Source organism: Pipra filicauda, unplaced genomic scaffold (genome assembly GCF_003945595.2).
Source record: "Pipra filicauda isolate LSUMZ 115617 unplaced genomic scaffold, ASM394559v2 scaffold5_size6683894_pilon, whole genome shotgun sequence".
NCBI classification, from domain to species: domain Eukaryota; kingdom Metazoa; phylum Chordata; class Aves; order Passeriformes; family Pipridae; genus Pipra; species Pipra filicauda.
Window position 1 is genome coordinate 4,003,849 of NW_024104754.1, and position 123,681 is coordinate 4,127,529.

At 38.4% G+C, this 123,681-nt stretch overlaps 2 protein-coding genes across 12 annotated transcripts; one reads left to right on the forward strand and one right to left on the reverse strand.

Moving 5' to 3' along the window:
- Positions 1–54,879: 54,879 nt before the first annotated feature.
- Positions 54,880–71,878, forward strand: HNRNPA3 (heterogeneous nuclear ribonucleoprotein A3). Of its 10 annotated transcripts, none has more exons than XR_005566005.1 (14): positions 55,517–56,469; positions 58,675–58,786; positions 59,265–59,288; positions 62,686–62,808; positions 62,898–63,044; positions 63,127–63,337; positions 63,579–63,668; positions 63,729–63,836; positions 63,969–64,049; positions 64,749–64,895; positions 65,684–65,809; positions 65,896–65,967; positions 69,022–69,096; positions 71,230–71,878. XR_005566005.1 is itself a non-coding variant. In XM_027733713.2 (13 exons), exons 2-12 carry the CDS (start codon positions 58,721–58,723, stop codon positions 65,946–65,948), a joined length of 1,176 nt encoding a protein of 391 aa, XP_027589514.1. In that variant the 5' UTR covers positions 54,909–55,007; positions 58,675–58,720; the 3' UTR covers positions 65,949–65,967; positions 66,054–68,469. The 10 variants fall into 10 exon arrangements, 8 of the variants coding, with proteins under 8 accessions (XP_027589520.1, XP_027589514.1, XP_027589517.1 ...); XR_005566006.1 differs by having other exon boundaries at positions 71,619–71,878; XM_027733713.2 differs by lacking the exons at positions 55,517–56,469; positions 69,022–69,096; positions 71,230–71,878 and adding exons at positions 54,909–55,007; positions 66,054–68,469.
- A 2,455-nt stretch (positions 71,879–74,333) lies between these two features.
- NFE2L2 (nuclear factor, erythroid 2 like 2) lies at positions 74,334–98,841 on the reverse strand. Of its 2 annotated transcripts, none has more exons than XM_027733705.2 (5): positions 98,743–98,841; positions 79,729–79,998; positions 79,469–79,564; positions 78,608–78,787; positions 74,334–76,584 (listed from the first exon to the last, which is right to left on the reverse strand). In XM_027733705.2, the coding sequence occupies exons 1-5, from the start codon at positions 98,770–98,772 to the stop codon at positions 75,376–75,378; spliced, it is 1,785 nt and encodes a 594-aa protein (XP_027589506.1). In that variant the 5' UTR covers positions 98,773–98,841; the 3' UTR covers positions 74,334–75,375. The 2 variants fall into 2 exon arrangements, with proteins under 2 accessions (XP_027589506.1, XP_027589507.1); XM_027733706.2 differs by lacking the exon at positions 98,743–98,841 and adding an exon at positions 98,383–98,545.
- Positions 98,842–123,681: the final 24,840 nt, after the last annotated feature.

Here is a 123,681-nt window from a genome sequence, read left to right on the forward strand (position 1 = left end):
TGACTCTACTTCCTTTGCCCCTTGTCTTGAAATGCAATGTTTTTCTTGGCATAGGAAAGGTGTTGTTCATACTTCATTTTAATTTTGCCTGTTAAGTGACTGAACATAGGAGTAAGTTCTGGCAATGGAAGAAATTATTTTCTTAATTTTTAATGCTAATGAACATACAGTCATATCATATATTCATGATGCCTTGCACTTAGCACTTACAACTCCTTAAGATTCAAAACCACTTCGCAAACAAGCATAAAAATGATATGTAAAGGTTACTCACATAATTTTCCTTGCAATATCTGCTTCCAATGTCACACCACAGAAGATGTTTTGAATAAGTCAAAAATAATATGAGTGAAGTATTATTGTTTGAACTGACTTTGGACATAAGACACCTAGATGAATGCATCTTTCCTTACAGGAAGTGTTATAGGTGGTCAAAGCCCTGAGTTAAATATTCCCTAGAATAACAGCTCATACAGAGTCAGAGCATCTCAATACAGACTTGTTCCTGAGCACCACAGTTCAGTATTTGGAAATAGTACCAATGACTGACAACTTGCTTCATCCATTTCCTTCAGTATTGTCCCATTTTCCTGCTTTTACAATATTTTTACCATGACAGACTTAATTAATGCACAAGAGCACAAGACATCTTTTCGTAATTTTGAACTGAATTGGATATAGGTAAATGGAATTCAAGGCATTGCATGAACAAGCAACATCTCTCTGCCAGCTTTGGACTATATTCCAGTTGAAGTTTAAAGTACTTCTTTTCTTGTTAAGGCAAAAAAATCTAGCTTAAATAGAATCACAGAAGGGTTTGGGTTGGAAGGGACCTTAAAGACCACCTAGTTGCAAAAACCTGGCCATGGGTAGGGACACCTTCCGTTACACCAGGTTGCTCAGGGCACCATCCAGCCTGGCAGTGAACACTTCCAGGGATGGGGCATCCACAGCTTCTCTGGGCAACCTATTGCAGTGTCTCACTACCCTCACAGTAAAGAATTTCTTCCTAATATTTAATTTAAAACTACACTCTTGCAGTTTACAGCTATTACCCCTTGTCCTGTCCCTCCATGCCCTTGTGAAAATTCCCTCTCCAGCTTTATTGTAGGCCCCATTTAGGTACTGGAAGGCGCTCTAAGGTCTCTCTGGAGTCACCTCTTCTCCAGGCTGCACCACCCCAGCTCTCTCAGCCTGTTGTCATAGGAGAGGTGCTCCGGCCCTCAGATCATCTTCATGGCCCTCCTCTGTATTTGCTCCAACAGGTCGCAGTTGGAATTGTTTTCTTTTCCTACTACTGTGTTCCATGCAGTTTGGAAGCATCTATTGCATCACTTTCTCTGGGAAGCTATCAAGTTTCATCTGCAGTTTCTGTAATAAAGTTACATATAAAGAAGTTTGATTTGAGCATGCTGCATGAAGAACTCCAGCCTGTCCAATTACTTGTTCTCACTAACATGCAAAAGAAACCATATTTGGTAAATTCAGTCTCTTTCTCTTGTTTCACTGTTTAAACTTTATAATTGTCAGGAACAGCTGTGCATGTTGCCAGTCACCTTCCTAAGAACTAACAAGCCTCCAACAGACAAAACTTCTATTCTCCTGCTAAATTTGTTTTTAATTATATTGGAAGTAAGGAAAAAAAATACCCCAGCTGTTAACACTGACTCAGAAAGGCCGAAAGGAGATGTAGAGTAGACATTAGGAAAAGCTTTAAAAAATTCTGGCTTTAGTAACAGATATTTCTGGCTTTGAATAAAATCTGAAATATTCTGAGATGAAACATTAAACAATAGACTCTGACTACTATTTTCAGATTTTAATGCCTTGAATTCTGCTTCAAAAACACAATGTATTAACTTTATATTTGCAGGTAAATACTAAGTTATTATGACAAATAAAGTTGTGTTTTGTCTTGCCTTGATTGCTGAAGGTAATAGGGTCTGCTTTATTATGCCCATAAATTGAGTCAATTGACTTATCCTTATATCCTGTTTCCTGAACTTAATGAGAGATTCTGCATCATTAGGAAAACACATCATCCTACAACAGGATCAAAAGCAAAGGAAGACTGATAATAATTCATTTGGATTTCAGAGAATGCTCACAGGACAAAATTTCAGTGTTTTGACCTGAGTTAGGACAAACAACTGGCTTTGTAAATAAATTTGCTGATTACTGTGCTTAGTTTGCAAATGGCCCAGAAAACACAAACAAAACTGATTTCTGAATGTAAGTAACATTCAGATGAGTATAAACTCCCTCTGCTTTGTATAAAAAGATAAAAAAGTTCAGAAGTTCAAAATATCAAAAGAAGCATGTATCAAAGCAACATATTAAAGGAGCTGTTCCCAATAAAATAATAGAAATTTTTTCAACTTTAGTGCATTTTTATTTACATAAAATATCTATTATATGTTACATCACCATCATGATATTTGAATGTAAATGGTGCCATCTCATAATCTAAATAGGACAACAAATCTCTTAAATCCCAGCAGATTGAGTTTATTTGGTATCTGGGCACACAAATAGAGCACCAGTACCAGACCTGGCTAAAAGGATTCACTGTCACAGAGCCGGTCACAGGAGAATTCAGTCCCCCTGCCTGACCCTTCACTGCTGTGCAACATGCCCTGTACCACTGTTTGGCCCAGGACAGTACCCACAGCACATGCTTCATTCCTAGCACTGGGACAGGTTTTCTGTGGTTTAAATACAAAACAATACCATCCTTATCATCTTGCCTCTGCTCAGGAAATATAAGAAAATAAAAACTGAGCAACAATCTTGCAACAGATGCTCAGATATTCTCAATGAATAGGAGTGCATAGAAAGTTGCTCTAAATAACTTTCAGTTGTTGATTTTCCACCTATTGCCACAAAGGTGTGTTTATTCACCCACAGACAAAGTCAAAACTTTAAATGAGAGTAAGACCTAGAAAGAGAGAAGAATGTTGCATAGAAAATGTTTTCATCAAAACTGAAAGCAAACTGTGGAAGTATTAAAAATAAAGGTGTGTTCAGGCCTTTTTTCAGCTCACTTCTGGGATTTTTTCTGAATAGGAAATTTATGAAATTTCTAGTGCAGATATGAAACTAAACCAAACTACAGTTTTGTTTCTTAAATATGATTCGAATATGCACCTGCAGTCCCCTGAATTCCTGCCCTTGGGAGTTCACACATTGCTAACAAGTATTTTTCATTTACTATTATCTTTAAAGGATAAGGAGTAATTTCCAGATAAAACCATATACAATTTACATAAAAGCTTAATTAAAAAGATAAATTAACTACAAACTTAAGGTCTGGCAAACCTACTGAACTAGACAGCTTGAAGTTAATACTAAAAGCCATTTTTTCCAAATAGTATGGAGTGACTGCAACATACTGTATGGTAAACCATACCTGACAATCCAGTAATACTCACTCCTGCTAATGGTAAATTTTCAACCTCAACTCTGCCTTTGAGGTTGTGGATATATAGTAATGCATTATTATAACCTATCTTTTCTAGATATGCAAATATTTCTTCTGGAAAATATTATTTCTATTTTGATTCAATTTAGTTATGAAATAAGCAATCCCACGGTGGAATAATATTAAGAATGCTATGTATGTTATCTTGAATTAATCTAAAATCATGAGTAGGAAGGTTTTCCTGCAGTATGGAGTTTTATTGTTAAAAGGAAGTTCCAACTGAATACTTTTGAGCCTCGGTGGATCCATAATACTTTTCCACTGCAAAGCACGTACAAAAGAACATTATATGCATGTTATCAATATATGGTTGCAATAGAGAATGTAGAGTTGGATGTGTCAGGGAATGCTGCAAAAGGCTCCAATCAATGACTTCTCTTTAGTATGTATATTACTGACAGAGTAGACCACAACGGTCAATGACAGGGTCTACTTACTCCCTGTTTAGGGCACAGATTCTCTAAACAAAAGCTCATAAAAGCTCCTCAGATTTGTTATAGTCTCTCAATAAAGACCTTGTTTAAGATAAGCCACTGTCTTGCAAAGTTACCACGTTCCAGCGGTTCGCACATATTTAGCATCTATTTAGGTGTTCTCAACACTTCTCCACTGTGACTATCCCTGTTTTCTAATAACTACTCAGTATAAATAGGCACCCTGCAAGTATATTTCTATTGTTGTTCTTTTAGGCACTACATAAGAGAGACAGAAGTTACAAGATGGTGTAAGTGCTCCCTTGGCCACAAATATCTTCAGTAAAAGAAGCTGAGAGAGAGAGGTTGTTCCTAACTAACTAAAGATTAGTAAATATTAATTGCATACCCAAGTTCTGCATAGTCTTGTTTTTGGACTGGTTTAATGGTGGTTAAAGTTGATGACAATTTTACAACACGCAGCACATCCGTCACACAAACAGCTTCATTTCAACATATAGTTTTATAATAGCAAAGAATATGTTCCCTTTCAGGAACTGCCTCAGATCTTGAGTGAATCCATGTAGATAATTTAGGTAAAAAAGATGAACTTTCTTTTTTTTTTTTAAGTCTTTAGTCTAAATTGAAATAAATACAAATGCCAACAAGAAGGTAAGAATTAATCTTTCTTTGGAGAGGCTAAAAGCTTCCTATGTATTGGCTGCATCAATTATACATTGAAATGAATACTGAGAAAAATAGCTCTAAAATGCCAATGCATTAATTTACACATTACAAAATCTCCAAGTTAGGCTCAGAAATTTACTCACGGCACTTACAATATAATTGTGCAGAAGTACTCTGCTGAACTGCAGGATCAAACTTTTACTTAGAACTCCAAAGACCTTTCTGGGATGTCACCCAAGCCTCACTGCTCTTTTGATTAATTCCACTAACTGCAGGATGTGGGAATCTCAGTTCCAGCCTCTTACTACTTCCAGGAACCAGTAAGAACACACAAACCCTGTCTCCTCTGGAAAAATGGAGAGTATTGGCTGTCTGTAGAGGTGGTTAGTGTATCTCCTCAGGGCTTAGGTATTTGGGTGTGGATTGAACAAAAGCCAGTTATTTCTGCAATCATCATACCAGGAACTTTCAAGGAAAATAAATGTGCTCCCTGTTTGTCATGATAGAACAGCATTTAAGTCGTGTAAGCCAATTCCACCTGCCTTCATGAACCCCTCTGTTTATGAGGGAGAAAGAAATTGAATGCACAAGGAAAAAAGGGGTTTAAGACTATGGATTGTGAATGTAAGTGGTGTGCAGAAGCTACATAAATCAGGCCTTTCTTTATCAGAAATGCCAAACATATTGTATTATCTTCACACTCATTTCTTTTCTCGGAACTACTTTACGGATGTTTAAAGGGTGTGGAAAGGAAGAAACACTTATGTGAAAACACTAACATTGGCAGGCATTCAAATTGCTATGCAAACCCACTGCAACCAATTCTAAAAGTCTCTTAGCTAATATTATATAGTATTTTATATAATACCTCCCAAAGGGTTCAGAGGAGAAATTTTGAAGTAAAAGAACTAAATGACAAGTTTGATTTTTGTACTGAACTCTGAAATAATAAAGTCTGGGATAATTCCTTCTCAAATAGATCTGTGTTATCAAATCGATAACCAGGTTTTTTTTAGATTCTTTTTCATGCTTTAATGTATTTCTAAGTCCTCCCACATTGCCTGACACTTTCTTTGGCTTTATAAATGATCATGGACAAGGTTGTGCTGGTGAAGATGTTAACTTTTTCAGAGTGCTATGGTCAGGCCTAGAGACAGCTTGAATATTGGAACTGAGCACCAATCTGTAGGGAGCGAAAACACAGAAGAACTGGGTAAAGCATTGATAATATTACTAGCCAGATCAAGTGTTATAGTTTCACTAGATAAAGCTTTTTTTCAGGGTTTGTCACTCTGCTGCTAGGTATAGTACGTAAAAATACTTACCTTATGTCATAAAAATCTGACAATTTATTAATAAATAAAACACTTTGTGAACAGTGTATATTTGCATAATGATAAATACTACTAGCAAAATTAGCAGGGACTACTAGGCCAAGGAGAACTTCCATTTCTGTTTGATAAATGCATAAGATTCCTTCTTTTTCTAGAAGCAGGAACCATTTCCCCTCTTACTATTTGCAAATAACATCCTCTTCTCTGTTCCTGTATTGTATTTATAAAAGCATATAACTTTCGACAGTTTCCTAGAAAATAAAGCTTGCTATAAGTGTCACAGTTCACAGAGATACTCTGAAAAACTACTACCTCTAGTACTCCTTTCAGAAAAACTAGTCTTTATTCTCAGTCAGACAAAGAACTTTTAACCAAGCCAATCTAATTGTTTTGGTTTTATAAATTACTTCTAGCCACTTGCACAGCTTTGTTTTTACCTTTTTCCAACCTAAATGGTGTCAAAGAACAGGTTGAGAGTTTCCGCTGACACAGTACAAAGCTTTCACATTAATTACAAGCTACACAAATGTTGCTTTGGCTTGACTTAGGGTTTTTTCTTAGCCAAAGAGACATATTTAAATCTCTCAATATCCTCTGGATATCTTCCTTTGGCCTGACTGCCTACAGGAAATAGCTTTTAAATACCAAGAGTGTGCAATACTTGTCCAAGCTTCAAACACAGTTATGAGATTTGTAACAGCTTTTATCATCTTCTAACATATGCCAAAGTGGAACACATTGAATAGCTCGAAGCATTGAAAAAGGAGAGAGAATGTGAACAGGTCCTGAAGTTATGGGTGATTACTGACTTAGAAGAGCGATCACTTTCTGAAGATACATATCTTGTTTAAACAAACACTCAAAACAACTGTGCAAAGGACTTCTCTCTCATCACCTTGAACTGCATCCTCTTAGCTACACAGAAATGTGTCTTTCGGTGTGAATTTCCTCTGCTGCAATCAGTATTCCTTGTTTTGGAAAGACCATGTATCTATAGCAGCAGTGTGAACAAAACAGCTTTCCACTCAGTGAGAAACAGGCAGAAAGGGAGCTGGCTCAGGAGATCTATTCCTGATGCTCTCTTACTATTCCACCTCTCACTAGAGGAGGGGGCTAATGCTCTGAAACACTGAAGTATTGACAGAAGATTGGTTGCAGGCATTTTATTACTTCAGTGGATAAACTCTCACCATCATAATTATCATGAACACTGCAGTACTATTAAGTATCACTTACATACCTTTTATCTCTGCTAACCGTCATTACAAAAGAATATTACCTTGTTTTTCCAGCTGCTGAGAGCATTTGAGAAAAGTGAATTACCTGCTCTTCAAGATCTTTACCAATCATGTTATGTTACCTTTTTTCATGCAATTTTTCATGTGTTTCCAATTTAATTGGTTTACTGAAACTTCAGATTGTGAAAAGAATGAAGTACAGTTTGGCAGCAGCAGAGGTTGTTGGAATACCCAGCTATGGCCAAAGCAAAGTACCACCTACTACTCCATGAAGCAAGGATGGGGTAGCTGTTATGAGGTTATCAGTGGTATTAATTTCAGAGAGTAGGATGTTTAAACCAAGTAACTGGAAAAGAATTGTAAGGTTTTGGAGTTGTTTTTGTTTGTTTGTTTGTTTTTAAAGAAAACCTACCCTTTTAAATTATCTTATCAGAAACTTTATTGCAGTCTTGAATTTGGTGGCTGACTTGTGCAAAGGATGTTCAAGTTTGCCATACTTGACAAGTGGCGTAAGAAAAGTAAAAGCAAGCAAAATATACAGAAAAGAGAGGAATAGAGTAAAAAGTAGCACTCATACCAGAAAGGAGTTCAAGGAATAGAAAACAGGGAAATTAAAAACCAACACTTTCTAGTGATGTCCTAAGTCAGCTTTATGATGTTCCTAATTCATAATTTTGCACCTTCCTCCACAGGCCAGACATAGTGAGGTAACTGTTATACTGTTGCCAGATGACAATTTTAGTTGTAAGATATTTTAAGTGAAAATCCATTATCTGAAATATCATTTTGCAGTATTTCACATTGCATTTACTTTTAGCACATGTATTGATAAAACTTACAAATGACAGAAGGGTATTTTTTTGAGGTAAATATTTGTTTAACTGGTATATAGTGCGTTATCCCTGAAAACTTAGTCACCTTCCCTGATTCGTGTGAGTCTTTCTAGGAACCTATAGGAGAAAGACATTTTAATAAGAGCACAGATTATGCCAGCAAATTCTTTTCCATTTTTTAAATTTAAAACATTCCTTAAAAAAATTCCTGCTCACTGAAGAACACCGGCACCCAAAGTCCTAGGATTTTTTTCTGTGAAAACTGTGCAAGTAATTATTTAAAGAATTATCATATTTAATAGTCATATAAAATCTAAAAAAAACCCAAACAAAAAAACCTGCCAAAAAACCCGCCAACAAACCCTAAACAAAAAACAACTGAAAACAACAACCCACATGGTTTTGTGGTAGGAAAATTAAAAAACAAAGCCCAACGAACATTACTGAGCTCACCAAAAGCCAAGGAGATGAGGAATGAGGTAGTCTGTGGAAATGGCATTTGAGGAGCTAAATAGAAGAAGGGAAGAAATCCAGTTAGCAAGACACTTGGAAGTTTAGGTGAGCCAGAGGCAAGGCATTCTGTGATCCATACAAGCAGTCAGAGAAAGAGCTGGCTGCCCATCAAGTGATGAACTGAGATACTGAGCAGCTTGAGAGCTTGCCAGGTCAAGAGCCTAGAGAACTTAGAAAAGAGGTCACACAGCTGTTGACAAGCTGGTTGATTGGTACAAAACCTGGCAAGAAAATAAAAGCTCACCTCCCTGCTGATTTTCTGTTGATAGCTATGACAGAATGAACATTCCTATGGAACACTTTTGTTCCATCAACAGGCATATTTCTATTGGAAAAAAATCTGCAAGCTTTATTGAAGGAACATTCTGTCTTACTTCTAAAAATACCTACTGGTCATAAAAGATGTTACCCTCCTGGAGACAAAACCAGTCTCTAGGACTACTTCAACTGCTTTCTTCCCAATAATGGAAGAAATGCCTTGGCCAAATTCGAGGCATTAACATGAAAGACAAAGTTCTGGATTTCAGTTCTATTGATCCTAAAAACGGAGGGACTTTTGAGTAACAGATGTATGAGAGCAGATAACAAAATAATGCATTGCTACTAGAAAAATAGCCAAGGAAAAATGGGAAAAAGCCAAGATATAGGACTTCACTGCAAAGACATAAGTCTCTACTATTTTCTCATTTCTAGAATATTATTTGTAAAGAGGCCTAGATTTCATTTTCTTGCAGATCAGTGAAGATTGAGTTAAAATAAAAACCCTGTTCTCTGCCAACTCTTCACTTCAGAAAAAAACAATAGGAATATTTTCTGGCCAAGGTCCAGGGTTTTCATGCTTTTCTGAACCAAACAAGTGTACAATATTAGCAAGGGTAAGAAAACTATTATTATTTTGCTAGAAACAGCTTTTTAAGTTGCACAGAGTAGCTCAGTTAGGCAGTAATATTTCTCATACCATATAGGTTTCATTGAACTCAGCATAAAAACATGTGATAGGGGAAAAAGGAATCTAGTGAATAAAGACAGCATTATTAAAGATAGCTGAGCAGATCAACTGTCACAAAGACACTCCTGTATTCTTAAGGTAGATATATTTTCCATGCCCTTAGCCAAAAAAAACAGTGGCATTGGGGAGGTGAAAGAAAGAAGTATGCTTTCCCTTACCTTGGCAAGAGACGGTGAGTTGTGTTCCAAGCTCGTAATTTTTATTCTCATTCTGACAATCACAAACACTTACTTAAGCTGAAATATTGGACCATGGTGCAGATTTTCAAATATGGTTTTTGAAACTTGAACATGAGAATTATGACATTCTATCCCTTAGTGTTAATACATGTCCATTTCACTTATCCTATACTTTTGTTTTTCAGCTAACCAATCCCAACACAGAAAATCCCACCACACAACGTAAAATGAGTGATTACTTATCTCTCAACAACATTATAAGCCATAACAACAAATAACAAGTGGATATCAAGCTATCCACTTTCTTACTTTCATGAAGCTATATCAACCTTGCATTCTCCATATAAATTTACTTTACAGTTCATCAATTTAATTCATGTTTTGTCCATCAGCCACTGAACCCAAATTACCCAAATTCTCTTCTTTTTCCTCTTTCTTTTTTCCTCAGCTTCTTGCAGCCTTGAGCCAAAATTTTTCAACTTTCTATCCACAGCAACCATTGTAGCCTGGACTACATCCAGCCTTTTACTAACATCTGTCAAGTCCATATTTGTGGTTGCAATGAAGTGGAATAGAAAATAAAGATGGATGGCAGTGGATTAACCCAAACACTTCTTTATTACACTGTAGCTATTTTATATGTCTCTCCTGCACTGAGTCTTACTCACGTTTCCATAAAAATATCCTCTCCTATGTTATCACCTAGTAACAGAAGAAAAAAATAATTCTTTTCATTTAATGAGGCAAGTGTTAGACCGACATTATCAGTGACACAACTAAGATTCGTAAGTATGAAATGCAAACTTTTGTCTATTGCACATAATTGTTCATGCTCTGTTTCATACATACTGAAGCTCATAAAAGTACCTAGGAGGAAAATATTTTTGTCTGCAAAGATTAAGAATAAAATCTATAGAAAAGGATTTTATTTTCAAGATTCCAAAATGTAGTATTGATAACTTTCAGTTGTTCTATGAATTCCACCCAAAAATCTCACTTCTTTTTATAAAAATTAATTAACCCCCGTGAGGAAATCCTTATAGACAGGAAGATGATACTAAACCACCCACATAAGCCAAGCAGAAGGCAGATCTCCTGGCATTGTGCTTGTTTGTCAAACTCAAAGCAGGGAAAGGAGAGTGTAGTTCTTTGATGTGCTAATGAAAACTATTTATTGCAACAGCCTGTTTTTTATTATTATTTTAATGTCTATGTCTGTAGAGTTCCAAGCACAACTTTTCTTCAGGGGAATTCAGTGGTCATTGAATTCAGTGGGTGTATGTTTGCAGCCCTTTTACTTAATAAGAAAGAAATCCATCTTTGAGTGTGAGGTATAAATAACTGGGGGGTTTACCTGAAGGAATCATAAATGTAGAATATTTGAAAACTCAAACATTCATTAGCTCCTATTAATTTTCAGTAGAGTCTTTAAGCTTTAATTTTCAAAAAAGCTTTCTAAGAGGAGAGCATTTGCTAAACTTGTGCAGGTATAGCATGTAAGATGGATATGACAATGAATTACAGCTGAGCTGTCTACTGACACTGGAAAGAAATGAGCTTGGAATTCAGTTTTTTTATTGATTAGATTCCATTTTGAGCATAAAGGTAGGAATAAAGATAACAACCCAGATAACAGAGTATAACACATGATAAAAAGTCCCAAGAAGACTATTAAAATGTACTTTGGTATTTAGAATTGTTGGATTTCTTCCAAGCTTGATAAGACACTCTGCCTATTACTTTCATGAAACAGTTACAGAAATTCAGCTTGGCCTAATGTTCTAAATCAATACATGGGAAAGATTGAAATTTTACAAATGCTCAAAGTTTTTGTCTTATAAAAGTGCCCAAGGGACATGAAGAACTTGAGCAATCAATAACTATGCTAGATTTTCAACTAGAACCAGGTGATAGGAAGGCAAATTCCTCCTTGAGTTTGTTCTTATTCTGTGATTATTGTGTTTGAAATGAGCTAAAATGGTGTCTGAAATCTGCCAACAGTGCCAAATGAAGACACTAAAGATTTGTAATTATCATCTGAAAAAATAGGATAGTAACCAAACACTATTAAGTCAAAAAAGACAAAAAGAAAAAAAACACAATTGTTTTAATTAATTCTGATAGAAAGATAAAGCAGTCCTACATCTCTAGGTTAAAAGCCACTGAAGTAGCTAGTAAAGTCTGTTCTGATTTGGGCCACGTGCTACTTACCTCATTTCTTGCCAGGAAGTAAATGTCATGGATTTAAAAAGAATGTAAATGAAATGTAGATGCTAATGTTGTCATTGAGTAATTTTTTAAGCATTTGTCTCTATGATAAATACATCAAATGGAGAGGGCTTTTTTCCTGGTAAGGGTCAAACTGACACTGCTGATGTATTTTTAAAGTACCAAATAGACAGGCATATCAGTAGAATTTGCAAGATTAGTAGGAAGCTATAAGTAGGACTCTCCAAGTAAAACAAGAGATCTGAAGCACAGGCACTATGGAAAGGCTGGGCCACATGAACTTTTCTTATGCTTGTTGACAGTCTGTCTTCACAGGAAACAAAGTAGAATGCTCCCCCCAACCCAGGACATTTTGAACACATAAAAGCAGTTTGTGGTCTCTCAGCTTACCCCCAATGCTGAAGCCTCCCCTTCCAGGCTTCTTGCAGGAGCAAAAAGTGAAAAATCTCAGTCACAGCTATGCCAGCTAAAAACCATTGCCTGCATCACTCCTACTGCCGTCACTATCTACTGAAACTGTTCTTTGACTGAATTTTAGGAACAACAAACATGACAGAGCAAAGTTCCTGAAGAAAACAGTATCCCAGAATGGTTGCTGTTGGTAGTGACCTCTGGGGATCACCTGATCCAACTCCCCTGCTAAAGCACGTTCATCTAGAGCAGGTTGCAGAGGATCGTGTCCAGGTGGGTTTTGAGTATCTCCAGAGAAGGAGACTCCTCAGCCTCCCTGGATAGCCTAATCCAGTTCCCCATCACCCTCAAAGTAGAGAAGGTTTTCCTCATATTTAGATGGAACTTCCCATGTTAGTTTGTGCCTGTTGCCCCTTGCCCTGTCGCTGGGCACCACCGAAAAGAGCCTGGCCCCATCTTCTGGACACTTGCCCTTGAGATATTTGTATGCATTTGTAAGATCCCTTCTCTTCTCCAGCTGTCTCATCCTGTCCTCATAAGAGAGATGCAAAACAATGAAGAAGAAATGACAATATATTTAGAAAAAGTACGAATGATTGCTTATTAAGCAGATGAGATGGAAGCATTCTTCCCCTATTGCCATGTGAATACACAGTGTATGCACACATACACTTGGTGGGACAATATCACAGCTCCCAAATCTGTACCTTCTGACAAATTAAAAGATTATATTTTAAGCTGCAGGAATCAAAGCTCTTCAGACATCTGTTCTACCTAAGCTTTTCTCAGTTCTGTGTGAGGCTAAGTTGAGGAAGGGAGAAAGGAAAATAGTGATTGCTAATGTAACAGCAGTGAGATTTGGAGAAACTCAGGTTGTGGGTCACAAAGAAACCTGTATAACCTCTGCATTTCTCAGAAACATTACTAGATCAATTTTATCACATATAATAAGTGATCTATCTTTTAAAATTATTTCAGAGCAGAACCGATAGTTGTGTCTTACACCAGCTACATAAAGACCTGTGTTATAACACTAAGTAGCTTTTTTGGGTCTTGGATTAAAGGAAGTAAGTTCAAAGTTCTGACATGGGGCTAAAAAAATAAAACAACTTTTTCTTGCATTGGTTTTGTCATTTGTTTTGACACCTTTTGTTCTGATGTGAAGGTTAACAGATTCAGTCATACCTATAGAAGAGTTCAGTTTAATTATTGAAGTGTTCCTTATGTATGGTTGTTTGCCTATTATTATTTTAATAACATCCATTAAACTGTGTTAAACTATATTTTTCTTACAAATTTTCATCACGAACCCTATATGTGAAGGAAAATTTATCTGAGAAGGACTTGCCATAGTTGTAAAATCATGAATTTGTCCTGGAAAATACCTCAAAGTAATGAAACAGTTCTGTATATTTTGGGGTTGTATAAATTGATGCTTTCTACATTTTATTTTAATTTAAAAGGACTTCAGATTACTTCATGTGCCACAGCTGAACTGGCTTTTTTTCCTGAAAAAAACCCTCACACAAACAAAGATATTTTATACCATCTCAGCTGGTATATTTCTGCCTCTACCACCTCTCAACACTGTGGCAAGTGACTAGTCCTCAGAAGGATGGCTCACTCTAATGAAATTATAGATCTTCATAACTGTAAAGCAAGATAAGTTATTAAAGTGGACCTATTACTCGCCTTCATATCAATGAGTCAGCTAATATCTAGCAGCATCTAGTTTCCTACATGTTCCTCCTCTAAACTGCAGACTTTTTATTCTTCTAGTTATTAGCAGTTTGGAATAAGAATATTTAAGCTGACTACTATTATCTGTTTCATTTGCTGTAATAGAAGTACATGGTAACCATCACTGGTCATGCTTTGGTTGTAAATTGATGAAATTATTCTAAACTTTGGAAAGCCAGCTTTTCATTCTCTGCAGAGCATTTTCCTTTTTTATAAAGTTGGGTTGTTGCCAGGAAGTCTATCCTCCTTGCAGCATCTGGCCTCCAGGTTCTCTAAACTGAGAACCAGCCAGGAAGAATTAAAATAAGGTTGATTTTTATGAAGTTCTCTGCATGTAAGTGTAACATCTATTCCAGCTTCCAAATAGGACAGAAAAGAGTACATAGAAAAGTTGGAAATATTTTTCTTCACTGTATTTTCTTAACCAGAATGGGTGTGGTTGGCTGTCTTCAAGCAGTTCAAACAGCAGCAGATAGAAGTTTAACCATAGTCATGAGCCAGGCCAAAGGTGCATGTGGTTTTTGGCTGGCATTGTTCATCGTTTGCAGTACTGGAGATTGCTTTGTAAATATTTATCTTGCTAAAAATGCTTCCTGATGCTGAGCATTAAATCCTTGACCGAGGGAGACTGCTATCACAGTGATGAAAGTCTAACAACTGAGGTGCAATTTCTACTCTGTTGTCTGTAATTCCTCTGCTGACTTTCCTATTACTATGAGGCAGTGTCATGCCACTAAAAAAAAAAAAAAAAGCAGTCACAAAATGAGAAATTAAAGCCAAGGAATATCAGAACACATCATATTCCATGCACATTATTCTGCCAGAGCACTTGGTAAAGCAACATAATAGTGATTCATCAAAGTTACCCTCATTTTTGGCAGCGAGGGCTTTTATTTTATTTAGTTATTTTTGAGTAATTTTAACTTTCAGAGGTTAACTTCTCACACAGAATGACTGAAGTTGGAAGGGATGTCTGGAGATCATCTTGTCCAACCACCCTGTTCAAGCATAATCACCTAGAGCAGGTTGCCCAGAACAGAGTCCAGACAGCTTTTGAGTATCTCTAAGGAGGGAAACTCCACAACCTCCCAAGGCAACCTATGCCAACACACCGTCACTCACACATTCAAACAAAACCTCCTGTCTCCTTGGCTCTTGTTGTGCACATTGTTTCTTGTCCTGGCACTGAACACCACCAAAATAAGCCTGGCTCCATCTCTACATCTTCCCTTCAAATATTTATACATGCTGCTGAAATCCCCCCAAGCCATCTTTTCTCTAGGCTAAACATCCCCTGTTCTCTCAACCTTCTCTTCAGTTCCACAATCATCTCAGTGGCTCTTTTCTAGACTCTCTCCAGTATGTCCATGTCTCTCCTCTACTGGGGAGCCCAGAACTAGACAAAGCATTCCAGGTGTGGCCTCACCAGTGCTGAGTAGAAGAAAAGGAACACTTCCCTGATAGGTTGGTGATGCACCTTCTAATGCCCAAGATACCACTGGCCATCATTGCTGCAAGGGCACATGGCTGCTCATGCTCAACTTGGTGTCCATGAGGATCCCCTGGTTTTCTACAAAGCTGTTTTCCAGCTGGTCAGTCCTCAGCATGTGCTGGTGGGATTATTCCCACCAGGTGCAGGACCTTAGATTTCCTTGTCTTGAACCTCATGACGTTCCTGGCCTAATTTCTCTGGCCTGTTGAGGTCCCTCTGAATGGCAGCACAACACTCCTCCCAGTTTGGTTTCATCAGCAAACTTGCCGAGGGTAACTCTGCTTCGCAATCCAAACCATTAATAAGGCCATTCAATAGTATTGGGTCACTATTGACCCCTGGGATACACTGTTAGTTACTGCCCCCAGCTACATCTGGTAGTGCTGATCAGCACTCTCTGAGATCAGCCTTAAGGTTCTATTTACATATGAACTAGTTCCTGGTACTGAAGACATGATCTAAATTATATTGGAGGTTTTTTCCTTCTGCAGAATCATGCAAAAAAGAGCAACAGTCATAAATCACTGAAAAATAAAGTTTACTAAACCCTCTGAGTAGTGCACAAATTTGTGTATGTATGAGATACAATGACGAAGGTATAAAAGACAATGATACATCACCAGTGATGTATTTTTAGTCTGAGAAAGTGATTTGTCTTTCTTGCACAAATTTTTAAATTTGCTACAGATCATATAATTAAAATGAAAATAGCACTTTAAAAATAAAGTTAATGGGTACATTTTTAAAATCATAAATAATGGTTAAAATCTATTTTCAGTTACACACAGGTAACAAGAGGGGCTTTTGAACTTCAAACTAACACTTAAAAAGTATGTTATTAGAAGTCACAAATTCTTGAAGTGTCTTCTTAAAATTAACTTATTATTACTATTAAAATGTTAATAATATTAAAATGTAAAATATATATTAAAATGATAATTATCTCAATTTAGTTGCTTAAATACTTTGCCCAAAATGCTATTTCTATCATGTCAATAGAACAGGACTTTCATATTTGTTGAGATTCTACCTCTACAAATTACATCTGGTAATCAGTTCTTCAGTACTGAAAGAATGAGTTAGCATGCAGTGGTAATGAAACATGTAAACTACTTCATTCTGCAGCATAACTGAACTCAAGTTGACCCAGGGGTGCTGAAATGAAAATTTACAGCTTCCAATCGGTGTGGGATTAGCACACACTGTGTGCTAATCTCTGTTGCTCAGTTTACATTTAAGACCCGAAGCATTCACAGTTTTAAAAATTACCTTTGGATTGAGTTGAATTTCACATATAACTCACATGCCAAAAGATATTTATAGAAAGTTTAGTTAATTAGCTGCCCAGCCAAAAGAAAGCAAATGACAACCAGTATGAGCAGTCAAAACAGCAGAAAGCAATTTGGTAATAAACAATTAAACCATGCATTTCCTTCCCTTTCATACCAGTGGAAAATGTACCAGGATCTCTGTGTTCACTAAGTCACTTAAAATTACTTCGGAAGAAAATGCAATTTGCAATAGGCTTTGCTTCAAGCAATAAATACACATTTCACAGCTTAGTGTACATCCACAGCACTGAGATCATAAGGCTTTACAAAAAGCATTACTTAGTGAAATTTCTCTTTTCACCACTTATGGTGGAGGGGAAAGGACTTACTTCTGTTGCATCACAACACATAATGATTTCTTAGTGAAGCAGAAATGGTAAACTCATCTTTGAAGATGCAAGTAACATTCTTCCTCCTCACTCTTTGAGGATTACTGTCCAATGAGTAGTGGTCATTTTGTATATGGCTTTCCCTACTAAATTAATGTAACTATTTTTTGCAGTTGCATTTTCCGTGAATCTTTTACACACAAACGCATGGACACACACCTGAAGAAGATTTGAGACTGCAACCATTGTCTTTGAGGTCAAGAAATACAGGCCTGAGCTTACAAAAGAAGATTTTTACTGCTTCCTGTAGATTCAGGTTCCTTATCTTTAAGACAGACATAGGAGGACAAAATGGCTCCAACATACATGCTAATACTCTCTTCCTGTCTTGAACAGAATTTATCCTTAACCTCTGACCTTCCTAAGAGTCCAAAGCAATGTCAAAACCAAAATTGTTTGTCACCACTATTGCTTTCAAGAATGTCCACACTACTGGGGACATCATTCATAAAACAAGCACATTCTTTCATGTTCCATATAAATAGTTACATATGAAACTGATGGCATTATATATTACTAGTAATAGTAATAAGTTTTTTGGGGGGTGATACATATACAAATAAAAAACCCCCAACAATTAGCAGTGACTCAAGAGGCTAATATTAAATTTACACTTAATGGGGTACTGTCAATTATTAGTTTTATGTCACGTGAAATTTTATTTCTTCTCAGTTACATAGAGAGCAATAACACGTTTTCATGACTGTGATTCTTTCTTAAAACTCCATCCTGAAAGAGAATACCGCTTTCCACAATTGTCATATTATCTCTTCACTCTAAATAGTATTCCCTTAATTTGAACAGTATAATTTTAATGAAAAGCTTTCCCACCAAAATCTTGACAATTGGAATTCCATTTTCCCCATTTCCTGTATCTTTGAGGAAGTCAACTGTACTCATTTCTAAGGCTTCCTATTTGATATCCTCAGTACAAAATTAATGGAAGTATGAGTTTCAGACATGGCTGGATAAATGGCTGCTACACAATTTTCACATAAGTAAATTCAGCTTATGTTTGGCTGTTACATTAATTGCTTTCCTTGAGCACTTATAAAAGTCCATGGGTTTCTATACCACATACTTTTTAATATGAGGAAGGTATGTTTATGTTTTTGTATTATGCTATTTTAAGAGAGATTTCCTTTCAGGCAGTTTGCCCATTCAAATCTCCTAAAAAGTCTCAGAAAACATGCCACTCATTTAAAAACTGTAATGGAGGTAGTATTTTGAGGAAAGTGAGTGGGTGGGACCAGAGTCAACATACGCAAAGGATTTTGTTATCACTTTTGTCCTAGATTTATTTCTGTTTGGACAAGTCATTTACTAGTGTGTACTAGGAACCGCAATATCTGTAAATGAATAAAACAACAAGTTATGAAGTAAGCCTTGAACTCTTATGTGTATTTAAATATCCAACAGTAGACAATGGAAATATTCAGGCATGCAAAAACAATACAAGGTGTTTAGAGATTATAATATGAAATATAAAATGTGATCATTATTCATATTCTGTTACTACTATCTTTCTATAAAATTTACTGTAGTTCAGCCACAGGTCATCAGAATCAATGAGGAATCACCAGGGGAAATGGTCTATGGTCAAACTACATAATCATAACCATTTCTTTTAGCCTTAAAACTCTATTAATCCATTTAAAAGCTGTTATAAATCTAGAGGGCTACATTAAAATCTCATGACTAATAAACACAAATACATCGGCTTAATTCTCTTTTAATATATTGTAAGTTGTTATGTACTAAAGAAACTCAAACTGAAAACTGAAATAAACAGAGCTACAAATATAAAATTGAGATATTCTATCATATTTTCAAAGCAATTTCTTCCCATATGAAATGTATTCCACCTAGCAAAACTCAACACTCTTAAACTGTATGTGCATTTTCTTCTGTTCTCAAAGCCTTTTGCTTTACTTCTAAGTTGTGACCATTTTATAGAGTGGAATGAACAGAGTTCAATTACTGGTTCCTATGGGAAGTGGCTTCTATTCAGCTGTGAACAACTAATAACTGGTGAGCCTGATTTCTGGTGAGTCTCTTGGCCTTTTCTTTTTCAACCTGTTATTTATGCACAGCATTTTTTTAGTGGGACCTTTTCAGGCCTGTATAAATAATTTAACATGGGTACCTTGAATTCTTGCTGTTGCAAGTTTAATCAACACCTTGTCATGTGGAATCAAACTAATTTTAAAAGGCTTTAAATAAACATCGCCATTTAATTGTTCATATTATCAGGCAAGAAATTCTGCTCATCTAATAAGGGGTGTATAGCTGTGTTCCTACCCTCTTCATTGGGTTAATGGTGATTCAATATATTTAGAGCTGCAAGCTACTTCTCTAGGCTTGAACATTTGAATGAAAAATGGGCAATTCAGCTACATCTCCCTTGGCAAAACAATCCATTTAATCAGTGTTATAGTTTGTATCTAAACAGTAGGTTTTAATCGGAGTATCCATCTACTAACTCTAAATAGGAGGAAGTAGCAGGAGTAGAAAAGGGAGTGAGAATCATTGTATCATTGCTGAGTCAGTTTGTTTCTTGTAACTATCCATCATAGCAGGAGAAGCAGCAGGCAGATGCACACTTACTTCAGAGGAGATTACTTTTTTCCTTGGGGATTCCAGTGTTGGATCCAGACAACATCTGCTCCAGCACTCCAAAAAAGGTTTAGTATCTTCCTTTGTTCCTTTCTGTAGAAATGTGCAACTATTTTGTGCAACTGTGTGGCTGTATCTTCCAAAATATATTATGGGCTTGACACTGAAAATACGAGTTTCAGTGACAAGTGGAATAAAAGTGGCATGGCATACACAGGCAGTTTAGTTAAATGAATATGATGGTATCTCCTTGTCTTGCACAAATACAGACTAGGCTTGTGAATAAGGACTTTCAGTACTGGTGTTCTCTTTTGAAAGTCTTTGCAGCAGGACCAGGGTATGCTGTGCAGTGACACAGTTATCAGCAAACATAGAGCTGCACACACACCCACTCATGCATCACATTATTATCTGATTCTCTGATATTGTAACAAACTATGTAAAAAACCTAAAAGCAACAATCTTAAACTGACTTGCTCCACTCAGGTAACTAGACCTAAAGCTTGGTTTCATTCAGCAATCAACCCATGGAAGTGCTTGTCTATTCCCATTATGTCTGAAGAAATAGTCAAGTCACCATGCTTTTACAAAAGTTCCCAAAGTGAATCCTGGTCAAACAGAACAAAAAGGCAAAGATTTGGCCTTCTGGCCATTAACTAAAGAAATGCAAATCTATTACTTAATAAAACATTTCTAGGACTGCTGGTAAGTGGAAGAATTCAGCTGAATTTAATAGAAGATGCTTCCTAAAGTTATTAAAAAATGCTTGAAAAATTTCAACTGAAAATTTATTTGATATTTTCATTTCTAAGAAATAGAATTTAGTAAGAAGATACAGAAATGATGATTAGCAGTTGGTCACTTTACCTTTAGTAATAACAATACTCAATGTATATATTCATACTCCAGCAAAATATGAAAGCTTGTTTGAAAGTACTTGGTGGATCACACTGAGAACTATGATGTCTCTGTGGATGAAGTGTTATTCCCATTGTGAATATGTTGATTTTGGACCTTCATTTTTAGTACCATGAATAGCAAACTTTTAATCATACATAACACAACAGATAGGTAAGCAGGGGCAAAACATGAAGAATTGCCATGCTGTTAGAGAGATCAGGCATATGAAAATGAATATTCAAGACTAAATTAGATACAGGTATCAATATTTGAGTATGCCAATTCTGTAATGTCAGATTATTCTTCTTAAGACCAAATCCTTGTTTATTGATTTTTGACAGCCAAGGACGCTGCTTGGGCCAGTTTCTGCTTTAGGTAATCAGCATAATGTAACATAAGCCTTTGTAAAACCTGATTTTTATTTCTATTTCTATTTCTATTTCTATTTCTATTTCTATTTCTATTTATATTTATATTTATATTTATATTTATATTTAAATTAGCAGAAACAGATCCTAATACAGTCAGGGTTCCCAAATTCTGTTTTGCACAAAACATAGTATTCATTAACACATAGTATTCAGTATTAAAACCATTCACAAATTTAAATACTTGTAGCAAACTTCTAAGTTAGCAGAACGTTGAAATAGTCTCTGTTACATCGTCCACATCTCTCTGAGATCAGACAAATATCTTTTAATAAATGGATTTGGATACAATATCTTTCTGGGCTTTTTTCCTCAGATTTTATTTAAACTTTTCTAGAGAATATAACACCAAATGGAATAAAGAAAATCTTAATACTAACTTGTTTCCAGCTGTTGGCTTGTTTTCTGGTTTGGGGTTTTCTGGTTTGGGGTTGGATTTTTTCCCCAGGAAAAAAAAAATCAATATTTAAGGCAAAATACAAGAAAAGCATATTTCAGACTCACAGTTATATATCTGATGCAAAAACTCACATCATAAATCTGACCTTGTAAACCTAAAACGAAAAACATCAGATGAAACTTCAGTAGCATTTTCCTTGTTTTCTTAAATTTCCTAAAGAAAGATAAATTACTTTTGCATAACAGTATTTAAATCAAAGCCCGTTATTGTCAGACTTCCCTCAGCAAAAAGCTGCGGCACCTATTGTTTTCAATATCCTATGGCTATTTTCTTTTTCTCGTAAAATTAAAATGTTCAGGAAGCGGTCTCACGGATTCAGTAAGTGGTTTCTTTCTCCTGCAAATTGGTCTTGAAACAATGTTTCAGCAATGTTAGGAAAACATTTGGCTCATGCTACCATGATTTGAATGATACTTAAAACTGAAGTTGCTGCTGATTTGAAGCACTTCAAAATCAAACGATTGATTTCAAAGGCTTTTTATCAGGTTCCAAAATAACTCCCACTTTCATATGACTTTAGTGCCCATTCTGCAACACAACTAACTTATTGTTCTCTATGTTCCTGGTACATCTGCTCAAAAATGCATCCCTAGGCATTTACTGTTGGCTTTTGCTGGTCATTAGGTGTACCTATGGACTGCTCTACATTACTCTGTCGACCTAAAGACTTCAGAGGTAAATACAAGTGTAAGCTGTTTCCTGCTTAGGTTCTTTATATATTGTCCAGTACTATTTAAACAGGTATAAAACCAAAATGAGAATCTGTCCTACTGTTTTGGTGCTCAAAGGTGCTCCATTTTTCTCAGGCACATGTTCTTGACAGTCCAAGAACAGTTAATTAGGGGTTCTGATTCTCTGTTTTTATTTTTTTTTTTCAGAAAAGCAACAAAAAATGAAAATAAATATTACCTCACATGTAACACCAAATTTTTTATTTGTGTTACAGACAAGAAGGAGTCATTTATTTTTTAGTAAATATTGTACTGTAACCATTAAAAAAATAATTGGGGGAAGAGGAAAACTATTAGAGCACTGGAGTTAGAAACATACCATGAACTAATGAATGCATTTTGCAACTATACAGTATTGGCTTTCCCTTTAAAAAAAAAAAAAAAAAAAAGAGAGAGAGAGTATCAATACAGCAATCCAGGTGAATATTTTCTAACATAACTACCTTTTGACTTTGTATTTTTCATTTTATAAAGGTTAAGTCAGAATGTAAAAAGCCAATTTAATAACATGAAGAGTTTATTTTTTTCCTTTGCTTCCAGAAAGAAATAAATGTGTACAGCATTTATAGCAATGGTACCATTTGCCTCACAATATAAAAGGACTTTTACTGTACTGTGACAATAGCTCTAAAAGTAAACAGAAGAAAAAAGTGAACCTTGCCACTTGATGACGTCAAATGTCCAATAATTGTATGTTTAGTCACTTGGGTTTGCTTTGATATCACCAGAATCAGATGATATGGTCAAAGGGGAAATAATTAGCATCTTAACTGATAAGGGCACAATGCTAGGACAGTAGAAAGCTATGAAATTGGATTGCATTCAAGCTGAGAATTGTTTTACTGTGGAAATGTAGTGATCTCTCGGGACTACTCTTCAATTGAAAATGATTTTCCTGTTTATAAATATACATCACTTGAGGCTGGGTTGTTGGGGCTTTTCTTTTTGTTCAAGTTATTATCTTTTGAAAATTATCTTGGCTCCCAGGAGTTATTGAAATTATTTAAGATGACAGCTTTCTCTTAAAATTGAAATCCAAACCCATTTGCAGTTATGTAGTTTTATTCCCTTTCTGACTTCAACAATTAAAAATGGAAACAGGCATTTCATTGAGATGATTTAGAATTTTAATCCTACAGTACCAAGGCATCAGTTTGTTAGGAAAACAAATCTTATTATGCGAAACTTGAGTGTTAACTGCCAGGAAATAACCAATTTTACATCACAGCTGTGGAAAATTTGCTTTAAAAATACAGGAAAAACCTCTCCATTATTACTTATCTGTAAAGATGTTCTATGTCCTTATATTAAAAACAGCGCAGTAATTGTAAAAAAAAAATTCTTTTATACTATTGGACATATTCTGAGCCTAGTTACAGAATGCTGACTGTATAGATATACAATTAAATATAACATAATAGTCATATCCTTCTATTCTTGCTCAAATAAAAGCAAGAATAAAAGTTTTCCAGTCATTTTCTCTCAACATTTCTACTGTTTCTCAAAGAAAAAAAATCCCTCTTAGCCAATTATTAATCCAATTAACTACAGGTCCATTAGCTTGTAGATGGAATAAATTGCTGTTCTGCAGTTTAGATAGAATAAAGAAATAGGGTTTCAGATCATAAAAAAAACATAAATGCATTTGCTGCACATATAGCCTGTGCCTGACAAAAATGTTCTGTTATATATTACAATAAGGTGTTGATGTACTAGAGTCTGGATCCACAATGTGTAGCAGAGACAGAGTTGGTCCAAGTCATCTGTATATTCAGCAAACTTAGAAGTCTCCTCTCATTCAGACTCCCAGGAGGAGAACACAAGTCTTAAAAGCAGACAGACCTTTCAGTGTCTTGTAAAGAGCTGAAAGGATTGTGTTTTCACAAACATTCAAAACCTTGATAAAAAACAGTGCACGTGCTGCATTCAGAGAATTAATTGCATATTATTAACACTTCATAGAACACCTACTGGAGAAATGCCCAATGGAAATATTGCTTTTGATTTTTAGCTTTTAATATTTTTTCCACAAGACTCCACTTTTTTCATATTCACACACCTAATAACCACAGTGAATCAAATTCAACATCCTGCACTAATCTACTGGATTGAATGGCCCAGTTCCAGACCTGCTATAACTGAATATGGCCAGCAGTGTTCCACACATTTCCATTTGTTGTATTCAGGACTGGATACAACCATTAGTCTATAAACAGTTCCTCCAAGACACATTCATATGACATTAAGTCATTATAATTAGCCAGATAAAAATAACTGTTTGACCCAAACGTCCGTTGTGGATTAAGTTTTGGATAGAAACATTTCCTCCCATTCTGTTTGTGATTGCTTGAAATAAATACATTTTTTATAGGTTGTGTATGCATGCAGAAAACCAATTTAACAAAAGCCAAATAAAAATAAAATCTACAGGCTGTTCCAAACCACCAACGTTGATTTCATCAGCAACAAACAGTTGTCCTGAGAGTCTTCAGGTAGCAGTCAAGTTGATAAAAACTGGTACACAAGGCACAGATCCAGCTGTTATTCAGTGAAAAGTGTCATCCCTCAATGGCCAAACAAGACTTTGAACTTTCAAGCTCTCCATAAACCTAATTAAAGCAAAAGTCACTGTAATACCTAGAAACATCCTGATAAAAGAGAATGAAAATTTCAAGGGGCAACAGGAGAGGATGATGGGGACTGAAAGAAGAGAGCTTCAGATAAATTTTTCCGCACTATCCCTGTCTGGCTGCACAGATTGGAGCCATACTGTGGTTGAATTTTTATAGAAGACTTTTTAGACTTTCATTTGCTGCAGAAAGGTGCAGGTGTATTCTTAATGGGAAGTTACAGTGAAAATTCATGTGCAGTGCAACTCCAGCACTTTGGAGTCCAGCCACTGTGATTGTCACTATCTTTCATTTTAGTGAGCCAGATCGAATGTGACAGAATTCAGCCTGATATTTCCAGAAATACCTTCAGGACCTCACAAGTCACCTCAAATCAGGTTTTCTGCTTAATATGATTGAAGTCAGCCATGAAACAAATAACCACTTTAATGATGCCTGGGTTGTTGTTTCATAAAGCTTTCCTATAATATTTGACATCTCTTACTTCACATCTTTTTATCTTCCTTGCCACATCCAGAAATATTTGTTATATTATGTGGGCTAAACTATATAATTAAAAGAATTAAAAGATAGTAGAAACAGAAGAGAGAATTTCCTAAATAAGACAGTTGAAACACATCCTAAAGAATTAGAAGCTATCATTGACTTACACAGTCCTTATATATTAGGCAAGTAACTCAAAGCAATTTTATTTAAGTGATCACCAAATATGTGTTCTTCATGCATGATAGGAATAATTGGAATCAATGGGGATGGTGCTTTTAATGTGCTACTGTATTACCAGTGCTATTATATAATACAGTGCTGTTATACCAGCTACTGAGAAAAAACAAGCCAGTACTGTCAAGCCATGCTCCTAGAATTAGTAGATTCTTTTGATTCTTGTTTCTGTCTGTCTCAGTTTTGCATTTGTAAAATTGACATAATGGCACCTTTTCTCCCAAAAGTTTTGTTAAAACAAATTATTATGAACACCACTGTGATAGCAAAGAGCCCAGTGTAAAGCTCAAGAGGGAGTCGATGTTTATATAAAAAGTTCTAATAATGTGCTGCAAATGAGTGTGCCTATTGAACAAGAAGAAATTAAAAGTTGTTATTATCTGAGTGTAAATTATCTAATTTAGAGTCAGCTGTTAAAAGGACAAAGTCACAGGACCTGGATGATGGTGCAAAACCACCTCGTGAGGATAAAAGGACACACCTTTGGAACACCTATGGATCACAGATTGCAGGTTTTGTGCTTTTCCTTTCAAAGGCAGCCATTTAAAAATCAAGTGAAAACTGAAAACCATATACATATACAAAGTTTTCTATTTCCTGAAAAGAAAATACCACACACAAGACCACTTTTTAGAGATGGAACTTCCAGCTGCAACTTTTTCAAGCTAGTTTCTTTTCCCTGTTTTCTACATGTGTATTTCTATAAAATATTGGCTACTGACCAAATCTGACACTTGGATAAAATTTCTACTTATTCTTGAAAACTTGCCAGAAAAACTGAAGCCAGGGAAAATTTACTTCAAAACTGAATATGGCCTATACAATTTTGTGTTAGGCAACTGAAGATTTTCTCGTACATTACTTCAATAGCTTTAAGTACCTCTTGCATCAACTTGCTAAAAAAAATAACTAACTCCTACACAACCTCTTACATGACAATGAAGTCAAGATGGGAAAATCTAGAATCCCATACTATTGTCTCCCCTCTCTCCCACAGACCTAGCACATTTTCCTTCTTCCTTCCCTCAGCTTTTGCATCTGGCTCCTCCTTCCTATCAGTTCTGGCATTTACCCACTTGATGCCTCTGCAAGGCCATCCAGCTCACTATCAGCAACACACAATTCCTCCCAAAAAACTATCCTTAGTTACAAAGAGACATGGAGTAAGCATTTCAACTGATACAAAGTGAGCAGTAGAAAAGCACCCTGAAGCAGGGAGAGAAGAAGCTGCCATGGGGCACAGAAGGAGAACACCTCTCTTTTGAGTGGTCAACTGGTATGTCAAGTCCTGCTCCTGATATTACTTCTGTTCCTACTGGTATTAACAGCAGGGCAGCCTGATAATATCAGGATCCTCTGCTGTTAGTCATGTGGTCAACCCTTACCCTTTTGTCTGCACAGGTGAAATTTAATAATATGTGTATGCAAATTTAATCATTTTATTATTGAATGTATTAATAATTCAGATAAAAAGAAAGGAATCTTAAAACTAAGCTCCAAGAGAAAGGAGACATTATGAGCAGAGTCTGGCTTCTGTTTCTGTGAGGTTTTTTCCATGAGAGTTCATGACAAAACTCCTGTTTCTTGGAAAGGATTATGGCTTTGTTTATACGAGCACCTGTGTTACAGTCTTTACTAATAAGCAGATAAAAGTCCTCCCACAACTCTAGGACAATCCATTTCCAGCTCACCTGCAGCAGAGGACCCAGCAGGAAGACAGAGGGGGTAGAAAGTGTTTTAAAATCTGTATTAACCCTGATGCTCATCTCATTCAAAAGTGTTCCCTCTAAGACGTCACAGCAATGGGTATTGTGATCTTTTTTTAAAATCTGAATTTCTAGAAGTCATTCTCTTTTGTATTAAGATTGCATCCAACTTCCATTAGCCTACACATCTTCCAGAAAGTATTATAAGACTTTATGTTTGTATATGTATATTTATATATAAAAAGTCAATTATATTTTATACATATACTTTAATTATTATATGCGTATATACACAAACCAAATTCAACACATACTTAAGACTATTTCTAAAATGTAGACACCCATTTAGGACAAGAAATAATGAGCTGCATTTCTTACAAAGGCTCCTACGATACAAGAGTTTCATTAAATCTTGCCTCCAGTGACTAAACAATCTGCAGACAAGTCTAGTCATTTCATAGCTCTTGATTTTGGAGCTATGAGCAGAGCTTCCCAGTCATGCAGAGCCAGATGGGGTTTTTAACCAAATGCAGTGTGAAAATGGATGTTGCAAACATTACTGAATGAATCAGCAAATTCTTGTACTCCAGTAGCAGAGACAGAACAGTAAAATAGGCAGCATAAATCAAAAAATGTGTTGCTGTTTACATGATCAGTGGGAGAAAGAACAGAAAAATAATTTAGCTTAATATAACTCTTATGAAAGCCATGGCAAATTGCACATTGCAATTATTACTGGTCTTAAATTCTCAGGGTTTTCTCCTCATTGCTAATAAAAACTGCTGACATTATTTTAGTGGGGGTTGTTTGGCATAAGGTAGGTAAAGTGCTTCCATTTCTTTTTTAAAATCAAGAAAACTAGGTACAGACAGGAAAAAAATTCTAACTTTGCTTAATTTACCTGGTGCTTTCTTTGCCTCATATATCTCAGGGTTTTCACACTTTTTCTCAGCAGCAGATATGAGACAAAACATGTATGATGCTCGATCACCAAAAGAGATATGTTTCAGTCACTGAAGTTCCTGAATGAATGAGTCAACACCCGGGATGGAAAACAAATGCCAAATGGCATTAAAAAGCATATAAGGAAAACGCATCTGCACTTGAAGCAGCCGGTGCAGTCACCACACTACATCACCCAAATACTGCTGGAAAAAAGCCACTAGAAATGACCCTGTCATAAAGAGACGTGAGCACAAGGGACTGAATGGAGCTGGATCATCATCGTATCAAGGGGACTTCTGAATATTCTTAGGTTATCTTTATCTTTTCCTGGTTATTCAATGTGATATATCATAAAGCCATAGGATATGATGGGTACAACAGCAACTAGTAATTTTGAAAATCTATTCACAAATTCTTTAAGTGGAAGGTCTCTGTGTCAGTGTTAGTGTTTGCATGTAGCATTAAGAATGCAGCATGGAACCCTGACTCCAATTAAGCAAAATACCCAATCAAAAAATAATTGGCATCTTTTAACCTGGTTAAAAATGTAAGAAATATTTTCTTTTAAAATGTACTCTTCACCTCCAGGTCCAGATTCTAAACTACAGGAATGTGAGGGAAAAAAACTGCCTTAGAAAGCTGTCTGTGATAAACTGGAGAACATGGACACTGGACTAAATGCACAGTAGAGCAAAGATGAAAGGAATTATGAACAACAAATATTTATGATTAGATGAGAGCCACGTCATTAAGCTTGCTAGTTTCTGAACCACACAATAAGATTTTTTTTCAGAATTGTAAATTCTGTGTAATTAAAGATTCAGATAATTTAAATAATCTTGAACACCACCATTGCTGATTTGTTATTGCATTGTTTTTGAAAATCATTTAAATTAAATTCTCTTTGTATAACAACACTAGGAGGGAGTAGATTAGGTGCTCTTCATTGTAAAGCTTTTTATTTTCTGCTTGGCAGCTTTTAACCAACAGTGGTTCATTTTTAGCACTTATTGCATATATGATTGGGGGTTTTTTTCAGCTTTTTATTGTTTTATGAACTATTCCTCCACCACAAAAAAATTTAGGGCTACTGCTACTAAAATTATTAATTTCTCTAGAAGAAAAGTCTTTTTTTCAAACATCTTTTGTTGGAAATAAAACTACATGATCTTTTATGAGGAATAAAACAAGATTAAAAAGGTATATCCTCAAAATATGAGGAGGCAAAACACTAAAAGAAGACATAAAATTTTTATTCTGTCTTGACAATAGTATATATTGAAATGGTAGTCACTAAGAGTTGACAATGATAACTTACTGGATCAACTCTGCTAAATATTGTTAACTTCTCTTACCTGGAAATCTATTTCATTAAAACTGCTGTATTTCTTGAAACCTGTAACTATTATTTACTAAACCATTATAGATTCCAGAAATATCTCACTTTAATTACATATAAACAAATGTATTTCTAAAATAAAAAGTTGGGGTTTTCTTCGCAAGTCCGAGTCACATTATATTTTCATACCTAAAAAAAAGGCTATTTACAGAAAATAGGATATACTGAAGACATGTTGATTCCACATTGATCTTTGACATTTTTTTAAACACCACAACTCTAATAAATCAGCAAAATATTATTTTGCATGTTTGATATTCGAGTATAAACTCAGAACTCTTATGGTTGATAAACATTTCTCACAACTATTTGCATCTTCCAGATTAAGAACTCACAGTACTTTAATTAAATTTCACCAGAGCCCTTCAAGGCTTCAATACTTTTCAAGTATTATTACTTCAGCCTTCACTGATGACATGGAAAATATGTACAGATCAATGGGGCACCTAAAATAATTCATACCTACAAACTCTTCCAGTTGGGGTCTCTTTGCTGGACCACAGTTGATTCAACTAGATGAAGGCCCATTCACTCCAAAAGAAGGGCAGTGATTAAGTCTACCAAAGTGTTGGCCATCTTATTCTACAACAATGACATTGATACATTCATTAAAATATGTGAGCAGGATGAATCTCCCCTTTAAGCATCAAATTTGGCCGGCTATTCTCTGGGACATCCAACTTATTCATGCTTGTGATTTTATTAACAACTTGTTTAGAAGTGAATGTAAGCTGACACATCCAATTTGAACACAGATAAAAGCTGAGCTGGATACAGATCTACTGCAAAAGTACTGCAGAATATAGTATCTCATTTGTTTTGAGCTAGTTTTCTGATTCTATTTTTACTCACCATGATTTACCACCGGTATCCTCTGGGTGATAGTTAAGGAAACAGATGCTGGGAATCTCTGTCCCTTCAGTTCCTGAGAGGACAGGTCTGACTCACACTGGTGCCTAGTCTCTCCTTTGTACTCACACATGCAAAGGGTGGTTGTGTGAAACTTAAATTACTGCTTGATTTCCAGTTTCTCATTGCCAGTTTCCTCAAAGTTTCCACTTACGTAATTTACAGCTTCACCAGTTTCATTTGAGAAGCATTTTATTACACATTTCCCCTTCCAAAATCTAAACTGCATGTTCCCAGGATAAAGTTAAATTCTTTTATTTTGAAGTGTTCTATTTATTTGGGATTTTCCAGTGAAACTGGATAGAAAAAAAAAGGTACAAATCTGGGACAAAGTTGAAATTAATTTTTAACAGATGTTTTAGTCTGAAGTTTTCCTCTACCACTTTGAACAAATGCATTATAGAACATATATAGAACTATTGAGCAGAAACAAATACAGTTTGTGAGGCAATTGTGGAACTTTCCACTGTCTGCATGCAGGTAAGAAAAGGCTTGCTGACTTTCACTGATAGACTGTGGTGCTTAGCACAGTGCAGGAAGAACGACACTGAAGATATGGTCAAGACAGCAGAGTATTCCTCCCTGGGTGAGAAAAGGCACATATCATGACTTAAAAGGCAATCATTACTATTTTGAGAATGTTGCTCAAAACACAATCTTATAGTAATGAAGGAGTTAAATGACACACTTGATTTCATTCATAGAAGATTTTTATTTGACTAGAATTAAAATCATAGTACAGTTCAGAGAAGAGGTCCAGTGTCATTTAGCGATGAGTTGCCCTGGCTGAGCTTCTAGGAGAAATAGTCACAATATAATTAATCTGGTGGAACAGCTGGATACACAGACTGCAATTAATTTTGTTCTGAACAGTAACAGTTCCACAGCAGAAAGAAATTATATTGGTCAATAGATTTTTGAATTATGTAGGTTGAGGGCAATAAAGAAAATTATTGTTGATATTGTAGAACTTGTTTAAATCAACTGAATGATTACAGTAAATCTCCATACTTATTTAATCTGTACTAGTATTCATTTATATGAAAAAAAAGCAGATTCACATTTCAACTTCTAACTAAAGAGGCAAGAAAAGTTTTAAATAAACCATCAGCCTACTCGCACGAAACAGAACAAATGTGGACTGTTTACTGTTCCCTTGTTCAGTATGTTAAAAGCATGTCAGAACAGTGCATAACTAATATCCATATAATAGAAACTTGCTTCTTGATTATTCAGAGATATAGGCAGTATGTCTTTAAGTTTCTTTCAGGGAATATTTCTGCAATAAGAGCTGGACTTTTAAGCAGATGGTCACCGCACAAGAAACAGTTGAACAGTGGCACCCAGAGGTGAAAAGTGTACTGCTTGTGAAGAGATTCCATTTGTTGTAACCTGTTTCTCATCTTTTCCTTCTGTCATTCCCATCTTTCCTTTTCCAAGTAATAAATGCCGACAGAAAAATGATGCAATTTGGAAGAACATCCTCTAGAGTTTAAAAAAGAAAGCTACTTCTCTGTAACAACTATTATAGTTGGGAACACATTTTAGAAACACATTTTCCTACATATTTTCTCTAACAAAGAATAGGATTAAAATAACTATGGAAAAAAAGGGTATTTTCAGATGCATCTCCTTAGATGGAATTCTGAAGCCACAAAGTCTTGCATTCTCCCTAAATTCACTAGTTGAAATTGTTGTGCAGGATTATAACAGGAACTTGAAGATCCAAGCATAAAAATTGGTGGCTTTCAGGAAAAGGTCTTGGGATCATAGTACAAATAGAATTACAGCTGACACAAACTGTCCAAACTATCTCAGATGATTTGACTTCAAATCTTCCAAATAGAAACCTACTGTAGCATTTTCATAAAAGCACTGGACTGAGAGCACCACCCCTCTGTGAAAACCTCCCCATGCTCCTTGGCCAATATCTATTTTTATATATGCATAAATACATATATGCACTATACACACGCCAGTTATTTATTTCACAAAAACTTTAATTAAATGCAAAGAAATGGTGTGTCTACCCAGCCAGTCTCAGTAAGGCCCAATAAAATGAGGCCCATTGGTTTTTAATTAAAAAGGCCATACTTTTGCAATTTGCAATGAGTGCCTGCATTTTTCAGCTAGAGCAGGACTCTGTACCTGGGCTGAGCTGCAGCAAACTGTATCCACACTCTCTAAGGATCCTCGAAACAACCTTCCACTTAACGGTCCATAATAGGCAAGCATCTGCTCAAAAGAGAAGGGGAATTTTAAAATTTATTTCTGTGGGTTTAATGGATTAGGTGAGATGCCCCTAGTTTCTGACGATTTTCCCTGCTCTGCTCTTTATGCTGGTTGTTAATAGCATTGTTATTGTTATCACCATTATTATAACTATCATTATTAATTATCATATAAGCAGCAGTGGTAACGTGGCAGGGAAAATTTGAAGTTCACCTTTCTATATCTGCATTTCCAGCCCATACATAAGGAGGGAGTTTCCATAAATTGCAGACAGACACAATTCCTAAAATTATCTACATATCCACTGTGTTCAGGATTGCATTTAGACTGCAACCCATACAAAACCCATCAACTGAAGTCAGCTTGCAGCAGTTTATAGGGTAGGACATTTCTCCACATCTGCCTTTCAAGTAGGATTTTAAACAAGTATGTGAGGGCAAATAAGGATAGGAATTGTGACTTTATGCAAGTTCATATCCTTCCCCTCCCCATCACACCTTTATTTTCCTATCTCTCTATTAAGATCGCGGCTATTTGCAGAAAATGGTAGTTGCAGCAAGGCAGTGACTCACTGCACGGATCTGCCATGAGCTGCGAGCGGAATTGAACAGGCCGCAGCGCCGTTCTCAGCACGGTGATCCCGTAATGACCGCCAGCAAACGATCGTGTTACAGGAACTGCACGGGGTGCCGCTGGGTTTATGGCACGTTTTATCCCGGCCGATCGCGGCGCATCAATCCCGGTGCATCAATCCCGGCGGCGCGCCAGCCGCTCCCGCGGGACCGCACGCGTGGCGCGAGCGGCGGCGCCCCCTGGCGGCAGCGCCGCGCACATCCACAGCACGTCATTCCCAAAGGCACATCCACGCACGTCATTCCCAAAGGCACATCCACAGCACGTCATTCCCAAAGCACTGCACATCCACAGCACGTCATCCCAAAGCACGCACATCCAGCACGGCACTGCACATCCACAGCACGTCATTCCCAAAGCACTGCACATCCACAGCACGTCATTCCCAAAGCACTGCACATCCACAGCACGCACACTGCACATCCACAGCACGTCATTCCCAAAGCACCGCACATCCACAGCACGTCATTCCCAAAGCACTGCACATCCACAGCACGTCATTCCCAAAGCACTGCACATCCACAGCACGTCATTCCCAAAGCACTGCACATCCACAGCACGTCATTCCCAAAGCACTGCACATCCACAGCACGTCATTCCCAAAGCACTGCACATCCACAGCACGTCATTCCCAGGGCACTGCACATCCACAGCACATCATAGCCAAAGCATATCATAGCCAAAGCAGATATCACCCGGTAGTTCGGTGTCTGCGCAAAACCTGCTGTGAGAAGGCCTAAACAAAGGCACCGTTCAAATTCCTCACGAGCATCAGCAGCAGAAGTGCTCGACGCTCTCTAACACTCCATACAGAATGTATTGTACTTATTATTATGTGTTACTACACTCATATTTGCCTTGGATGTCCAGAAAATATTTTAATGATCCTAATTAAGATTGTGTTTTGGCTGTTTCTTGTGATCACTTTATGTTCTTCTCATAGATACAGGCAGGGATTTGGCTACATTGGTTTTGGATTTTTTGTTCTAGTTCCCAGAAAATGTCATCTGAAAAGTGATCTATTCCTTCTGAAACAAAAGTCCCTTAAATGCGTGGCTGGAAATGTAAAACTTAACAACAATGTTTAGAGCACAGTTTCTCTTCGAAGATTGTGCTGTAAAGAAGGTGTAAAAATAAATAATATTTATCACCAGCCAATAAATAAGGGCAACACCTTTTAATTCCATAAAAATACATTGAAAGAGAAGAAACATTTAGTGGAGGGGTAGAATAGAAAATCAGTATGTATTTCCTTCTACAAAAGTACAGAATTTTCTGTGCTCTGTAAAAGCACAGGTGTTCTATATGGGTAGGGGGAAAAAACGCAACACACGACAAAATAAAACAGAGAGCAAAAGAAATAAAAATATCAGTTTATCCTTACTGATGATAGACACTTGGAGATAAGTTGAAACAGAAGTGAATACTCTTGTTTCAACACATGGAGGCATGTATGGTGCAAGAGATGGGGAGAAGGATTCACCCTTCCTCCATTTAATCTTCTAATTTATAGACATCCCTTTAAAATTGACTGATTTTTTTTAAAATCTCTCAAATGAAAAGACACTGCCTTAACCCTTCCCACCTTAGCTGCAGCACCCAGGCTGACATTCTCACTCAGCCCACCCCCCAGACCCCACAATGGTAACGCTAAAGAGATCTGCTCATATTTAATTGCACGTGTTATGCCACACAGCCCAAACACAATTTTCTGTCTTGCAAGCACTGCAGCTTATTGTACTTGGTTGTGGTGATACAAGAAGAAAACTACTCTAGAGTTTTGCATCAAGGGTTTAACCATGAATAATTACTCTTACGAATTTTCCTTTATAATCTTTGCTGCTTACGTGTGCAGCCAGAAAGAAAATGTTCTCAGTATCTTTTACATACAACCCCAAAGGCCATACCCAGAGAGTTAATGAGTAGTCCAAACTTCTGTTCTTGTCAATGAAAGACAGAAAGCATTCAGTGGATGCATAGATCCCCAGTATTAATACATGGTACAGATTTTCATAATTTCTGGCAAACTAAACTGCCAAACAACCTAATCAATGGTCTATTTATCTAACCTAATTTTCCACTGCTCCAGGGGCATATAGAGGAGCTTTCCATGAAGTACAATTCTAGACTAAGCTGTCCAGCTTAACACAGCAGTTGGCAATTTTCCCCCAAAGTGTTACAGTTTGTATCCCCACTTAAAAAAATTAATCCAACAGGACTGTGAATGTTGTTACGCCTATTGTTGGCTAATATCTTGTTTAAAAGTTTGATACAGGAAGACATTTAGTTTTCCATTAGAAACTAAATACTCTTCTGATAAAACAGTTGATAAAATGGAACTCTGCAAGAGGAATAGCCCAGACAAAATATCATACATTGCCTATGCAGGGCATGGAACCAGGCTGGCTGTGCCCTGCACATGCGAGGACAGCATTGCCATTTCTAACTTCAGTGACTCTATGATTATAAGGTTACAGAACACTTAAAGTTGTTTGACATAGTTAAACTATAGCAGCACCATACAAGCTAATTAAATGGTATGTCTGGACACATATGAGTTTTATAGTAAGTAAGGCAATTTTACAAGGTATGTTACTATTTAGAAAGACATATTAAGCAAAGATCCTTCTATTAAGCCTAAAATTTGAATCTACATTGGTAGATCCTTAGGCTATGCATTATGTAAATGCATATAAGTGCATTTATTTATATATATAAATATATATATATATATTTATATATATAAAATCCAACAATAGTGGCCTGTCTGCTGCCCATCTGATTTTAACTAACCAATACACTAATCAAAATGACAGTATTATTTTCATAGCTGCCTGAATGTAAAAATAAGTTCTATTTGATATATAATGTTTACATTAATCCTTTTAAACATTTGCTGCCTTTCACCCCGTAGGTGATCTCTACAAAATATGTTGAGTGATTTATTAAGGTCTGACCCAGCAAAGCGCAGAGAAGTCTCACATCCCACTGACTTGAGGAACAACTAAGGTCTTCTCCATGAACCTTCCAGGAATAAGCTCTGAGGATTTGGCAATCTTTTGGGGCTATGGTTTTGTTCAGATTTTTCTGTGCTAACTTACTTTATCATGCTTTCATTTTGTACTGAGGCCAAATAACAAATATATCCAAAACCCTCTTTCTGAGCAAAATTTTCAGTTAAGTCAATATGAGTTTGAGTGAGAAAGGAATTCAGACATGAGTAAAAAGTTTGTCACAGCTAGATGTTACATGGCAAAGCTTACTTCAGAATTTTATACTACACAGATTTCACAATCTAGACCTGAAAAAATAGTTAATTAATAATATATAGCAAAAATATTTCTACTATAACGAGTAGTTTGTGCATCTAAAACTAACATTCACCAATCCTATCTACATTTCTTTCTCGTGAATTTTCCTCTACTACAAAGCAACATGTAAATCAATGGAAAAATACTGGAAAACTCAAATCAATAGGAGTCATTTTACTACTAAAAAGAAAATCCATTGTTCTAATTTTTCTTTTTTGCTGTTTGCCCTTATACTCCAGAATTTTCTCTTTTTCACTTGATATTTTGAAACCTGGGTTTAAGGCAGTCTGTTAAGTAACAGTGGCCATGAAAATCCACAAGGCATTTGAAAGGATCCAGAGGATTTATTTGCATCTGATTGAACTAAGTGACTAAGCAAAATAATAAATCTTTTGGAAAAACATATACCTCTTTTTAGGACACAATGTAAGAGCACTCAGTATTATAACAGGTAGCCTAATTTGAACACTAGTAAAAAGACAGCACAACATTCTTAAATTCTGGAAAAAAATGTGTTGTTCTTTCAGTTGTGTCTTTGCTAACAATTTGGAAGCATCCATTGTACTACTACTGCAGTGTTATTGAGCTAGTTTTATTAAGGCAAATTTATAGCAATGTTAGAAATTAATACCACTCTTATTTCCTCCAGTGCCTGGCTTTATTGAATGCCATGGGGCATATTAATCAGTAAAGCCAAGTAGTGCATGAAATAAAAGTATAAATTAACCTGTAACATGAATGTAAAAGGAAGCTTAATAAAATAGAAATAAATAACACTTAATGATAATCAACCCCGCCTGGCTTAACCAAGCATATAGTGCAATAATGCTATCAGAAAAAAAAAGTATTTAAACAAAGTTTAAATCATGATGCAAACAACATCATTTACAAAGTAATACTTACTTCACCATGTTGTTTAAACACACATAAGATTGTATAAAACACCCTAAAAGGAAGCTTAATAAAATAGAAATAAATAACACTTAATGATAATCAACCCCGCCTGGCTTAACCAAGCATATAGTGCAATAATGCTATCAGAAAAAAAAAGTATTTAAACAAAGTTTAAATCATGATGCAAACAACATCATTTACAAAGTAATACTTACTTCACCATGTTGTTTAAACACACATAAGATTGTATAAAACACCCTCACCTTTCTACCCTGTTACTTCTTCATGTAAAATTCCTGTCCAATTTGAAAGTAGGCCCAAGGCACAAGGACTATGATTGTGAAAATTATTTGAGAGCAATCTTTGCATTTAGGTATAACTGCAAAAGAAATCTTTGTATAACATATTTTGCATATACCAAAAATGTATCTCCAAATATCAGCTCAGAGCAGAACAGTCTCTTCAAGCCTATTTCACACAGGTGAACTGCACACAATGTGTGTAGTGATTTATTAAGGTCTTGACCTTGCAAGTGGGTGAAGTCATCTTAACCTGTCCTTAAATTTATGTTGAGGTTTTTCTAAAGGCAGTGTACTCTGCAGTATAACAGAAGGGGTTTTTTGGAGGGAAAGTCTCTTCTCTGTAGGGTACAAAAAAACTGAGTCCAAATAATTACTCCCGGTACACAAACCAATATCTGCAAATCTTTGCAAAATCAAAGATAATTTTGTAATTATAAAAAAAACAACAGCTTTGCTTTTCTCCACAGTTACTGAACTTTCAAAGCACAAATATTTGGCCATGTTTTCATATATAATGACCATGTATATGAAAATATCTTTCCAAAAATAGGGGGGGAAAAACGGCAAAAATCTGTCAGTACCATAAAACACCAATGTGTCTGCTCCCTCTGCTGGCTCTGCTGCAAAGTTAACCATGGAACACACCTGCTGTGATAGCTCTGCTACTAAAAACACTAACACAAATATGGAACCACTTCGCTAGAAACACCAAGCAACAAGACAGGCAAGCTGAAAAATTCTGCATGAGTGACTGCACACATCACAATACAGACATGATACTAAAGGAAAGGTTTTGCAAATACAAATGTAGACCATATTGCAGATCATTGCATCACAGTTGGGGTATCATTGTGGAGATGTACTAATATCAGATATAGCCAAACCTTAAAAGATATGGTGAGCTATGCTGAAGACAGTGTTTGGATAGACCTGTAATGCTGGAACCAGTACTAATTTTTTATTCTTTTTTAACATTTGCAAACTGTACAAAGGACTTGCAGACTGGTTACATCCAGGGGTGTCCAGGCTCCAATAGAAATAGTTAAGGATCTTATTTTGCAGAAAAATGCAATGACACTGAACAGGAGGCAAGCTTAACATTTAGTCCAAGTGAGGTCCCCATACTCTTGGATGATGTTTGCTCTGAGTTCTGGCAGCGAATGAGTTGAACCATCTGTAGCAGTTTCCTGACAGATGTGGCCAACTCCCATACCGGGCCACTCCATCTTCTGACACAGAGCTTGGTGGAGGGCTCCAGTAACAGCATTCCAAGGGAAAGGCAGAAAACGGCACCCTCAGGTATTCAAATGTGGGAGCTCCTTGTCAATAATAAAGCAGCTGGTTGTTGGTTGATTTTGTTGGGGGTTTTGTTTGTTAGATTGGGGTTTGTGAGGTTTCATTTGTTTGTAGGTTTTATTGCCAAAGGGCTTTCCAAACACATTCCTTTTGATTTCAAAACTATCGTGAAGCTTTTTTCCCCCTTTGTCAGCCATGGTATCACATATAACTCCACCAACTCCAACACAACATCAGTAGATGTAAAGGAATTACATGACAGCTCAATTTAGGCAGGTTTTTTTTTTAAATCAAGCTTTATGCTTAAGATCTGGATTTTTCTAAGTCAACTGAGCTTAATGTATTACACAGATTTTAAAATAAATTTCAGAGAGTTCTGTGAGACGCACAAGGGTATCCGGTTTAGAATACACATAGTGTGTATTATTTCAGTACTATATTAACAAGACATGTTCTATAATAGTAAAGAAAGCAAACTGCTAAATCTATATCTTAGTCAGTAAACATGTAAAAAATAAACTTAAAAATACTTTTAAAATGTTTTTTTAAAGAACATTTTTGCATAATATCTGCTTTCTGCATAAATTACTCATTTGGGACAAGAAATACATTTGGAGTCTAACACCATGATAGCTAGAGGACTGCCAATACAAATGTATGTATCAACATAATAAATATTGGTCCCTGTGTTTATGTCACTGAACTCCATGTTATTTTGTTTGAAAGTCAAATGCCTTGGCAATTTAATCTCAGTGCTGACAACATTATAGCCATTAGTCCGAATAAGTAACTTTTTTGCTTAAATGACAGTGGAATTCCAATAAAATAAAATTAAATAAATAAAATAAAATGGTGGTTTAGTTACGCACTGATACTATGTTTACGGACATTTATTTAATTTAAAGCACAAAAAGAGAAAAATGAAGCTGGAGACTGCCATTTGTTGACCTCACATTCAAAGTGTGTACCTAATTTTCTATGACTGTTGCAACTGGACAACATATGATATGTTCTTTGAAAAATTAAAACATTATTTATTTAATTCAAAGTTATGCAAATGTTAGGAGACTACCAATTTGCAGAATAAACCAAATAATTCGAGTAATAAATTAGGAAACAGCATTAAAGACATATTATAAACCCCCCAGTTAAGAAATCAGTTAAAATTCATACTTGCACTTCAATATTTTAAGAGATATAGGGGTTTTTAATTGAAATATTCCCTGTAGTATTAAATTAAATCAATTGTGTTGTAACAGCATATGAGAAAAACCAGAAAGTGCACATCTGTCACAAATACACTGGTAAGGAAAGCGGACCAGAAGGAAGTGTATGATGAAACTATGATGGAATATTTCAAGTAGTTATGTGGAAAGAAACACACATGCACCATGGGCCCCTGACATTTTTTCACACCTATTAGAATACAATTTATTTTCATAACAGAAAACTATTTCTTGCATAGGTTAATATTTTAAGTGTCTCTTAAATAAATTGCCTGTGTATCTGTATGAGTTTATTCAACCTCATAAAAAAAAAATCACTCAATTTTCTTCATTCCCTTGGATTAGCAGCTATATTTTTGCACCAGTGTAATCACACACATTTGACTGGAAGTAAGACTGTGGCAGCTCTGCTTGCTGCCTGCAGCTGTCACTAACACTAGATCTATCTTCACAAATATTATTACAAGTGTGTTCATCTGAGATGTCCTTATTCACAATAGCTGACCTTCATGGCTATGTCTGACATTTAAAAAGAAAAGTTCTGCTTTACAACCTTCAGTGTGCCTTCAGTTATAAATTACTCGTAGAGTATTAGTAATAATAATTGATTTTAGCAGTAAGTAATAGAGTTATAAGCAGCTTCTACTATTTAATGAAAGAAATGCTTCATCTTCTAGTTTTATTTATTAGTATTCAAGAGCCTTCCACAACCTCATTGAGATAGGTTATTGTTTAATTAAACTAGAAAAGATGGCCTGTCAATGACTCCTTGTTCAAAATAAAAATAAAATAAAATAAAAAATTAAAACCCCAAACATTAAAAATATTATTTTTTGCATTTCTTTACAAATGTTCTTAAAGGTTCCTTATTTTTCTTTTCTGTTGTGAACTTATATGAATACAGACAGTGCATGTGAATAATGAATTGTTTGAATTTTCCCACATGTTAATAAAATTCAAGATTTTCATCTTAGTGGAGTGCATCAGCTAAGTAAATAGAATAGAATCAATTAAGAGTTTTACCCTGTACTGGCCACACTAAAGTTCTCAATTTTCACAAATTAATCAATTGCAGAAACCCTCTAAGCATCTTTCTGCTGCTCACAACTAAACTCCACTGCATTTTTAAAGAAATTCAGTTTCTAGAAAAGTAAAAGAGCACCTACAGCTTCATATTGCATAAGAACTGATGTTCACACATGAAAAACTAAGAACTAAAAGGCTTCACTGGCAAATGGTCTGATGAATGATATAATTACTCCATCAATAATGGCAGAAAGGTTTCAAATAAACAATACCAAATTAAAATCCAAGTGGAAAATTATAGCAGCGGATCATTTTATTTTGCATTGTTTTGTCACAAGGTACTGATAACTGACAAATAAAACTTAATGTCACCCTATCATGATGCAAATAAAAATATACTGTACACTTACATAAATGTCACGCTTGAGACACTGTCTATCATCTCTCACCACTAGCTGGCACCATAGCTTTAAAAATGTAGTGAAGTATCTGGTTTATATCTTACTAATTAACAAGCCAGCTACCTAATTTTTAACAGAAAACAATTACTCAAAGCAAACAAGAAATATTTCGGGCTATAAACTAAAATGAGTCTGAAAGCAATATTCTCAATGATGACTGGTATGATACATCCTGCAAAGGGAAATGGATAATAGTTAACAGACTCAGGGGGTGTTTTTATTACATGAAAATAAATGGCACTGTGCACAAATGGGAGAGTCTGATATTTTTGCTGCTGGCTGGGAGACCGTAGGGGTCAATATCTTGGGTTATGAAGAGGATGAACCCCAATAAACTGCCTCCCTTACTGGGCTTTTCATCCCAAATTAACTCAGAGGCCACTTCAGGTTCATTCCCAAAGAAGCAGCTTTATTGCACCAGCTAATAAATTTCACAGAGTCTGTCTCCTTCACTGGCTTCCCTTTTCTCATTAGAGCCTGCTGCTTTCATTGTCTGCTGGCTGGATACAGATGCCCTGAGAGGCAGGGCCCTGGTTTCCATTCTCTGACTGCAGTGGCTCTGACATTGCAATCGACTTCACTGCCATGTTCTGCTCCAATTCTTTCAGACCAGCCGCTATGGGCTGACCCGACACAGGCACTGCCACGCGCACTCACACATCCAGGCCCACACAAAGGTCAAAGCAGCAGTTACAAGCCAGCCATCTACTGCTGAGCCTCAGAAAAAAATTCAGAAAACTGTTCCAAACTGTCTATGAAATTTTATATTTATTTACAGATTGGGCAAAGAAAATTATATTGTTCACCCAATACCAACAACAGAGCACTGGTAATTTATAAATACATCACGTTTGAGGCAAATCTCTCAGCTGTGATCTGAATAAAAGAAAAATTTCCGTAGAGTAAGAAAATCTTCCCTAAAAAGAAAATAAAGCTTTCTCCTACTCTGGGACAGATTCTGTGCAACTGTTAATCAAGTCAAAAGTCACTATGACAGAGAGGACGTACTGACAAGATTTTGGTATCAGTAATGGCAGTCACCTCAAGAGAACCCTGCTATTCTGACCTTGGCACCATTAAACAGCATAGCTCATAAAGTTACACGTATTCTTTTTCACGATCTTCCATAGGACCAGAGAGAAGAGAAGGTACACTTTGAAGAATAGTGCTATACATGTTACGAATTCTGTAGTTGGTTCACTACATAGCTAGCTGATGGCTCTTTTTTCCTGACCAAAAAAAAAAAAAGTTTCACAGAATAACTTATACTGTTAGCTACATAGGGAAAAAAAGTGTTCTAATTCTTCCTGACATTTCTGTCCTACCTAACAGGGAAATGGAGAACCTGGCCTACACCTTCACTGTTATCTACACTGGACAGATTCTGCCATTTGCATACTACAGCAGCACTGCCAGGCCACTCTCCAGCCTGCTTTAAGCACTGCACTTCCACCCAGGTGAACTGCAGGCAGAAGGCAGCTCTCACCACCAGCACAGAGGTGAGTATGCACACAGACTGCACTTGTGTTTCCAGGGCGATCACTGATGTCATGGAAGTGCTGTTGTCTGAAATGACGAAATCAGTCCTAACTAATAGATCGATTTGGAAGACTGTGCATGGATGGATTTGGGTTAATAAACACTATAGCATATGTTCAAGCTGATACGGTGCAAATACTTACCTTGCAAAAGAAAAAAACTCAATCAAACAAAAGACTGGAAAGCAATGGAAGGAACCCACCTAAAACAAAATCTTTTGGTGTTTAAATCTCTTCAATATCTTCATATTTGCTAGTGAATTTCATTCTTTGCTGATACAGATATTTTGTGTTTTGTAAAGCATTATTTCAAAATTAATGTTATCTTGGAAGAGAAAAGAACAATTAAGAAAGCATACTTGTTTCTCTCCTACCTCAAAAAATACTGTCTAAGGAACACAGATTTGGATCATAGTTGTTCTTTCATAAGAGGAAACTTTACAAGGTAACATTTCTTCATTGTATCTGGACTTCTCAGACTCCTGTCTTTTGAATGTAGCACTTCCAAAGTTCCCTCTGTAGCCAAAGGTTTTGAGTCTTTGTTTTGTGTAACAAAAACTGTCAATAAACAACAAATTAGTTGCCCCTATTTTTTTACAAAGCCATTGAAGTTGACACCTTTTCACCATATATACTCCACAGGATAAACACTGCCAACATCAACTAATCATAATGTTAAGAATGTGGTAGGTTTGCCTGGTTCCAAAGTTATTTTGAGGTCATTTTGGTAGTCCTGCAAATAGTCAGTGGGGCAGCCCTTTGTAACTGAGTCAATTCCACAGAATTCAGGACAGGCAGCAATGGGGGACGAAGGATCATAAATTGGAGAAAACCCACTAGTTTTAGTGAATGCAGCAGAGAAGCTTCTAACAGCTGCAGTATAATAAAGAAGTGTTAGAGTTAATCCACTGCTATCTGTCTTTATTTTGCTAACCCAGTCGAGTGGACACCACAGCATTGAGACTACATTAATCAAAATTTGGAATGACCTGCTTTTCATTGCAAACTGCAGTTATCTTTCTTTACTGATTGGCCTTGACCTGTCAGCTGCATTTGGTACTGCTGACCCTGGGGGTTCTCTCCAAGAGCCTGGAGTACTACGAAAGGTTGTCCGACTGTTCTTGCCTGGTTTAATTCATATTCTACTCAACATGCCCATTTTATTTCCAGTAGAAATTGTTCATTTAATTGCATTGTAAGTTTTATGGGGTATGCCCCAGGCTGCATTCTTTATGCCAAGCTTCTCACTATTTATCTGGGGGATGGGGGTGTGACTCACTAACCAAGCTAAACCAGGCTTCATAATGCCAGTAATTTTCACTGTTTTAAATCGCATACAAAGCCATTTTGGGAATAACACAAAATGTATATGTCATTACCTGAGGTTGATCTGACAAACGCATTGTTTTTAAGTGAATACTTTCAAGTCAGGTTCATCCTCTTTCTAGGAATTTAGCAATCCTGTCTTCACTGTTAGTATATGCTATTCTAATAAGAGCCCCTAAGTACAGCTTTGTATCTAAGGACCCCAAAGTTGGTTGGATGACAGCCTTAGCACTAAAAACCCAAAGAGTTCATAGTCAAGAATTCACTATTTTTTCAGATAATACTACTGTAGTGATGTCAAAAGTGTGCAATAGAACTGATATATTACATCAGTATCATGGTCATTATGAAACTGAAAAATTTAGATCCATCATGCAGGAATAATCTGGATCCCAGTCATCCAACCAGTTTTGTAAAGAATGACTCCTTCTTTACCAAGGGCCAACTGTAGGGGTATGCCATGCAATTATAATAACTATTTATTAACATTTCATTAAATTTATTTTGTGTTATATTAGCCATCTTATTTTAAAATAAAAGGAGAGATTGAAGAAAAAATACAAATTATAATTATAAATATAAAAATAAAATTATCATTAACTTAAATTTTTTTACAATCTATTTTTTAAAGCAGATGATAGTAATAAAAATGAAAGATACAATCAAAAATTGTAAAAAAAAGGGGAGGTACATAAAGAGCAAGGCAGTTCACTCATGAGTAAAAGCAAAGTAAAAGACAATGTCTGTTGAGAGATCGGAAAGCAAACCTGGAAACAAAACACATCCAGATTGTGAAAAAATGCGTCCTGGAATCCAAATTTGGTGAGCCTGGACATATCAGTAGAATAATAAATGTAACCTTTGGTGGAAATCTTTTAGCCTACTACATAAATATATTTAAGTAGACTCCAGATGGACTCTGGTATTTATTCTGTTGTTCCTTGTTCTAACTTTATACTAATTTTAGCTGAATTAGCACCAATTACCTCATCTGTAAGTACAATCACCAACCATTTATACAGAAAGAAAACAAGCAGTTTGTTTCCATAACCTGTCCCCACGAAGTTCCTCAAGCCCCTTCTTTTTGATATCACTTTCCTCTGCTATACATTATATTTAGGAACAAGAGAAAAATAAAGAAAAAAAAATAAGGTATTCCTTTTGATTAGCTAGGAGCCAATGACTTTTTTCCTTGTCATGCCTCACCTTGACTTTTTTTCCCCACAACACAGTCTGCCTGTTGAGCAGTAATTGCTGGGGGAGTATTGCCAAAGTAATAAAAAATCTGCATTAATACTGTAACATTCAGCTTAACTACAATTGTAGCACATAGATTACAAAAGACGAAAAGCATACACACTTTCCACTTTTGATGAATGCCACAAATTACTCATAACAACATGTGGCACCAGAACAGAAATGAGCCAACAGCTGCAGAGATTTAAGTCATTTGTACACTGCCTGTTGTCTGGTACCTCCCCTGCTGGAAGTTACCATCTTCAGAAAACAGTAAGGAGAGGGGAATGTGGGCCTACATTTCAGATGCTGCAATTCACAATCCAGCATTTTAAAACATAGCCAATCTGACTGTAGTAAAAAACCAAAAACAAACAAGCAAATGAAAACAAAACAAAAAACCAAAACAAAAAAAACCCTGAAACCAAACCAAACCCCCCCCAAAACAACAAAAAATCAAACCAAACCAAACAAACAAAGAAAACAAAACAAAAAAACCCCGAAAATTATTTGAATTCAGCATTATGAAAATAGCATTTTGCTTGATTTTATTAGAAACACAGAGATTCCTGTGCCCCCCCCCCCCCGAAGTAACAATGACCAGTTATATATTAGTTGAACTTTTCAAAATACTCATCATTTTTTGTGTATTCTGTGTGTATTTATAACCCAGTTCCTCACAGAACGGTTAAAGCGCAGCTGACTGTCACAACAAAGATGGTTTACTTCTCTTCCCAAATCATCCTACCTAGACTGTGAACTCACAAGGTTGCAGTCCTACAATATTATGTAGCAAATTTCCTATGCAGTTCTCAGTGGAAACAGGGACACTCACAGAGCTGCAGGAAGAACAGCAGTGACCAGGAGACTCTCAGGAAGGTCTGAGACAGTTTTGGAAAGGTCTGGGGAGACCTTCTGCACCGGTTGGTTTCATACAGTAGTAATTAATATGGGTTCTAGCACACTAAAACCATTTATGTAAGGCAGACAAAAAAGCAACATGGCCCCTGCTACGAGGAACCAAAGGTTTGTGGGACAGTTATCAAGCTGAGATAATACCTAGCAGCAAACTGTAGGGACAAGCACGTTTCAAAAGAAACTATTTTATATCAGAATATTCTCTTCTCCTTGTTATCCTTCACAGAGAAGTAATTCAGCAACATCTGTTTCGGTCCAGTAATCAGCTTTCATTAGAGTAAAGAAGCTCGCTATTGCATGTATGTACAGGAGTCTTTCTAAAACAGGTTAAAGTTTAGGTATTATTTTTACTGGAATACCACTAAAGTAAAACTAATAATGGGATGAAAGTTGCACGGACGTTTTTCAGCTTATATACCGCCACTTCCTTCTGCATCCTAAGGCTAAAATGCACGTAAAAAAATTGGTTGGGATCTCAGATACTGATTCCACAGGAAAAAAAGAAAAGAACTTGGGTTCAAAAAATGGACTGTAGGCAGATCTTAAAATCAATATTGACAGATTTAATCCAAAGGTCAAACCAGGAAAATCTGCCTCTTGTTATTGAAGTGAACAAAACCAAAAAAGGAAGAGCTTTAGGCTGGTAGCTAATATTTCACCAGTGCTGCAGTCCATGTATAATTTAATACTCCATGACTAGCTAATAATACTCTTCTTTGTGTTCCTTTCACAAGTTTTGCAATAATGGTCAAGATTTGTAGTTTCCAGCAGTCAGTTTGGAATATTGCCTTGCTGCTCCAGGTCCGATACAGTAGTCCTAATTTTCCACTGGGATGTGCTACATAATTGCATCAGTGTGCTTTCTGAAACTCTTGCAAGGTTGTTAATCTGAAAAACTACACGAGACAGAGGCTTTGTTTGGGCACTGGACTACAGAACAGAAGGAAAAATAACTAATTAATTTAATCCCATAGCTAACTTCACAAGTTGGAGGTAAAAGCAACAGGTGTACTGGAGGGTTAGCACACGCCTATATGAAAGGATAAAGAAGCAGCTACTTCTTGCTTAGATAAAATGGCAATTTTAACTGACAGAAAGAGCAAGCTGCATGTTTTCTATATTTATATGTTATAAGCACCTTTATTTTTAAATATAATCTTGTGTACTGATACACTTGAAAATTGAACAAATTCAATTTTCACTACAGCAAGTGTCTGTTGACCAAACTTAAAGAGAAACTCTGAAGTCACCGACTCCCAGGTGATACTTCTTTGAGGTGGCCCCACTGCAGTGAGGCAAACAGACCCATTTATCTGCATGTTTTTACTAACAAGCCTCAGAAATGGCACCCAGAAAGAGTATGAGAATGGACGATATCTGCAAATTACTTGTGTCTCCTTAGACTGCAGGCCTCATCCTCAGCCAACATAAAGAACAAGCAAGAATCAGACATCAGAAAAGAATCTGATTTCACAATTCTAGAGCCTTTATTTTCTTTACACATTGGGCACATTGCTAGACAGTTTATTAAATCCCTTAAAAGTCAAACTATGTTTTAAGTATATTTGGCACAAGATCTTGTAACCAAGTCCTCTGACATCTGGATAATGTAGATTGATGAAATACATGTTAAATGCAGATGAAACAACTCCAATGTTATGGTTGCAAACATTACATTTCACCAAGTGACAAGTTTCAGGGGAAACTGCACAAAAAATACTTTTTTGTCATTTTTCCAAAAGCAAATTAGCAGCATTGAAAAATCTGAATTGTTCCCATTTATACAAAGTGACTTGTTTGAAAGTTAAATATTCATACATTTTTTTAAATTGGATCATTGACCTTATGTGAGATTTCTCTTGCATAATCTATTTGCCTATATTACCATCTTCTTATTAACACAAAGAAGACAATTAATAATATGTCCAATGAATTCAAACCATGTCTGTCCTGAAGGCAGAAATGGAATCGGATTATATATTGCCATAAATATTTCCACTACTCAGCATTTTTAAACTGTGTTTATTGTACATGACCTACAATATTTGGCGAACAACCATGTGCAGCCATTTCCCTGGCAAATACTCTAGCATTACAGGGCATTTTTTTAAACTAATAACACAGTTTTCCATGGAATACATCAGCTTGTACACTTGAGGCCTCTGAATGTACAAATGACTAACTACCAGCTGCAGTTTCCTCACCTTTGGCTATATTCTCTCTGCAGTTTCAATATATTTCTCTTAATTAAGTGATTTAATCAGTCACAATGAGTAGATTGGTTCTTGACATTTTCTGCAGTTTCACTCTACTTGCCCAGCATCTCCACTGAACTCCTGGTATTGGTCAGTACAACCATTTTAAAAGGAGGGAGAAAAAACTATAAGATACTTGGCAGAAACTAATATAATCCTTATGATATGGATTTAAACTACAACCTCTCATATTTTAGGGCTTAATATTTTATGTTTAGCAATATCTGTTTCTAACTAAATACAAAATCTCTATGTTGGGAAAAAAACCACAAACTTGTATGGAACGTATTATGAAGACTCAATTTTTTTAAAATAGATACACCCTAATTCCAAATTCCTAATACCTGTTCCAAATGCAATCATTAGCATATGTGGCATTACCCTCTTGAATTTTAAATTTATTTTGGCAGCTTTTGAAAGTCATAGTCTTATTCACATATTTCATGCCATATATAAAGACATGTACATATGTCCTTATGTGACAGCAATCTAAAAATCTCAAATACACGTTATAAAAAGAATAAACTGTTTCTCACCAGTAACAGACCAGAAAATAATCATGTAAAAAATCAACTCAATGCATTTTGAAATATCTGACTTGCGAGGGGGTGTAATACTAAAAAGTGGAGTACAATTTACAAAGAGACTAAAACACAGCATGCCACCAAATAGCATGATCCTAGCAGCTTAGAGCATAGCACGGAGAGCAAGTCAGGAAAAGGATCATCTATGTAGCTGTGTTTTCAAAAAATCCTGTCTGTGACAGGTGTTGGCAAAGTAATTGTTAGGGTAGCTGCAGTGTATACCAGATAAACAGTTAAAACTATGTTTGATATAAATTACAGTCTGAAGACTGTGTGTAAATTCAATTTAGGGGTGAAAAAAAAGCGAGAGGTTTTCTTGTTTAGCAGTCGGAGAGCCATTCTGAGCCACACAAATCCAGTGCCAGATGTGAAGCGAACGATTGGCTGGGCACAGACCATGTGTTCGAGCCGTGCGGGTACGAAAACCCCTCCCAGAGCCAGATCTGCATTGCAGTCAAGGGAAGAACAAGATTTATTTCCTCTGCTCTACTCTCTTGCACAGATACGTACGCAAGCAGGAAATCCACCTCCTCGCCTTCGCAAAATGTATCAAATAATTCTTACCGTTTAGTTAGTTGTACAATTACCTCTAATTAGTGTTTTGCAAATCTTAGTAACAAAGAATGAACACCACGATCAAGCATAATTACATATTATTTTTTACAATTTTGATTTCAAGAACAGGAGATATTACCTGCTACATCCTCCATTTTTCTTCTTTCTTCTACATTTCATATTATGCAAATTTCAGAACAGCTGACTCCTCATGCACTGGCATCTCAAACGTAACGTATTAAACTTCATTTTACCTGGAGTTTTCAACTGTAAATCACGTTCTTTTTTCTCCCAGCAATACATAAACTCCTTTCTGTTTGATCTATTTAAAGAAGATGTGTTTGCTAACAAAAAAATTTCTAGCATAAACAAAGAATTTTGCTTTTAAGAAAAAATTTACCCAAATTTACCGTAGATCCTTTTCTAAATCACACAGCATAGAATGTTAGGCATAGGATTCTTTGTCTGAAGTAAGCTCCTTAAATATGACTGTTGACACTTAAACATGGCACCTTTACACTTTGTCTAGGGCATAATTCTGCTAGTAACAGAATTCCCCCATCCTAAGACAGTAAATGTGAAAATCTTGGGCCCAAAGTTACAGAGCCAGCTGCGTTATAATGGTATCTCAGCAAGCTATTTTTCCTTCACTGCTAGTGGCTTTATTGTTTGGTTCATCCTAGTATCGTTGCTAATGCACACTTCTTCCTTTCATTTTTGTCAGAAGGGTTCAAGAAAATAAAATTTTTAAAAAAAATTCAGATACAACATAGACAAAGCAGATTATGGAATAAAATACAGTCTAATAGGTTCAGATTTAATTAGCATACAAAGAAGAGCAGAACAAAAGGGAAAAAGGAGTGTGTAGGAAGCTATTCATATTTATAGCAATTCAAAATGCAGGATTATTTTCCGTATTATGTGTCTGATAAAAATGTAAAATATTGTAAAAAATAAACATTTTATATAGAGATTAATTCTTTGTAGAAAGAATTAATCCTGTGACCCTGAATGAAACTGAAATATACAAAGGAAAAGCATTTTAAAAGTATTTTTAATTGAGATGCTCAAAATTGTTTGATCCCTTTCATTTTCTGGATCACAGCTCTCAGATATAGCTCTTAAAGAACAGAAGTCATGCAAATTGATCTAAGGTCTCTGACAGATGGAGTCAAGAGTTTGGTGCTATTTCCAAAATATTTGCTGGAGATTACTAAACCTGTACTAGGCTGGTAGATAAGTATGCGTGTTTTCTGTTCAAACTTGCTCATAGACTGACATATTACTTCAAACACCCCTTATCAATTATTAAAATTAAAATAGGAGAGTTCACATTGAAGCAGCTGACGTGTCTGCATGCATTGAATAACTTCCACAGGAAAAAAAACCAGACAGAAAGCCTTCTCAAATCACAGCCACTAAGACCTGCAGAGACTACCAGAGTTCTGGGGCACGAGACATTTGATTGGCACAATCTGTAGTGGAAAAGGCCTTTAGGATTTGTTGTTTCTGGAGTGTGTGTGTACACAAATATATGTATGTATACATATGTGTCTGTATATATGTAGACATATATTTCTGTACATATATATAAAGAGTATTATTAACAATTATTGAAATAGAGTAAATATTGTAGCATAATTGTACTAAAAATAATTAGTTTATTAACTCTACGTATTTTTTAATTAATGAAGTAAAAGGTTTCCATGCACCATACACTGCATACAAGAATTGCATAAATATTACAAGACTTTACACTAATTTATTATCCTGTCTTTCTTTCAGCAAAGCTCAGCAATTTAAATCAAATTCAGAGACGAGAACAATTCTTTCCAAATGAAGAAGATAGCAGAAGCTGCAGTCTCGTTGTCTTATTGTGCAAGGAAGCTTGCACAATAGTCAAGTGTCTGCAGTAACACTTGTCTATGTTTAAATATACTGTATTTCTATAACCCAGAAAAAAGAACGGAATGTCAAACAAACGTTTGTCCTGAAGCTCATGCAAATGCTTTGCTTTATAGCACTCAGGCCTTCTTATCAAAATTGTAGTCTGCATCCTTCTTAAAGTATGAAACTTAAATATATACAAATCAACTACATTTGCAAAACTATCATGACAATACTAACATTTAATTAATAATGAGTCCATTTGTTTCTGTAATCCCAGAGGTTTATAGAAAATACATTTATTTCAGTGAATTGGCTCCATTAGCATCACTACTCTAGAGACTAGAGTTCAAGAGCAATTTCATATTCACATCTTAAACTCTGTGTAACACTAGAAAACATTTTAGCCAATTTCACTAACAATATTTACCTATGCAAGGATTCACTTCACAAACAAATGCTGTATAAGAATCAAGCAATAAAAACCTCCAACAAACCCACGACAAAAAAGGACAATGAAGAGAAACTGACATTTCAGCCACCGAAATATATAAAAGCAAAAAGCCTTTCTCGCTGTTTGTTTTTTTTTGGTTTTTTTTTTTTTTTTTTTAACTACTGCTTCCTTGGCTTACAAAGAGGAGACTACATGTTTGCAAACACTGCTAGTAAAAAGAAAAGCATGTCATCCACATGCATAGATGACCATCTGTTAGATAATGTGAAACTTCATCTGACTATGAAACTACATCAGCCAGAATAGATACAGGTGTTTTAAATGCTACATTTTCACTTATGGAAATGGGTGACCCAAAATGGTAAGCAATATTCTACTAGATAACCTGATAACCTGAAAACACTTTACTAGCAGAAAATTGTTTGTTTGAAATCAAAATTATTTTTTTTTTATCTAAGCCCTCAAGCTTGTGGATACTTTTCATTTGCCACTGTGAATCTTTGTAAAATGTGCATCTCCTTCATTTACTGGTTTGTCTTTTATGTCAGCGCAGTAAGCACAGTATTATAAAATTATTACATTCTCTACAGTTGATTACACACAGGGGAGGGCGATCATGAACTGAAACTGTAGCATTCAAATGTGATCTGCCTATGGCTGTGCAACTAAATGAAACTCAAAGACAATCAGCCTTCATAAGTAACAGTTAAATGCAAAATTAATGACAAACAAACTAATAAAGGCATGGAATTCTTCAAAATCAGGAAGGCAGCTCCCATGTAAACTACAGGAACCTTTGAAACTAAGAGACGTATTTAGCCAGTACCATTGTCTGTCTCTTGATAGTCTCACCCTGTGGGTAGTGGGCAAGAGAATAAACAACATATATGAAGCATTTTATTTTAAATAAAAAATGAAATTGGGTGGTTTACTTGATTGAGAGAAGGAAGACGAGAAATTGTTGGATTTGGCCTCAGTGCAAAGAATATCTGGAGACTGCTGAGATTTTCAATAAACTTTCTGTAAAGGCATCTACCTTCTCACAGAGAAGCAGGAACGATCTAAAAACTTGTTTCAACTTCTGCACACAATAGCAGTGAGAACATTTCTAGAACTATTGGGAATTTCTCTACGTATTAGGAAAATTCTCTTTAGTTAACCAAACAGGTTTTTAAACCTTTGCATAAATAAAAGATGCCAGTCTGAAACTCAGGTTTTTTGGGGTTTGGGTTTTGTCTTTTTTTTTTTTTTTTTTTCAGAAACTGTAGGGTAAAATAAAGAAATTAAATTAGCAGCTAACACTAAACTTCCAGCGATTTAGTAAAACCACATAAACTAGTTTACTCCTTTACACAGCATAATAAAGATATTTTTAAAGTGGCTAAGTGCCAACTCCTGCTTAGGTTAGGTCATCATACTAAAATAGTTACTGATACTGTGAGAGGATAGAGATAACCAAGACTAAAGAAACGTTGGCTTTAATGGTAGGTTTTTATAATGCTGCTTCTCCTGACATAATTTTTCAGATAAGGAAAAATTTTTAATGTATGTGCTTAACTGTGCTTTATTCTACTCAAAATTCTTGCAGAATACCCTCTTTTGAACTCTCCATGCTACTTTATGATGGAAAACGCCATTAAAAAGTATAGGCAATGTGTCTGACTGGGGAAAGTTCGTGAAACTTATTGCTTGGATTTGTTTTGCTATTCATCCGGAATACCAGTTCAAAGGGTGAGCGCCAAACAGGCTCTGGAGAGCCAATCTTTAGCTGCGTCCTTGCAGCATTTCCAGAATAAAAACGATACGTGGGGAAGAACAACTTCTCCTGGAAGGTCCTGGGCGCCTCAGGCACATTCTGATACTCCTGAGGAAGTCCCCCGTAAACACCGCATCTCCTCCTTCCTTCTCTTCCGCACAAAGCACGGCCTCCCTCCTCGCCGAGCCCTCAGACGCGCGGACACCGCCCTGCAGGGGCCGCACCGCCCGCAGGGCGGGGCCACGTCCGGGGGGCGGGGCCGCCCCGCGCGCCAGTCGCGGCTGCGCCGGCGCCGCCACTCCCACAGCGGGCGGGCGGAGGTTCGTGCGCGGGGCCAGCGGCCGGCGTGGGACCGACGGGGGCGAGAAGGCGCTTTCGCTGAACGCTCGGCACGGTGATATCTTATCTTTTCTCGCTTCTCGACCCCTCTGCCCATCTTTCCTCTCCTCACCTTCCCTCGCTCCCAGCCTTTTCTGCCCCCCCGGCGGGGCGCGCGGGCGGGGGAGAGGGGCGGCGGGCCCTGAGGAGAAAAACGTTAATGGCCGGAGCGCGCGGGTGCGCGCGGCCCGAGCCCGCCTTCCCGCCACGTGACACCCCCCCACGCCCTCCTCCCTTTCCCGCTCGGCTCCATATTGGCGCTGCGCGAGGCAAGTCCGGGCACAAAATGGAGGTAACGGGGAGTGGGCCTCGCCGGGCTCGGCCAAGGCGGGGGTCGAAGGAGAGGCCAGGCCAGGCCAGGCGGCTCGTCGCGCGGAGCCGGAGCAGCTCGATCTCTACCCGAGCTCTCAGGCGCAGGCGGGCGGGAGGGCGCGGAGCGAGGGTGGGGGGCACCTCACGGAGCCCTTCGCGGTTCCCGTGGCCGCCGCCTCCTTGTAGCGTTCCTGGCGCGCTCCAGATCCGCTTTCCCCGGCGACGCGGCGCTTTATTCCGCAATGGCGCGGGCAGGAAAAGGGAGGGAGCGGGAGAGCGGCGCTTCCGCCGCGCGGCCCCGCGAGCTGCGGCCGCCATTTTGCAGCGCTCTGGCGTGTGGGCGAGAGCGGCCCGGCCCTCGGCCTGGGGCAGGGCTGTGGGTAGCAGAGTCCTCCGCAGCAGTCCTGGGCACACCGAAACACCTGGGCGCGGATTCAGGCGGGAGTAGGGAGAGGCGAGCCCCACACGTGCCTGTGTCATTGTTCTGCCCTCCCTGTGTTCTCCCCTCCCCCCACGTAAGTTACCCGAGTAGTGCGCCAGGGACATTTTTTCCACACTCGCTTTCCTCAGAACAGACTTTTAAAGCGTTAAGATCATTAGGTGCAGTACGCTGCTTCTCGTAGAGGAATGCTGATACACGTTGCGACACCTCCCTAATATCTCTCACCCCTTTCTAGGGGGAGTTAACACGTGTAGCGAGCCTCTGCTCTCTTCCCTTTCTTCACTACCCCAACCACACATGCACAAAAGTCACGACATTTGGTGGCATCCAGCCATGATCTTGGTGTGGTTGCACGAAGAGGCAGCCCTGTACAAACCTTGGTTCAGATATCCTGAACTTTATTGAAGTCGAGATCAAATGCAGACTGAAGTAATCATCCCTGCCCTACCTGGAGGGAAATGGTCATTATCTTCCCCCTTTGCTTTTCTTTCCTCGAAACCTTTTCTCAAAGGCTTTTTTCTCAAGTATTTCAGAGTGTGGTGAGAAGAATAGTGCAGATTCTTTTGTGTGCTGTTTATTCCCTTCATTGCAAGATGAAACCCTATAAAATTAAGATCAGAAAACAAGAGATCACACTAGTGATCTACATCAACTACTGTTCCTGCATTAAAAGCGGAGAAGAAACTGGATCCCTTAGCAAAACAGCTAAAAATAACTTTTCCATGTAAGCAATTGTTTTAGCAGCTTCAGGGTTTAAGTGGAGGGGTTGATGTAGTCAAAGCATTTGAACATGCTTCTGTAAAGCTTGAAAATCCATCACATAAGATACTAAGCTTTTATCTTGGCAATTTTTTTCCCAGGCAGACATTCCTGTTGGCATTGGGAATAAACTACCAACACACCTAAAGCTGAAAATAATTTTTTCCCCACTTTAACTTTTAGGTTTACTACAGTACACTAAGTGTGTGCACTTTAGGTCTAACTTTAGCTATTTACAGAAAAGACTGATATATCTCCATAGTATTCTCTGATTGGACAGGAAAACCTCCATCTTGGGAATGTCTGTTTTGCCTCTGTTAGCTCCTTGTCTCCTGTAAGAGATACAGCAGCACTGTAAGTTCCTTTGAGTAGTGAGACGTCTCCTAATGACTTTTTCTCATTATAAGCTAAGAGATTTGCTCTGAGACTACTTTCATTTCTGTAGTGAAGTTGCAGTATGTAAGTGTTCAATGCTAGTTTAACTAGCATTTAGTGATAGCTGTGTTCCAACTGAGCTGGTGGTGTGGCATTAGCAAGGAGACAATACTGTTCTGACCGTCATGGCCTGCAGAGACCATGCCCGGGAGCTTAATGTTGGCCAGCACTGAGCCTCACCGGGGGAAGCAGCAGGTGACAAAGTTAGAGAGGGATTGCATACTTTCCATTACTTACAAAAGTATTTAAATAAGTTTGTCCCTTTCCTCCTAACAATTCCTGAAGTTGTATTTTGCCATACAGCCAGTTTATAAAAAGCCTTTGAACTGTTAATGGTCTGTTCCATACCTGGCATGTATGACTTCAAGAACTGAACAGCTCAGTTGAAGCACTTAATATCCTAATACCTCCTAAGTCAAACTGTTGTTTGATTTAATGGATTTCAAGAGGAGGTTTAATATTGTGTAGAGAGGAATTAAAGATAATACAAACACTTCGATGTTACTTAATAAAACCTTTAAAATTGTTAATGCGTTAAATCATTATACTCAAGATTTCACAGTTGAGTTTAATTTAAAGCTGTATTTTAACATGGAATTCTATTAGACAATAATTTCCACTATGAATAACAGCACATATTGGTCATTAGTAGAGACCTGTCTGCCTTTCCGTATGCAGTATTTGCATGAAGAAAACTTTTAAAAAAAAACCCAACCCAAACAAACAACCCCCACAGAAACACACCTAATCTTGTAGATATCTGTGATTTTAATACACCACAAGAGTAGTTTTACTGAAGTATGTTATAAAATATACAGTATTGCATTTTAGTGACTGTAATAAAGCTTCAGTAAACATCCAAAGTAGTGATGAATTGTGGTCAGATACCAATGCGCTAATACTAAGGCAAGTAACTTGAAAATCTCAAAAAATTTTAAAGAATAAAGGCTGTAGGGAACATTTTTTTGTTTAAATGTATAGGTATGGGTTCATCCACTGAGGTTATCTTGTAGAAGATGTAATTTTTGTAATGATACATACATAACTTTATATAATACAGTAATCAAATAGATAATTTGGAAGCAAAAGTAATGTAAATGTCTAGTGTTACATATTGCTGAGGATCAGATGTTAAAATTCCTGATGTTGCAAGAGACAGTCAGTAAATTCCACTGCTGATAGTGGTAAATGGTTTTCAGTACAGAAAACATTGTAAGACATCCTTTAGTGTTCCAGGATGCTGGATTGCTGATTACAATAGGTTACCATCAGATAGTTCTTACTAGCACTATTTGCAAAATGTTAAGTGTTTTGGGGTTTAAAACCCAGAGATTTTAGATTTATATATATTTATATATATATATTTATATATATATTTAGAATTTATATAGTGGTTTTGGGTATCAGAGGTGGCATTTGCTTGCCCTGTATCAGTTGTATCCGTGATAGTTATGTAAGACAGTAACAGATACAGGTTTTCTGCAGATTTTAGCATTGTACCTAGGTATTCCAACAGTTGTAAAATGAGCTTTACTAGGATAGCAGATGTTCCTTCTGCAGCTCTTCATAATCATCAGCAAATAGGCTGAGGATTTTTACCCTTTTAAATACTTGGATTTTTTTTCCTGCTTTTACCTGTTTAGCCCCGTAAAGCCACACCTGTGCATTTCAGCCAGAGAAGGCCCTGTGTCACAGGAATTGGGGTAAGTGCTGACTTATCCAACCTGTTTTCTAGGTTTCCTAGATCTAAAAGAAAGGCTGAGTTAGAGTACCCTTCCAAAATGGCTGCTATTAAGGAAGAGAGAGAGGTGGAAGACTACAAGAGGAAAGGAAGACGATCCTCACAGGTGAGAGGGTTGTTTTTTTTATTTAAAAATACAAGTTTTAAGGGGAAACAAAAGAGAAAAAAACCCAAGTTACTAATTTCTATCTGATATATTAATAAATGGCTTTTTTTTCTACCTTCTTCATCCCCGTGTTAGCAGAGTAACTTTAAATTGCAGTTTATTGCTTACAGTTTTAAGGGGTGGGGTGTTAGCGTAACGGGGAAATTTTGCTTTTCTAGTTTTCTGTTAAAACAAAACCAATTAAATATATGTTTCTGATTAAAGCAAGCTGTAATTATTGAAAAATTCATGCATCCTCAGAGTATCAGCAGGAACTTGAATACTTCATATCTTCAAAGTTCTGTTTTTAGTGGGAATGAAGACAGGTTCCTTTTTTCTTTTTTCTTTTTTTTTTTTATGAAAAAATGGTTGCCTGATAGTCACTGCAAATGAAAGCGAGCTGTACTAAGTAAAAATAACTGTTTTCTTTTGCTTCTAGCAGAAATACCGTAGACTGAATAAGGTGCGTAGTATAGAGAAGATGTTGGGGCTGTTTCTGGGAGGATGGGAGCTAGTTACTTTGGGGCAGGGTGTGGAAATGGGAGGGGGGTGAGGGTCTTGATACCCTTCAGAAGGTAATTTTAAGATCAGCAAAAAGGGTGTTAAATATGTCTATATAGTTTGTAACTGAGGCATTTTCTGATTGTTTATTTCGATTTGCTTGCTTTCTAACATCATTTTTTCAGGATGCCTGAATAGCTAGTTGAAACCAACTTTTTTCTGGAATGATATACTACTGCAATGTGGGAGGGCCTCTACACTTGGGTTAAGAACAAACCTTGTTAGAGTTGCATGCGTCTGGTAGCGTGTGTGTAAAGTCCTTCTGGAAGGAATGTTGAAACTCTCTGACTGATTTGGACTTTAGATAGAGTGTAACTGAGGTTGCTCAGCTGCATACTTGTAGTTCACAAGCTTTGTAGTTCACAAAAGTAGCTTGCCCTGGAATGATTTTAAAACCTATAGAGTTTGTAGAGAAACTGTTTCACAGAGGTGCTGAGGCCACAGTTGCCTGTCAGCTTTCCCGTTTCAGAAGACAGTCTAGGATTGTACTGCCTGGGGGACAGGATGGTCTCACATTTAGCCACAGCTGCCTGTAGGTGTGGTGCCAGGCATTTTGTGGACACTTTGTTCATAGAGGTATAATCCATGGGAGGGCTCCACCTGAAACCTGTGCCTCTAGAGAGAAATACTGCAGCTCCAAAAGGCTGATTATTCAAAACCCCTGCCATAGGAAATTTCATTTGATAGCAGCCTCGGGATAGAGGCAGTATGTATCTACAGCAGCATTGTCAAAAGGTGTCCGGATTTCTGCAAAGATGAGGATTCTGGCTGCCATCTTTTGCTCCCCTCTGATGAGAGGTACAGTTAGGTTGTGCTGAGCGTTGGGGGGTTTAGGTAGGACCTAGGAACCAGTGTTTCGACGTTGCTGGCGGGAGAAGGTGAGCGGAGGGGCCCACGCAGTCCCCTCAGCGCCGGCCTGTCCCTGCCCTCCTGCCGGGCCGGCGGGCCCCGCCCATGGCGCCACTGCGGCGCTGGGATCTGACGGCGCGGCCCCGCCCCCGGCTCCATATTGACGGCGGAGGAGACACGGCCGCTCACAAAATGGAGGCGGTCGGGACTGCGCAGAGCCTTGGCTTTAGGGAGGAAGGCAGTAGTCGAGGCAGGAAAGAAAGTTTCCCGCCTCATCAGAGCCTATTAGTGTGCTTGGAAGCCCCTTAAACAGTTCCAGGGGAGAAACAGCGTTTTGGCGGCTAAATGCAGGCTGGGCCTTCTTACAGCTTAAACTCTCCGCCCCCGTAGAGGAGAGCTGCAAAATGGCGTGCTGGCCTGCGGTGTCAGCGGAGTAGGAGGCCGCCTGCTGATTTTGTTGGAGCAGTGTGGTAGTTAAACTAAGGAGGAAGGGAGAGAGGTGTTGCACAGCATTTGCTGCTCAGGAGAGACTGCTGCTATGAGTAACCTCCAGCAGAACAACCGAGAAAACAGCGCTTTGTCATATAGGACAGCACTGAAAACCCCAGTGAGAACAAACTGCCTGGAAAAAAACTAATTCCTTAAGAAAATGCTGCCTTTTATTTTTATGTAGAGTTCCTATAACATAGGTGTGTCCTGAGGATAATTTCTCTCTAATGAAAGAGAAACTATAACAGCAGGTGTTCTTGTTCCTGTATGAGAACAGCAGTTCATGTGCACATAATAACAATAAGCTGAGAAGGACTTCACTTTTCCTTTCAGGAATGACCTGAAAAGTTGTGTGGTCATTCTTTTAGGGTAAAAGCAGTCTGAGTTGTTAGCTGAAAACCATCATAGCCTTGAGAGATATTAGAGAACTGTAGAAGTTTGTCTAGTTTTTCCTTATATAGGTTTTTTGTTTTGGAGGAGTCCGAACTCTGTAGTTTCACAAAATAAATTTCCTTTAATATATGTAAGAGACTTTGAAACACTCAGTGTTCCCAGCTTTAACATGACCCAGGTAAAAATTACATATTGTCTGTAGATTTAAAAAAAACAGCAACAGAAAACAACACTTGGCCTAAAGCAGTTTCCGTATGCAGTGGGTGTGTTACCCTATAAAATTTTAAGTTTACATGTTGTTAGAAGGGAGATTTTATTTATTATACTTTTGTAGTCCAGACCACTTAGAAGACCGTAGAAAAGAAGCTTAACTTTGTAGTCCTAGGATTGTTGACTGTTAATCATTTATATAATGTTCCTGCAGTAACAAGGCCATAAATAGAAAACTATAACTGAGAATGCTCGTGCTGTTTCTCAAAAAGTTTAGCAGGTGTGAAAGCAGGAATTTGCTTCTCAGACAGTTTCTCATTGTCGTCGTAGGTGTTGTTTCCTGTAGTACAACCTGAACATTATAAACCAACAATTTCCTAAAGCACTGTGTAAATCAGAAAATCTCACTCAAAGGGATGCTTTCCTGGCTATTCCTAGCACCTTAGCAGAGCTTAAAGCACCTAAGGTTTGAAGCAAGATGTCTACACATAGAAGTCTGTGGCTGGTTTTATGTAGTTCACCTCTCACAATAATGCTGCATCTAGTCTGGTTCAGCGCACTGCAGCAGAAACAGCGAAGCCTGTTGCGCATTTGTGCTGCAGAACTGAAGTCATACATAGTATAGCTGGCCAGTACCTTGTGGAGTGTTTCACATGCACAGAAGTTCATGATTGCAAAACAAGGTTTTAATTTGGTTGCCTTTTGGTAAGACTTCCCTTACAGTGGAAGAAAGTTTTAAAATAATATTTCGTAAACTCCTGTCAAAGGTGTGGGGAAATTCCCTGCCTACTAAAAAAATGCAGCACTGAAAGCAGAAACACAATTGTACTTGTAAGCCCACTTTAATCATTCTATAGAAAACTGGGCTCTAAAACTTCATTTTAAAATGTGACTGCTCATATATAGGCAATGTTGTCAAAAGCTTCAATTAAACTCATTTCTGCATCCTTAAATTTTTTATAGTTTTTTGTGATTATGCTTCATGAAATGTTAGAACTTTATCCAGCGGTGCTTCATCGCTAGTCCCTACAGAGCAATCTGCAACTCAAAGATAGGCATAGAATGAATGCACTTCCAGGGGGTGGGGAGCAACCAAGTTATTTAGTATATTGAAATTCTTTTACTGTTTGCATTGGAACACTCTTAAGGTTGTTAGTTAGTTAGTATTTTAATTAAAATCACACCTCATTAATTGTTTATTATGCTGCTGTCTTATACCCATTAGAAGTCATTGTTTTTATGTAAATATATTCCACCTATTTGTAGGTATAATGTGCACAGATAATTTTTAGTAATTCTGTGAAATTTTAATTCTGTAATTTGTATTCAAAATATGTTTTTGATTTTTGATTTTGTAGGGCCATGAGCCGAAGGAGCCAGAGCAGTTGCGAAAGCTGTTCATTGGAGGTCTGAGCTTTGAAACAACAGATGATAGCTTGAGAGAGCACTTTGAAAAATGGGGCACACTCACGGACTGTGTGGTAAAGTGTCTAATAATAGTTGGTGGTTTTGAAAGGGTATAGGTACTTAATCTAGGACAGAGATGCAGATACCTCCTGTGTTCTTGCAGGTGATGAGAGACCCCCAGACAAAACGTTCCAGAGGCTTTGGCTTTGTGACTTACTCTTGTGTGGAGGAGGTGGATGCTGCCATGAGTGCTCGACCACATAAGGTTGATGGGCGCGTGGTTGAACCAAAGAGAGCAGTTTCGAGGGAGGTGAGTTAGTGTTTCAGTTAACCTTTTTTCCTAGTGTTTACCTAATAATGTGAAGTACTGAATGTCATTTTTGGCACTTCAGGATTCTGTAAAGCCTGGGGCACATCTCACAGTAAAGAAAATATTTGTTGGTGGAATTAAAGAAGATACAGAAGAATATAATTTAAGGGAGTACTTTGAAAAATACGGCAAGATTGAAACCATAGAAGTCATGGAAGACAGGCAGAGTGGAAAGAAAAGAGGCTTCGCTTTTGTAACTTTTGATGATCATGACACAGTTGATAAAATTGTTGGTATGTAACTCTTCATTGAGTACTACTTTTGTGGGATAAGTGTTAGTGTAAGACTTCAGAACAGCAACATGTGGAATGAGGTGTTTGCATAGTCAACTGCTTTACTGTTGTAAGAGATGGGGTCAGTTTCATTTTTCTTTTAAAAGTTGTGCTCATGCCTTACAGTAGCTGTCTCTGAGAGTTTTACAGCATATTATTGTGATGTGATTTTCTAACTTTGCTATTTCACAATTTTCTGTAGTTCAGAAATATCATACTATAAATGGACATAACTGTGAAGTGAAAAAAGCTCTCTCAAAACAAGAGATGCAGACTGCTAGCTCTCAGAGAGGTGAGTTGTAGTTGTGCATAGTTATTTTATGTAACGGACTTTCAATTAATGTAATTCAAGTGAAATATTTTGTAGGTCGTGGGGGTGGCTCCGGCAACTTTATGGGCCGTGGAAACTTTGGAGGCGGTGGAGGGAACTTTGGCCGAGGAGGAAACTTTGGTGGGAGAGGTAAATGACTGGACTATTTATATAGAATGTGATTTCTGGTGTAGTTTGTTTTTTTTTTATTTCCTGTGTCAGTTGGCTTAAACATTTAACATGTGTGTTCAGGAAAACATTCTCATCTGTTTTGTGTTCTAGGAGGCTATGGGGGTGGTGGTGGCGGTGGTGGGAGCAGAGGAAGCTTTGGGGGTGGTGACGGATACAATGGATTTGGTGATGGTAAGTGTATTGTTCACTTTCTTTTTCCCCACACTGTTAGAACAAGCTGTAAGTCTTGCATTCACCTTCAAAACAAAATCTGCTTTGGTGATAATGTGATAATAGTGATAATGGAAGTTAAATGTCTACATTGTAGAGCTGTGAAGAATTAGTGGTTTTTTTGTTTTCCCCACAAAATGTGGGATGGATGGACAAAAATACTCCTTTGTATTTACCCTTTAAATAATCTCATATTATGAGGTCATGAGACAGCTGTTAAAGATCATTTAAGATTCTGCTGTCAGTTGAAAAGACTAAAACTGAACAAAGCAATGGCCAGCTATCATACCAGAAATGTTTTCAATCAGCTGTAAGAGTTTTCATGACTGGGTAGTATCTTTTTCATTATGAAGTTTGGATGAGTATCCAGAATGCATCTGAAGAGAAATGTGTACATTACCAAAAGGCCAAAAAGGACAATTATCAATAGTCAGAAAGGGACGAGGGAAGTAGTATGTGATTACTTGGGTCCTGACTTTATAAACATGGGGAATTTTTTCAGTTAAATAGCTTAGATAAAGTTGGAACCACAATGAGTATAATAAAGGGAAAATGCTGTGGGAGATTTTTATTGTGTTGGTTTGGGTTTTTTTTGTTAAATGGACCTTTCCTTGCCGGTATTTGGCTTTGGTGTGTTTAGTTTGACTTTTTTATTCAAAGGTGGCAACTATGGAGGTGGTCCTGGCTATGGCAGCAGAGGAGGTTATGGTGGTGGTGGAGGACCAGGATATGGAAACCCAGGTGGTGGATATGGAGGTGGTGGAGGAGGATATGATGGCTACAATGAAGGAGGAAATTTTGGTGGTGGTAAGATGCCAACTTTAATTAGACATCCATATTTTTTAGTCAGGTCTCATTTTACAGTGCCTGAAATATGGTGCTGGAATATGTATAAAATGGGTTGTACAAGTAGGTTTTAACATAGAATGCCATGTTGCATAAGGAGAGTTCTTTTCAGTGTGGATCAGCTTTGATACGCTATAACATGATGTTGCCTGGGATGTATTTTTCAAAAAGTTTCAGCTGTAGGTCTGTGTGTGGAGGTAGAGTATTAAAGATTTTGACCATTTTAAATACGCTGTTTTCCTCAGATACCAGTTCACATCATGTAGATCACATCTTCCTTTCCAAGGACTGTGAATATAAGTTTTTATAAGCTTTTTTTATTGTTTGCCCCAAATTTGGGAAGTCAAGCTGCAAAAGCTGCTGCATACTTTATTATACTTTCTGATGTACATTTGCAGCGTGCCCGTTACACTTCTATCACTTTTTGGAGCAAATAGTGTGTAATTTACATTGTTGTCATACATGCAGAGTGTTGGGCAGTGGAAAAATGATGGTGAAACTCATGTGCTTTTCTTACTTTAAGGACCTTTAATTGTGTTAACATCAAATTGCCTACTCAAATCGATAAATTTTCCAATGTTAAGGGTTTTCTGTTATTCATACATTTTGCATAAAGGTAGCATGCAAAATGCTTGAACTTCATTTGAAATAGTTTTAAACTATTACTTTCACGTTGGATACCATAATTTCCAGGCTTTGTGCCCTAAGAGTTGATCAAACATGACTTTATAAATTTGTGTTTGTTTCAGGTAATTATGGTGGAAGTGGAAACTACAATGATTTTGGCAATTACAGTGGACAGCAGCAGTCTAACTATGGTCCCATGAAAGGTGGTGGTAGCTTTGGTGGCAGAAGTTCAGGCAGTCCCTATGGTGGTAAGCATGATTTTGTATAGAGAATGTTTTTTTGAGTTAAAATCCCTTGTTATTCTTGTATTTCAATATACATCCTATTTTTGTAGGTGGTTATGGATCTGGAAGTGGAAGTGGGGGCTATGGTGGTAGAAGATTCTAAAAATGCTACCAGAAAAAGGGTAGGTGTAATGTATATTTATAATGATGATTAATAATGTGCAACTGTTCACTGAGAGTAATAATTTTCTTATCCTGTATTCAACAGGCTACAGTTCTTAGCAGGAGAGAGAGCGAGGAGTTGTCAGGAAAGCTGCAGGTTACTTTGAGACAGTCGTCCCAAATGAATTAGAGGAACTGTAAAATCTGCCACAGAAGGAACGATGATCCATAGTCAGAAAAGTTACTGCAGCTTAAACAGGAAACCCTTCTTGATCAGGACTGTCATAGCCACAGTTTGCAAAAAGTGCAGCTATTGATTAATGCAATGTAGTGTCGATTAGATGTACATTCCTGAGGTCTTTCTCTGTTGTAGCTTTGTCTTTCTTTTTTCTTTTTATTTTCCCATTACATCAGGTATATTGCCCTGTAAATTGTGGTAGTGGTACCAGGAATAAACAAATCAATGATTTTTTAACTTTTCAATATTTGTGTAGTTCAGTTTTTCCACATTTAGTACAGAGAACTATAACAGAAATAAAATGTAGTTTAGGGTGTTTCCTTGTTAGTTAATAGAGAAGATTAATGCATTTCTCAATTACTATTTTGTATTAATTTAAAGTTAACAATAGAAACACCTATTGATTTGCAGTCTTAAGGGTCTAGTCTCAGTGTATATACGTAACTGTCATTGACATGACTTACATAGGCATACAGAGGGAAAACATCTGTATGTTGCATTATAGTTTGTTTAGATGTATAACTAGGATTGAGTTACTCAAATTAGTGTTTGTGAATCATAGAACTAAGCTTTACCTTAATGAAAATTTAAAATTACTTTTTGGTTTGTGCATATTTTTTTAATTTGTAGTTCTGTATTAGTACTAGCGCTTCAAGAAAATAAGGCATGATAAATATTTTAACAAGACCAACTTTAGACACATGAAAGCTGTCTCCCGTCTCATTTGAGATGCATAAGGGATAACTGAAGTTGTTTAAGTCTTGGGTTAAGAGAAAAAGAAACTTGCTTTTTACCTTTATATTTATTGTAATTCCCGAGAAGTTAAGGTGGGGGGAATCAAGTGCCTGTTTCCTTGAGATATACAATGAATCTGTTTCAATAAAACTATACTTTGGGGAGGGTGGCTTGGAATTTTCATCCCCTTCCTTTGTCCCCATTTCCTTTTCCCTCACACCAGACTGCACTGTTTCAATTAAATGAGGCGTCATAGTGAGAGTAATAGGTATGTTCCTCAATAATTTAATGGCTATATACTTTCTTGCGTGCACCCTAGGCAATTTTCTGGACACATTCTTCTGACTGGGAGCCAAGGGTAGCGCAGGTGTAATCACTGACAGTCCCAGGTAATGCGTTCCAAAAGCCCATTCCCCGTGGGCTCTGAAGTAGTATAGTTTGTAAGCTGTTTCCCTTGCAGATGTCTGTGCTCAGCTAAGAGCTTGAAAATAAAACACCATCTAGTTGTATTTTTCCGACTAGAAACACTTCCCACGATGTAGAATGTACAGTCTCAAGTTCCCCCAGGCAGAGCGATAGTGTGCTGCGACTGGATTTGGTGCACTGGAGTAGCAAATGTTACCAGCGCATATGGCTAGAAATGGTACTCCATTCTCACTTCTGACCTCCAAATTAAGGCACTGCAGTCTGTCCTGTCCTCATCTGATGTGAATTCTCTTGACTATTGCCAGGCCAGTGCTTGCTGTCAATTCAGACTAAGAAGAGTAGGGACCCAGTCAATAAAAGAAAGACACTTGGCAATATGTATTGGAATTACTCACACCTGTTTCACTTCTGGGTCAATGTGCAGTATAAGGTAAATGCAATTCCAGTATAGGAATGAATCTGCAAAGATGTATGAAATGGCTCAAGGCATAATCAGTCATATTAATAATGAATTATAATTTTTAAGAAGTGGTAGAAAAATGAGTGTGTTGTTTGAAAAAAAAAATTAAACTTATGTTATTTAAACACTGTTATTGGAGTGTATTTAGACTGCAGTACACTAAAACAAGGAACCAGTGTCAAGATGGTAGCCTCCAAAATGGATTTCAAAGTCTGCTGCTTATTTTCTGTGGAGTTTTAAAAGATCTCAAAAGTTGAAGCAAGAATTGGTGGTTTAGTGAACGCTTCTGTTGTACATATTCATTTGGGCTTGGGGTGGGGGGGAGGCTGTACTTCAATAAAGGCATTTTTTAAACAACCCATTTGGAGTTTGAAAACATGGGAAACTAAACCACAACTCACTAGGGAGTGAGACACCAAACTACCGACTTGTTTTGTATGTTACTATGCTGTAGAAGATGTGTAGACTTGCACCTGGGGTCTGCAACTGATTGCAGGGACAACTGGAGGATGGGGTTGATGTCCCTTCTGACAATTGATCTGGTATTTCTAAATTTTTTAGAATGTATTGACAGTGTTCTTTTTAACAGGGCCTCTTGTAGCTGTACTGTGACAACAATGTTAACTTTGAAAAATAGTGTCATAATAAACTTTATGAACAAGATCTGTATGCAACCTTTTAAGAGATGGATGTAAGTGACCGCTTTGTAGGTGGGTGGGGTAGCTTAGCTGTTGTTTGTGATGTGGAAAAGTGTAAGCCCTGAGGACAGTGATTCACCAGCTTTTCAGAACCTAGGATGTACTTCTTTGATCCATACATTGCTAAGGAGACTCGTAAGACAGGACTTCAGCAGCCTATTGAGTATGGAGAAGTCAGCCTAATAAAAGAATGACAAGGCAGCAGGAGCAACAGCTTCAACTTCCAGAAAAGTGAAGGCATAAGATACTGTGCTGATAGTGAGCAGCTTTCCCAAGGCTAGTTAAATCTGCTTATCACAGCTGAAATATCGAAGAAAGTCTAGCAAGAGTTCTTCACCTTTTGGAACCTCCTTGAGTGATAGCTACTTGAGTTGACTCAAAATCAATAGGTCTAGCATTTAGACCTGAAAGGAAGGGCAATGAGCATAGGTAAGGTTTGCCTTTAAAATTTTTCATGAATTATAAAGAGTAGCGGAAGGTTTTTTAACAAGGTAAGAGTAATTTCTTTAATTTTCAGGTTGAATGAGAAGCTGCTGCTTGACAAAATGGGGAATGTCTTGCACATCCTCTTCAGTTGAAGGTTTCTGACTGGGTAAGATTTGTAGTGTATAGTAAAACATCTGTTTAACCCTTCTTTCCTTCTAGGCTTTCCTTTGCCAGCCTTTTGATATCAAGGAAAGCCATAAGTAGTAAGGAGCAAGTATTGCAGTATATGTCATCCGGTTCCTATCCAAGAATCTTGTGTTCCTGGCAGATACAAAATTGCTGTGTGTTCCAGATCAACAAGACAAATTGTAAATGTTTTGAAATAGGCACTCTGGTTACTGTAGGGGGGTGTGCTGGGGTCGGGGGTGGGGGGAAATTGTTCTGTGCCATGTAATGGAAAGAGCCCCCAGAAGCCCAGAAAGGCAGCAACGCTGAAGCAGTTCTTCAGTTCTCAGCAGTGTGTGACCTGCTGCTGCATTCATTCTGCACCCTTCAAGAGCCGGGACTTCCCTCCTAGTGAGTGGAGCTTGGCTTACCAGGTGGGGTTGTATGTACCTGTACAAATCAAAGAGCTCCCTTTTAGATTTTGTGTGCTTTTGGGCAGGGTAGTTAAGTGGAGGCCAGTACTGTCACATGATACCCTGAATCCCCAACAGCTTTTGTACAAGTGAAAACTCATGGAATCGGATTTTATGCACATTGGTTCTTAGCGCTTGGAACATGTATTATTTCCTTTTCTGCATCTTTGATCGTTACAGGTCCTTTCATATAGCAGTCCAGCATCCTTTTAAACTTCCTGATACGTTTCTGAGCCTGTGCATCATTTTTATGAGGTCAATTTCCATTTTAGTGTTGGCCATGCTGCAGTTATTCTGAAAATAGTCAAATGGAATCTGCATTTCAGTTTATCAGAGACTGAGGCATATTCACGAACTGATTCAAGTATTTAAACTTTCTGTCTGCCATCTGTAAACTTCCAGAAAGCAGTTCATGATTTAGTAATGTAAAATTAAAAGTTAATTTGGAAGTAATTTACAGAGATTTTCACAAAATCAGGAGCTACTTAATGGAAAATCTCCCAATGACTGTATATATTTTTTAAAAAACTTTGACAAAAGTTTTTGCTTAGCCAAGGTTGAGCCAAAATCTGAAACTGCAGCAGTACAGTTATAGTGTATTATGCCAGTCAGCTTGTTGCAGAGGTGACAAGCTTGCTTGCTTACACCTGGAAGTTGAAAACCTGTGATTTTCCTCTGCTAGGCAGAGCTTCCCCAGGGCATTTGTGTAGCAACAGGTAACAGGGAACAGCATTAGTGTTTCACGATTACTCAGGTGAGGGCAGATGCTGTTGTGCTTGCAAGTATCTTAAGATTGTTTTAACAGAAGTAATTTTTAACAAAAACTTACTAGTTTGTATTCTACTACTAGCCTTTGTATACAGCAGAATTCTACCTTTCCTTAACATTAGAGGATCCCACATTGCTGCAGACTGGTTTTGTGCCCTGGACAGGCCTTTTTGCACTACATAAAGAACTAAATATTCACTGTTAAAATTATTTTCACACTTTGATTCATAACACTCTTATTAGACTAATTGGCTTAGGTTCAATTATTCGTACCCTAATTTGTTCAGAAATAACTTTGTCAAAGATAAACACGTTCTTGGAGGGACTACTTGGTCAAGTGTAGCTTTGTCTAAGAGTCACTTTGAAGAGTTGAGAATGTTATTTTATAGCCACCTTTTTTCTTTACTGGCTGCTGTTGAAAATAGCAGCTGTAAATAACGATGGAGATCTAAAGATGCAAAGTTAATGAAGCACTGGTCCCTAAGCTGCAGTTGTACAGAAGTTTATTTGAAAACAAAGATGGTACTTCCAGGTAGTAAGGAGGGTTTCCCCAAAAGTAGGCCAGGTTGATGCAGATGTGTTAAGTATGTTATTACATAACATGAAAATTGAACACAGCATCTTAACTTTTATATCTGTTTAATATTTAAAGCTCTTAGTCTTTCAAGCATTGATTGTGTGATGTACTGATGTGCTGTCTTTGGTTCCTGTGTTTAAGACATTAACATGTTTTCATATGCTGTCTGCACTGGGGTGGAATGTTCTCTTAAAAATCAGTCTGTGGTCTCTGACAAGTGCCTGTATCTTAAATTGTGTGGAGCATGTAGGATCTTGAGTATCACTGAAATTCAGATATCTGATGGATGATTCTTTTTCTGCTGTGGGTGCTACAGGTTGCCATCTCTATCTATTAGCTTTTTCCTGAACTAAAGTAATCCAAGTATCTCCAAGTAGAAGAAAAATGGCCTTCATGTAGAAGATAATATCGCAAGACTGGAAACAGAATAAAATGGTATCATAACTGGCAAAGACTTCAAGAGCAATGGTGCTAGTGTGCTGGAATCTCAGAACTTGTGGTTAAACAAGTTAAAATAGCATAGAAATTAAAAAATTCAGTATAGTCCATAATGGATGAAATTTGTTTAAAATATTTCAATTTTGTATCAGAATAAAGTGTATATTGTCAAATGACTTACAATATAAAATGCGTTGCCATCACCTTTTTTTAGCGCTGTGATGAACACAAAGTGGTCTTGAATTATTGCAACACGTTTTCTTACAGGATCATCTTTCCAACTTGGGGACTGCAAGTCAGAAAACCTTGGTTCAGCCCATCTTTTCAGCTTTACTTTTAACAGTTTTAAAACTGGATGTTTTGATCAAGAAATAAATGGTTTCCATGTGGAAAATTGTCAGCATATAAGGTCAGCATTGTGATGCTTTAGACTTGTCAGTGTCTCTAGCCACTCTCAGGTTTGGGAATATACTCTGTACCTCAGTAATAATAATAAAGGTTATAGTTTGCACTATGAAGTTTTTACATACATGAGTGGTGTGGAATTTTTTTCATTAATGTTGGATGTTTCAATGCGAGTACAGTATTCACTGTGTTCATGATGTGAATACTGGTTTAGATGGAATGCAAGTTGTCACAGTCTGAGTTCCTTTAGCCTGATTCTTTGCCTGGTAAAATTCAAACAAGGTGTCTGCATTAACTGCAGGTTTTTTGTTGCACTTTTTGTCTTGGTAATGCTATCCTTGTATTATATTTTAGACATGGGTAGAAATGCAACAGCCCCTCTGAAGGCTGTAAGGTTGCTGTTTGGCTTTGGTTCTCACATTAGTGAACAAATTAAGGAACAAACTGAAGTGCAGGGCAAGAGTCTGTTTTATAACCACTTTGTAATTAAAGTATTTATATTGCAGTTAGAGAGAACATTTTCTCTGTAAATCAGACATTTGATAGCCTAATTAGTGGCAGGGGGAACCCAGGAGCTCTTTAGGTTCTCTCTGCTTTGCCATCAGACCTGCCTGTGTATTAGAGCTACTGTGTATCAGTGTTGAAAGACTGTCCAGGCCAAGGCTCAGTGTGCTTTCTCCTTAATGCCTATGCTCTAAAACAGCCATCCTCAAATATGGATTAGTCCTCTTGCTTTAAATGGCAGCAGTGTCTGGTATTCCTCTAGTGCTCGCCCAGGTTTGGCAACTGTTAGAGGTGCTTTTCTTCCTGAGCAGTGCTGGTGGCAAAGTCAAGAGGCACATTTAAATAACAGCAGGAGGAAAAGTATCACTCACTGCTGCAGTAGCTTTGATTTTAGCTGGTACCTGGCTGCCCTATCTAGAGCAAAAAAATCTGCTTTGTCCATAAAATCGAGCCTCCCAAGTTATCACATTGTTACTGACCGTTTGCTCCAAGCAGAGGAGTGTTCCTGCGTTCAGAGCACGTAAGGACTGGGCAGGGGGATGGCCTGGCGTACAGTTAACAAGGTCAGTATAACCAAGGTAAGCAGCCTCGAGGTGCAAGCTGGGTCACCTAGATTTGCATTTCCTAATACCTTCTGTAAAACTGCATATCTTAGTACTTGCTGTAACAGGCATGGTCCCTGTCACTGCAGGGATGCTGCAAATTTGAGATGAATTTTTTTCATGACTTCCCTGTATCTGCAGTGTCAAATACAGACATTTTGTGGGGCAGAGCCTCACCTGAAACTTTGCAGCAAGAAACACAGTATGAGAACTTCTATGAAACTTTTATGTTACTTTTCTCTTGAGGTAGGTAGGGCTGGAGCATCTGATAGTCCTAGGTTTAAGTACTAAAAACATTCTTCTGGTACTACCACTTGGCAGAACACGTACCTTTTCGGACATAGTTAATAGGATCATGGTTCCTGGTGTTACACTGCCCCGAAGCAAACCCACCTCTGTGGGGAAGCTGTTACTGCTCTGCTTTTCCTACTCCTGCTCTACTCAGCCAAGACTGCACCGCAGAGGGATAGTGTGTGTATGTGTGTGTGTTTGCACCAGGTATTGGGGAGACCTCTGCTATTCAGAATCAATAAATGAGTTGACAGGAAGATGAATGACAAGGTGACAAAGGTTGTGGGGTAATAAAAATAAAAGCTGACTGTGAAGTTACACTGAGTGATGCTACTGTGGCCAGCCCGACAATAAAAGTGAAAAACAAAACTACATAATTGTTGCCTCCAAACTAGTACTGCTGTTGAGGTGACAGGGCTTGGAGTCACTGAGGAGTTGTGTGAAAGCAGTGAACAGCATAGAAGAGTTGAAAAACAGGAGCCCTTCCACAGCATCCTGTGGCATGATAATACTTGTCAGGACTATGGCTTTCCGTACTTCCTAATTGCACGGGGGGTTGAGGACACTCAGAAGGTTAAAAAAAAAATTTATATAGTATGGAATTGGGATAATCTAAAATTGTTCCTTTAGCTTTCATGTGCAGTCATGTGATGCTTTCTGATGGATATGCAAATCCAGCACAGTTAAAAAGTCTGGGAAACAAAAATCTCAAGACTAAACTCACCAGCAACTGTATCATTTTACTTAGCATTACTCTAACTTTGTGAATAATGAGCTAATGGAAGGCTGGATTCCTAATCTGATGTCTGTCTTTAAACTCTCCTACAGTAGTATTAAACAATTTTTGTGGATCCTACTCTGCCCTTTCCCAGCATCTCTATGTCCTTCTTTTTAACAGATGTGCCGTGAGGTCTTGCAAAACAACTTGGGTTTTACGATTACTTAAATGAAGTCATGCATAATACTGCAATAGACAAAATACTCCTAAAATTATATAGAGCATAAGTAGCAGGAAAAAACTCACTTCAGATTAAGCATGCCTTTTAGAAGTTTTGTAAGAAGATATGGTTTTTAATGTTCACAAACAATGTGTCTTACAAATCATGCATTTTTTGTACTGAAAAAATCCACAATGATTATGTGCAGTGAGTTCCTTTCAAGAGTAAACAAAACAATGCTATTTGTTTGCCCAGTTTTTATTCTTTTATAAATCATAATTTAAACTCCACAACAATTCATTGAGCATTGATTCCAAACAGTGCACTTGGCTGGCAGCTAGTATGCTGTTTTCCTTAAGCACCAAAGTAACAGCAGGGACAAGTGATGCTTGTTGATCAGAGACACAAGAGTGTATTTCTAGAAGAATTACTCTAAAATGTACAGAAATTTCAGTTGGAAAAAGGCATAATGCTGACAATGTCTTAACTGATTTTAAATGCCTTTGGAGGGAAGATCACAAATTTAAGTAGTGTTCAAAGAGCAAAACAAAAATGTAAACTTAGCAGAGACTTGAAACTTTGTGCTATGTGATCTTTCCAAATGACAGTTTAAATTACGCTGAATGAAGCATTAGTAATGCTGACAAGGCTGTGCAATTGGTTATTGTGCATATCTGTTACATGAAGGCTTAGCCTTGGAAAACTAGGGAGGATTTCTCTTCTTTAGGGAAATAAACATGCATGAAGTAGAGTTTAAAAAGTTTAATGAACTGATAAAGCAAAATCAAACACTGTCAACTTTTATACTAAGTTGAAATAATATATTAAATATAAAGCAAGTATAAATGTGTAAGAAAAATGGGAAACATACTATTGCATATTTATAAAAAAGTATCAGAAGCCAACCTGTTTGTCTTGCAAGAAATTATATTTAGAAGGCTAAAATCATTTATATATATATCAAATCTATGAATATAACAATAGATAGGAACAGTATATAAATATGGCATCTTTAAATATTTACATATATACGGAAACTAGTCAAAGTGGTGCTATAAGAAGGAAACATCTGTTATAAAAGTGAGATTACAAATTTTGCATACATCCATCTGCATTACACTATTAATTTTCCACTTGCATCTTCCATAAACTAATTAACAACTTTAAAATTATCATTGCATAGACTTGAAAAATATTACCTAATTCTGCATTCCACCTCACAGTAAAAACTATCAGGATAATGATACAAAAATAGTAAAGAACAGTAGCCAGCTGTACTGCCCTTCAAAGTTTAGTCCCTGACTTCTTGCTCTTAGGAACAAGAAAGACATTACCATCTGTAGTTTGCTGCAGTGAATATTCACTAGGAGAGTAAGGCTTTCCGTCCTCATCACGTAGCATGCTGAAGACCTCGAGGTATAAGGTGGTTAGTTGCTTTTTTATTTGGCGGAGGCTCCTGTCATGCTCTCCTTTTTCCTTAAGCAATTTCTCTTTCTCATCTTTTAGGTGAGTCAAGTCTTGTGTCAGTTCCACTATATTTTCCAGTTTTCTTTTACGGCAGTTTTGAGCAGCCACTTTGTTCTTGCCTCTCCTCCGTATATCTCGAATAAGTGTGAGCTGGGCTTCATTGAACTGCTCCTTAGACATCATTTCATTGAAGTCCTCAACAGGGAGATTGATAATTTTTTCAACAGGAAAAGGGATCTGCAGAGCTTTTGCTCTTTGCTCATCTCTTGTGAGATGAGCTTCAAGGCGGCTTGAAGGTTTATCTTTTGTGAACGGAGCTTCGGGGTAGCCGGGAGCAGCAGGGGGTTCTTTCTTTGGTGTCTTTGTACATGGCAAACTTGGTGTTTGAGTGTTTGGCCCCATGGAAGAAAACACTTGATCCTGGAATTGCATAGAGTGCACACTAGCATTGCTCTGCAGCACACTTCCAGGAGCACTATCCATGTCTTCCATTTCAGAATCACTACAACCCAAAGTCTTATCTCCATAGGCAGATGATTCCACAGAGTGTTCAGGCGATGCTATACTAGAACTTGCATTCAGTGAAATACCAGAGTCAGAGTCATTACATTCTGGTCCGGTCCCTGAGAGGTTGCCATTAAAAGCTTTACAAAGTGAGAAGTAAGAAAGATCAATAGGTTCACTCAGAACCTCCGCAAGGGATTGACTGATAGTGTTTGTCGTTGCTGCGTCACCATTCGCCTTTGTATCGATAAAGGTAGTGTAGAAATCCTCACAGAAATCAGAGTTGGAAGGGGACGTGTCATTTAAAGAGTTCACACTCAGCTGGCTGGTGTCTTCTGGTGGCAAAATGCTGGAAAAGGGACCCTCGATACTCTCCAGGAAATCAGGACCACAGTTAACATCCTTTTTCATCACACGTAATGAGCTGCAGTAATGACAGCTGTTGTGCGTCTCTGCTGGCTTGGTAGCAGGGCTGGTGATTGTGCTCACCTCAGCCAGGTTATCATTTTCAATGTTAAGACACTAGATGGGAAATGCAAGGGAGAAGTTGAGAAACACATCTCCAATTGATAAACTCGTTTTCTATAACCTCCAAACATTAAATATTTTAGCAATCAGCACGCACATAAAAGGGGTATTACAACACTGCTGTAATCCAGATGACTACAGCACACTTGTACTGTGGAGAGGCAATCTAGGAAGATGACAGATATAAAAACATGAGCCCAAAGCAACTTGTTCTGGACAAAGCTATTTAGATAAAGAGAGTAGAACATCTCAAACTCAGAGCAAGTTGCTGAAGAGACCCATTGCAACGCTTTAGGAAAGATGCATGGAGACCTCCTGTTCTGGTAATTGCTAGTGTGGATCCTGGAGCTGCCAGGTCTGAACTTCTCACAAGCACCACTGCTAGGAATGGCACGAGTACAGTAAATGTGAAATTCCTGAATGAGACTCAATGAGCATTACTAGCAAGCAATTACTTTTAGGACTCTTAGTTTCATGTTATGTTTCCTCAAAACCAAGATTCTTTCAGGATTTACTGAATGAAGCAGCTGTTCAGCACAGAGAAATGTAATTCTTGGTGAACTAGGAGTACTTAACATGAAACCTGGCAAACAACTTGCCTCATACTTTTAGTTAAGCTGGCTAACACCAGTGTGAGCATCAGACTGTTGCACTGATGGGCTTTCACTGGCTACAAGATCAACATTCTTTCCAATGGGGTGGAAGTTTCTTAACTGAAGCTGAAAGAAGCAGGCCTGCTGTCCCCAAGGAATTAGGCAATTACCAAAATGATTCTGTCTCTCTTAATAACAGGACCCACACACTGATTATTTAACCAGAGGTTGTTCAAGGCTTAAGCTAAGGTTTTCAATGTGAGAGCTCTGTTTTTCCATTTCTCTAAACTTAATTTCTAAAAGACAGTGCCCTCAGTTTAATTATCCCACCTTTTTTCCCCCAGAAAATTATTCAATTACTATTCAGAATTACTCCAAGATTCTTTTGTTTTGGTTTCTTAATGTTTTTTCACCATCACTGCTCCCTCTTCACCGCCAATTGCCTTTGCCACTTACGTGGGGCTTTTAAGCCTACCACAGTAATAAGGTTAGGAAACTAGAAAAAAAATTGAAAAATATAAAATGATGAAGGAAAAAGGCAGAGTGGCAGAAAAAACACAATTCCTACAAATTTTCACTTTATTTTTTTGAAATATGATTTGGATTTACGGGCATTCCACCTAGCAATCATCTCTTGTACTGATAGCATAAAGTAGAGCAGCATAGTGCTGGAGCATGGTGACATTCTACAGTAACATATTTGAAAATAAATTTATTCTCGTTTATAGTCAAATCTAAAAAAAAATATAAATAAAAATATAAGGATATGATTAAAAAAACCCTACATATCCTCTGTATTAGCAAAGTAACTTTTTTGTTCCTTTGGAATATCGAATTTTGTACATTTAATAAGTAGTTCTTACTGAACACATATAAGCAGCATTTATATAAAATATACCTGACTCTTCTATGTACCTAAATACATGTTCTATTATCAGCTTTAAAAAACCTCTTCCTTAGATGAAATTTGAATGCAAAAGTAACTATAAGTGATTCATACAATCAGACACTGCAAAAAAAAAAATTTACAGTGCTTGTGAAAACAATTCCTGTTGTAGATCCATAATTCAGAAGTGTCCATTTTTAAGCAGCTGAAATTTTAACGATGTAATAACGCTGCAATAAGTTGCATATAGAGGCAAACAATGACTTGCTAAACATAAGGAAGTTCTCTTTGAGAAGTTAGAGCGTGTTTTATTAAGGCCTATCCATAAACAACTCATTTCCTTCTTTCTACAGGTTTTTCAAGATATTATTTTTGAAAAAGTTAAAGCTTATATTGAGTTACAGGCACCCTATAGGTGTAGAATCCAACACAACAGTCATAGTCACCATCTGTTCAGACGCTATTGTACTGCCTTCTCCAAAATACCACAGTCTTCCAAAATACCATGCTTCATTTTTCAGGTGGTTATCACACTAACCTGTAACTCTGGAAGGGACAATAATTCTTCCCAGACTTGCTCTATGTTCTGCATATTCTCTGCATCAGTGGGTGGAACTAGATCAGGTGATTCAGGTGGCTGAGTCTGATCAGAGGAAATGAAGGCTGTGTTGCTATCAATCTGAGCAGGAACCAATGACTGAAATGCAGCTGAAGAAACCTGAAATAAAATAAAATAAAAATTAAAAAGCCAAACAAAGCAACAATAACAAAAAACCCCACCACACAAAAACCCCCCTCAAAAAACCAGATTTGCATTTCCAAAGCAAAAATCTAGTTTTTAGAGTTTTACCGTTTCTGCAGAACAGACAGGTATTTCCTAAGAAAAGCATTTTTGTAAACAATGGGATAATATCAAAATATTCCCATGAAAGGTGTTTTCATATTAAGGAAAGAAATGGGGAGGGGGAAAAATCTAGAAACTGCCTGGTGAAGGGCCTATCCTTGCACATCAAATAGTCTGGGTCAGCAGATGGAAATAAATCAACTTGAAGGCACTAATCCAGAGAGCTGTGCTGAGCTCACTGTCAGAAACTGAGCAGCCCACGACCACTGTGTGCAGAACTTGGTGTGGCTGCACCAGCTGGCCTGACAGACCGAGCCCTGGCTGCAGGACTCGGAAGCGGGAGGAACACAGGAGTACCAACCACTCCACTCCCTCCAAACACAGCACTAGTTCAAGCCTATCACACTGCTTTATTCCAGCTGGAGCCAGCTTGAGGAGAAAACTTCAATCAGACCACAAATTAGTATTATGCTGAAGACGAATCTCACTCAGAAAAGACATGAGACTGACCCTGTAAAAGACCACCCATGAAATTGCTGTATTGATCATTTTTACCTCATTCTCATCTATAAATGGGAATGCTTCTGCCAAGAGCTGCATGCAGTCATCAAAGGACAAGGCCTCTGCTTCTGGTTTTGAAGGCTCTGTGGTCTAAATAGGAAAGTTATGAAAAAAGGTCACTGCATCTTTGAATAACTGAAGAATCTTCCATTACAGTAACACACGCAAATTAATTTTAGGCAGCCACTAGCATTATGCCTTTCTGTGAATGGAAAAAGGGTTAAACACACTCACAAACACATATTGGAGTTTACCTGTGAAAAAACAACTGGCGGCTCAGTATTTTCTGACTGAATGCACTGAGCTGGCTGCACAGGAACAAATTCACCTGTCTCTTCGTCTAATTCCAGCTGAGCCAGCAAGGCTTTCTCCTGCTCTTTTTGCAGCTGTTCTTGTCTTTCCTTTTCAAGTTTCTTCTGTTTTTCGAGCTCATACTCCTTCTGTCGTTGACTAAAATCAAAAACTTCACGTCTTGCCCCAAGGTCTATATCTTGCCTCCAAAGGATGTCAATCAAGTTCATGTCCTGTAACAGAAATACTTTTTTTAAGCAAGTGTCCTCCCCATCAGAACTGGTTTAGAACAATAGCAAAGCTTCTAACCTCTGTGTCAAATGGGTGGACTCATGTAACTTAGTCCTATTCTCTTAATCCTACAAAATTATTGAAATAAAATATGGCTCTATATGACCTTCCTGAAGTGTGTGAACTGATGGTTTGGTTTCTGTGGCCCACACACAGGCTCATGGAAACCAAGAATTTATTGCATTTGGTAAGGTATTACACAAACTAGCTAGAGGATAAATATATTATTCTTTTTTAACTTGTAGAAAACATTAAGCTATAGAATGAATTGTGTCACATTAAGAAAGTCATTTTAGGGGAAAGAAGAGAAATTGAAAAGTTTGACCATGTAAATTTTTTTTCATGTGATCTTGTAAAACTGTAAAAGCTGACTAAAAACATGATGGCAGCTTTCTGAAGTAACTAAAATAGCCATACTGCAAAATGTATTTTAAAATATTTATGTTCCATCCTGGTATTAACCTTAAAGATCAGCAGAACAGAGCTTCAGAGTTGGAAGATAACGTGGTTTCAAAGACACCAAGTGATGTAACATCACTGTAGCACTAAACACAATTATTAAGACTATTATTGAAAAATTGTAATTTAAATCTTAGATGTTCTAGATGTGGTTGGTTTGGAGTAGCTGAATATAAACAGTGCTCAAAGGGTTTCAAATACAGTTAATCAGCTGGCCTCTGGTTCATTACAGAGTCCATCATTATCAGACAGCTAACAATAACCTTAATTTCTTGGAAATCAGCTACCCCTTGCACCCGTAGTGTTTCAGAAGACAAATTCAGTTGCTATTTATGAAAAAGCAATAGGTTAATACTACTTGCTTTGGCTACAATTACTTTTAATTTATTGCATCAGGGGTTTTTTTGGAGGCTGAGGGACAAGAGGGTTAGTGGATTGTTTTGGTTTTTTACTGTTCAAATATTCAATATTTTTACAGGCTAAAGTTGAGACTATTTTCTTTATAACACTCAAAACTTATCAATATGTATGTCTGTTGATACAGAATTTTAATACTTGGTAGCCACATTTCTCAGATGGTAAGTGCCAAGCATTTATCTGGTGCCTGGAAGTTTGGATTTTACGTCATGTTTCATTATGCTGAAAATTACCCTTTGGGGCAGCACATAAAAATAACATTCAGTGTTGGGCATCCTCACCAGACTAACACACTACAAATAACACACCAAACAGTGCATTTCATTTAAAAAGAACCTTTCTGGTTCACTTAGCAGCTCTACACCCAAGATACAATTTTTTTGCCATCATTTCAAATTAAAACATTCCCTTATCTCTAAAGGTTATTTTCAAATAAAGAAGCAAAATAACCTGAATGCCAACTCATGCTGCCATTCAAAACAATCACTTATATACAACAGTTATGGCAAAAAGCTTTAGGGAAGGTCCACATTTGAACAAACCAATTCAGTTCTCTCATTTCTTTATTAAAAATTCTGTACCATTAGCACTCATATTTACATATGGCAGGAATGACTTATACTAATAACTAAAAAAATCACTTTTTAATAAAATTGGGTAGTTACATAAAATATATGGGTATAACACAATGCAGGCACTCCCAAATCTAAAAAAAAAAAAACAAACAAACATTTAATATACCTTACTGGGAGAGACCAAACTCAGCTTTAATGGCCAGCAATGAAGAAGCTGAAATAATTACAGTGGCTGCCCAAGACAATGTTTGGTCTTTCCAGATTGGCAGAGTAAAATGAACTAATTAAGTTCTGCAGTAATTGGAGATATTGCAATATGGTACAGCTTCATTAAGGGCCAGTAGTTTACCAGCTGCTCACTGTCTCCTGCAGCAGCAGATCCAAAACTGTTTCCTAGTCTCTGAGCATTTGCAATATGTTCTGGATAAAACTGCAGGATCTGGATTTTAGGGCTCACTTCTGAATTATTCATTTACAAAGCAACATTAAAAATGTGAATCAAAAGATGTGTGTATATAATGCACAAAGCTGTGAATTAAGAGAGCTGTTTTCCTCCATGAGTTGTAACAGACTGCAGCACAAAAATATCAGAATTGGTGCTCAATTTCAGTTTAAATCATGTAAAACAAAAGTGAACAGAAAAAAAGAGCTACAGAAGGCAAAACACATTTTTCTTAGGAAGAAAATTCACATAACCTTAGTGCAAAAACTTACGGCACAGCTATTATTTCTTTCAGCCATTCTACTGGCAATATTCATTATCAAAGCTAAGTAGCTTTGGGTGCTGCCTCAGTTGTGGGATGAGATCTCTCCCAAGACACCAGCTGACCAAAGAAATTGCTGTGGCTGTACAACTGCTGTGTGCGTAGCAGTCAATTCAGCAAGCAGGATTCTTTGTTGAATGAATATGTTTCCATACTTGTCAGGATCTTGAGTTGCTGTTTGACAACTGTGACAGCTCCTGTCACTATTTTTCAAGGTACCATATTTAGGCCAATGTCTTATCTCTGGCAAAAGGCTGAGCTTTGCCAAACAGCTACCCTGGAGAGCAATGCTTCTTGGGAGTATCTTTATTTATTCTATTTAGTAGTTGTATTTGTGGCACTAAAAACCAAAAGCATGGGTTGTTTTGTTGTCTGTTGTTGGGTTTTTTTTTATTATCACCATGTAATTGGAAAGGAGCTCTCCTATTTTCAATTTGAAAAGTTCTACATAAATACAGCAATATTAGCCTTAACTTTGAATAACAATTCAAGTAATTACATCTCAGCCTTAAATAGGCTACATGGAGGAAGTGTTCTTCTGGTCAGTATGCTGATATGTAGTATCAAACACTGATTTAAATATTAACCTGCCATTTAACACTTACCTATAATTTCAGTCAATGCTTTTAGTAATACTGCCCTTTTTAAGAAAAAAATATTCTAGGCATTAGTCCAAAGCCTCAGGTCAAAGTTAACGGAGTCAACATTGACCAGTGATTCATTAAGGAGTGAGTCACAACCACCAGCATAAGGTAATGGCAAAGAACTCTTAAAAAAAAACTTTCAGTCTAAAGCAAACATTTTGCAATACTGTTCCTTCAGCCTCCCCTCAACCTTCCTCTTTAAATTATTTCTCTGCATTGTTGAACAGCATCACACACGTACACACAGGTATCCACACAGGCAGGCACTCTAAGTTTATCACTGAAGCATTTTTCCCCTTCTACTGGGAAAGCATCCCAAAAGTAACTGTGTATTTGATGTCTGGAGTCCACGTGCACAGAGAGTCCTGTGAAAGACTCAGCTGACCCAGGGCTTGTTGCTGCCCTTCAGAGCCATGCTAACCACTTCCCTTAATATCTCACATTTACTGCAAAGGCACTGGCCTCATGTGACAGACTCCACAAGCGCCCACTTGTTCTTTCCTCGGTTGTGCAACTCCATGAATTGCATCAGAGGAAACGATGGCTTTGGCAGAGCCAAGAGGCTGCAGGACGAGCCAGGCCTCCCCTGGAGGAGGAAGGGCCTGCGTGCAGGAGGGACTGCAGCCACAATGCTTCCCCCTCGCCTCTAGAGCTGAACACCAACACCTACACTGAGGGGAAATACATTACAGTATTCAACATGGGTATTACTGTTGTCCAACATTTTAAACCTCTGGGAAAATAATATGGATTTAATATCTTCCCCAAGCAGACAGTAATTTAATTTTGGTTATATTTTCTTCATAACTCTGTAGGCAGAAAAAGAACTTTTCAACAGATGACATGCTTTGCTTTCCCATGATCCATGTAAGCAGGAGGTGCCTTGTACTGATGGTTTGATTTTTCTGTTCATTTAGTGATATGCTCTTCCAATCACATTGATAGCTTAGTTTGGACATATAAAGGCACTTTTAATAAGATAAACATAAATGTTAAACAATTCACATTAAGCCACCATCTGGCCCCCAATGGAAATTTTCATGTTTTGGATTTACATATCAGCATTTGCCATCTGGGCAAAGTCTGTTATACATTTTATGAGAAAATCTCTGACTACATTGTAAAGTTTGACAATTAACCCTTATTGCTCCTAAGCAAACATTTGCAGAAGGGTAAACAAGGGAAAGCGACCCTGTTTTCATGTTACTTTCATAGACTGGCTTTTGTGCTTTAAACAAAATGTTAATCTTTTGTTTTATTCCTGTCTCATATATCTGACTGGTTTTGGTGTTGTGTGGAATATAATCCATTTACAGGTAGCACTGGTAGAATGGAAACGATCCAGCAGCCCAAGTGTCAGCAGAGAAACAATCTGTTATCTCAGACAGCACCTTCAACCTAGCTATCCCCTTGATACAGAGCACATTGTGGGGTTTGTGCATTCACTTCTTAAAGTCCTGCCTTTTGCAACATAAACTGGGATAACGCTAGCAGAACCGCTCACTAGACAAGGATTTATTTTCCTCTCCCGTGATCTGTTAGCATCTAACCCCAAAGAGACAGATGATTTCACATGCCAGCATGAGTCAGTGAAAGAGGAACAGAAACAATGGCTATTGCATCCAGCAAGGAGCTCAGACCAACATCCCATGAGGAGCAGGAAAGCACTCCCATACCTTACTCACAGAAACAGACATGGCAAAGTATCCTTCAATTCTTATTTCTTTTCCAGAAAGCAAATGAATGAACGAAAAGCACCTTACAGTGTGTAGGAAGTGTAGGAAGTGAGGATCAAGGACCTGAGATACAGCAAGGCAAGAATGAAAAGGAGGCCATAAAGTAATAAAGCAAGTGCAAGAGGAGCTGGACACGTCTCACCACTTAAGAAAAGCACAGTGGAAGCAACAGCTGAATGTCTTTCCCTCATTATTCGCTGGAGGAACCGATCTTGTTCAAGTAGTTTTTAAAAATTATTTTAAAATCATGTAATGTTTTCAGATGATCTCTGTCATCACCATAACTAGTCATTGGTTTTCTAAATCTTTTTCAAGGTAAGTTACTTATTTACAGCTTATAATTACAGAAAAAAATCCTGGACACATAAGCCTCATGCTTGAGAGAAAGCATAGAAAGCAGATGAAGTTAGCCCAACATCAAAACTTTTTCAAAACAATTGAGAAGAATGGAGAAAAGGGAATGGCAGAAGTTATCTGCACTGCAAGGCAGAGAGTTACCATAGCAAATTTAGATGCCCGAATTTAGGGTTTGGAAGCGTGACAGAACAGACAGCTGTCAAACAAAGCCATGTGACAGCAACCTGTGATTTGTGATTATACAAGGTCAAATCCCTGACTGCCCTGCGGAGCTGTCTGCTGTCCCACATTCTTCACCAAGACCTTCCAGGCAATCAGGGAGCAAACACGGTGCTTTTGAGTTTAACGGGTGTCTTTTTTCCGTCTTTCATACCTGTGCCTGGTATGGTGTGACTGGACTCACACTAAACCAGTATGTTTTAACACTACACCAGCCTGCTTCTGCTCCTTGATGCCTATTTGCCCTTCCTGGCCCTAAAGTCTTTGGATGCCTGCATCAGGAAACATTTTTTAAGCCCTGGCAGGCTAAACCTAAGAAAGGACTCTTAGAGTTGAAAAGCCCTAGCTTTAAAGAACTGATGTTGCAAGACAATTTTCACTCCATGTCTACATAAATAAGACTGTTAAAATATGCTGTCCATGCTGACCATGTGTCTTTGGACATTCTGCTGCCTCCAGAGAGACAGATAAGATCAGTTCCTGAAATGTTAAGTGTGTGTAGGCCAATTTCTATTTTCTCCTAACATACATCTCATATTTCAGACTGTACCTCCCACTGTATTCCAGCATGCTCTCCTAATAAATGCCAAATTGCCAGGATCTACTCTTATAAATTAGATTAGTGGAAAAATTCCTTGGCTAGATTGTCCAGCATTCTTAAGAAAGCTTCGCTACAAGCCTTGTCTGGGCATTACTCTGACGAAAATGGAGAGAGGCTCTGCCTGGCAATTCTGGATACTACTCACCCACTCTCCCAACCCTCACACCAGAAACATCTCCTCTGAGCAGTGGATGACTTATGTATTTCACCTGAAGCAGCACCTTCCAGGAATGGTTTCAACAAAGGCTATGTCTGTAAGGTCTGTAAAGCTCTCAACATGATGGTTTTCTTAAATACACCCCATGGCAGGCAAACTTTCCAAACTGCCAGGGAAAGCATATACCTTGTATATTTCTCCAATAATAGTGAAAAGACAGGTTTCTTTAAGCCTGAAGAACATAAAATGAGCAAGAATGTAACTGCAATAAAAAATAGCTGTTGTAGGCTGTTTATGGTCATTAATGTACTAACTTTATTTCAATTCCAAAAACTGCAAAATCCTAATGCTAACAGTAAGTGAGACCGTAGCAGGTAGAGAAAGACACCTTCATCAGAAAGACAGCAAAGAAAAGAAAAAGGAACGACATAAAGCAGTTTACTTTTTCACTTTGGTAAGTTTTCTCTTTTTTCTGCAAAATCAATCAATCCCTACTTCCCTGCTACTCCTTAAAACACGGACTGTGTGCAAGAGCCTCACAGCACTCCCTTCCAGCCTGGGGCACAGCAGCAGGAGAGACATTCTCCTCTCTGGCTCATTAATCTCTGGAGTCAGAAATACATATATATATCCTTTTCCCACCACATCTGGTCTGCCTTGAGGTGACCATTTATGGTACAACCGATCAGGGGATTCTTGCTCAGTGCTGCAGATCTTTTTGCAGAAGACAGAACATGAAACAATCTCAGATACTCCAGAAGTATCTGTGCTTTCTAAATTGTTTAATCAATACATAGTGTAGATGGTAGCTTTAAAATAATAATACAGTTTAATACAGAGGGGCTGAATGGGCCCAGGACTCAACATTTAAAAAAAAAAAAAAGAAATCACACACACCCCCAAAAAACCCCAACCAACCAACCAACCAAAAAGACTGTCTCATCTGCACAGCTTACAGAAAGCAAAATCTTAATTCTGACACTGGCACTTATTTTCTTTGTCCAATACCCGATTTTTCCAAAGTTATCCTCTAGTATTGAGGATTAGATCTATCATGCATTGTATTTGCTCCAAATTCCCCTGCTTTAGCTGAAAGGAAAAGACAGGGTAAGGTCTAACATGGTGAGCTGCTGACAGTGAATTTTTCTTGAATAAACTGAACTATGCCCATATTTTCAAGTGCTACCCTGACTGCTAAGAACAAGCCAAAAATGGCCAAGGGTGTCATGTCACTTCTTCAAACTTAGTCCTAAATCTCTTGACATCCCGGAGTGCCTTCTGGAACATCAGTATCCAAAACAATGAGTTGTACATGTTTTCAGAACTTTGCCGTTTCACTTAGATGGGTTCTGTTCTTCTCTTTCCAGTCTTAATTATACTGTGTTAATCCAATTTTCACTTTTTCATAGTGTATTTGGGTTGTAGTGTTATGGTCCCTTCTACTCAAAGTCTGATTTTCTGTTTCAGCTTAACAGAGCTATTTGCTCTTTATCTTGCATCAGCAGCATTACAAAATTATTAAGTCAATAAGCACACAAGGTTAATATATATTCAAGTTACAATCTATTACACAAGTTGCACAATGAAATTAGGAGGCTGGCAAAAATACAGGATTGTTTTCTATGAGAGGGTTAGTCCATCTATTTGTTTTTACATGCTTGATACATCAACAAAATACTGCTGTGTTGCCTCAGCAAGTAAAGTGGGTGATTCTGTTGCGGTTGACTTTCTAGCTGTTGTCTAATCTGTAGGTGCTGCACCACATAACTCCATTTTGAAAAGTATTCAAATAGCAGCCATCTCAGATAGACCAGCTTTTCCTGAAATGAAGTAGATTTCTTAATGGCTTTATCTGTGCTTGATTTTCTTCCTCTCAAGTTAAAACTGCATCATAATACAATGGGCATTCATTGAATTTCATCATTTATACAATAAAAAATCCCTATATGTAAACAAATAATGTAAGTAAAATACTGATCTTTTAACAGTAGGAATCCAAAAGCCTTTGTGTTCCAATTTATTTTCTATATTGAACCTACAGTACTTGGAAAACAATTACCTGTTAAATGAGTATCTTCAAGCTATCCTGCAGTAGTCAGCCAGGTATGTCCTCTGTGTGGACATTGCCACAGGATACTCATTAGTTTATCCACAAGAGGACTTGTTTATAATAACGGCTCAGTCATCTGGGGAACATGATCCAGTCAAATTACAGCACATTCGTATGTCCAATGAAACAAATCAGGAAGCAAGAAAAGATGAACATAGGAACAGAGGAAAGAACTGAACAGAACTGCAAATGACATTTATTAGGTTGTATTAACCTTGGGTTATAACCTATTATAGCCACTATTTTGATTTCACACTTTTTAGAAAAGCACGTTTCAAACCAAACATGAAAACCGTGTATTTGTTTGAGGGTAAAAATATTCTCCAGGATTATTCAGAATCTTTCTTGTACCACACATTTTCACCACACTGGGATATTACTATAAAGCCCCCATTTCTAGCTGGCATTTTGCTGATGGCTGGGCAAGTTACAGGGACAGGCACCAGATGGGTCATTACAGCCTGGACGTGGAAACTGCTGTGCTCTAGTACTACAAGAAGCACGTTTCCACAAGTTCCATCTCACTGATCTCACAAGCAACTTACTTTGTTTTTTTTGTTTGTGGACAAACTACAGCAGTAAGCAACTAGAGTATCTGGGTGGGTTACAAAACAATCAGGTTCACCACATGTCCTGCCAGCACACATCTACCAGCCCTCCTTCAGAAGCACAGACATCTTACCTGGTAAGGCTGCACCAAGGAAATTCCACACGAATCAGCCTAGAGCACAATCTTAAGCCTAAAAGCTTAAGAATACGGTTATATTGCAGGGAATAGTGTTTGCTCCAGATATGGGCAGATCTGTGATGTGCCCACATCTGGCAGAGTACGTAGATACTCAGTTCCCACTGCAGTCTGTGGGGCACAGCTGTTAAAACACCTTTGTGAGTCAGTCTTGCAATTAATGTGCTCTTTTCACATACATAATTCATATAGATAATGCTGGGAATTCAGTGTCAGTCCATAGTTCTGACTAAATAAGCAGGGTGAATTTTTTTGAGTGTTCAACTTCTAATACAATTAGAAAGATTATTTCGTTTCTAAAAGGGGAGAAAAAAACTGACCCAGAAATAAGGCCAAAATTACATTGCTGTTCAACTGGTCACCACCGGGCAGTACAGGACTATAACAGATTGGAGAAAGGGAGACCCAGAGGCACATTTTCACTGTGGTGACAGTATCTTTCCAAACAAGTTATCTATGGTTAAATGGTTTATTTGACAATATGAACAGCCTTCATTAGTGACATACTACAAAAAAGCTTCAGTCAATAATAATACCACTCATCTGTGCACTGATGACCAAAAACACTCTCCCTAAATTGACATGAAACATCACAGAAATCGTTATTTAATTTGCATGAAAGGACTTTGTATAGCTTTTCCCCTTCCTCTAGCCACACCATTATGTATGTGAGACTTGTCTTTCCATAGAATGAGGCAAGGGTAGATTTTACTCATTGTCTTAAGCACTTGTAATTCACACATTTCTCAGCAAAAAGTAAGCCTCTAAAAGTCATCAGCCCCCACAAAGGTTTCAGAAAGCTCTTCCATGTGAAGGTCCTGTAAAGTTAAACAACTAAATCAGAAAGTTCAAGAAGGGCCAATGTGTCAGGCATCCACATGTAAGTTACCATTTCTGTACACAATGACAGTTTTTACTTAAAAAAGGTAAGCCCATTGAGGAACTGAACAACAACTGGGTACAAAACTAAAGCTTTGTCTGTGTGATGCAATCCAGCCCTCACTTTTAAATTTATAAATTCCAAAAGCAAAGGGATCTAATTCATCTTCCAAGGCATAAATCAGAGTAGGTAAATGGTTTTATACTTCTTACCAAAGTAATTGTCAATATCCTCAAAAGAACAACAAAACTGCAAAACTCAACTACCAGTAATTGTGTCCTTCCATCTAAATCAAAAGCCTCCACTGCCCACCATTTCCCTTGGGGCTTCTTCCGTGTCTGTCCCCTTGGAGTATACAGGACACTCATAGCCCACACACCCAATTATCACAAGGATGTCTCTCTCAGCCTTCTGATCAAGTAGGTAGATGTACCTAAGAAATCAAGGCAGAGGCCATTTCCTGACGTGTCCCCTCATACGCTTTACCAGCACCTATGACAGGCAAAACACAACTATTTACCACAAATAATAAGCATGTCAATATACCTTTTTTATCCACAAGCAGTAAACATACTGCAGGTATGATAATGTTAAATATGAGGGGGAGGAAGGCATCCAGTTTGCAAGTATATTACAGTACACTATATTTAGCAGATCGTTTCTAAAATCAGCATTTATAGCTAATTTTTCTAGCAGAAGACATTACAGAATATTTTATTGCTTTCCAGATATAATTAGAATCAATTTGTTGAGCAAAAATGTTAAGATCACTTGTAAATTAAGAAAAATATGGAATGCAAAGAAAATGTCAGTTTTGGATCTTACGCAGTTTTCTGTTGACCAAAACACTTTTCTTCCTTGTGCCTCAGTAAATACTTAGGGAAAAATGAGATTATAGCAAATTATCAGTAAAAAAATTGCAAGATTCTAAGGTTTCTCTATAACACAGTTAATTCAGACATGGAAAGACAGATCCTGTTAGGGTAAATCACTGCCCATTGACTCAGCTATGAACTGTTAATTGTTATTACTAGTTGCATTTTATAAGACCTTGTTCATCATCTCTGCCACATACATCCACATTTCACCAAAAACTCCCATCCCAAGCTTCATTTTGAGTTTAAAATAATTCTATGGCTCTGACCTTAGTAACAGTTTTTCAGAATAATTTAAAGCACTCAACTGTTTCATTATTTAAGTGGCTTCCATTCTTCATTTTGCCAACAAAAAGAAACTCTGAGAGATGTCTAGACATGTGCACACTTTATCAGCTGAGCAAGGATTCCCAAGAGTGGTTGGTGCAGACTAGATTCCTGAAGTGGCAGATGATAAAGGATCACAAATCGAGCCATAAAACATTCCACGGCACTACAACATTTCACTGAGTCACAACAACTTATACTAATTGAAGAACTGACCTGATAATATTCTAGTTCAAATACTAAAACCAAAATAGAAAGCATAGTATCAGAAATCACTGTGCTGTAATTCTCTGTTACAACCTACACATCTAGGAGACACAGAAATATGATGTGCATTTCCATAGCCAAAGAATTCAATTTAAATAATTTGGAAGACCAGCTGTTAGAAGTCACGGTTTAGTTTCAAATATAAGTTCTGTTTTTCATATTATGCTATTTCACTAGCATTATTATTTACTGACTTTCATTTTCATCCTTAGGTATCTTAAATCCAATTTGCTTCAAAAGTCTACTCAGATTTTTTTGATTTATTTTACAAATATCAGTGGGACAATCTTCCAGAAACTCCTCAGCTGACACAGATCTGCTGAAGACTCATCTACAGTAGAAGAAATTAAACCAAGTGTGAATATAATTCAGTATTATAAAACAGAAAACATGTCCATGCATCTCATGTCAAATAATTCATAGCAGATTGCATCAGGGTCTACAGTACATTTGTTTCAAGGGCACTTAATGACTGTATTATCTGCACTGGTGCAGACTTATCAGTGACTACTTCTGTCATAGTGGTGAAGACAAGCATTAGTGTAACAAGCTGGGGTGGAATACTCGTACTGACACGTCTTGTATGACCTCTGCCGCTACAGTCTCCCTGTTCTCCTTCCGACCATGAAGCATCTGAAAAGCTCACCCATCCGAGCTGAGCTGCACCAACCTTCAGAGCCACCCACTCATCCCTGCCACCCTCTCCTGCCCATTGTTCTGCTACCCAGATGATTGTGTCATCTGGTCACATAACTGCACGCAATCTAACTGGAAATACCCTGATTTATAACAAAATTCAGTCTTCTTACCCAACAGCACATAACCCAAACAAACAGTTCCTAAGGGTAGAAAGAAGAAAGGATCAAGTGTCCCCACGCAGATGCTCAGCTGCAGAGCAGACAGAAAAACCGGTCATCTTACATGGGAGCAGACCTGCATTGACCACGTGCTGCCTGGGAATTCTGAATGGGGATCTTCCAACAGCCCAAGCAGTACAGGAATTGCTCCACTCCAATTACAGCAATAGGTAGGAAGATATTAATTTTACCACAAGGGTTCAAACAAACAAAACCCCCCAGGATCTTTCTATCATAGCTCTTTACAACTAAATGGTGGTCATGACCTGACCAGGAAGCAAATCAAAGTCATGGCAGCTTTTCACATAACTCAGCTGTTGAAAAGTCACTGCTTCAACATTTTGTAGGTATTAATTTCAAACACAGCAAATAGACACACCCTTAATCATAAAACAAACCTGCTCTTAAGGCACGCTATCAATCAAGTTCCTTCTGAGTCAATTTCCCAAGTACGCAAACTTTGTTTTCCAAGCTGTCTCCAGAAGTGGAATTTTTGTTATACTTACAAGAGACAGCATGTAAAATCAATACAGCAAACAGCAATAAAACTTTGAAACTGCAAGAGAGAGGTGGGGACAAGGAGGGAAAAGTGGGTATCTTTACATTTCATAGCAAAGCAGAAGATACTTCCTTAAAAGGTTTTAAAGAGATGGTTTCAAACTGGTCTTACATAACTTGTTGCTGCAACATCAATCTTAAAGGAACTTTATTTTCCTTTCTCTTCTCTTTTTTAATAAAATTGCTCATAATAATACTGCAGAAGTGAGACTAAAAGTCTTAAGACTGCAAGACATGTACAAGGTTGGGTGGTGTCAACTCCCTCAGTACTGCAATAGCATTAACAACAAAGGTATACTTCTTGAAATGGTTTAGTTAACCTGTCAAGTAATAGTCATTTACAGTACCTTAAAAATAACTTTGCTAAAAATAAACACTATTTTATATTCCTTCTTCCCAGTATAAAAACTGCAACTAATCAGGCCAAATCAGAAATATGAACTGACATAATGAAAAACTTCAAGTGGATCTGTAGTGTATAAATTGCACTCATGTAAGTATTATTTCTCAGCTATACCCATCCTACTGGAGCTTTGCCAATGAATACTTGTGCTAGGGTTTAGTAATATACTACTGAGCAGGAGTTATACTCTGCTGATAAAATAATGCTAACTTGAGTAATTAGCACTCTTATTATCTCCTAATAGCTTGCTAAGATCTCTGTGAACAACGTATCAAAACACTTATTTTAGAGTGAATATTAACATAAAAATTAAAAGGCAAACACAAAGCCCACGTATCAGCACATAACATTCAAAAATCAATGTGTCAGTTAAAGAAAGCAGAGCAAGTACTTCACCAAGAATTCAAAATGGCAAAAGACAGATAACAGAAGATCCTTCATAGGATGAAGACGAATGCTCTTCTCCAAAGTAATAATTAAACACTTTTAAATTAAATATTAATTTGAGTAACCAAGCAGTCTGTAGCAACAGCAAGTAAAGATAAATGTATGGTGCCAAATTAATATTTAATTTAAATGGATGGTTCTGAGAGACTTTGCTTCTATTTGAAATAGACACTTTGCTTCTATTTGAAATGTTGGCATATGCATGTCAAGGTAAAACTAATATTAAACGAAGAGAATCTGCTAGGGAATGTATTTTTTCATTTCCTTATTTTAAAAAGTTGTAAAGAAAAATTAAGAAATATGTATCTAAAAATCACTGAAACAAAAAAAATACCCAGAGACAGAGCTGTTCCTGCACTTGCTTCACAGAGCAGTAATACTGCTCTTATAGATTAGAAAAACTTGAGTGCTGTAAGAGCAATTGACTTCTTGCTGCTGCCAATTAATACGTGACTGTCACTAGCCTTGTTTTTCCCATACAGAAGGCAGTTATGGGGTAGGAAAGCTGAAAGTACACAATGCCTATCTTTACTTGAAATGTATTTGCCGGTATCTGTTTCAGATAAGCCTTCCATGGTTTTCAGCAGTTTTATCCACCACAGATAGCATTGCTGGCTTCAGTTCTTACCGGCTGGTTTAATTGTTTACCTCAATAAAACAAATATGCCATAAAAGTATTACAGTTGAACAGTCTTGAGCAGCATTTCAGTTCACTGTATATCAGTCACCCTTGGATAACACAAATTCAAAGCCATGACTTCCAACTCCTCCTCCATTATTTTTCACTGGTCTATATAACAAGATTTGCATAGGTAGCAGATGAAGTGTTTTCAAAAGCCATTAAACTAGTTTATTGCTGAAAATGACTAATCTGACCACTGTGTCATATTCTTTCCCCTTCACCTAAAGCTGTATTCTGTGGTACAAAGTTTAACTTTGGTATAATATACTGTATCAGAAAACTGAACATATTTCAAACTCTTTCAAGGTCTCTAGGAATGTGCTATATTAAAATAATAGGTTACTTAGGGTTGGAATGAGATGGAGGCCAAGGCAAACTTTAACCAGGTGATTAACCTGGAGACTTTGCAGGACTTCTTGCTGGCTGCAACTCAAGCACTGCAACTCAAGCAGGACGGGATTAATATTTAATTCATGCCCAAGAGGTTACTGCCTGGACTTGTACTGCACCAGCCTCAGCCAAGACAATCACTGCCAATACATCACGCAAAGTGGTCTAATTTTAGTGAATGGTTTAGTCATTTTAAAGCGTATCTTTATAATTGCAAGGGAGGGGAAAAAGAAGAAAGTAATGTTTGGGATACAAGAATCAATCTAATTCCTTCTTCCCGATGAACCACACATCCAGTGTTACAAGCATGGGTACACCTGGCATCATTTACTGGCATCTTCAGCTGAACTTTCTGAATTATCTCTTTCTCCCCTAAGCTCACTCTTTTTTGAACCTCCAATTGACTATTTTCACTCTCCTTAAAAAGTCTACTGCATTGCAAAAACGTTCAGTGATAAATTCCAACAGCTTTTGCTGTTTGGGGTTTTCTTGGTTGTATTAAAGGACAAAATATAACAAAATTTTACAGCTACATATGAAAAATTCAACTATAGTTTGAATTGATTTTACTTAGAACAAATATTTCACTTAAGTCCTTCCACTTGTAGTTTTCCTCAACATCAGCTCACAAAGCCCACAAAGATATCACAGATTTTTTTAAACAAAGTATGTTCAAGATGCTATTGCTATATTCATTTCAGTCAGGATCACAGAACTAGCAATATCTATCAAACGGGTATTTTTCTGATTTGCAAATTTAAGAGGTAAAGAAAGTAAAAGAAACAAAAGGGTATTCAGGTGCAACAACAGATACAATAATCTGACACTTTTTCAGTAATTTCCTTGTCTTTCTGGACTATACATAACCTGTTGCATTCTTATTCAGGATGACTATTATACCATCTCTATTTTTTTAATTAAAAAAGAAAAAGAAAAAAGTAAGAGACAAAGCCAAAATTTATTCTTGCTCACAAATGTTATTGGGAAGTGTACACAAACTTTCCTAACCACCCACACAGTGCTATAAAAATGTCTCCAGTTCTTTAAAGCGCAGAGAGCATCCAGCTGTCCTCTGCTTACACTGGATATTCTTTTTTGTTACAGTTTAGTCTCTTTCAAACATTTCCCAACAAACTTTCAAAGCCAAACTCTTCTCCAACTTCAAGTGCTAGCAACAAACTTCTTCAAAGCTCAGATTTTCTGAGACAATTAACTTGCACTTCCATCGATTTCCAGTACAATTGTAAATTCTTAGCACATTTGAAAGAGAAACTACAGAACAGGATTCATATGATGGATATTTACTGCACTAACAATAACATCCAATTAGCTGTTTTCCTGAACAGATTGACATGATCAACTCCTACTAGACTACATTCATTTCAGCCAAACGTACTACATTGCATTATATCTAACACTGACTTAAACGAAAGATATTCTTTTGTGAGTTTTGAAGGAAAGAAAGCTCTACCAGTACAGCTTGATATCACAAGGTGAACACAGAACAACTGGGAGGGTCAAAATAAATCACTTTTACTTAAGAAAGTGGTTGTGATACTCTCTCATCTACTTCCTCCAAACTTATCCATCATTTTGATAGATAACTATATGCTCAGAAATGTGATGTTTTCTTATATTGAAATTTATCCACATAGATACATAAATAGATATTTTTACAGATACCTTGATCAGATATTCCTATTCAACAAGGTTATTAAACCTCATTATCAAAAAAATCAACCAACTCAAAAAGCAATGACTTGTTGCCAGTCCTGAATGGTGTACTTCTTTGACTTGCCTGCAGAATCTACCTCATGTGGAAATGATAGGCTATGGGAAATAAAAAATAAATCTACTCACTTGACAATCTAATGCAGGATGTCAAGAAAAAAAAGTATGTGCAGTTCCTCATTAGAGCCCTTTGCACTGAAGAGATCACACTTAATTGAGCTGGAGACTCTTCAGGACAGTTCTCTAGGTAGAAAAACCCAACAGATACACTTACACGGACACTCAGTTATTGTCTGTTTTGCCAGTTGTCACAATCAGTCTTACTTCAGCCTAAGTGCAACCCACAACTTCATTTCTGTGTTGGAAAGGGAATTCTTTTTCCTCTCTTATTGTTGTGAGGCTTAAAACTTAGTAAGAGAGGAACTTGTTGAGCTTTTTTTTTTTTTTACAAGGTTACAAGCAACCATTTCAATAACCTCAAATTTACTGAAGAGAACAGCTACTACATCCTGCCTTTGTATGTGTGATTTGAAACATCGTGACACTTGTTCCATTGCACTTTTTTCTTGGATGGTCTGAAGTCCATGTTCCTCACATGTAAGAGGCAACATTTCATTTCACCTCTGCATGCAGAGGTGCATCCTATTTCCAGGCAGAGGTGTACAATAAGGGAATATCTTTTTCAAGAATATGGCAGGCAATAGCACTGCTAACTCCCGCACAAGTGTGTAGCAGAAGGTGGCGACTTTTTACATTCTAGTTAAGGAGTTAGATCAGTCCCAGTCCTTCACACTCACCTTTACTGCTATGAGAATTGCTACCAGGCATATAGAAACTAGGAGCTCGTACTGCACTTGCACAAGTGCACAAATCCTTCCCCATCTGTTGGCTCACAGAAATCTGAGGGGTTAAATGAAGATTGTGCTCCCTGTTGCTCATTGTGAGTGAACATTTTATGGGAAAGGATACATAACTTTTCCATTTAATAAATACAATTAAAACTATATGTCAAAGATGATGATGATTATTTGCCATCTGAAGAACACAATGCTTTTTCAGGCTAGGTCTGTAAGAGAAGAAGCCAGCAGCTGCTGAACTCAGGAAAACTGCAACAGACGGCTTGGTAGAAAAGGTTTGACAAAGCAGGCAAATGAGTAACAAAAATAAGGTTTTGGGAAGAGAAGTCACAGTTGATGGAGGAAGAAGGTAGAAAAGCAGGTACACAGGAATTGGTCTGTCAATGGTCCCTCAGGAATGATAATAGAAGTATCTCGATAATATAGGCAAAAACAAATTCACAGGGTATTTACATAGCACAGGCCAAGAAACTGATTTTTGCTACAGTATTTTCCAAGAAACCAAGAAGGAAGCAAAGTGGTCATGGCTATGCCACACACAGCTAGAAAAACAGATAGGCCAAGCAGAGCCTAAGACGGAAAAGCAACTGTGTCCATTGAACAGAAAAAGGTATATCCAATACTGCTAAAGTGATATTACCTGTAGGAAATACCCACTTATATAACCTGAACAATGTTAAAAGAAACTCCACGGCATAGCATATATTGTACCAACCCACACTGGAAGATCATCAGAACACAAGAGTCTTAGTTTTGGAGTATTAAAAGAATTAAAATAGATCGAGATGAAGCTTTAAGTATTACTTCTTTAAAGCTAACACTCTGTTGATAAGGTTTCCATTTAAAAGCCAAAGAAAAACAAGATTATATAAAATGAAAATGGAGTTCGATTATGTTTTCAGTTATTCGCCCCGCTCTCGTGCAACTAGTTTGCAACACAGCGGTTCAGAACTTCCCCGGGCTTCGAGAGAAGAGCTTTCTGAGCCACTAAGTACAAACCACGAACACTCCCGAGCCTCCAAGAGATGTGCCCTGACAGAGCCCACGGCCGGCCCGCCCCGCTGTGCCCGAGTCCCGGAGGGGCGTTCCCAGCGGCCGGAGGTGCGAGGGGCGCACCGGCCGCAGCCCCGCACCGACAGCCGGCCCGGGCTCCTCGGGCTGCCTGTGCGGGGCTGACCCGAACCCGAAGCCGTCCCAGGGCGCTGCGTTGTTGTGCAACAGCCCGGGGCGAGCCCGGGCTGCAGCAGCGGGACCCCGCGGTAACTCACCCGAGTGCGGAGCGGGAGCGCCCGGGCCCGTGGGGACAGCGACGCGCGGCTGCGCCCGGCTCAGCCAGCCCCTCCGGCGCCGCCCCGGCCGCTCCCTCGGGGGCGGCTCTGGCCCCTCTCGCCCTCCCGGCCCCTGCGCTGCCGAGGCTGCGGGCGCGGCTGCGGGCGGCCCCGGCTGACCCCGGCCCGGCCGCGGCGGCCCCGCCCCTACCGTGACTCAGCACGTCCGCGGGGGCGGGACGGCCGCACGTGCTCCGCCGGGCGCGTGACGCGCGCCCCGCCCTCTCCCGGCACCGGCGGGGCTGGGCCGCGCTGCCCGCGGGGGGCGGCGGGTCCGGGGCACCCCCGGGCCGCGCTCACCTGTGCGGCGGGCGGCGGCTCGATCTCCATGGCGCGGGGCCGCGGCGCACGGGGAGGCCGGCACGGCGCGGCGGTGGCTGGCCCGACACCGCCCGCCGCTTCGCTCCGGCGCTGTTTGGGGACGGGGCCGCGCCGGGCCGGCGGCCGCCCCCCCCCCGCTCCGCCCCGGCCCGGCCGCGCAGCCACTCAGCGCCCGCGGGGCCCGCGGAGGCGGTGGCTTTCCCGGCAGCGGCCGCGGCCGCGTCGGGAAATTCGTCCGCCCTTAGCCCCGTCGCCCGAGCCCCGATGCCGCGGCCCGCGGGCGGCCCCTGCTCGGGGTGTTCCCGGTGGGTGCGGGAGCCCCGTGCTCGGTGAGCTCGGCGCTGGAGCAGGGGGACGGCCGGGACGGCAGGACCTAGAGGGACAGCAGAGCTCCGGGATCAGCCCCGTGTGCGCTGGGCCGGGGAACCCGAGCGAGCCGCCGGACCGGCCGAAACAGAAATCAGGAGGTCTGGGTCTCGGCACACACGAGTTGTTGGGAATTGGTAGCTCCGGGCGAGGTCCCTCTCAGAGCAGCTATGTCACTGGTCCTGATAACATTTTGTCAACCTTTTGGCTTTTCCAGCTCTTATATATGCAACACGTATTAACAGCACCACATCCACCAACACGTCCTACTCCTCAGGTGTAATAGAAAGCACGTGCCAGAACACGCCTAAAAGTAGGGGGGACGCTTTAGAGCGGACAAGCCAGGATCCCTACCCCAGTGTCAGATGCCAAATAACTGGAGAGTCTTATCTTAAAGCACCTGTTGGTATTTAGTAAATGACATTATTCAGAGAGCTAGCTGAATTCCCCTTGAAAATATAAGCAGCAGTCAAATAGTTAATCAATTCAGTGCACTGAATACAGCTTTGAAAAGGGTCTGACCACTGCCATTGTGTATGTAGCCTGGGTGACAGTATATGTCAGTATATACCTTTCAGATGATCCTTTGGTCATTTCTTGAGCCCATTTTTGAGGCTACTTTCAAAGATCTAATAGAGCCAAACAGAGTGGAATTAGGACACTACTTATTCCTTTGCAGGTGCTCTGCAGGTCTCTAACGCTGGTGCACTGGGCCTGCTTTGGGTACGCACAACAACACAGCTGTTGGTGCACCTGGCAATTTAAACACAGCTGCAGTGAAAATCTCATTTTCAGTTTTGCCCTTCAAGGTACAAAAGTGTGATTTTATAACTTAAAAAATTGCACAAGTGTATAAATTTGATAAATCTCTAGTAATTAAATTCCTTGCACCTTCATGTTGGAGGTGGATGTCTACCCAAAGATTCCCTTGGAAGAGAAAAGAAATTTAAGATTTCTTATATGCATATATGGTAACTGTACTAGATATAGTGGGAGCCTTCCACAGAGCCACTAAACATCTTACAGAGGTCTAAGCAGAAGATGTGCTGAATGAGGTAGGTATATTGAAGTAGCTGTTATGATGCTATGGCTTTGATTCCATGGAGGTAGAATGCATGGCGACAATGAATCATTTGCAATGGCGAACAAGCAGGAAAATTTAAAGTATATTCCCGCATATTATTTTTGTAGTACCACTTTATTCTGTGGTCTAAAAGTGAACCCAACTGAACCCAACGGAAAGGACTCTTGTTGGAGATTCTGGAGAAACTGAAGCAGGCTGTCACAAGTTAAAAAACCTTTTGCTGCCAGCTCCTTGCAAAACATGTTTTTATTAAGTACCAGCATTTGACTTTTTCAGTTTTATAAAAGAAACAGTAAGCAGACCACGTTAGCACAAAATGAGTAATACACAATGTAAGTTCCTGAAAAATTGTCCTGAAGCTATAAGTGTCTTTTCTACATGCTTTATTTATTAAAAAGCAAAATAAAAGCAAGCATGAATCTGAGGTGTTAGGTTGTATCGTAGTGCAGAAATAGTATGCAAAGCCGAGTAGCTTCCTTGAAGCCTGGATGAAAAAAAAAAAAAAGGCAAGGACACTTCCTGGTCAGGCCAGATAAAAGAACATTGACTATATATTTCATTTGTGTTCCTTGCTTAATTTCTTTTTTCCTTTCCGTGTGCTCAGGCAGACCAGCACTTAATTTTTAATCAGAAGGCAGCCATCCAAAAATCAGCTTAATAAAAATACCGCATCTCACTGCATTATCCTGCCCTACACCACTGAGGAACGAGGTGTATTGTGCTGAGAACTTTCTGAAACAAAGTACCCACAATACTTGTGCAATATTGTTAATTTTTTTCATTAGGCAACCTGAAATACCTGAAAACACAGGTTTGTTTGTTAGTTGCCCTTTATAGATTTTTGTGTAGTAAAGTTTTGAAGAAAACGTTTTGAAGAAAAAGTTTGAAAAAAACATCTTTCTAATCCTGGAGATTATGTGGGGTATAGTAACATCTCCGTATCATATACATAGAGGAATATGGCCCTACAGGTAATGCTTTAGTCTCTGCTTGTAAATATAAACTTTTGACCAAGCAAGAAAAATCCAAAATGCATTTCAATTTGGTGTATTCCTGTTGGTATACATTCATTTACCTTATAAAACGTACATACCTAGTCTATATGTATTGACAGTCATTATTGCAATATTAAAGCTTATATGCAAATGAGATAGATATAATTTTCAGGAAATTCAAAGTAGATGAAACAGTACATTCAAGAACAACCTATGGTGGTACTTTACAAAGAGTATAGAGAACTTTTTATTGCTTTAGACTTTTTGTTAATTGTAAAATTTAGAAAAGTATTAATTTGATTATCAGAATTTTTCTGATATATTTTCATGTTCTTTTTAAAGTAATGTATGTGCTTAGCATTTTATTTTATATTGGGATAATTTTGAAACTTCATAGTGCCACCTACTGCTGAAAATAAACTTTTTTAAAACCTTGCTAGTTTGGATACATTCAAATAAAAGGGCAATGGAAGAAAACATCCGTTGGAATAACAACTTTCCAGCTTCTGAAAAATGTCAGAAACAAGTGCTGACTTGTTTCTGTCAATTTCAGTCACTGAATTCTTGAACTTTCAACCAGTGACTAATGGGAAGTGACTCTGAGGATCTGGGATTTTGACTAAAGTTTCTTTGATGTTACATTTTTAATAAGGAATTTAATTCTAAAATTTATCCCTGTGATGTCACTAGAAAAACTTTGGTGAAAGGAATTAGTGAAACAAAATTTATTTTTCACTCAGTGGTAAGGTGACATCCTCTGTTTTACAGAGAGCTCTGCAGGAGATGTAGACCAAGCGCCCCAGAATCTGGATTACATGTGACACAAGCTCTGTTCCCTTCTTACATCTCAAAGTCATAGGATGGACCAGAGATCCTTGCTTAGTTGTTGGCATAAGGTGGTATGTTCTCATCTATGATGGCTGGAATTCATCTTCTCTAACCCTTACCATCTAAAAGTTAGATGAGGTTAACATACAGTCTAAAGTACAGTAAATGGTTCTTTCTTCTCTTCATGGAGAAAACCCTGTCTCTAATACTAGAGTACTAGTAACCAAATACCCACAACCTTTCCCCACATCCCAGATGTTAAGTATTGGTTATGATCTCATTCCCAGGAACAGTGGAAATACAAGAAGTGGTAAGACTTTGTACATGAACATGGACAAGTAAAATATAGACCCTTAATCTTTCTGAGGAAAGTTCAATTTTAAATTTGACTCAGAGGAATCAGGAACGGTTTATCTTCTGCTGCTACTTGTCTCATCCTGCAGAATCAACTGACATTGATATGCTTTGAATGCATGATTGTCAGAGTTTCTACCTTGTTCTGGCTGAATGACAACCTCAGAAATTAATTTCCTTTCAAGTTGAAAAATTCTTGAGAACAATGGATTAAGACAGATAAAAGATAACACAGGGATGTTTTAGCTATTGCTGAGCAGTGCTTGCACAGTGTCACGGCCTTCTCTGTTTCTCAGGCTTCCCTGACAGGGAGCTGGCTGGGGGTGCACAAGGACTTGGGAGGGGACACAGCTAGACAGTTGATCCCAACTGACCACAGGGATATTCCAGACCATATGATGTCATGCTCAGTATATGGAGCTGGGAGAAGAAGGAAGGAAGGGAGGACATTTGGAGTGATGGTGTTTCTCCTCCCAAGTCACCATTACATGTAATGAAACACGGCTTTCCTGAAGATGGCTGAACAGCTGCCTGCCGATGGGAAGCAGTGAATGAATTCTTTGTTCTGCTTTGTTTGTGTGCACAGCTTTTGCTTTCCCTATTAAAATGTCTTTATCTCAACCCACAGATTTTCTCACTTTTACCCTTCTAATTATCTCCCCGATCCCAGTGGGGGTAAGTGGACATGTGGCTGTGTGGGGCTGAGCTGCCCACAGTCCTTTTTGGTGCCCAACTTGGGGCTTAAAGGGTTTGAGGTAACAACAGGTTTGACTGGAGTTTGCTAGACTGAACTTATATCTGTTAGTGCTATTTAGCTATTAATTTGCAAGGTGCTGTCCTTGTCATGGGGCTTGCCCTGCTGTGCATTAATCTAGTGCTTGTTAGTGCCTTTTTTTCTGGCTCTTGCTGTTTGCTGTAGGGCTTATCATCTTACCCAGCTGTGCCTGGGAGCATTTTGATAACAGACATGGCAATGTGCCCAGGCTGGTTCATGGCCTGGGCATCACTACTGTTTCTGTGCTGCTGGGCTGGACAGGCTGCAGCTCCAGTGTCAGTTTGAATTGAAGGGATTTGACCTGTGGATAAGTGCAGGAGCAGGACAACCTGTAGTATTCATGGCTGTGGATAAGACCATGTTAGAGCAGATGTGTCTGTGGCCATGGATATGTCTATACCACAGCAGGGTGTACCCTGTGGTGATTGTGGCCTGGGGATAAGGACACACTGGAGAAGAAACACCTCGAAGCATCTGGAGCCATGGATAAGTCCACAACACAGCAGGTACACCCCTGAAGAGACTGTGGCCCATGAGTAAGTCCACACTGGAGCAGATCCACCCCTAAGGGACTGGGGTCTGTGGATAAGTTCACACTGGAGCAGAGGCAAGGGTAAGAGTATACTGTGGTGTCCAAAGGAACCAGAGACGGAAACTATAATGTATATACCTCTAAATTGTTATAAACTATGATCTGAGTTGCATGTTATAGCAGGAACCACTACCAGTGGAGAACAAGGCTTACAAGAAGTGGAGCATGTGCAGCAGTGACCCAACCTGAGCTGGCTTTGGTGCCCAGTAATTCCACACAACACACCACCTCTCCTGTCCTGAGTGACCACCAGAACAGCTGGAGTCCAACATCTTGGACTAATGAACTCAATGGGCATTTCATGAACATTTTATGGACATTTTACAGGGGTGGTTCATAGACTGAGGAAATTATATCTGTGTCTACATCAAAGGATGAGAAAGGGGAAGGTGCTTAATGAGGATCTGTTGGATAGAGTGGGATCTGAGCAGGATGTAAATGGTATGGAATAAGGTGTGGAGATTGTACTGGCTTTGACTGGGATAGAGTTTATTTTCTTCACAGTAGCTTTTATGGTGCTGTGCTTTGGATTTGTGATGAAAACAGTGTTGATAAAACACTAATGTTTGTGACTCCCATGTGATAACAGTAGTCTGTGACCCTTCTCTCTATTACCTGTCTAAATATTTAAAACCAAAAGCAAACAGGCAGTGACTAGGGACGCTCTTCTGAAAGGAGTAGGGGAAGTTCTTCGCAACAGTTCTGTGTTGCTTGTCTACCCCACATTCTTGCTTTCCTTTAAAGGCCTTGCCAAAGACCTCTAGTGCCTACTTCTTTTTTGAGGGCAGTTACAATCCACCCAGTCCTTCCCTCTTGATTCACTCACTACGGACTATGGACTTCTAGTGTTAATGTGTGTCAGCCTAAATACTTAAAAGCAATGCCCACTGTGTCCCAGAAAACTAGAAAGGTTGAAAATGTGATTCTTCCATCACAGAAAAAGACACAAACTCAAATCACAGTTGCCAAGAAAATGAATAAGCTATTTGGTGATAACATGTGCAACAAAATAGCATCATAAAAGTGAAATTATTTAAAGTACCATTCGAATCACACAGTCATCATTGATTTAGTTTCCAATTATATAGAGGTAATTGTATTAACAACCTGCCTTTCAGTTTGGTGGGAAAACAATTGAAACTTTTAATGTCCTGGCATCTGCAGATAATAAATAATACGAGCTGTGCTCCTAACCCAACTAGAATCCTAAATCTTTTTTTACCCAGGGCATACTACAATATCTATATGTCTGATGGAAGATACTTCTATGACCTTCTGGAACCAAGACAAATCTGGAATAAGTCTAGAATAGAGTAACTAGAATTAAATATTAAAATAATTTCAAATAGATGAAAGAGCTTGTTCCAGAATTAATGACCCTGTATATATAACTATTTAAATTACAGGTTAAATTGTGTGAATAGAAATGTTTGCAGCCTGCATTGCACTGGATATATTGGGAAGAGTTTTAAAAGACATAGTTTTGTGATTCTGCTGAAGCCAGACTACCTATAAATAAACATACTACAGAGAGTCTAAAGTGCATCATGTGCTTTAGAATCACAGAATCGCAGAATTAACCAGGATAGAAAAGACCTCTGAGATCATCAAGTCCAACCTTTGACCTGACACCACCTTGTTTACTAGACCATGGCACTAAGTGCCACATCCAGTCTCTTCTTAAACACCTCCAGGGACGGTGACTCCACCACCTCCCTGGGCAGCCCATTCCAATGCCCAGTCACTCTCTGTAAAGACCTTCTTCCTAATGTCTAACCTAAACCTCCACTGGCAGAACACCATGTTTGGTACGCTCTTGAACTCCCCACCATCCTCTAAGTGTTGGAATACAGTTATGCCATAGCTGAGCTGACACAGATCCTGCATGTCTTTCCCTTTAAACTGTCAAGCACTCCCAGGAGCTCTAACAGCCTAGACATTTCTCAAATGCACACTATAATTGCTCATGGATTTTTTTTTTGTTGCCCCTTCCATACCCAAAAAATCCAGAAAGTATGAAAGCAAGAATAATACTGAGGTCTGTTTGACTTCCATTTTCTGATGCAAGATAACACAAGCATTGGGTAGAATATCTGTCCTATCAAAGTATTTTAGCAGTATCTATACAAATAGAACTCATAGCTGAAACTGCTTTTAATCTATGATACATTCATAATCTCTTCTAGGAAATACCTTCCTTATCTTCTAACTCCTCATTCTGTATGTTCTCTGCTGTAACAAAAGTGTTTGCTAAACAGAGGAGACCCCAAGTTACTTACTGTTCTGATTTTCAAAGTGAATGGGACAAGATGGCTGCTTTACTGCCCCTTATTTTTTCTTGCCTTCTTTTTTTTTTGACATTTTCATCCTGGTAGTCCCATGACATGAGAATATAATATATTGTTTACTCCTTCAGCCTCTTGTCATGCCCCATGTATTTTGCAGCAGGCAGTTTGTCCTCACCATGTTTAAAATCCAAGCAACCTGCTGTGTCTATTCACACAGTTCTGTGAGAGTTCATACACGTGGGTGGGATGCTCTGCGTCTCCTTCACAGGGCTGTCATGCAGGCAGCCTGCTGGCTCTGTCCTGATCTGTCTGGGGGTGCTAACTTCAGGAGTGATCAGGGTTGTGAGGATGGGATCAGGCAGGAGGGCAGACACCCAGGCTGTGTCAGAATGCTTGTGCAGCCTCACTACTGGCCAGGCAGCAGAGCCAACACCTTGGCCAAGTTTACAGCCTGGCTTCCAGTGTCAATAGGTCCTCTATGTCTCAGTATGAAGGCAAGAGTCAGCAGTGCAGAAACCCAGAAGTCCTCATGTTTCTGTTGGTATTTTGCCTGGGTTTTTTTAGGTTTTTTTTTTTCCCCATCTTGCATCTCTTTCTCCTCTTCTAAATACATCGTTATGTACATGGTGTTGCCACCCATTAGCTTCGTTCCTCATCTTGTCCCCATTGGTGTGTGATAGTGAGAGGCTAACATATAGGCCTAGGGAGGAACAATGACTGTATTTGAACAGAAAGCAATGTCAAACAGTCGCTGTGATCCTCAGCACTGCTCTGGAGGAGCAGTGTCCTTACTTTTTATCTAAACATGTGGTAGAAACAAACCTCTGGGAGTGAGTTTCTGAGAAAACAAAACATAAGCTGGATTCTCAGAATATAAATGCAACTCTCATTTTTATGCACTCTTTTGGGACCTGCTCAGCGGCAGCAGCAGCTAACAAAGCAGTGTTGGTATCTCTGGCAGCCTGATAACCCTTTTTTTCTACTTTGTATTTTTAAGTACCTTGTTCCAGAAAAAGTCATCCATTATGAGTTCCCCTTATTCACCCTTAAAGTTTTGGACAAGTTAAACATATACACATATTTCCAAATAAATCTGACCTCCAGTCACTGATTGTTCTCCTGGCTTTTTTTCAGAACTCTTTCTCATTTATTTTTTGTCTTTTTGACAGTGTTGTGGATAGAACTGAATATTTTAGGCCAAAATGAAAAAGAAAATTACTTAACTTGGTGCTGTTACAGCTCATGGGGAGTCCAAAATGACATTGCTCTTTTGCCTTGCCATATCCTGCATCTAGTTGCCAGGGGAGGAGAAGGACAATCCCATCACTCTCTTTTTCAGTTCATATTTTTCAGGCTATTTCTTCCATAGAAGTATTATTTGGATTATTTGTTCACTATTTATCAATTTGCCTTATTCTAGATCAAAACCATTACTTTCGAGTGCAACGTTTCTTTACACCCCATCTATAATCCTTTTTTCATTGGTATTTGCAGCTTTTTGAGATGTACAGTTGTAAATGTCAGCAGCATTCTGAAGTTTACTTTATTATCCTGATGAAAATAATTAAAAAAAAAAAATCAGCCCTCACACCCATATCTATCACACCCCAAACATCTCCTCACAGTTCAATATATCATATGTCTTTGCAACATTGTATTGAGGTTCCCAGTATATACCAGAGTTTCCAGCATACTGTAAGGGTGTTTGAGAGGGAGAAGCCTATATGGGAGCTGGAGCAGCAGTTTGGTAGCTGGCAGAACGAGGCAGCTGGGCTGTAAGCAGCCTGAGAGAGCTTCCCAGGGAAATGGCTTGCTGTTGGCAGCGTGTCAGTAGTAGCAGCAGCAGGACATAAGGAAGCAGAAGACCAGACAGAACTGCATTTGTGACTGGCAGAAGACTTGTGTCAAATGGTCCCAACATGACCCACCCCGACCAATCCCAATCCTCATTTGGGATTCAGCTGTAGGGCTGATAAGGTTGCCACTGTTAAGAGGTAATTGTGCTTAAGGGAGTTGCCCTGTTTGTTCCTAGAAAGCCATAAAACAGTGGCATTACTTCTGCAGACCCTGTGTTACGTGAGCAGCCTGGTAACCAGAACCTGCAAAGCATCCTGCCTCCAACACCTACAGCACTGGGCACGGAGCTGGGCAGTCACTGCCTGCTGTCAGGGGACGGGTGTCCACAGCAACTCACGGCTTCCCCAGCAAAGCCAGCTTGAATTAATTTTTCAAGTTAAATCTTTACAAAATATGACTTGAAACCTTTAAAAAAATATACTACATCTGCTGACTTCTCTTCAGCCATTCCTTTTATAAATCTGTCTGAACAAATCACTCAAATTTACACAGTAAGATTTTTTTAATTAGACCTTAGTGTTTGTTGATTGTAGCCCTAGAACCTTCCAGATGTTGAGCAATCACTGTGCAATGTTTCTAGTACTGCTCACTAGGAACAGAAATTATGCTTAAGAGAGACTGATGCCAAGAACCACTCCTTTTTCTTGTGAAAATGTGGTTAATACATGTTTCTCAGTTCCCCACATCTATTGTGATGGTAATTTCTGTTGTAATTGCAGTAAGTGTATCACACGTACTCCAGAAACTATAGCAGAATGCAGCTAGTATACCAGTGCAGGAAACATAAATGGTTGCCTGTATTCATTCGCAATTTCTTAATCAATTGATTAAGAATCTGATTTTCAATCAAGCTCTCTGCTTGCAGGGTCACAAAAGCTTTTTTTCCTAGTGTGCAGTGTGTGTTACATTAGCTCACAGACTGTTTGCAAGTGCAACAAAAGCTGGAGGTGTGTTGCTTGGTGGAAACAAGTCCACTGAATGTGTATGTTTTTGCTTAGGTGAGTTGATAACTCCAGTAGCCTGGAGTAGCCCCCATCCTATAATCAGTGATATTCAGGACCTCTGCAAGTCTTAATAGGTTATTATGCAAACTTAACAAAAATGAGAACTTTTCAGAACGAGATTTTTGCTGCAGTTCATACATGCAATTTTTTTCTCTGCTAATACAGACAGTTACTTGGCTGTATTAGTTGGCTAGCTTTGACAAACTTAATTCCTGGGACTCTGCCTGACTTCTTTTCAAAATTTGAAGCTGTTTTTAAGGAGACTCAGCGAGAAAACACAGCACAGTGAATTTCACTAACTCTGGCTGGCTTATAATGGAAGGTCTGTAGTTACCCCCAGGCATGAATTTGATTACATTAATAGTAAAAAATACAAAATAAATCACATGTTTTAATTCTAAATTACATTGTTTGATGTAATAAGAACTTCCCTACCAGATAAAATCTAAATTAGTCGTCTTCCAATAGTAATTCCCAGATGTCTCTGAAAAAATTGCCCTATTCTTCAACCTCCTTTCACCCCTCTGCAACTATAATGGATAATTATGTAACAGCTCGACTGTAGGGGAAGTTATTTTCTAACCTCAGGCTGGTGGTTGATTTATGCCTTGAACTGTGAACATTTGTATCCATTACGAATTTTTATCGGGTCCAATCTAATTCCCTGTACAAATGTATGAATATGTATGTATAACCTTTTCCTGAATCCTGCTAAGTGCTTGGCTTCAAAGATACCATTTGCTAGCATGTTTCACAGGAGTACTACTTTTGCCAATTTTAAATTTTGCTTTCATTATTAACATCAGTGTTTGCTTGAGGCATGTATCAGTGGTAGTGATAACCACCAATATCCTTTTCCCCAGTAAGTCCCTGCTCTGAACACCTCTGAAGCCCCAGCTGGAGCCTGTGTGCCTCTGCTGGACCACAAGGTAGCACTCTCCAGTCTGCTGACATTTCCTGCTCCATCCCCCCATAGTCCAGACCTCACCTTTTACATTATGGGTTGATGACAGGCAGAGGGATGATGCTTGCAGCAAATGAAAAGGTTAAAGTGTCTCTAGGACTACTATCAGTCTGCTGCACTGCGACTTTCTGAATTTGCAAGGGTCATTACAATTTAATGTCAAAGGAAGGGTTTATTTTGGGGAGAAGAAGTTGTTTTGGACTATGGGAAAGAAATGAATTTTGATTTGTGTGGGGTCAGGTCAAAGAGGTGCTTTTGTAAAACACTGGGGAGGAAGGGCTTAATCTTGGGATGGCCTGTTACAGCTACATTCTCTTGCAAAAAAATGGTAAATTATTTCGATTTGTGGGAAATTGGTTATACGTGGTAAAAGAGGATTGGATTAGGAATGATTCTGAATAGAAAAGTAAGAACTATTTTACTTAAAGAAGGGATTTCACTAATGTTTATATGAGCTGACTACTGCCATAAAACAAATAGTTGGGGTTTGATTAGAGGGAAAAGAAGATGGAACAGACTGTAGGGAAGACCATGAAAAGAAAAGAAAATATCTTCCTTTCTCCTCTCAGCTCTGGACATTACTAGTGTTATCTGCATTCACAGAAATCTCAAATGCAGGTAATTTCCAGGATAGTCAAAGGGAAGAGGAAACTTTGCAAGTCAAATATTGAATAAGCACAACTTCAATAGTCCCTGTATGAAAAGTTTGAGTGTGAGTTGTGAATTCTCGTAACGCACTCTCAGTAAGGAACTATTACAGGACTGGAAAAGTTAATTTATGATAAACAGGGATATATGCAAAGCCAAAAGAAATACGTGGGGTGGTTACAACAGACAGTTGGCAATAATTTCATACAGAGAACTTTGGTGATCATACTTAGTATAGAGCATCTGTGGATTTAGCTGTAAAGCTTCAAGCGTGGTGTAAATTCTTTAGTTCGGGGGTGAGTTCTGAGACAAGGTCTCTTGTTGGTTCACTTAAATATATAATGAACAGCTCTGAAGCTTTTATTTGGATTAAAATTTCCCTGGAACTCAAGGTAATTTAGATTTGAGGTCTTGGCTCTGGTCCCTTCCCAGCTTGTACTCAATATAAATTACTGTCCTAGAACTATGACATGTTCAATTTATCCTCCATTTCAGATGGTTGAAAAGTGCATGCATAATTCTGTGCATGCCACACTTTCTGTAATCTACTGTGACAAATAGACCAAATGACTAAAACTGCCAGGTAATACACTTTATTTTAGTCACGAACCCACACCCAGCCTTAGTTTAAATACCAGGCATTTGAATTATTTGATTTGAATCAATGCCAAATTCAATCTTATGCAAACTCAGAAAGAGAGAGGGAAAAGAAGTCTTGGTATTAACCCAGTGATTTATGCGTGGGAACATAAAGCAATAACAAGCAGCAATTGATCCAATTGTAATGACAGGAGTGGACCACCATGAAAAATTTGACAACTTTTCGTTGGAGCTACTGTGACTGACGGGTTGGGAAGGGAGATATTTTTTCACACAGATAATGACTACAAGAAAAGTAGACTCAGGGACCAGAATTCCCAGAATTCCACCTTCTATGAGAAACACTGGTCAAGGTCTATATGCCATGCTCCACTGACACTGACGTGAGGATCTCCATTGCACAGTACAATAGAGGATGAAAAATATTCCCATTCTGGAGATAAAAAGAGAAAATACTTATTATCACACCTGTCTGAGAGAAATATATATTTTTTCATTATCTAATTCCAAATAACTATATCAAATCAAGAGCTGTATCCAGAAATTATGAACCCTGATGTTGAGTTTTGGTCTCCTGGGTCAGTCTGACTTGCCCATTAGTGCCATGAGCTTAGGTACAGGGAGGCAATGTCACCTGAACGTTCCCCAGGGAGAAAGCAGGACTGCCTAGAATTCTGTCAGCATTAGGCACCCCACAGGGATAGTGACTTCTAGGATTATTTTATACTCTGAAATATTACTATTTTTCCTAGGGCTATTTTTACTATGTTAGCAAGGCCATGTTTGCATAACCAATAGCAGAAAGACAGACAACTTTTCAGCTACACTTACTATTCCAATATTCAACTCAACCCAACAAAAGAGACTGCAGTTTTCTTTGCCCACTGGTACCCAGGGAGGCTCTGAGTGAACTTTCTCAGAAATTACACACAGAAAGGTCCAACTCCTTGTAGCTCTTTAAGCAAGTTTCTCCTCAGCCACAGACCTATCCTCTAACTTGATGCCTCTCAGTGGATGTTTTTTTTTCTGAATTGTCGTGCCAAACAGTTGTTTGCTGTGTTAGTTTTTTCCCAGAAAGGCACCTGTTCAATTTTAGATACTGTTCAGCCTGTTCCACGTCAGTGGTCTGCACTACTCCTCTGAGAGCCCTGAGCTTTTCAAATATTTCAGGATGCCAGCTCTCTTATGTGCTTTTCCCCAGCAGCCAATTTTGCTCGGAAGCTCTTACAACTGAGCCAACTTCCATTCCTTCATAAAGGGATACCCTCTTGTTATTGCAATTCAGGAGTTCCATAAGAGACTTTTAATGTCTCCAGAGTGTTGTTGTATACAATAAAATCTTGAATTAAGCTTTACGTAACACTTGTTCATGCAATACTCATTTATTGGCAAATTGCATTTGTTTCTGCTGTTGACAAATACTTTTAGGTCTGCTGTTGACAAATACTTTTAAGTTTATCTCTCATAGCAAAATTACATGACCAGATTAATATAGGCCTGAATAAAATGTTATGTGCTCAGTTTGAGTAGCATCTCCAAGCCTGAATCACTAGAATGTACACTGCCATCTTGTGTTCTGAAGTTCTAGATAATATAAAAATGCACACTCTACATACAGCTTTTCACAAAATAGGAGTTGGCTATATGAGTGGAATCTGCAAGGTTATCAAAAGATGTTTTCTGTAATTTTCTTTTCTTTCTTATAAAATTTAAAATAGCAAGTTTGACTGGTAACTCTGAATTCATCTGTTCTAAGAATCTGTTCCTTTTAGTTAGTGATTTGTGGGTAACCCAATTAATAATAATTCAAAAAAAAAAAGACTGCAGAGAAAATTCTGCTACAGCCAAGCCATTATCTTTTTTTTCCCAATAATAAGGTCCAGTATGGACTCCAAGGTATAGCTCTGTTGCAAGGCAGCCTCTGAGCTGGCGTGGAGTTGCCAGAGGAGTTGTATGGCAAAGGCTTCTCCTCTGCAAAAAGGGGGTATGATAGAAAAGAGTGAGGACTTGGTTTTTTAGCTGGAATCTCTCCCTTTGGAGCAACTATAGACTGAGCATAACTACATCATTGCTGAGGCTGTTCCAGCACGCACCAGAGGACTGGTCACTTGCTTGCAAGAGGACCTAAAGTGATATTTACTTGCAAAATGAAGAAAGTGAATCTAGCATCTCTGGTCCACAGTGTTTATTCAAAATTGGATTAAAAAAACCCCAAACAATGGCTGATCTTGGTGGATGAAATAAGTACTGCATGCTCTTCCTCTAAAAATGGTCATTCCTTCTTAACATGCTAATCAAATAAGTATTTTTGTACCTGCATACTTCCAATTGCTTTCACTGTATATCAGTATTTAGCTCTGCCTTTTTATTATGTTTTTATTAATTTTAGCTTCTTTCTTTGATTGTTTAATATTGCAAATGTGTAGGAGCACTCTCAAACAGAGTTAGGAACAATGGCTCTATAAAACTCCAAAGGATTTATTCCATGCAGCTGTTGTTGCCTGAAACAAGCAAGATAGGGAAAAGGGTGCCAAAAATCAAATACTAAGCTTAAAGACACCTGGGGCAGGGCAGGAAATAGTAAAAGCATATCAAGGTAACAGATGCCAAGGTAGAATGGCAGAGAACATTAGCAGGGGAGAGAAGCACACTCAGCCTTACTCTTTCAGAAGTTTCCCTCAGGTTAGTTGCTTTCCATGCCAGAAACTTTTCTTTCCACCTGTCTGGCATTTGTTAGCCCACTTGCACATACTTTTGTACATGAACTTACAGTATTATTTGCCGTCTCTGAAAGGCAAACACTTGTGGCACCCATTATTGTCCGGTGCAGGGAGACCTTCTGTCTCCCAAGGTTATTTTTTAATGCCTTACATGCATAATATACCATGACACAGAGTTTAAGCAACCTCCCTTTCTTGTGAAATCAGCAGTTAGAATGATTTGAAAGGGCTTTTGCTTCTGTAACAATACTTGTATAATACTTTAGTGCTTTTTAAACTTGTCTTCAAAAAGTAACGTGTGTATTGCAGTCTGGTTGCATAACCTCCTGTTCAGTAAGAGGAGAACACTAAAACTGTTTGCACAACACATTGCAGTCAATGTTTAAGTAATGCGAAAAGCTTACTTAAAAAGGGCTTTGTCATTTCAAAATCTGGAATGCTTTGCTAAGATTGTTAATGCTATTTTATTTACTTGATCTGCCCCTAAGATTCATGCCAGCTTTTTTAGTTTTCTAGAAGAGAGTGATACTTTCTTAATTTATATTCTTCGCTGTGTTATTATCCAAGAGATTTTCAGACAGAAAAAGCTAACTGGCTACATATGAGGAATAATAAAACAGTAACTCAAATCATTATAGAATTTATGTAAAATAAAGCAGGAAACTGTTTTCTGTAATCTCTGTTCTACTGTAACCTCTGAGGGGGTGTACATGTACCTCTCTGGTGATTGAATAACACTGGCTGTAATAGTTACAGCAAAAGCAGAAGAGGGAAAACTACTGCAAACAGAGCAGGTCTGGGATGAGAACTGATGTCTTTTGTGTCCTCAGTTCCTGGAGATGTCAGCTGACAAAGCCTGTGACTGATCAGTCTAAGCCTCTCAAGCACCCCATGCTCCAGCTTTTGAACATCTGCCAACAGTTGCCATACCGTGTTAGACTGCATAATGTCCTAGCAATGGATGAAAGTTTGTTGTTTCCATCCCCAGTTTGTTTTCCATTAGCTAGTTCATTTGGTCATTGTGGGACCTTTACGGATGCAAGAAGATGCCTGTCCATCAGCCTGCCCATGCTGGTAACTACCTACTGTCTACAAGTTAATGGTGGGAGACAAACCACTAGGGATAGTTCTAAGCACGTGAGTTGCACCTATGCCCTCTGGATGAGTTACAGTATGTTACAGCAGCACCATGTCTGAGCTGCTGGGTTAATCCTGAATGTAAATTTTGGAGAAAGTACTAGCTCAAGTTTAGACTTTCACATTCCCATCTAGGGGTATCCTCTGACCACCTAAAGTCACAGGCATTAGGCAAAATTGCAACCACTGGGCACAGCTGAGTCCAGCTAAACCACCAGTGCTCTTGGGAATATCAAAGAACTTCCAGAGAAAGGAAAGCATCAGTGAATGGCAGATAGAGTTCCATTGAACAAAACTTCAAAGCATTTATTTATGTTTTCTCCTGTAATTAAGCTCAATATTTCTAAGCTTTTCCAGGGATACAAAGCCTACCACTTTTGTTATTGCAGCCTTTGGCACTCCTGGTAGAAATAAATTACCCGGAGGAGGAGGAGGAGGAAGAGGAGTAAAATCCCTGGAGCACAGGCTAAACTTCCCAGAGGCCTTGCATGTATTTTACTACTCAAGGATACTTGTCCGAATAAAAAGAAGATCCACCACAGAGCACAAAATAACAAGCCTTAAATTTAAAGTTTCATAGGCTTTTGGTTTATGTTTTAGCCTTTCCTTTAAAGTGTCCATCTGCAGGGTTATAAATGATAGTGAGAAAGCCTCTGCTTAGGTTTATTTTGTGTTAGCAAGAACAGTTGGCCATCTGCTGGGTAAAAGGAAGGCTGTGCTTAGGTGCATTTGGAAGCAAAGGTCACAAACAGCACATTCTAGTCCTTTGCCAATGACACATTTAGGCTGGGTCAGATCAGGAAATGCCTTGTTAATCCACCCTGCTTAGTTTACCAGCTCTCCTTAGATTAGAACTCAGTATTGTGCAATTTCAAATGGCTTTCACATAGAGATGCTGTCTATGTAAGATTTTTGCTGTCCCCATATGTGGTAGGTCAAATGAGATGATGTCACCAGGTCTCAGGGTACAGCTTCAGCCTCTGTGTTCCAGGATATGAGGCAGGGATGTCTGCAGTAGGTGAGGACTCTAGGACCCACTGCTGACCCTGTCTGGCCTATGCTGGGACTACCTGCAGGGATTTGCAGGGTTGAGGACACTGCAACAAAACTTGCTACAGAGGCACTGAATCGACTCAGCTCATCACAGGTCAGCACTCCAGAAGTCTGAGAGATGCTTGAGCAGCTGGGCTGCTGTCTCTGGAGTCTTGCTCCATCACTTAGTACATTTTGAAGAGTCCTAGGAGCAAGTACAAGGTAAGATGGAGTGAGATATGAAGGGCTGACAGGGCAAAAAAATAAAAAATTGGAAATATTTTCTTTTAATCCAGTCAAAACATAACTGACTGAAAACTCAAGAAAGATTGACAAGGCTCAAGTGTGACTGTTTTAACACAGCCAACAGTGCCATACAAGTCAAGTAAGAGCTACGGAATGCAGGAGCACTTGGCAATTCTGGGATACATGTTATCACCAGGAAAATGAATCTCAGGCAAATAATTTTCCCTTTTTAATTTTTAATGCTTTTTAGAAGCTGGTTAGAAGCTGCAATGAAGTCTGTTTAGAACTATAACAAAATGTTTAGAAAATACTTGGCTGATATATAAATACACACTTTAGTTGACTACAAAATAATTGCTAAAAAGCTTTCTGTAAAAGCCACTGAAGATCCAAACCCAGTGCTTTCTGCTCTGAGAGTTGGAGAGTTTGAATGATGTACTGAGCAATAAATGAGGAGTTTAAACAACTTACTGGGGGAATAAGACAGAAATGATCTCTAGCCATTTAAGGAAAAATTCAAACACAGGAGAAAAACTCAAATTATGGACTCAAAACCAGGCATTTTAGATCTGTCTTTCTTACTTTCCTGTGTACCAGGAGTCTTATCCTCTCCATTCCAGCTGAAAGTTGGTATTCTAATAGGAGTAAGGCAGTTTTAATGCTCTTGGCCCGAGCTGCCTTGTACCAAAATGTCCAAGGTAAGTGCTACCATTGTCACAGCAAGACAATTGTCCTGACAATCCCTCTGCTGAATTTATTATCGTGGGTTTATTCTTCCTTCAGTCACAAGGTTGTACTATTTTCCTTAACTGCCCTCTTAAAACTAATGCATACACTGGCCAGGAGGGAGTGCTCTAGCAGGGGAGCCAACACTATTATCCCAAAGTCTTGATGTTCCAGCAAGCTTGGGAATGATTGCCCTGAGGTTTCTCACCAAGCTGCTTTCAGCTCACAAGAGCATGAGGAATCACTCAGTACCTCTTTTTATGCCTAGTCATTAGGTATATTTACAGTAGTACTTTCTCCATCAAAGCCTGGCACTACTTTCTTTGCCCTCACTTTCTATTTTACAACTGTTCTTTTGCCTCTAAACTTCCAGTGCTGCAGTGCCGAGGAGCCATGAACACAAGGACAGCTTGTTTTTTCACTTCTCAACACACAAAGAATGTTGTGTTAAACAGAAAATAAATTCTGTTTCTCTCTCATTTGAAAATGCCTACCTTCCTCAGTGACATCATTGCATGTAATGGAGCAGTAAGCTGGTCCCCTATCAAACAAAGCAAGCAGCAGAGATTAATTATCTCACAAATATTTTGGAGAATCAAGCAGTTCACCCATTTGTGCTGCTCCATTTCCCGTGTTTTCAGCTGAAAGAGCAGGCTGCTGTCTAAATTGATGGCATCCTTTTCAGCTGAGACCAGCTTAATCTATTTTGTGTTCTTCAAAAAAGGAGCTGCCTTTGTTGTCCCTTTTATGCGCCACATTTCTCTATTGAAACAAAGCACTGGTGAACAGCATTGGCCTGACAGTGCCCGGGACTGGAGTCCTCAGGTCTGGCAAGGCAGCAGCAGTAGGAGCATTTAAGGTGTCCTGCTGGTACAAATTCCACAGGATAAACTGATGCCAGTTTTTAGTTGTATATACTTAAACTTGTACAAGGAGAAAATCAAATGTGCAGACGAATTCAAATCACATCATCATCAGGAAGGAAACAACATTTTAAAAAGTCAAAATCAACAAATAACCAGTATTTCTGAAAATGAAAAGGAGAGAGACTACCAGGCTGCCTGCTAGTGACTCCCACTATTCAGTCTGCTCTAGCCGTGCTTGGTTACTTATAGGCAAGGTTGCTTTTTAGTGGTTCCTACGCATGACTGTCCACTTCACCCTTCTCTGGGAGGGTCTCTCTCCTCACAAAGACAGTTTAGCTGCCTCTGGAGCAGCTGCTGAACTGCTCCAGTTTACAGCCTTGCATATTCAGATAAATTGCCACTCATTTCTCTTAATATACTGTGCTGTAATTTGAAAAATGCTGAAAATTAACCCTTTTTACCAGCATTTCTTGTGCTAAAACTGTGTTTTAAAAACTGCAACAGATTTGCATCTGAGCAGAAATATTGCTTTTACTCTTACAAATATTCTGTTCAGCTGCCTCTGACTGCCCCAGCCTAAATTAGAGTTGAATCAACATTTGTTTTGTTTCACATAATGACAGAATTAGCTACATTTGTTCAAACTTCCTTGATTTACTACCTGATCTCATTATTTAGACTTCAGTATGTCTCTTCCTTCTGTTTTTTCTTTCTCAGATGGGGTGAAACTGAAGAACTTAGATTCAGTTCCAAGGAAAAGGAGAATGAGGTATGTCAGCTGCGTGCTTCTGCCCCAAACAAAATGCAAATGGTATAGTACTGGCATAATGATAATTTATCTGCATGTAAACTATTAAATCACTCCCTTTCTGCTGTGGCTGGCCACCAGTGCGACACCACACGGTGGATGGTGCTCACCAGCCTGTGGTTAAATTCCCTGTTCACAGCTCTGTGACGCTGGTTCCTCTTTTGCTGACTGTGATTTCCTCCTTCCTGTTTCTCTGTTCCTTGAGGAACAGCAGAGGTACAATACAAATATGGTACAAGGACAGAGAACATCTTATGTTCATGGCATTGGCAGTCTCCTGTTGAAGCTTTCTGTGGCACAAGCTCAAAAAAGCCACTGCTGAATGTTCAATTTGCCTCCATTGTGTGCCATGTAATTGGGTGCTCAATCCCCCCTTGGCACAGCACAGGAAGAGACTATTAAATGCCTAATATCACCATGTGTTTTTGTTTACACTCTGCCTGATTCTCATCTAATCTTTTCTCATCATCTTTGAATGTATTCTTGAAGGTCTTCATTCTGAAAAATGAATTGTGTTTGTCCACTCTAGCTTTTCTAAGCTGTTCAGGTTACCTTATTGACTGCAAGCTGAAATAGTTGATCATCTTTTATACTTTCTCTCTTTAACAGGGCAGAGCTGACTACCATGTTCAAAAACTTCTGCAGTTTTTGTATGTTTAAAGAGAGAACATGCTGCCCACTAACCTTTTCCATATAAAAAAGGTCAGCTTCAAGTTAGAGATCTCTAAATAGGAGGTTTCAGTCGTGATCCATACTCTGAAGGCTTTTTTCATCTTTTTCCTAGTTTCACTCCTATCCTTGTGTAATCTTTCAAATCCAGGCTGACCCCGCCACTGGCTTGAGGTCCTGCAGGTTTCTCCCTAGCTCTAAGACCTGGGCCTTTCTTCTTCTGTGGCATGGCGCTGAGGCTGCCTATAAGATGAGCTCATAAGCTGGTAGTGTATGGATGAATTGGTGAATGGAGGCAGTGCCTTTTCCCCATGGTCTGACGCTATAAAAATGGCACAATGCCTAAGTAGGCCTTAGAGAAATTGGCTACTTCAGAAAAACATCTTGGCCCACTCAAATATCAACAAAACTCCTCCCAGAGCATGAATTACTTGGTGTTGAATGACATGTGTGTAGGCTTTCTTTTTTTTTTTTTATCCTCTGGTGAAAAAATGACTAATCAAAGGTTATTGAAAGGGCTTATGCCTTCCCCCCTTTTGTTGCCTAAACAGCTGCTTCTGAGTTCATGATTCAGCTGTGGATGTCCCACACCCATCCTTTACCCAGGGTAGCCAAAACCCCACCTCTTCTGTAGGTGGGGTTTTTGTTCAGGGGTACAGAGCAAAAAGGTGTGCTAATACATTAGTGTCAATCACATCTGAATAGCAGCTGAACTGGAGAAAGCGAGGACATCTGAAACACCCCTTATTCAAGCAGGTGTTTCCTTCTGTTTAAACCTTGCAACTCAATGAAGAGTCTTGAAAAAAATAGTTTCTACTTTTCCATTTTTCAAGGAAGCAAAGGATTTTTTATGTTCATTTTCTCAGCTGCTAGTCATACAATACTGTTCTTCTGTTGCCCTCAGAAGCAGTGAGGTGAAGCAAGAATTATAACTCAAAGCTGTGCTACTATAAAGTGAAAAATAAACAAAAAAAATCCCACAACTTTTTTTCTGCTACTTACTCAGTAAAGAAAAAGCGCAGGTGTTTACTACAGCACTGCAATTCCTGCCAGCTTCCGCTGGAACTGGGAACTTTCTCATGTTTCAATAAAATTTCTTTGAAATGTTTCAAAATTCTTTTTACAGTTTAAGCTGAACACAGTACTCTACCTTCTCTTCTAGATGCATGTATGGTTGCTATTTCAGCCGCTTGTAAGTTGCTGTATCCCATCAATTAATTTTCCACATCTGATACCTACATCTCAAGGGCTCTCATGCTACATTAGGTAATTCTCAAAATCTGTTGCAGAACTTCATTCAAGGCAAGAAGATTTATCAGAAGAGTCTTTTCTTTCCACAACCTGTGTACGGGTTGCCCAAGAGTGTAGTGTTGGTCTTGAGCAGCAAGTTCCCTCTGTAGTCTCCCATGGAACCAATGCATAATAGAGCTCTGAGACACTTTGTCATGAAGACCTCTCTGAAAGTTTAAAGCACTTTGGCCACTTTATTTTGTATTACACTGTAAACTGTCTTTAAACTAATATGCCAGTGTTAAGAATTCTGGAAATGAGTGTCTTTGATGACATGAGGAGTATTACATTGATCTGGCATCTCACTCATTCTTGCAGATGCACTCGGGTATGTGGGAAGGACAGCTCATGGAACGACAAATGCTGCTGCTTTGGCTCAACAATGCATAGACTACTTCCAACTACCACCTTATAGATCTGCTGGTAATTTTACTGACATCATCTAGTTCTCTTTGGTATCACAACCATATTACTTTTGTGTTTCCTAAGTTTTCTTCTGAGCACTCTTATTTATCAGATAGGCTTTATATGATTAAATTAGACATATTTTTTGAAAATATGCTAGTGGTTCACTTCAGGAGAGTGAGAAACAGCAACCTCACAATCCAAGAGCACACTATGTTACTGCTGCTTTTTGTGAAGATTGCCATCATTCCAAGGGAGCCAGGGATTGCATGCAGAGCACTGATAGGAACTCAGCATTCTTACTGTAAGAAAAGACCCCTCTTGCGCAAAAACAAGGTGTCACCTTTGCTTTGCGTAAGACAAGGGCTCTCTATGGTTTCCAAACCATACCACCATGTCTCTACCATTCCGAGTTAAATCTCCACCCACACACATACCTAAAAATTAATTGGGAACTTTTTTGAAATTAAGTTGTGAGATGGTGACAAATATTGCTTATCAGATATTAGTTGAATTCAATTTTTCACTGGGAATCTCTATGACTAGGATCAAATAAATGAGCAATGGTCTCGTCATTGTTCCGTACAAGTGATTGTGATACAAAGAAACATTTTAGGAAAATCTGAAGCCCAGTTTAGCAGATTTAGTATTTATTTGCCAGCATTCAGCAATGGGGAAAGTTTTAGATAACTGTGACGTAAAGTCCCCCCAGCTATATGCAGAACTTCAGTAAACAGTGTGAATGGAAACTCAGCCGAGATCCGTGTTTGTTCCCTGCAGACTGCCTCCACAGCATCAGACAGCTAAATGTGGATATGCATCAGTTAATCCAGAAAGTTGTATACAAATTATTCACAGGGGGCAAATTTAACTCCATAACCAAACTAACAAACTGCCAGAACAGCTGTTTATGTTGTAGTAATACCAAAAACCTAACCTAAGGCTGAGATCCCATTGCAACTAGTGCAATCACTGCCCTAGGAAAATTACAAGCTATTTTCTAGTCAAAGTCTACAAAGGGCATAAAATCAATTAACAATAGTGAGAATAAAAGCAAAATAAACAGTTATAACACCTGGGTGGCTTTTATGTACTGCTTTTTATCAGTAGGCCTTACAGAGGTTGGTCCTACATTGTCACACAGTCCTTAGTGTATTTTCAGACCAGTCTCTCTAGGGAGATACTGTTATCCTTGGTTTATATATGGGGAGCTATGACTCCAAGAAGCACCAATATTGCACGCAAGGTAGGGAACTGAACCAAAGTCTCGCTGCTTGTGCACTCCATACTGCTCCCTGGAGAACTTCCTGCTGGTTGCCTAGTGAATGGAAAGGTATCACGTTGAAGTATCATGGGAGAAATAGGTCTCTAAGCAAGGTTCAAAAGAGGGTAAGAGCTTTATGGATTTTCATGTGATTTTATTTCATATACATAACAGATGTATGAGGAAGGAATGAACAAATAAATCAGCAATTATTGACAAAATGTCATTATGAAAATATCAGTCATCACATAGATACTAGCATTCCATTCAAGACTTCCAAAAGTCTTGACTGGCCGGTGCCAGTCAGCTGCAAAAGCTGATCATGAAAGTAGGTCCTGTGTGACAACTGAGTAGGCTTCACCAGCGGGACCTACTTCATGTCACAGAGAAAAAGGTGGAATTAATCTGAGGTCATCTAGCCCACCTCCGTGCCCTGAGCTGAACTGCTTATAATGATATAATTTCTGATAGATGTATGTTGTCTGTTCTTAACGCTTTCTAACTTGGCCTCTACTTAGGCAGACTACAACAGTTTTTCATTTTCACTGCCATTAGAAAGCAGTCTAATGCTAATACTGAAGTTACATCTTGCAGTTTGAGCTCATTATTTCTCGCCAACCTAGCTGGGACATGAAGGGCAGATTGATTCCTTCCTTCCACTTCATAGCAGTCTTTTACATATTTGAAATATAACCTATCTTCCTTAGTCTTTTTTAAGAGACTCAGTTTGTTCAGCCTTTTTTCATTCCCTGATGGAAAAAAAAAACCCCTCTTATCATCTGTTCTCCTCTAAATTTTTTCCAGTTCCCACATCTGTTCCTGAGTGGAAATCTAAAGCACTCTGGTGCATGAAGGCAAATTCCTAGTAGCAGACAGCACCCGAGGCTGGCATGAAATCTGCACCTCCCCTTAAAATCCCAATTCTTTTCCCTCTTCAAAGTGATGCTACAAGGTGAATCCCAGATGTTCCCACAGGGCCCAAATACAGTCAGGATTGAGTTTTTGACAGGATTGACCCAGTGATGGCTATCCCATATACAGAAGGGGTATATTCCCAGCAGTCAGTCAGCATTCATTTCATGGCGTGGGTTTATTGGGGGAAGCAGATCATCGGGAGCCTGGAGCATCCCTTCTAGGACTCCATGGCGTGGGAATGGCAAGTTATATAGGCAGAGACACTTGGCTCAGCAGCCTTGCACTCACCAGGGCCTTCTGCCCCTGTCAACAGCTACGATAAAATCTGTAACTCCTGTAGGATTATCTGCCACCTCACCGACCTATTTCTTAAGTAACCCACCTATGTTATTACCATTAATTAGCATTTCATCATTAATTTAGGCAATCCTCGTCTCTAAAGGACACCTTTGTGTTCTCTCCGGTGTGTTCAGCGATCTAGCGGG

Bases quoted from the DNA above. Each gene is read 5' to 3' on its own strand.
- NFE2L2 (XM_027733705.2), bottom strand. From the start codon at position 98,772: ATGGAGATCGAGCCGCCGCCCGCCGCACAG. The intron at 79,999-98,742 runs GTGAGCGCGGCC...TTTCTGTTACAG, and splicing joins AGCCGCCGCCCGCCGCACAG to GACATGAACTTGATTGACAT. The intron at 79,565-79,728 runs GTAAACTCCAAT...TTTCCTATTTAG, and splicing joins CGCCAGTTGTTTTTTCACAG to ACCACAGAGCCTTCAAAACC.
- HNRNPA3 (XM_039387929.1), top strand. From the start codon at position 56,204: ATGGTCATTATCTTCCCCCTTTGCTTTTCTTTCCTCGAAACCTTTTCT. The intron at 58,787-59,264 runs GTGAGAGGGTTG...TTTTGCTTCTAG, and splicing joins AAGGAAGACGATCCTCACAG to CAGAAATACCGTAGACTGAA. The intron at 63,338-63,578 runs GTATGTAACTCT...AATTTTCTGTAG, and splicing joins CACAGTTGATAAAATTGTTG to TTCAGAAATATCATACTATA.